Source organism: Carettochelys insculpta, chromosome 30 (genome assembly GCF_033958435.1).
Source record: "Carettochelys insculpta isolate YL-2023 chromosome 30, ASM3395843v1, whole genome shotgun sequence".
In the NCBI taxonomy this organism is placed as follows: Eukaryota; Metazoa; Chordata; order Testudines; family Carettochelyidae; genus Carettochelys; species Carettochelys insculpta.
In genome coordinates, this window is record NC_134166.1 from 1,792,670 (window position 1) to 1,926,056 (window position 133,387).

A 133,387-nucleotide genomic window follows, 5' to 3' on the forward strand; every position below is an offset into this window, starting at 1 on the left:
ATGTTTTGCATATGGGTAAGGAGGGCCCTGACCCTGCGTACACAAGCTGTGGGAGACCCAGGGATTTAGACAGAGGCCATAAGAGATTCCCTGTCTTATTCTCTGTCCTGTTGTAATGATTCCCAACACTCTCTTTGCTTTGCTGACGGCTGCTGCACACCGAGTGGCTGTTCTCAGAGAACTGTCCACAGTGACTCCACAAGCTCTCGCCCGAGTGGGAGCAGCTAAATTGGTGCCCCCCATTGTGTGTGTTGGTTGGAATTCCGGTTTCCAATATGCAGCCCTTCATGTGCCCTGTTGTTGTCCAGCCACCGTTCTGAGAGAGCCTCTTGAACCTCGTCACAATCTGCTTTGCGCTGAACTAGCTTGAGCAGTTTAGTATCATCTGCAAATGTTGCCACCTCCGTTTACCCCTTTCTCCAGCTCCTTTACGAACACGTTGAATGGGACGGGTCCCAGTACAGACCCTGGGGACACCACGCGCTCCCTCTCTCCGTTCGGAAACTGACCGTGTATTCCTGCCCTCTCTTTTCTATCTTTTACCCCGTTATCAGCCCAGGAGAGGAGCTTCCCTCTCGTCCCCCGACAGTTCAACCTATTCCCCTTGAGGCCAGCTGCCCCCCACCTGCCAGCCCATGCCCCAGAGGGCAGAGAGACTGGCACAGCCAGCCCTGGGCCCGGGAAGCCTCACATCTGGCTCTGTTGAGTGCAACCAACCAGCTCCTCTGGGCCTGACAGATACCACACAGCTGTGGCTCCAGCCCTGCCTGGGGGCTCTGGGGCAGAGACCCTGTGCTGCCTGGGCTCCCTGGGGGGCAGCGCCTGCCCATACTGCTGGACTGGGCAGCCTGCTGTGGAGGTGGGAGATGCTGCTGCTCTGAGGCAGGGCACCGCTAGGCCAGGACTGCAGCTCCCATGTGGGATCCCAACTGGACTTTGTCCATGAAGCCCCTGCACCCCAGTGCCCTGCAGGGCGCCCTGCTCCCAGGCCCCAGAGCCAGCACCCCCTCCCTGCAGCATGGCCTCCCCCAGGGCCCGCAGGCGCTGTCACTGGGTGCGATATACACAGGCTTTATTACACAACTGAGCTGGGATGGTGCCGTCCTGGCAGGAGCACCCCCCAGGCGTGGGAGAGGCACTGCCCAGCCCTGTGAGAAGGGGCAGCCCCAGCTCCTCCCCTGGGCTCAGCAGCCACCCGGCGGCGGGGGAGGAGTGCAGCTACCTGGGGGCTCAGGGCTGGGCAAGGACAGGCAGTGGTTCTGCTCCGAGCCCTGTGTTGCCCCCTCGTCGGGCCAGGCAGGGGCCTGGGCAGCAGGGCGGGGCGCCAACAGGCACCTTCGGAGGCCCTGCAGGCATAGCGGCGTCCAGCATGTCTTCCCTGTGGCTGGGCTCTGCATGCGCTGGTTGGAGGGGGGTCAGCCCCTGGTGCTGCTCAGGTGCTCGCCCAGCAGCCAGTACGTCCGCACCTTGCCCTTGCCCTGCAGGAGGAGAGGCGGCTCAGGGGCGTGGTGTGCTGCCCCCAGGGGTGGCCTCGGCCAGGTGAAAGGGGATGTAGGAGGGCCGGAGCCAGGGGGTGCAGGAGTGTGGGGGCACGATCTGGGTGGGGTGGGGAGTGTAGGAGGGAGTGGGGGAAGGTGCTGGGCGAGGGGAACATGAGGGCACATGCTGGGGGGGTAGAGTGCAGGGGTTCATGCCTAGTGGGGGGGCAGCTGGCAGTGCACAGGAATGGGGCAGTGGTTGGGGCCCAGTGGGGGGAGGAGGCTAGCAGAGGCAGGGCAGGGCAGGGGCCCGGGGCCCGGGGCTGGGTGCAGGGCAGGGCCAGGGATGGGGTGGGGGCAGGGGCAGGGGCCGGGGCCGGGGCCGGGGCCGTGCTTCTGTCACCTTTATCTCGACGTCCCCACGCAGCTCCAGCTCAAAGCAGCCGAACTCCTCCAGGACGCTCTTGGTGGCCGACGACAGGTGGATCTTCAGGGCTGGAAGGGCAGACGAGGGGCCGTGGGTAGTGTGGGGACACAGCCCCGCCTGCCCTCCCTCCAGGAGCCCAGCCAGCTCCAGCCCTCCCCGCCCCACACCACCCCGCCACCAGCACCACACCACACCAGCCCTGGCCCTGGCCCCTACCTTCCCCATGGGACTCCATCCGGGAGGCTGTATTCACCGTGTCCCCAAAGAGGCAATAACGCGGCATCTTCAGACCGACCACTCCCGCGCAGACCGGGCCTGGGGCAGGAGGGGCACAGTCCTGGGCACTGCCCCACAAGCTGCGTCCCCTGACCTGGCTGCTCCCCCGCCCCGGGGGCACACTCAGATGCGCCAGCCTTGCCCTGGGAGCGCGGGCCGCGGACAAAGGGCCCCACATGCTAGCACCCAGCTGGGCGAGATGGGAAGGTCACCAGCATCCCCCTCCTCTCCTCCCCCCATGGGTGGAATACATTTTGCTATGCGCGCGGAGGCTGTGCCCCACCTGCAGGGAAAGACCCTCGCTGGGGGAGCTCTGCTGATCAGCTGGGCAGAGCCGGACTCTCCCTAGCAGCCACCCAAGGAATAGTGAGCGGCGCCCAGCCAGCTGGTGGAAGAGCCGGGAATGCACCCCCCATGCCCTAACCACTAGACCCCGCTCCTCTGCTGGACCTGGGAGAGAACCCAGGAGTCTGGGGGCGCGTTTCTGGGCCTGAGGTGCAGGTGCAGGTGCAGCCAGAGGCTGCGAGCTCTGCTCTGCGCCTGCACAGATCTCGTGCTCACCGCTGTGGATGCCGACGCGCAGTTTCAGCTGCTGCTCGGGCCGGTGGCGGATGCGGAAGGTGTGCACGGCGTCCAGCAGGGCCAGGGACATGCGGGCCACCTCGCGGGCGTGCAGCTTGCCATTGCGCACAGGCAGCCCCGACACCACCATGTAGGCGTCGCCGATCGTCTCCACCTACGGGGGCAGCACAGCCCGGCTGCAGGCGCGACCCTGCCCTGCTCCCAGAGCCCATCGGGACGCAGCCTGAGTGTGTGCGTGGGCCCTTGCACCCATGTGTGCCTGCTGTGTGGGCCGGAAGCACCCAGCCTTGCATTCAGCGAAGGCACCTCTGGCCACCGCTCCAGGCATGAGCTGCCCTCCACTGGTGGGGCTGGAGGAGACTCGTCCGTCGCCCAGCCTGCCCTGCCCTGCCCTGCTCTGCCCTGTGCAGGCTGCCAGCTCCCCTGCTGCCTGGCTCTGGCCTGGCTGGGCGAGGGCGGCTTGGGGCACTGCCGGCTGCAGAGGGGGTGCTGCAGGGTGAGGATTTGAGGGCTGGCAGGGGGCGCCCAGAGCCAGGGCAGGGCCAGGCCGGGGGCATTTCAGCCTGGGCCAGCCCGCAGTGCGCAAGGGGCTGTCCTGGGGCAGGGGAGTGGCTCTCTGTCTGTGTCAGAGCCACCTGCTGAGGGGAGGTGGGCGCCAGCCAGCTCACCTTGTAGACATCGAAGTTGTCAATGATGGCATCGAAGCAGGTGTACAGGTCGTTCAGCAAGGTCACCACCTGCAAGGCAGCAGCGCGGGGTCGGCCTGGCCTGGCTGGATGCCCCAGCCCAGGGCAGTGAATGCTCCTGACTCTTACACACCAACCTCGGGGGCTCCCTGCTCCCAGCTGGCGAGGGGCACTGACGGGCCCAGCCTGGCAGCTCTCCAGAAGCAGAGACGGTGCCCGTGGGGCGGCAGAGCCAGGCTCCATGCTGCTCTCTTGCCAGGCCAGGCTTGGGCCCTGGGGCATGGCCCTGGCCAGATCACGCCTACATCAGGTCTCGCCCACTGCCACCGCCTGGTGACTGCAGGTGGGCGCCCACCCCCTCCCCGGCCTGCCAGGGACCAGGACTGGGAACAACATGGCCTGGCTCCAGTGACCTATGGGGGTTCTCATCCTGCCACCCCATTACCTGTGTGGGGGTCTGCACTCCCCCCCAGTTACCTGCGTGGGGGTCTGCACTCCCCCCCAGTTACCTGTGTGGGGGTCTGCACTCCCCTCCAGTTACCTGCGTGGGGGTCTGCACTCCCTCCCCGGTTACCTGTGTGGGGGTCTGCACTCCCCTCCAGTTACCTGCGTGGGGGTCTGCACTCCCTCCCCGGTTACCTGTGTGGGGGTCTGCACTCCCCCCCGGTTACCTGCCTAGGGGTCTGCACTCCCCTCCAGTTACCTGCGTGGGGGTCTGCACTCCCTCCCCGGTTACCTGCCTGGGGGTCTGCACTCCCCTCCAGTTACCTGCGTGGGGGTCTGCACTCCCCCCTGGTTACCTGCGTGGGGGTCTGCACTCCCTCCCCAGTTACCTGTGTGGGGGTCTGCACTCCCCCCCGGTTACCTGCCTGGGGGTCTGCACTCCCCCCCGGTTACCTGCATGGGGGTCTGCACTCCCCCCCGGTTACCTGCATGGGGGTGCTCTCCGCTGACAGGGCTGTGAACCCCACAATGTCGCTGAAGTAGATGGTGACGCTGTCAAAGGCCTCGGCCTCCACTGTCTCCCCACGCTTCAGCTGCTCAGCCACGGAGCTGGGGACAGGGAGAGCAGGTGAGGGCTGCCCAGGCTGGTGGGCGCCTGGCGGGCAGAGGGGTGACCCAAGTGGGCTGGGGCAGGTGGCCCGGCACTCACTGGGGCAGGATCTGGTAGAGCAGGGCCTCGGCCTTGCGCTTCTCCTCCAGGTAGGCCTGCGTGCGCTCCTCCACCAGCTCCTCCAGGTTGTTGGCGTACTGCTCCATGCGTGACAGCAGGTTGTCCAGGATGTTGCTGCTGTTCTCCCTGCAGGGCATGGGGCCATGAGGATGCTCTGCTCCCTGCCCTCTCCCTCTCAGGGGGGCGGGGCACCCCTGCCAGCCAGCCCAGCCCCCTGCTGGCTTTGGGGCTGGGCCAGGGATTGGATGGGGTAACCAGGGTAGGAGCAGCCAGCACTGCCGCAACACGCCCCATGGCCAGCCAGCAGCGAGCGGACTCCATAGGCTGGGCCAGACCTCCAGCCCTCAGCTTGCGGGGGCGGGAAGGCAGGTCAGCACCACCCGTCCCTGGGGGTTCAGCGAGGCGACCTGGGTGGGGGCTGGGCTGGAACAGGGTTTGGGGGAGGAGTGGGGCACTGGGGAGAGTCTGGGGCTTGGAGGGGGCACAGGTGGCACAAGGGGAGATGTGGGAGACACGACATGGAGGATGGACCGTGGGGGACGTGACTTGGGGGATGGACCATGGGGGACGTGACTTGGGGGATGGGCTGTGGGGGATGCGCCGTGGGGGACGTGGCATGGGGGATGGGCCATGGGGGACGTGACTCGGTGGAGGGGCCGTGGGGGACGTGGCATGGGGGATGGGCCATGGGGGACGTGACTTGGGGGATGGGCTGTGGGGGATGGGTCGTGGGGGACGTGACTTGGGGGATGGGCTGTGGGGGATGGACCGTGGGGGACGTGACTTGGTGGATGCGCCGTGGGGGACGTGGCATGGGGGATGGACCGTGGGGGACGTGACTTGGGGGATGGGCTGTGGGGGATGGGTCGTGGGGGACGTGACTTGGGGGATGGGCTGTGGGGGATGGACCGTGGGGGACGTGACTTGGTGGATGCGCCGTGGGGGACGTGGCATGGGGGATGGACCGTGGGGGACGTGACTCGGTGGAGGGGCCGTGGGGGACGTGGCATGGGGGATGGACCGTGGGGGACGTGACTCGGTGGAGGGGCCGTGGGGGACATGGCATGGGGGATGGGTCGTGGGGGACGTGACTTGGGGGATGGGCTGTGGGGGATGGGTCGTGGGGGACGTGACTTGGGGGATGGGCTGTGGGGGATGGACCGTGGGGGACGTGGCATGGGGGATGGGCCATGGGGGACGTGACTTGGTGGATGCGCCGTGGGGGACGTGGCATGGGGGATGGGCCATGGGGGACGTGACTCGGTGGAGGGGCCGTGGGAGACATGGCATGGGGGATGGGTCGTGGCGGACGTGACTCGGTGGAGGGGCCGTGGGGGACATGGCATGGCGGATGGGTCGTGGCGGACGTGACTCGGTGGAGGGGCCGTGGGGGACATGGCATGGCGGATGGGTCGTGGGGGACGTGACTTGGGGGATGGGCTGTGGGGGATGCGCCGTGGGGGACATGGCATGGGGGATGGGCTGTGGGGGACATGGCGTGGTGGCTGGGCCATGACGTGGTGGACAGGCCGTGGGGCTGGGGGCGCCTGAGGACACAGGAGGCCAGGAGGGGGGCTCTGAGGGCATCACCTGTTGAACTTGCGGAGCAGGATTTTGATGTGGTTGAAGTCGGGGCGCTCCAGAGGGTCCTCGGCCCAGCAGCGCTGCATGAGCAGCCCCAGCTCCTCGACGTGGCAGGCCACGTTGGCCACGGGCCGGAAGTAGGGGCGCTCGCCAGCCTTCACCCGCTCGATGATCTCTGGGTGCGGGGGAGGGAGGGGTCAGCAGCGAGGCGCAGGCCCAGGTGTCCCCAGGAGCCACGCCCGGGCTCATCAGTCTCCCCTTAGCCCCCCGGGTGCCAGGGCTGAGGGAGAGGCAGGACTCCTGGTTCCCTGCCGGCCTCTGCCGATGCCCACGGCCCCTCCTTCGACCCTGCGCACCCATCCCCACGCCCCAAATTCGGGCTCTCCTGAGGGGCTCCCCCAGCAGGCTGCCCCTGGCCAGGCACATGGGGGGGGTGCGAATGGCCCAGCAACACATCCAGAGGACTCTGCACTTCCCCAAAGGCCCCCTCCCTGCTCTGCTCTGGGCCCAGCCCCCCTCACCTTTGGGGCTCAGGTCCAGCCCCTCCACATAGAAGACCCCATTGCGCAGGGCGATCTCCTGCAGGATGATCCCGAAGCTGTACACGTCACCCTTCTGGGTGCCCCGGGCCAGAGGCACCTCCATGCGCAGCAGCTCGGGTGCCGTCCACAGCTTCTCTGCATGGGGGAGAGGGGTAAGCTGGGCAGGGGCGCCCCGCTGCAGCCCCGGGACAGGCGAGGGACATGGCCAGGCTCGCAGAAGTGAGCACGCCCGGGTTGGCATGGCTGGCCTGCTGCAGTCTGAGCCCCTGTCGGGGCTCCAGGGGCTGGCTCCGAGCGCAGGGATTCCCGACTGGCCTGGAAGGAGAGGCCGGGGCATCCCCAGCACTAAGTGCCCAGCGGCAGGGGGAGTCAGTGGCTGGACCCAGCTGGGGTAGGAGTGAAGGTTGGGGGACGGCTGTGACAGGCAGTGGCTGGCGCCAGCATGGTCCAGGCTGAGCGGGCAGGGCCGGGGCAGAGCCCACCCCCACCCCAGGGGCCCCTCGCCACCCCCAGGCCCTGGGGCACAGCCCTCACTGGCGAAGAGTGCGTGGGAGTCGTCCGTCTCGGGGGCCGCCCGGAAGCTCTCCAGCCCGTAGTCTGTGATCTTCAGCACGAAGCGGCTGTCCACCACGCAGTTGGAGGACTTGAGGTTGCCATGGGAGACAATCACCCCGTTGTGCAGGAACAGCATCCCCTGGGGGCAGGGAAGCAGCAGGGGGGCTCAGCACAGGCTGGGCCCTGCCAGGGCAGCCCAGCTGGCATGTGGGTCAGAACGGAGCTCAGGGCCCCGTGGAAGGCAAAGGGTGGGGCATGGGCACTGGCAGGAGCTGTGGGGCAGGCGGGGCCGGCACAGGGATCTGAGCACTGTGGGGCGGGCAGGGCATCACCCAGGAGGGGCAGGAGGGCCTAGCAGAGCCGGGCTGGCAGGGCGGGCGTGGGGCGCAGGCGGGACGCTGACGGTACCTTGACGATGTCGTTGGTGAGTGAGAAGCGGAACATCCAGTCCAGCGTGATGCTCTCGTTCTCCAGGATGTCCTGCGTGGGACAGCACAAGCTGAGAGACGGGGAGTGAGCTACTCCCGCCGCTGGGGCCACGCGCAGCCGGGACTGGACCAGGGCTGCTGGTGCAAAGCGCAGGCGGCCGCACGGACGTGTCACTAGTCCACGCCCCAGTGGGGGCTGGTTGGGGGCCGCTGGGGCCAGGGGCTGCACGGCCGGGGCCGACAGGAGGGGAACACCCAGCACACAGGAGCATCAGGGAGGCCTGGTGGTGGCAGTGGGCACTGTCCCTCCCAGGGCTGCAGTCACCTGGCGGCTGAGTTAAGCAGAGAGGGGGCGACTACGGACGCGTCCCAGTGCCTGGCTGGCTGGCAGGGGCTGCGCGGTGACTGGGGCAGTGGGTACCTGGCAGGGCCCCGGGAACTGCATTGCTCACTGGAGCAATGACCCTTGCACCAGGCCGGGCATGCGACCAGACCTCCAGGCCAGGTGCTGGAGAGGAAATGTGGGCGTGGGGCGCTCCCCCCATAAATCATCCACTTGGAACAGCCCCACAGCCCTCACCAGCACTGGCTGAGCACGGGGGACCACGTCCCCCTCCCTTTAATGTGGGAACTGCCCTTCTGCCAGCCCCCTGCACAGCACGCCCCACAGCACCAGGGCAGGCTTCCTGGGCCCTCCCACGGGCACCGCTGGGGCGGGCAGCCCTGCCCCCTTCTCCACAGAGGGAGTCGGGGAGGTACAACAGGCCCCTGGCCCATGCTAGCCCAGGAAAAGGGGCCCAGGGCCAAGGGGGACACCCTCAGCATGGGGTGTGGCAGCCCACCCTGCCTGCAACGCCCCCCTGCCGAGATCCCAGGCACCAATCCAGCTGGGACAGCCCTTCTCCCCACCCCTTGCAGAAGAGATCTGTGACTGGTGACCCAGCCGGGACCAGCCTCAGGCCTGGGGGCTCCGCCTGCACTGCCCCCTCCATCCTCCAGACATGGGGCTGGGCCCAGGGGTGGCCAGGTTAGTCCCACAAAACCCGCTTAGTCTCTGAGGTGCCGCAGGCCAGCTTGTGATTTGTACTGTGCCAGGCAATGCTTCCCCAGCTCCTCGCCCCTCAGCTGGGGAAAGAACCCAGGAGTCCTGGCTCCAGCCCCCCCAGACTCTTGTCCCCTCCCCTCCCCGAGCCAGGGAGAGAACCCAGGAGTCCTGGCTCCAGCCCCCCCAGACTCTTGTCCCCTCCCCTCCCCGAGCCAGGGAGAGAACCCAGGAGTCCTGGCTCCAGCCCCCCCAGACTCTTGTCCCCTCCCCTCCCAGAGCCAGGGAGAGAACCCAGGAGTCCTGGCTCCAGCCCCACCAGACTCTTGTCCCCTCCCCTCCCAGAGCCAGGGAGAGAACCCAGGAGTCCTGGCTCCAGCCCCACCACACTCTTGTCCCCTCCCACCCCTCCCCGAGCCAGGGAGAGAACCCAGGAGTCCTGGCTCCAGCCCCCTCAGACTCTTGTCCCCTCCCCTCCCCGAGCCAGGGAGAGAACCCAGGAGTCCTGGCTCCAGCCCCCTCAGACTCTTGTCCCCTCCCCTCCCAGAGCCAGGGAGAGAACCCAGGGTCCCGGCTCCTCGCCCAGCCCAGCCTCCACGGAGCCCGCTGCATCTGCCGGCCCTGCCGCTGTGGCTCGGGGATACCTGGAGGCTGCCGCGGGGGCAGTACTCTGTCAGGATGCAGATGTTGGGGGGGTCTGTGCAGGCCCCAATGAAGCGGGTCAGGTGTTCGTTCTGCACGTCCCTCATCTGCAGGGTGGAGGTGGACAGGTTATGGGGAGGCCACTCGGAGCCCACAGTGACTTGCTTCCCGCAGGGCATTGCAGGCCGCTCCTGGGGGTGCAGCCACCTCTGAAGGGCGCGCGTGGCAGGGCGAGGAGGCAGCTGTTTAGCTGAGGAACCCGCCTTGGCTCAGAGATGCAGCCACCTCTGCGGGGGGGCTCAGCGGCTGTTTAGCACCTGCACTGTGGCCGGGGGAAGCCTCTGCGCAGCCCAATCCCGGCCAGTCAGATGGGCAGGAAATTGCTTGGCTGGCGACCCAGCACAACATTGCCGAGGCGAGCTGGGTGGGGGGCTCCGAGGTCGCTCCTGATCAGTGGCCTGGTGCTGAGTTCCAGCCCCAAAGGCAGAGGAATGATCCTGGCGACACTCCAGCTGAGGCCAGGTGGCTGGAGAAGCAGCCTCCTGCGAGCGGGGCCCTGCACGTGCCCCAGTCCCTGGGCCCCGGCCCTGGGGAACGTGGGGCGTTTTCTCAGCTGCTCACCGCCTGTCCCAGTCCCGCTGACTCTTTCCCCTCCGCCAGCCCCCGGGCTTGCAGAGGCCCTGCATACAAAAGTCCCCTGCATGTGGAACGTCCCAGCTCAGCGACAGGCAGCAGGAATTTGCCCCAGGAACTGCGCTAGGGAGGACGCCCCAGGGCTCAGGGCTCTAACCTGGAGCTGCCCACACCAAGGCCATGGGGGCATGGTCAGCCTCTCCTCCAGAGCCAGGGCTGACAGGGAACAGGGCCAGGGCTGCAGTGGTGGCTCCAGGGCCCCTGCAGGGTCATTTGAGCTCTGGAGGGGCTGAGTCTTGGCTTCCCCCAGCCCAGCAGGGAAAGCAGCTGAGATCCCAGGCCTGAGGCCAGGCAGAAGCACTGGGATCAGCTGCCTGCCCCAGCCAGCCAGCTGCCACACTCTGCAGGCCAGTGGTGCCAGCAGCTATGGAGCCTCCGTCCCTCTCCTCCACAGCCCACGTGGGCCAAGAGCCCCAGTCCGGGGCAGGAATCAGCCTGTGCAGAGGGGCACCGAGTCAGGGCCAAGGATAGGAGTGGCTGAGGGCCGGCAGGGTGGTGGGAACAGGAACGGCTGTGCGGTTCCCAAGCACACTGAGTTCAGCACCAAAAACCCTCTGCCTGAGAATACCCAGGGGCTGCCCAGCGCGTGTACCCCAATGTCAGGCGGGGCAACAGTCCCAGAGAGGGGGCTCCAAGGGCGCCCTGCCCAGCTATCGCCAAGTCATGCTGGTAGCTCTGATCCTCCAGTCGCCCTCACCGGACCCTGGTATAACCCAAGCGAGGAACGGAGGGGATGGGACACGCACAGCAGGGCAGGCACAGAACCCAGGAGTCCTGCCCACCAGTCCCTCCCCAGCATGCTGAGCCTGGGCACACCTCTGGCTGGTGTCAGCCCTAGGGCTCAGTGAGGGGGACGCCCGAGGAGCGAGGGGGGGCTGGGGAGATGGGATGCTCATGGCTGGCAGGACGGGAGGATGGCACACGGTGCGTCTGAGCGGGGAGGCGAGGGAAGGGTCCCTGGGACACAGCCCACTAGGGATTTGTTAGGCCAGTTCCCAGCCTGGCCTGCTGGGTCATCCCATCACACGCAAGCACTTTCCGGGCTGTGTGCCGGTGCCAGGGCCAGGCGGAGGAGTGGTGCTGGGTGGGGCTGGCTTAGGGGAGCAGCAGGGGTGCGCTCTGCCATGCATGGGCCCACAGCCTGTCAAAGTGCCAGGCTGCTCGTCACCAGGTTCTCCCCCTGGCCTTTGAGCACCCCCACAGGTCTGCAGGCAGCTGCCCTGCGCCCCGCTGCCCAGCTCACTGCTCTGCAGTTGCCCTGCGCCCCACTGCCCAGCTCACTGCTCTACAGCTGCCCTGCGCCCCACTGCCCAGCTCACTGCTCTACAGCTGCCCTGCGCCCCACTGCCCAGCTCACTGCTCTACAGCTGCCCTGCGCCCACTGCCCAGCTCACTGCTCTACAACTGCCCTGCGCCCCACTGCCCAGCTCACTGCTCTACAGCTGCCCTGCGCCCCACTGCCCAGCTCACTGCTCTACAGCTGCCCTGCGCCCACTGCCCAGCTCACTGCTCTACAACTGCCCTGCGCCCCGCTGCCCAGCTCACTGCTCTACAGCTGCCCTGCGCCCCACTGCCCAGCTCACTGCTCTACAGCTGCCCTGCGCCCACTGCCCAGCTCACTGCTCTACAACTGCCCTGCGCCCCACTGCCCAGCTCACTGCTCTACAGCTGCCCTGCGCCCACTGCCCAGCTCACTGCTCTACAACTGCCCTGCGCCCACTGCCCAGCTCCCTGCTCTGCAGCCGCCCCGCGCCCCGCTGCCCAGCTCCCTGCTCTACAACTGCCCTGCGCCCACTGCCCAGCTCCCTGCTCTACAACTGCCCTGCGCCCACTGCCCAGCTCACTGCTCTACAGCTGCCCTGCGCCCCGCTGCCCAGCTCACTGCTCTACAGCTGCCCTGCGCCCCGCTGCCCAGCTCACTGCTCTACAACTGCCCTGCGCCCACTGCCCAGCTCACTGCTCTACAGCTGCCCTGCGCCCCGCTGCCCAGCTCACTGCTCTACAGCTGCCCTGCGCCCACTGCCCAGCTCACTGCTCTACAACTGCCCTGCGCCCACTGCCCAGCTCACTGCTCTACAGCTGCCCTGCGCCCACTGCCCAGCTCACTGCTCTACAACTGCCCTGCGCCCACTGCCCAGCTCCCTGCTCTACAACTGCCCTGCGCCCACTGCCCAGCTCGCTGCTCTGCAGCTGCCCTGCGCCCCACTGCCCAGCTCACTGCTCTACAGCTGCCCTGCGCCCACTGCCCAGCTCACTGCTCTACAGCTGCCCTGCGCCCACTGCCCTGCTCGCTGCTCTACAGCTGCCCTGCGCCCACTGCCCAGCTCACTGCTCTACAGCTGCCCTGCGCCCCGCTGCCCAGCTCACTGCTCTACAGCTGCCCTGCGCCCACTGCCCAGCTCGCTGCTCTACAGCTGCCCTGCGCCCACTGCCCAGCTCGCTGCTCTACAGCTGCCCTGCGCCCACTGCCCAGCTCACTGCTCTGCAGCTGCCCTGCGCCCCACTGCCCTGCTCACTGCTCTACAGCTGCCCTGCGCCCACTGCCCAGCTCACTGCTCTACAGCTGCCCTGCGCCCCACTGCCCTGCTCACTGCTCCGCAGCCGCCCTGCGCCCCACTGCCCAGCTCCCTGCTCTACAGCTGCCCTGCGCCCCGCTGCCCAGCTCACTGCTCTGCAGCTGCCCTGCGCCCCGCTGCCCAGCTCACTGCTCTGCAGCTGCCCTGCGCCCCGCTGCCCAGCTCGCTGCTCTGCAGCCGCCCTGCGCCCCGCTGCCCAGCTCACTGCTCTACAGCTGCCCTGCGCCCCGCTGCCCAGCTCTCTGCTCTGCAGCTGCCCTGTGCCCCGCTGCCCAGCTCACTGCTCTGCAGCTGCCCCGCGCCCCGCTGCCCTGCTCGCTGCTCTGCAGCTGCCCTGCTCCTACTGCCCAGCTCACTGCTCTACAGCTGCCCTGCGCCCACTGCCCTGCTCACTGCTCTACAGCTGCCCTGCGCCCCACTGCCCTGCTCGCTGCTCTGCAGCTGCCCCGCGCCCACTGCCCAGCTCGCTGCTCTGCAGCTGCCCTGCTCCTACTGCCCAGCTCGCTGCTCTGCAGCTGCCCTGCTCCTACTGCCCAGCTCACTGCTCTACAGCTGCCCTGCGCCCCGCTGCCCAGCTCTCTGCTCTACAGCTGCCCTGCGCCCCACTGCCCAGCTCACTGCTCCGCAGCTGCCCTGCGCCCACTGCCCAGCTCACTGCTCTGCAGCTGCCCTGCGCCCCACTGCCCAGCTCACTGCTCTACAGCTGCCCTGCGCCCACTGCCCAGCTCACTGCTCTACAGCTGCCCTGCGCCCACTGCCCTGCTCACTGCTCCACAGCTGCCCTGCGCCCACTGACCTGCTCACTGCTCCGCAGCTGCCCTGCGCCCACTGCCCAGCTCACTGCTCTACAGCCGCCCTGCGCCCACTGCCCAGCTCACTGCTCTACAGCTGCCCTGCGCCCCGCTGCCCTGCTCACTGCTCTACAGCTGCCCTGTGCCCACTGCCCAGCTCACTGCTCTACAGCCGCCCTGCGCCCCGCTGCCCAGCTCCCTGCTCTACAGCTGCCCTGTGCCCACTGCCCAGCTCACTGCTCTACAGCTGCCCTGCGCCCCGCTGCCCTGCTCACTGCTCTACAGCTGCCCTGCGCCCACTGCCCAGCTCACTGCTCTACAGCTGCCCTGCGCCCACTGCCCAGCTCACTGCTCCACAGCCACCCTCCGCCCACTGCCCTGCTCACTGCTCTACAGCTGCCCTGCGCCCCACTGCCCTGCTCGCTGCTCTGCAGCCGCCCCGCACCCACTGCCCTGCTCCCTGCTCTGCAGCCGCCCTGTGCCCACTGCCCTGCTCGCTGCTCCGCAGCTGCCCTGCGCCCCGCTCACTGCTCTACAGCTGCCCTGCACCCCACTGCCCTGCTCACTGCTCTACAGCTGCCCTGCGCCCCGCTGCCCTGCTCCCTGCTCTACAGCTGCCCTGCGCCCACTGCCCAGCTCACTGCTCTACAGCTGCCCTGCGCCCCACTGCCCAGCTCACTGCTCCACAGCCGCCCTCCACCCACTGCCCTGCTCGCTGCTCCACAGCCGCCCTGCGCCCCACTGCCCAGCTCACTGCTCTACAGCCTCCCTGCGCCCACTGCCCTGCTCACTGCTCTACAGCCTCCCTGCGCCCACTGCCCTGCTCACTGCTCTACAGCCGCCCTGCGCCCACTGCCCTGCTCACTGCTCTACAGCCTCCCTGCGCCCACTGCCCAGCTCCCTGCTCTACAGCTGCCCTGCGCCCCGCTGCCCAGCTCACTGCTCTACAGCTGCCCTGCGCCCACTGCCCTGCTCGCTGCTCTACAGCTGCCCTGCGCCCCGCTGCCCTGCTCCCTGCTCTACAGCTGGCCTGCGCCCCGCTGCCCTGCTCACTGCTCTACAGCTGCCCTGCGCCCACTGCCCTGCTCGCTGCTCTACAGCTGCCCTGCGCCCACTGCCCAGCTCACTGCTCTACAGCTGCCCTGCGCCCACTGCCCTGCTCGCTGCTCTACAGCTGCCCTGCGCCCCACTGCCCTGCTCCCTGCTCTACAGCTGCCCTGCGCCCACTGCCCTGCTCGCTGCTCTACAGCTGCCCTGCGCCCACTGCCCTGCTCCCTGCTCTACAGCTGCCCTGCGCCCCGCTGCCCTGCTCCCTGCTCTACAGCTGCCCTGTGCCCCGCTGCCCTGCTCACTGCTCTGCAGCCGCCCCGCGCCCGCTGCCCTGCTCGCTGCTCTACAGCCGCCCTGCGCCCACTGCCCTGCTGACTGCTCTACAGCTGCCCTGCGCCCCGCTGCCCAGCTCACCGCTCTGCAGCCGCCCTGCGCCCACTGCCCAGCTCTCTGCTCCGCAGCCACCCTGTGCCCACTGCCCAGCTCGCTGCTCTGCAGCCGCCCTGAGCCCACTGCCCAGCTCACTGCTCTACAGCCGCCCTGTGCCCACTGCCCAGCTCACTGCTCTACAGCTGCCCTGCAGAGGTTGGCAAGATGGTTCCTCTGCAGCCGGGGTGAGATTCTAGGCCCTGTAGGAAGGGTCTGGACCGTGACTTAATTTGATCCGGGGTGTGGCAAGTCTCTGCACTGTGTGTTCCCCAGTCTCCACTAGTGCAGCACCAATGCACAGAGGTGAGCATCACCTCCCCCCAGCCTGGCCTTGTAACCTAGGCAACCAGGTGACACCTTTTCTCAGGGCAACAAGACAAAGCGGGGAGGAGGGGCCGGGCTGGTCTGAACTGGAAAGGGTCAGTCTCCTCTGGCTGGAGAGGGAGGAAGGGGGCCAGGGCCCGGATCAGGGATCCCTCTGGGCTCCTCTCCCCGAGATTGATGGTACTGAGGCTTCTGGTTCCTGTCTGACAAGCCTGTTCTGCACCGTGTCCCTGTCACCTGCTAACCCTCTTGCTCCCCCTGCTGAACCAGAGTCACCCCCACCTGCAGGTGGGGCAGGGCCTGGGGACCCGTCCCCCATGTTGGGACAATTCCCCACCCCCGCTCTCTGGGCCATTCTCCAGGGTTGCATGATTAGATGCAAGAGCTGCAAGAGCAGCAGGAGTCCCCAGGCCTCTCCCAGCTCTGGCTCCCCCGCGGGGGCCTTGCCTTGTATCAGCGGGGGTGGGAGAGGCAGAGGAATTGGGAGCCACAGCCCCGGGAGCTGGGGGGATGGGACTACACAGCCCCTCCTCCCCCACACCAGAGCTTCCTGAATGGCCAGTGCCAAGGGGGGCAGCAGCCCTGAGGCTGGGAGCGGGGGTGAATGGGACCCCCACACTATAGTGGCTCTCCCAGCCCTGGGAAAGCCCCATGCAGGGTGGGGAAGGGGCACAGAGCCCAGAGCAGAGGCAGGACATGCCAAGCTCTCTCCTCCTTGGGGGGTGGCTAGTGGCTGGCCCTGGCCCTGGCCCTGAGCTGCAGGGTGGCTCACTGCATACGCTCAACTTCTCTGCTTGGGATGGAGCTGCCCAGGCCCAGGGGCCTGACACAGGCTGGAGGGGGCTCTGCCTGCACCTTGGGCCGGCCCATGGATGTGGGGGGCAGCCAGTGCCAGAGACTTGCCCCACCTACTAGGATGGGCCAGTAGGAGCCAGGACTTCACCCTGCACACGACATGCTCCACTCGTTAGCAGCCGGGAAGGCTCCGGGCTGGGCCCCCGGGAGGAGGGGGAAGGGCTCAGGGCTGCAGCCAGCACAGTGCAGGATGGCTCCCCCCCACACTACTTCCTGGCAGTGAACAGCCACTGCAGGGTGTGGGGGCTGAGCCCAGAGTGGAGAAGGGTCCCCCAACACCGGCCCCTGCGGAGACTGGCTCCGGGGGGCGGGGCAGCCCCCCCAAGGGCTAGAGAGACCCAGGCCCGGGCAGCCCAGCCTCCTGCTCAAGGGCGGCCGTGTGCCAGGCCCCACCTGCCTCCTGAGCCAGGCCCAGGCAGCCCACAGAATGGCGCTGAGCCCCAGTAAGCAGCCCTGCAGGTCGGGGCGCTGAGCCCCAGAGCCAACCACGGCCAGCGCCTGCCTTGCTGGGAGCAGCTGCCCCCACGCTCCGGGGCTGCCCCGTGCAGGGCTCAGCAGGCCGCAGCACAGGCCCTGGGCCACAGAACCTGGAGTCCTGGCGCCCGGCTGGGCGAGGGGGGCGAAGCAGCGTCCCAGCAGGCAGCCCCTGTAGGACAGTCTTCCCCCGAGCTCGGCTCCCGCCCCCCAGCGCTGCCCCCGTGCCGAGGGGCCCTGGCACCCGCCCGCACGAGCTGGGCAGATACCCACGTGCTTCAGCTCAAACAGCACCTTCCGCGTCAGCTCAATTCTCTTCCGGTTTATGTGCTTCACTGCCACGATGTTCCCCTGGGGAGAGCGGGGGGGGTCAGACGCCCCATCCACCCCCACACTCCCGGGCAGCAGTTTCACATGCCTGGGCCCTGAGCACCCACGAGTGAGCCCCCACCCTGACCTTTGCAGCCCACTGACCCCTCCCCCTGCAGCCCAGTGCTCCCCACTGACCCCTCCCCCTGCAGCCCAGTGCCCCCACTGACCCCTCCCCCTGCAGCCCAGCGCCCCCACTGACCCCTCCCCCTGCAGCCCAGCACCCCCACTGACCCTGCCCCCCTCAGCCCAATGCCCCCTGCTGACCCCCCTCCCCTCGGCCCAGCGCCCCCCACTGACCCCCGCTGCGGTTCCCTGCAGCTCCTGGCTGCTCCCCCCGGCCCTCAGGCAGTCCTGCCCCACCTTGTAGTAGGCCGTCTTGGCATACACTTGGAACTGCCCCTCCGTGGTCAAGAGGGAGCCATAGTTGGAGCCTCTCTGCAGAAGCAAGTACGGGTGTGAGGGGGGTGCTGGCACCTCCCCCTGCAGAGAGTGGAACCCCACGGCTTTGGGGGACCCCTCACCTCCTGGATAACCCCTCACCGCCCGGGGGAGACCCTTCACCTCCTGGGGGGGAAACCCTCACCTCCTGAGGAACCCCCACTGATGGGTGGACCCCTCAGCTATGGGGGACCCCTCACCGCCCGTGGGACCCCTCAGCCATGGGGGACCCCTCACCGCCTGGGGGGACTCCTCACCGCCCTGCAGGGCCCCTTGCAGCCCCCTCCCTTCCGTCTTTCACCTCCAGTGGCCCTGCTGTAGAGTTTGGGGGGAAGGGAACAGAAGGGGCCCCCCAGGCTGTGGGGACTCCTCTCCCCATGAGAGCTGCAGGGCCAGCTGGAGCCCCACCTCCAATGCCACCTGCTCCCTCCACACCCCCTGCCACAGCTGCTGCTCGGGGCTCCCAGCTGTGGGGGCCTGGCACGGCGCATTCCCGGGGACCTGCCGTGCCGTGCTGTGCCGGCCTGAGGGGCCCCCGGAGCTGCTGGGCTCCGGACCAGCCCCCTCCCCTGGGCTCACCAGGGACAGGGTCAGTTTGCTGCCGGTGCTGCGCAGGTGTTTCTCCAGGCTGCTGGACTGGACGTCCTCCCAGCGCACACGCCACAGCTCTGCCGCCAGCTCCTTCTCCAGCGTCAGCTTCCTGCCCCAGGGCATGGCGGGGGTAAGCAGGCCCCAGGGCCCCGCCCCTGCCCTGGTCCCCAGGGCCCCTCCCCACCCCCACCCCTGCCCCCACCCCAGCTCCTCAGGGCCCCACCCCTGCCCCCGCCTCGGCCCCAGCTCCCCAGACCCCACCCCTAGCCCCCGCCACTGGCGCCAGCCACAGCCCATGAGCCCCTGTGGCCAGGTGCTGCCCAAAGCCAGGACAAATACCCCCACCCCCGGCCCCGGCCCTAGCAAAGCAGAGGCCCGACTCCAGGGTCCCTTAGCCCAGCGGGTGCACAGGGCCCCCCGCACCTGTAGATGAAGTAGGAGGTGATGACGGTGATGCTCAGCAGGATGAAGCTGACTATGATGGATAGGATCTCCAGGGTGGAGAAGATGGCTGCAAAACAGGGGAGAGTGAGCCCAGGGCCCGGGTTCGACTCCAGCCCTGCATGGGGGGGCGGTGACAGGAGTGAGCCCAGGGCCCAGGTTCAACTCCAGCCCTGCGTCGGGGGTGGGGCAGAGACAGGAGCGAGCCCAGGTTCAACTCCAGCCCTGCATGGGGGGTGGTGACAGGAGTGAGCCCAGGTTCGACTCCAGCCCTGCATGGGGGGTGGTGACAGGAGTGAGCCCAGGTTCGACTCCAGCCCTGCATGGGGGGCAGAGACAGGAGTGAGCCCAGGTTCGACTCCAGCCCTGCGTCGGTGGGGGGCGGTGACAGGAGTGAGCCCAGGTTTAACTCCAGCCCTGCATGGGAGGCGGTGACAGGAGTGAGCCCAGGGGCAGGATTCCAGGTAAGCTCCCCCAGCCACCCCCACAAGGCAGCATGTGGGGGGAGTGTGCCAGTCTTTGGGCTGGTGTAGGTGCCATGCCTGCGGGGCAGGGGCCAGCTGGGCTCCGGGAGGGGCTTGTTTGAGCGCCTGGCTCACATGGCCCCTCCTGGCAGGGGAGGCTGGCTGCAGCCCATGGGAAGGTGGCAGTGAGGGCAGCAGGCTGGGAGCCGGAGGGAAGTGGGGCAGCACCTTTTCTGCACAGAGGGTTGCTGTTGTCGAAGCCACAGGGTGGCACGTCCCTGGGCACACCGTTCCCTGGCCAGTGGATCTCACGCCCGGGCGCCGCGCTGATCTTCTTGGTGGTGCCATTGTAGGTGTAGACGATCTATGGAGGGCAAGAGGGGGATTCTGGGAGGGGGCAGCAGCAGGAACCCCCCGGCCGCCAGCCCCATCCCCCAGGGACTGGGCCCTGGGCCCAGCACTGAGCTGCCCCAGCCTGTGCCTGGGGGCTGGAAGCAGTGGGCCAGGCACACACCAACCTGGAACACGCCCTGCACTGGCTCCATGTCCCACAGCGCATAGTCGCTCTCCCGGTCTCCATTCTCGTCAATCTTCAGGAAGCCGGTGACTCCTGCGGGGGAAGTGGGGAGAGTGCATGGGACTGGCCCCCTCGCAGGGCAACCCCCAGAAGTCATAGGCAGTATGGCTCTAAGGTGCAGCTGACTCTGGGGTGGAGCACAGGGGCAGGTTACACAGGGATCCCTCGCTCGGTGCTGAGATGCAGCTGGCTCTGGGGTGGGGCAGGTTACGCAGGGATCCCTCGCTCAGTGCTGAGATGTAGCTGGCTCTGGGGTGCAGCACAGGGGTGGGATACACAGGGATCCCTCCCTTGGTGCTGAGATGCAGCTGGCTCTGGTGTGCAGCACAGGGGTGGGTTACACAATGATCCCTCGCTCAGGGCTGAGATGCAGCTGGCTCTGGGGTGGGGCGGGTTACACAGGGATCCCTCGCTTGGTGCTGAGATGCAGCTGGCTCTGAGGTGGGGCGGGTTACACAGGGATCCCTTGCTTGGTGCTGAGATGCAGCTGGCTCTGGGGTGCAGCACAGGGGCGGGTTACACAGGGATCCCTCACTTGGTGCTGAGATGCAGCTGGCTCCGGGGTGGAGCGCAACTGTGCACAGCACTGGCTAAAACGCGCAGCAGAAACCCTCTTGCACCTGGGACTGGGGATGTTTGGGCAGCGCCCCCTCCTCATGTTGGAAAGTGGCCAGGAGCCGAGTCCTCAGAGCACAGGCCCCAGTGCCGTGGCTTGTCCAACAGACAGATCTCTGGCAGTCCAGTGTCCCACAGCCCCACAGCTGAGGACCCACGTGGAGCCAGGCCCAGGCACTCGGGAACCTTCCCAGCATGTGCACAGGCTGAAGCTCTATTATTCCACAGCCCCCCAGCGTCCTGGCCCAGCGGCTTCCCACCCAGCTCACACCTTAGCTGCCAACAACACCAGCCCTGGAGCGCCCAGAGAGGGGAAGGGTCCGTCTGGCAGCACTGGGCTGGGTGGGGGGCGCAGCTGGCACCTGGCTCTGTGGCCAGCACACAGGAATGCTGGGCCCCCTCCAGCCCCACAGGGACCAGGGCCCTTCTCCCGGCTGTAATGTCGGGGCAGCTCAAAGCCAGTCCCAGTTCAGCGCGAGGGCCCCCATGCTCGGGACGGCCCTGCACCGGGTCCATCTCCAGATCACCCCAGGCTGCTGGAGACGCCTCTGCTCCAGGCCTGCCCGTCTGCTGCCCAGCGCTGGGGCTGCATGAGGGCTCGCTGCCCACTCCGGGGCAGGCTCGGGCTGCAGGGCTTCCGCCCCTGCTTGGCAGCCCCTGGGGCTGCCTGCCTGCTGGGGCCGCTCCGGGTGGGGCGGGCGCCTGCGGGGCTCACCGGAAAAGGTGCGGTTCCATATGCGGCGGGTGATGGTGCTGGCGTTGCGGATGCTGCCGCCCTGCTGGAGGGTCTCATGCACGGCCTGGGTGTAGAGCAGCACCCCGTCGTGGAAGGCCGCCGCAATGTAGTTCATCTGGACAGGACGGGACATAAGAACATAAGAACAGCCATACTGCGTCAGACCAAAGGTCCATCCAGCCCAGTATCCTGTCTGCCGACAGTAGCCAGTGCCTGGTGCCCAGAGGAGGTGAACCGAAGACAATGATCAAGCAATTTGTCTCCTGCCATCCATCTCCCGCCTTTGACAAAGGCTAGGCACCATACCTTACCCCTTGCTAATAGCCATCTATGGACCTAACCTCCAAATATTTATCGAGCTCTTTTTTAAACTCTGTTACAGAGTGCTGGCCTTCACAGTGTCCTCCGGCAAGGAGTTCCACAGGTCGACTGTGCGCTGTGTGAAGAAAAACTTTCTTTTATTAGTTTTGAACCTGGAACCCATTAATTTCATTTGGTGTTCTCTAGTTCTTATATTATGGGAACAAGTAAATAACTTTTCTGTATTCACTTTCTCCACACCATCCATGATTTTATATACCTCTATCATAACGCCCCTCAGTCTCCTCTTTTCTAGACTGAAAAGTCGCAGTCTCTCTAGCCTCTCCTCATATGGGACCCGTTCCAAACCCCTAATCATCTTAGTCGCCCTTTTCTGAACCTTTTATAACGCCAATATATCTTTTTTGAGATGAGGAGACCACATCTGCACGCAGTACTCAAGATGTGGGCGTACCATAGTTTTATATAGGGGAAGTAAGATATTCTTTGTCTTATTTTCTATCCCTTTTTTAATAATTCCTAACATCCTATTTGCTTTACTGACTGCCGCTGCACACTGCGTGGATGTTTTCAGAGAACCATCCACTATAATTCCAAGATCCCTTTCCTGATCTGTTGTAGCTAAATTTGCCCCCATCGTATTGTATGTATAATTGGGGTTATTTTTCCCAATGTGCATTACCTTACACTTACCCACATTGAATTTCATTTGCCATTTTGCTGCCCAATCACTCAGTTTGGGACGGGACGGGATGGCTCAGGGGGCTGTGCCAGGGAGGGGCGGGAGGGTGCCCTGGCTGCCCCAGGACCTGGGGGCACCACGGGCACCACTCTGCCCCCTTCCACCCCACACGGGGAGGCAGGCGATTCTCAAGCTCTCACCAGGCCATCCTGCAGGGTGAAGTTGAACTGGCTGCGGGCCCCCTCCTTGAGCTGCTCCAGGAAGCGCCGGTACTCGGGGGTCTCAGGCTCCTTGTAGGTGATGATCATCACCGCCTGGGGGAGAGAGGCACAGCGTGGGCAGCCCCCCCTCGCCCATGGGGTTTAGGGTCTGGAGGAGGCGAGGGGCCTGGGTTTCCTGCAGCGCCCCCGAACGCCTTACAGGAGGGCAGCTGGGCTGGCTGGGGAGCTGGCTTTCCCCGTGGGCTCCTGCTGTCACCGCCTGGCTCCCCTCAGTGGGGGGCAGGTCTGCCAGGATCCCCCCTTCCTCAGCACCATCTTGCTCCCTGGATTAGCCCACAGGCTCTCTTGTCCCCTCCCAGCCTGCTCTCCTTAAGGAGGTGGGGGACAGCTTCCCGCCCTCAGGCTATTAATAGCCTCCCCGGTAGTGCTCGGACCCGGGGAAATTATCTCGCTTCCTTCCTCCTCGTTATTTGCTGGCAGCAAGGAGAGAACAGGCAGGGGGTGACCAGAAGCAGGGGGATCAGGGAGGTGGGGGACAAGCTGTCCCCAGGGTCAGCATGCTAGGATCCTGGTCGCTAGGGCTACAGAGGGGCCTGCCTCCAGGAAGTTGGCAGCTTAAGATGAGGCCCAGCAAACTTATTTCGGAAGTGCACGTGGCTGAAGTTGCGAACTGAGTCTGTCAGCCCCGTGCGCCTCCCTCATGCAAGGCCCCCCGGCACTCAACCATGGGACCAGCCAGGGGGAAGGCAGGCTGGCCCCGGGCTCAGACTCTCGCTGAGGGCAGTTCAATTCTCTGCTCTGAGACAGACTTTCTGTGACATTAGGCAAGTCCCTTGTGCAGAACCTCCACTGTCACCCTGGTGTAACAGTGTGGACCTGGCTAGCCCAGCCTACCGCGCCTTTTCCACAGAGAACCTGCGAGTTCCTCCAGCCGCCCCCAGCCTGGGCGGAAGTTCCCCATCCACGTACCAACCACATTTCTTATGAGCGCTGAGGCAGTACAAAGAGAAAACCTGTCAACCCGCTGGGCAGCACTGGATTCTCTCTGGAGCGGCTGCGCCAGCACACAGCTTCCAGGGAGCGCTGGTGCACACCAGGCCTTGCGTCAGCCTAACCAGGGGCAAACACAGCACGTCCTGCCTGCGAGGGGCACAGGCTCAACATCTGGAGCCCTCCCTCCCGTGGGGCAGCAGGGTTGTTAGCCCCTCTTCTACGATGGGGAAACTGAGGCACCGAGCCTTGCCTAACATCGCACAGTGAACTGTTGGCAGAGTCAGAAATAGGACCTAGAAGTCCAGGGATGGCATGACCCCCACGCACCATCCCGGGCCCAGGGTGGGCAAAGCTCAACTCTCACCACCTCACGGTTCACTCTGGGGCGCTGTGTGCTGGGCCCCGAGCTAGTGAGATGCCATGTGCCCTTACATCTCCCAGTGGCTGGTTACACAGGGATTCCTTGCTTGGTGCTGAGATGCAGCTGGCTCTGGGTTGGAGTGCAACCGCACACAGCAACACAGCACAGCAGTGGCTAAAACACACAGCAGAAACTTCCCAGGATCCACTCAGCCAGGCCAGAACCCGGCCCGGACTGACCCATGGAGCACTCTCCAAGCCAGAGTTGGGAAAATAACCCAGGTGTCCGGGCACCTGCCCCCTACTGCAGTTGCCGCCTGCCACCTCACAGGGACCTACAGCAGGCCCAGCAGCATTTCCATCCAGGCAGTGCTCACCTTAAAGGCCTCCCGAGCCTCAGCATCGTCCTGGTCCCCGCGCCGCCAGGGCCTCTGGGGGTCAGGGAAGTGGGAGCCCTGCAGGCTGGCCCCGAAGATGTCGATGTAGAAAAAGGCGTAGTCCCCCTGCGTGAGCCCCTCGCGCCTAGCCTGCAGCATCAGCTGGCGGAAGGTGTCCGGCGAGCAGCAGATGTACACGACTGTGGGGCAGAAAGCGGCTCAGTGGCCCTGGCCTGTGGGGCAGAGGAGGCACGGTCCCCCATCGCCTGGGGTGCCCATCCAAGGAGCTTGGGCCAGGCAGGGGGCTTGCAGGACACAGGAGCTGTGTCTACACGTGGACGCTACTTCGAAGTAGCGGCACCAACTTCGAAATAGCGCCCGTCACGTCTACACGCGTCGGGCGCTATTTCGAAGTTAACTTCGACGTTAGGCGGCGAGACGTCGAAGTCGCTAACCTCATGAGGAGATAGGAATAGCGCCCTACTTCAACGTTCAACGTCGAAGTAGGGACCGTGTAGACGATCCGCGTCCCGCACCGTCGAAATTGCTGGGTCCTCCATGGCGGCCATCAGCTGGGGGGTTGAGAGATGCTCTCTCTCCAGCCCCTGCGGGGCTCTATGGTCACCGTGGGCAGCAGCCCTTAGCCCAGGGCTTCTGGCTGCTTCTGCCGCAGCTGGGGATCTATGCTGCAGGCACAGGGTCTGCAACCAGTTGTCAGCTCTGTGTATCTTGTGTTGTTTAGTGCAACTGTGTCTGGGAGGGGCCCTTTAAGGGAGCGGCTGGCTGTTGAGTCCGCCCTGTGACCCTGTCTGCAGCTGTGCCTGGCATCCCTATTTCGATGTGTGCTACTTTGACGTGTAGACGTTCCCTCGCTGCGCCTATTTCGATGTTGGGCTGAGCAACGTCGAAGTTGAACATCGACGTTGCTGGCCCTGGAGGACATGTAGACGTTATTCATCGAAATAGACTATTTCGATGTCGCAACATCGAAATAAGCTATTTCGATGTTGACTGCACGTGTAGACGTAGCCAGGGTCTCCAGCTCTGGTGCTGCCAGAGCCAGGGCAGCAGAGGAGAGAACCCCCAAGCACCCGAGGTCCTGCCCTGACCCCAACGCTCCCTGCTGCCCCAGACCTGGGCAGGCAGGGTGGGTTACTGGCCTCAGCTGCAGCCCGGCCCGGCCGCCCCTCGGGCAGGCAGGCGCAGCTGAGAGCAGGGGTCACCCCACCGAGCTTGGCTGGGCGTGTGATCAACACAGCTTATGCACAGCCAGCCATGCACACTTGTGCACATACACGATGCACCCACTTGTGCATGTGCACGAGAGACCCTACCCGCCCCACCCCTGCCACTAGCACTCCTTGGCTGTGCCCCGCAGCGCCCCCTGCTGAGAGTGGCCAGGTGGCCCCCAGTGCGGGTCCGGGCTCCTGCCAGGCACGGCTGGGAAGCCAAACCCCCAGGGCTCTGCCTGCACTTTTCTCCATATTCCTCCCACGCTCAGCTGGAAAGGCAGCTGCCCCCCAGCCCCCACCGCCTGCCTGGCCAGAGCCGCTCCACCCGGAGGTTGTGAAACCTGCAGGAGCTGAGCGAGCTGCATCCCAGCCTGCCTCCCCAGGGCCGGGCCAGGCCCCTGTATGCAGCCAGCACGGGGCCGGGGAGGGGTGCGCTTGGCCTGGCTGCTCAGGCTCCTGGAGCTCCGCCATTACCAGGGCTGGGGGTGAAGGTGGGGGGGGCTACTCCCCTCTCAGGGCATAAGTGTCCACACAGTGATTGGGGCGGGGGAGCCAGGACTCCTTGGTTCCCCCCCAGCTCTGGGAGGGGAAGGGGTCCAGCGATGGGACAGGGCAGAGCGCTTTCCCTACACATGGCCCAGCCTCCACCCACTGCGGCCAGGCACATCCAGGGCTGCAGGGGAGCAAGAGCCAGCATGCGGCACAAGCTCCAGGTCCCTGCCCTGGAAGGCGTGGGGTTGGAGGGATGGAGGATAAAGCATTAGCTGCGAGCAGCAGCGCCCTGCCTTGCCCTGCCCTCCCGGCTGGCACGGAGCCGTGCCCCTTGCCCGGGCTGCGGATGAGGGGCACTCTGCTCCTCAGCCCATCCGTGGGTCGGGGAGGTGGAGCCCCAGGCAAAGCCGCTGCACTGGAGCTTTGAGCAGAGACAGCCCGTCCTGCGCTCACCCGGCGCGCCAGCCGCACCTGCCGAGCCACAGACCTACGGAGCCGCAGCTCGTGCCTGTGCCCGGCCCCACCTGTGCCCTGACCAGCCGAGGGGGAGGTGAGGGCAGGGCACCACGTTAGCTGCTCAGCCCGGACTCCCCCACGGGCGCCAGCGGCCAGGCTGGCCCAGCTGGGCCAGGCAGCGCTGTGGTGGGCAGCAGGTGGGGGCCCGACTCCCAGAGCCCCATGCGTCAGGCAGCCTGGCAGCGGTGCCCACAGACAGCGCAGCATGGCCCGGGCAGGCCAGAGCGATGCCCACGCAGCCAGCCCAGGGCTGCCCCAGAGGCAACAAGCACCCAGTGGTGACGACGGCCGGGCAGGCGCCATGGCCACAATTGCCGCCCGGCACCCAGGGGCTGGGCAGAGCCCAGCCAGAGCCCCCCTCCTGGGCCCCAGCTGGACGGGACATCCTGTTATTTTCCGTCTGCGCAGCCTGGCGTGTCAGCCAAGCGGCCGGGGTCAGGGGGCACGTTCTGTCAGGGGCCGGCCAGGCCAAGTCAGCACCAGCCCCTCTGCAGCCAGGGCGCCGGCCGTGGCTTCCTGCCGCACTGACTCAGCACCTCCTCCCCGGCCGGCCACTGCAGCCACTTACGCAGGGCTCCCAGGGCCGGCCCAGGCTCCCCAGCATGGCAGGGCAAGGGGCCGGCTGGGGCAGGGCGGGGAGAGGGGCCGGCTGGGGCAGGGCCGGGCAGGGAGAGGGACCAGCTGGGGCAGGGCCGGGCAGGGAGAGGGGCCGGCTGGGGCAGGGCAGGGAAAGCGGCTGGCTAGGGCAGGGAAGGGAAGGGAGAGGGGCCAGCTGGGGCAGGGCCCTGTCAGCTTGGGGAGTGGCTGTCTCCAGACATGCGGCAGAGATGACAGGCCCTGAGCCCGGCTCTCCGGGGGGCCGCAGGGGTGGGCTCGGGGCATGCTGGCAGGGCAGTTTGCGGAAGGGGCGAGCGCCCCTTTCGGGGAGAACAGAGCTGGGCCGGCTGTCCCGGAGCTCCTGCCCCAGCGCCCCACGGCCCCTGCCAAGGTGCAGAGCCAAGCTCTGGGGGCCAGCCCTGCCCATGCCAGCAGCAGTGACTGGCTCTGGGAATGTCTCTGGGGGGAGCGCGCCAGGGCCCAGAAATAGCCACCACCGCCGAGACAAAACAAACCCAGCAGACGCAGACCCAACGCTGTGAAACTCAGAGACAAGCCCGTCTGCCTTGGAACCCCCACGCCCGGCCCGGCCCGGCCCCACGGGACCCTGGGAGCCAGCCCGACTGCCCCCAGGACCCCCACATCAGGCCTGGGCGCATGGGGCCCTGGGAACCTGCCCACCCCCAGGACCCCCATGCCATCCCCAGCCCTTTGGGACCCTGGGAGCCCGTCAGCACCCGGGACCCCCACACCAGGCCCGGTCCTGCCGAGCGCCCTGTGACTGCACCTCTGCTTGGCCCCTGCCCGTAAGGGCAGCTCTGGCCCCAGGCCTCGGGTGGGACACAGAGGGAGTTCAGGCCAATGGAGCTGCGTCATTTACCCTAGCGGGGGATCTGGCCTGAAGACCCGGGAGCTCCACTGCAGCTCATCACACACAACAGACCTGACCCTGTGAACCCCGCAGCAAAGGCAGGAAGCAGGCTCTGGATCTACACCAGGCACCTGCAGCCTGGACCTGGCTGTATCTCCCTCCCTTGGCCGCTAATCAGGGCCAGAGCCCCCTGGGAGTTTGCCCAAAGCCGCGCCTGTCAGAGCCACCTACAGCCACCCCACCAGGTGCTCTGCCTCCACGCCAGCACTGCCTCAGGGAACAACCTTACCACAGGCTGTCCCGGCGTGGGGGGTCCCCAGGGCCTGCCCCCACCCGCAGGCGGAGGTGACTCTGGCTCAGCCGGGAGGGCAGCCGGGTTATGGGGCAACAGGGACACGGCGCAGAACAGACTTGTCAGCACAGGAACCAGAAGCCTCAGCGCCAACTGTCCTGGGGAGAGGGGCCCAGAGGGGTCCCTGAGCCGGGCCCTGGCCCCCTTCCTCCCTCTCCAGCCAGACCAGACTGCCCCACCCCCCAGCCCAGTTCCAGTTCAAACCAGCCCGGCCCCTCCCGCCTCGGTCCTGTTTGTGGGGGGGAGGGAAAAGGTGTCAACCCATTGCCTGGGTTACGGACACCAAGGAGGGCCATTGAGTACCTGTCATCACACCCAAACTCCCTTCACACCTCGCAGGGCTGCTGTGCCTAGGGAAACTGAGGCACCCCTCTCGTGTTACTGCAGGGCAGCGGGAACCACATGCAGCCGACCCAGGGGATTGAAATCCTCACACACCGCACTTCATCACGCAGGCATCCGGGGGCAGTCACAGGGTCCCCCAGGAAACCCCGACTGGCACAAGTCCCAGCCGCGGCCTCTTCCCACTTCCCAGCCAGCTCGGCCTGCCCCAGGTTGTCCCACAGCAGCCCCTGCCCTCCTGCCAGGGCTCCTCCCTACAGACCCTGCTCCCCACAGGCTCCACCCCAGAGGCCTGAGATAGCCACCTGCCCTACCAAGCACTTTGCTCACTGTCTCCACCTGGGGAGGTGAGGTAAGAAGCTCACAAGCAGGTCTGGGCCCACCCCAGGACCACCTGGAGCCTCATGGCACCAGCAGGGATAAAACTCACATTCTCCAGCTGCACAAGCCCAGGCAGCTGAATTAAAGGGGAATCTCCACCAAGTGACTGTGGTGCTGGGCCCATGACACATGGGTGAGCTGTGGAAGGCATGCAGAAACCCCCACACATTAGGAAACAAACCAGAGAGAGGCGGAGGGGATCTGTGCTTCTGTATGAATGGCTCAATGCCCTTCGGGGAGCTCAGGCCAGGGTGAGAACCTGGGATTGCTACGCCTACCCCAGGCAGCAGGGCCCAGGGAAGTGCCCTTCCTCCGGGAGACAAGATAATGGCCCCGGATCCCTGGCCAGCGACCAGCCTGCCTCCCTAGACTCCTCCACCACGAGATTCCTCTTCACTTCTTGCCTAGCATTGCTGTGGGGCTGGTAGGAGCCCCCCTGGCCCACTCCAGAAACAGATGCATTTTGAGAGCTGAGCAAGCTCTGGGGCAGGTGTCTCGAAGGACTCAGCCGCAGAAGGACACAGTGTGCCGGGGGCTGGGCTCTGCGGTACAGCCAGCCCCATGGCAGACGCTCAGTCAGGCAAGAGTTAGCACTGGGGGGCTGGCAGCATCCAAAGGGTTTCCAAGGCCTCCAATAATCACACCATCTCGCCCCAGCATGCTCCCCTCTAGGGGCAGCACCGGGTGTGGAGCCTGGTTCGTCCCTCCTCCTGGGAGCCGCAGCTCAGAGCCCACCGCCCTGCGGACTGCAGGCCCCCATCGACCCTGGCCAGGCAAGGGCACCAAGGCGGAGCAGGCTGGATGGGAACCCCACGCGGCTCTGTGCCCCGGCCCCTGCTGTCAAGCTGGGCAGCAGACCTGGCTCCCTGTGTGCCACTGGAGCAGGGCAGCTGGTTTGGACTGGCTGCCTCAGGGCTGGGCTGTGGTGGGAGGGAGCAGGAGAGGGGCAGTTTCAGGGCCAGCCCACAGAACAGAATAAGGGTGCCACAGAGCAGACCTCTGGGGCCACTGGCTGGATTCATGGTTTGCTGTGAAGCAGGCCTAGGCTGGCTGCTCCCCATGCATGGGGGCACCCTGCCCCCCGGACCAGCCGCAGGGCCACCTCCCTCCCAGCTATCGCAGTGTGGCTGTGGGAAGCCCATCGTGGTGCTGGGCCGCCCAGCTGTCAGAGGGGCTGGGGGGGCGTCACTCCACTCCAATCCACTCCCTGCTTACTGAGCGGGGTCCCTGCCCCCAGGCCTCCCGTTGGCCACCCAGAGCCAGTCGCCTGGCTGGGCCCTGTAGGAGGAGGATGGGCCTCACTGGAGCCAGGAAGCTGGGAGGTGGCAGAACAACTGGGGTGCTTGCCCCCAGGCATCTCTCTGCGAACCCAGCCCGCCCCGCCTCCCCTCTTGTCAGCAGCGAGGCCCCTCCCCGCCTGTGGGAATTCCCAGCAGCTCTGATCCCACGCCCCCGGCTCTCTTCTGGGAGCACTGAAATGCTTGGCCCCACATTGAGCCTCCTGCGCCAGGCGCTGCACGGACACAGCACAGAGACAGCCCAGGCCCGCAGAGCTCCCAGCCTCGGGCACCAGATCCTGCTCTGAACCACGTGGGCCCAAAGCCACGGCAGGCGCTGCCCGAGCTTGCTGTTGTGGGGCTCTCCCCCCCAGCCTGGCCCAAGGGTCAGCCCTGGTGGGCAGGCTCACGGCGCTGCCATTCAGAGACGGCCGGGTTGCCATAGCAGCTTTGGCTCTGATTGCCATGTTGCTTGCTGTTCCCCTGGTCGGGGCAGGAGCCACATGCTGCAGGGCAAGCTGTGGGGTCAGGGACTTTGTCCAGCAGGAGCAAGGAGCAGACGGGGGGAGCGTTTGCAATGCCCGGTGCCCACAAATCCAGCAAGGGTAAAATAAATACTAGAAGCGGGATGCTCCGCCAGCCTGGACCCACCCCAGCACACACAGTAATCTGCTCAGGTACAGACACACACGGGCATGCAAACACACAGGCGTGCAACACAAACACATGCCATCAAACGTGCACACGCAAACACACCCACATGTAAACACTTGTACACACAAACACACAGGTATGGATACACAAACACACACCTGCAAACGTGTCTGCAAACACACAAACCTCTGAATGCACACGCACACACAGGCGCAGAAATGCGTACATAAAACACACATCCAAATGTGTGCACACAAGCACACATATTTGCAAACACATGTGGAAACTCATGTGCACTCGTGTGCAAAGCTGCACTCTGGCACACATGAGTCAGTGTAACACTGATGCTGCCTAATCACCTAGTTCTCCACTACAACAACCAAACTTCTCTCCCACAAAGCCCCACAAATACTAGTTTTCCCACAACTAAATGGGCGCGCAGGCGCTCACCTCCCCCAGCCACAGTGCCTAGCGCTACCAGCAGAACGCAAGGTTTGAGGACTAGCCGGTAGCACCCTGTTTATCCGCACTGGCATTACCGGAACTGCACAGGGTCTGGCAGCCGGGGCAATGGAGTCCACAGCGGGGGCTGGCGACTAGCTGTGGCCCAAGCCTGGCTGCCTGGGGGCACGCTGGGTAACTGGGTGCAGATCACGGCCCTGGGTTTTATATTTCACGATATGTAAATTCTGCAGATTCCTTGTCTCGGGGTTGGTTCCGCATCTTTCTGTGGCAAGTGGCCTTCAGGGAGTTCTGCAAATCCCTCTGCCTCTGCACACAGAGAGGGACGCGTGCCCGGGACATGCGCTGCTTAATCCCTGTGGGCGGCTCCCAGCCAGCTGGAAAACTCCGGGGGCCCAAGCCCGGCTGGACACAGGGAGAGGTGGCAGGGGACTTAACTGCCCCTCTGGGGGGTCATCTCTCCAACGTGCAGGTCTGAGCCAAGGCCCCAGCCCCCTTCTGTGGGGCCAGGGCCTGATGCAAAGCCCATGGAAGTCCATGGCAAGTCTCCTCTTACGGCAGGGTTTGGATCAGGCTCTTGGAGCTGAAGCCATGTGCACAGAGACAGCAGGGCTGGGGGGATTCTTATGGCCTGCAGGCGCTGGCTGCGCTGGGGAAAGCTGGGGTCCCGATGGTACGGCTCCCACCCGCCTTCCAGGGTCCAGGGTGGGGTAAAACACAACTGCCACCACCATGTGGTTCACCCAAGGCGCTGTGCGCTGGGCCCCAGGCTAGCGAGTTGTCACGTGCCCTTACATCTCCCAGGGAGAATCCCTGCCTGTGGGACAGAGCACACCAGGGCGGCTGGGACCAGATTCAAACCCGCAAGCAGAACTCCCCACCCGGGGCTGGGGGACAGCCCTTGGCCTTGGTGGGGCCCAGACACCCCCTGTCCAAGCCGCCCTCTCTGGTGGCTCGCCCTGTGGGGCTGTACCAGGTGGAGGAACCGCTGAATGGGGTGACCACTCCCTGCGAGCCCCAGCCTTTTCCAGCTCTGCACCTCCCCCAGCACTGCTTAGATCCCCAGCCCAGCGCAGGGAGCCAGGCAGGCAGACGGGGCGGCCACACAGCACAAAGTGAACACAAAGCAATGGGGAGAGCACTCCCCTCCCCTTCCCTCTCCCCTCCCGCTGGCCAAATGGGAGTGATGGACTGGAGTGGTTCCACTGGGGGCTGGGAGGAGGGGGCCCATGTGGCAGAGGGTGTGTGCTCAGGAGGTGAGGGGGTCCTTCGCCCTGGGTGGGTGAAGGGGGTGTCATGGTAGGATGGCACTGGGGGGACTGAGTGCAGAGCAAGGGCGGGAACTTGCCCCGTGGAAGGAGGAGTGGGATGGGGCAGGTGGCAATGGGGAGATGGACTGAAGTCGCACAGGGACGGGGTCGTGGCACCGTGGGGCACGTAGGGGGCTGGGCTAAGAGTGGGGGGGGGCGTGACTCACTTCTGCCCTTGTTCTTGATCTCCTGGATGAGGAAGGTGGCGTTGGGCCGGTCGCGGTCCTTGAAGGAGATGTCCAGCACGGTGAGGTTGTAGACTGCCGGCAGCTGCACGTACAGCCCCTCCATGGCGAAGTAGCAGGGCCGGTCATCCATCTTCTCGTCCCAGTACACCAGCAGGGCGCGCTGGGTCCAGTTGAAGTGGTGCTGCAGCCCCACGGCGTACTCGCCCAGCTTGCGGTGGCTGGGCCCGACCCGTGTGGTCAGCGCGTACTCGTCCTCCTTGTTGTCGAAGCCGTGGGCCTCCGCCCCGGCTGTCACCAGTGGCAGCCGCCAGTGGCTGGTGAAACGGGCCACGGGCGCCGAGGTGTAGACGCAGCCGGGCCCGATGAAGGCGTCGGGGTCGTCCGCCAGCTTGAGGTCCACGGCGGCCACGGGGGCGGCCCAGTCGGAGCAGAGGCCGTGCTTGTCCTCGCTGCTCCCGAAGACCCAGCGCAGCGTGTGGCCCGGCAGGAGGTCTGGCTGGCGGTTGACGCGCTCGATGGCCAGGCGGATGGCAGGGCCCACGCGGGGCCAGGCCCACGGGTAGCTCATGTTGTGCCGCGGCAGCAGCACGGCCAACGTCAGGTTGGCTCCTTGGCCCCGCGACCCCCCGGCTAGGCTCAGGACCCCGCACAGCACCACCAGCGCCCACCGCATGGTGTCACGGCTGCATTGCTGCCCCCGCGCCCACCCAGCCCCCAAGACCCAGCCCCCGGCCGCCCTGCACCAGCTCCCCAGTGCCCCCCACTGCGCCCTCCAGCCCCCACTGCCCCACACGGGCCCCCCACTGCGCCCTCCAGCCCCCGGGCTGTCCTGCTCCTGCCCCACAGCTGCCCCGAGCCAGCCGCCCCCGGAGCAAGCCCAGAGGGGCCGCAGGGCTGGGCGCTCCAGTCCCTCCCGGCGCAGCGGAGCCGAGCGCAGAGCCGCGGGCAGCGAGTGACCAGCGCCGGGCGGGCGGCAGCGGCTTTTCCTTCCCCTCCGGCGGGGCGCGAGGGCTGCGCTGTTCACAGCCGGCCTTAACCCCTCCCTGCCCGGCCGCGCCGCTCCGGCCCAGCACCTGCCGGCACCCACCGGGCTGGGCGGGGGTCGCGGCGCCCCAGGGCCCGGAGGAACCGCCGGACGCGTCCCCGAGGGAGCGAAAGTCGGGGGGCAGGGAGGGGGTGCAATGGGGTGAGATGGAAGGGGCGGAGGGCGGGCCCGGGGACGGGAAGATTCCCAGCTGCACGGCGGAGTGTGGCGCCATCCGGCCACTGCTCAGCACCCCCAGTTGGGGGGCAGTGGGACCGGACCAGGGGAGCGATGGGGCAGGGTCCAGAGTAAGGGCTGGGGGGGCAGCAGGGCAGGACCGGGGGGCGGGGGGACAGGGTCCAGAGTAGCGGCTGGGGGGCAGAGGGGCAGGACCGGGGGGCGGGGGGACAGTGGGGCAGAGAAGGGGCTTGGGGCAGTGGGGCAGGACCGGGGGGCGGGGGGACAGGGTCCAGAGTAGGGGCTGGGGGGCAGAGGGGCAGGACCGGGGGGCGGGGGGGCACTGGGGCAGGGGGCAGGACCGGGGGGCACTGGGGCAGAGATGCAGGGGCAGGGCCGGGGTGTGTGTGAACGTCCAGCCTCTACCACAGAGGCTGAAGCAGGAGACAAATCTGCGGGGGAGGGACCAGGGCCTGATCCTGCCGGGTCCCATGTGCTGCTCAGCTCCGTTGGACTCCGCTCCCGCCCCAGCTCGCCTTCGCCCCCCGGGGGCAGCGCACGGAACTGCAGCCCTCCCACACCGGGCTGTCCCAGCACCCCCCAGTCCCCGCCTACAGCAGCCGCAGCTCCCGCGCTCGCCTGGCGCCCCGAAATCCCCAGCCCCGGGAGTCAGGAGCCCCGCGGGGATCCCGCAAAGCGAGAAGAACCGGCGGGCACAGGGACCCCAAAGCCCCAGAGCTGAGTGCCGCCCGGGCGCCCCCCCCGGCACCTCTGCGGGGATCATGCTCAGCCCGTGTGTGTGTGTGTGTGTCACAGACGTATGTGTGTCACAGAGGTGTGTACGTGTGTGTGACAGGCGTGTGTGTGTGTGTGACACAAGCGCGCGCGTGAGTGACACACACGTGTATCTACCACACAAGGCCCTTGCCGGCCGCCCTTTGCCCGTCCCCGGCGCTGCGGCTCCCCCGCTCCCCCCGGCTCCGGCGCACCCAGCGCTGCCCGCCCGGCCCGCGCGTTCCCCGCCCAGGGAGGGAGGTGCCCGGGAGGCCGCCCCAGTGCGGGCGCCGAGCACAGGGCTTGGCCGGGCTGCGCGGTGGGGGCCCAGCGCCCCCCAGAGGCCGCCGGGCCCGGCCACACGCCGCTCCCCGGGACCTTGGGCGCTGCACGAGGCCCAGCGCCCCGCCCCCCCCGGGCCCCGGGCCCAGGATCGGGGCGTGCGCTCAGCGCTGCGGGGGGAGGACATGTCCGGGCTGGACACCCCCTCCCGCGGCACCGGGCGTTTGCCCATGTGCCCAGCCCGAGCTCAGGTGACCTCCACTTACTCATTAGCCCAGGCACCTTGGTGGGGCCCAGGGGTCACTTCAGCGCCTGTTTGGCAGCTCCAGTGGGCTCTAGCTTGCAATTAAATCACCCGGGGGTACCATGGGAACCACCATGTCACACCCAGAAGCTGTCACACTGTGACACAGACATAGTGATGTCACACCCAACAATGATGGCACACCCTGATGCCGTGGCATGGTGACACTGGCACAGTGTTGTTGCACACCAACGACATCACACCCAAAAACTGTTGCACTGTGACATTGTCACCGTGATGTCACACCCCACAATGACTTCACATCCGGATGATGTAGGAAGGTGACACTGGTGCAGTGATGTCACACCTGAGCAGCCAGACAAGGGCATGGCATCTGAACACCACTGCACAGAAAAATTGGTGCAGTGATGTCACACCCAGATGCTCCTGAGGTGATGACGCCAAGTCTCAGTGACGTCACACGCTGACGCCCCAAGGCGGTGATGCCCCAAGCGAACGTCTGGGGAGCAAAATTGTCCCCTGGGTGTGGCGGTGCTGAAAAATACGTACTAGCAGAGGATGGTTTCGATCCATCGACCTCTGGGTTATGGGCCCAGCACGCTTCCGCTGCGCCACTCTGCTACTGCAAACAGGGCTTTCGCCGCCTTCTATATAGAGCGGTGAGCGCTGGCGAGTGTTCAACACGCATGTGCACACGCCCTTCTCCCGCACGCCACCTAGCGGCCAGTACTGGGCGCTACAGAGCGCGGCCTCTTCAGTCCAGCCCTCCTGCTCTCCAACGACCCCGTCTGGCTCCCGCCCCGGCCGGCCTGTGATTGGCCGAGAGTCAGCCACTCCGTTGCGTCATGACTGATCGGTGAGAAGACCAAAGGCAAAGCAGGAATGCTGGAGGGACCGGTCGCGCGGGATGCGGCGGGCAGCCAATAGCGGGGCGGCTTGTTGGAGAGTGGGTAGCGCGGCCGGTGGCTTCTCCTCTCCACAGCGGCGGGTTCCATTGTTCGGCTTCGGCGGGAGCCATGAGGTGAGGCGCGGGCTGGCCCGGCTCGGGGGATGCCCCGTGGCGGGCGGGGGGCGGCGGCTGCCCGGGGGGGTCGCCCCTGGGGTGGGGGGCGCCTCTGCGGGCCTTTCCCTCCCCTCCCCGCCTCCACTGATCCGCGGAATTCCCTCCTTCCCGCAGGGGCGATCGAGGCCGTGGCCGCGGCGGGCGCTTTGGGTCCAGGGGCGGCCCTGGCAGCGGGTAAGTGCCGCTCTCGGGGCGGGCGGTGGTGCCCTGGGCGGAATACACGCGACGTGCGCTACTGGGCGGGACACGAGGCTGCCTGCGGGCGCCGTGCGCGTCTCCTCAGCCGCTGCACGCGGGCCCGGCCTACAGGGAGCGTCTCAGCCGCAGCCCTGTTCGCCTGTGGCTTCACGCGCAGGGAGCCGTCCCCTGCGCCTTCGAAACCAAGTCCTCAGCTTGCGTGGGTAGCACGTGAGCCCCCTCCGCACGGGAGGTGCGGTGTGCTTGGGCCCTGCTGTGCCTCTCCCGCAGGGAGACTTCAGCAGCTCGGAAATGCAGCTGCTGCTGGAGTGGGTCTGGCAACCAGCTTGTTGCAGAGCGGTAGGTAGGAGGCAGAGGGGAAAGGGCACTTCATCCACATAGCGTGAAGCAAAACCCCAGGATCTTAGCTTCAGGAAGATTCATTGTGCGTGGGGAGATCTGACCATTTACAGCATAATCAAGAGCTATTATTGAGAACCCTGCTAAGCTGTCAAACCCTTCTCTTGCAAGGTGCTCTAGTTACTGCTGCACAGCTCCTGGCCCTGTTTTCTGCTGCAGGAGAGTCCAAGCCAGCATGTGAAATTCTGTTTATAATCTTCCTGACATCTAGGTAAAAAAAACTTAAGCTTCTCCCATAGAGTGAGAAGTCCTTACAGAGGAGGCTGAGATAGAGGGTTATAAAAGAAAAGCAAACCCTTCACCAGCCACAGTGCAGGACTTATTGGACCAGTAGGTCAACCTGGTGTAGGGTGTCTGCTCCATCACTAAACAGCAGTGAGTGGTTAAAGTCATCAGAAGAGCTCATCTGTGTCACTTTTTTTTCCTCCCAGGTTCAGGCCCTTTGTGCCACACATCCCCTTTGACTTCTATGTGGTGAGTAACCTGCTTTAGTTTAGCTAGTCTGTGGTATTAGGTGTACAAACCAGGTCCAGGAACCACTGTGTTGTGATTACATTCTTGGTTGAAAAATAAACTTGCTTTCAGGTGTCTTCACAGCACAGTTAGCACACTTGAGTTAGAAAGTAGAGTAGCTCAAGTGCAGTTCAGTTCCAGCAAGACAGAGCAGCAACAGTGCAAAATATTATAAAACTTCTATTGAGTTGTTTTACAGCTTAACTATACCATCCCTTCACATTTAAACCAGCTACAGGGGAGCACAAAGCACCACTTCATTTGAGCTAGTCCAAGGGTGGCCAACACATGGCCCATGGGCCAGAATGCAGCCTGGGGAGCCTTTTCAGTCTGGCCTGTGGAGCCAGCAGCGGCACCCTTTTGAAAGCTGACTAGGGAGCTCTGAGCTGCATGTGGCTCTTTAAGGAACCATTTGTGGTTCTTGCTGCTGCTGCTCATTCTTCTGGCTCCCTGCCCTGCTGTGCTAAGAGTAGAACTCAACTGGTTTAACAGCTGACAGGAAGGATTTGGTTGTTAAAGGGACTCAATTGAGTCCATTATTTCAGCACAGCAGGGGAGGGAGTTGCCCCTGCTGTGCAGTACATGAGAGAAGGGAGTAGGAGGGCTGGGAAAGAAACATCAGCGGCCCACCAGTAGCATACAGCGTGCATGAGGCCAGTTAGTTCTCAGTTTGGGGCTGTGAGGGGTTTAAGACTGGGGCTGGTTTGGAGTTAGTGTTCAGTCCCCAAAATGTGACATTGCCATATGGCCCCCAATGAAAAAGGTTGGCCACCCCTGAGTTAGACTCCTCTTGTGAGCAGGAATCAAACTGGGGGTAACTTGAGCAAACTGCTCTGAAGACTGTGACAAGTCCCTTGTCAGTTCTACTCTGGGTCCTGCACTTTCTGGTGGCCCTCTCATTGCCTTGGAATTGTTCCAAATACTAGGGACTCCGCTTATTGAGCCATACTCATCATTGGCAAGTCCCAAGTTGGGGTGTGTGTGAGCCCCGTTCAGCAGGCTTAGTTGTTCTGACCTGGAATATCAGGTCTCCAGGGGAAGGGTGGGGGGGGAGCCTAGGCCCACCCACTACTCTGGGATCCAGCCCAGGGACCCTAAAGAGAGGCAGCTGATGGGGTTCTTGCCTACCCCAAACTCAGCAGCCTTTTCCTGGGCCATGTCTACCACTTCCCCTCAGCACTTTTCCCCTGTACCTGGCAGCGGTAGCTGCTGCTTGTCTTCTCCATACCTCAGTTCTTCAGCATCTCTTCCTGGTGCAACTCATGGCCCCTTCTACCTCGAGGGGAAGCCTTTTATAGTGAGCCAGAAGGCTTACCCTGGCAGCAAGTACCTGATTGGTCCTTAAAGAGCCCCAGCTGTGAGCCTCCTTGGGAAATAAGAAGATGTTAACCTAATTCCCTGTGTACCTGCCTTCTATTAGGCTTTTGCAGCTTGTAGGTTGTGCTCTGCTGCAAGATATACCCATAAAGTGCCCAGTAGAACCATGCAGATTGTGGCATCTAATAGCTGAACTCGGGGGTGGGCAATAATTTTTGACAGGGAATACATTTGTAAGTGGTCAAGGGCTGTACTTTTCTATGATCTTAAGGGAGGAGGATGGATGCAGAAAGGAACTTGGGGTAAAAACAAGAAGTCCTGTGGCACTTTATAGACTGCCCACAAAAGTTTACGCTCCAAAAAAATGTCAAAGACCCACTTCATCAGATGCATGCCAACAACTTCTCATTTTTCTGGATACAGACTAACACAGCTCCCCCTCTGAGCTTGGAGTATGGGGTTGGGGTGCAGAGAGTGTGACCTGGGGCAGGGAATTAGAGTACAGGAAAGGGTTTGGGTGCAGGAGTGGATTCTGACTCAGGGTGCAGGGACTGGATGATGTTGTGAGCAGTGTTGGGGGTACAGGAGTAATGAACAAGGAGTAATAGTCTGAAGTTGAAGAGGGAGAGGTGTAGGTTAGATATTAGGAAAAACTGCTTTACCTGGAGAGGTGATAGATTCTCCATCCCTCAAGGTTTTTAAGTCCTGGCTTGACAAGGTCCTGGCTGGGATGATTTTGTTGGGGTTTATCCTGCTTGAAGCAGGGGCCTGGACTAGATGACCTTCTGAGGTCCCTTCCAGCGCTAGGGTTCTATGATTCTATGATAGAGGATTTGGGTTGTGACCTGGGACAGGGGTTTGGGGTGTGGAAGAAGTTGGGATCCCAGGTGCAGGCTCTGACCTGGAGGCACTTACCCTACACTGCTCCTGTCCAACAGGATCCTTGGGCAGGCTCCCTGCCTGCTGCATCCCCACAGGCTGCTTCTGCTGGGACCAGCATATCTTTGTCTGGTAACTGCCCCCTTAAGGGGAAAGGAGTCTGTGTGCACTGCTCCCAGCAACAACCCCCACAACTCCCATTGGCGCTTAAGGAGGGCACCTTCTGAATTTTTTTAATCTCACCTCTCAGCTGTGATTTCATAGAGCTGTTTGGGAACGGAAATCTGTGTAGAGTATGTGCTCTGTGGTATAACTGACCTGTTCAGGTGATTCTTGGTCATTTGAGCCCCGATGAAGATGTGTAGACAGGACTGAAGTTTTGCGTGCTCTCTTCAAAACCCCCTAAAATGAAATGCCCACCTTGATTGTTGCAGTGGAGCAGGCCATGGGCAGAAGGAAATGCTCTGAAGTGACTAATGGATATAAACAGTGGAGTTAAAAACTGGTAAATGAGCCACGCAGGCACCACCCCAGTGAGACATAGTTTTCAATCTAATATCTATCTAATTCTGTTTCAGTGTGAAATGGCCTTCCCTCGTGTGAAACCTGCCCCAGACGAGACAGCATTCAGTGAAGCCTTACTGAAGAGAAACCAGGATCTGGCTCCCAATTCTGCTGAACAGGTTAAGAAAGCATGCATGCTGGGCGCTCACCACTGGAAACCTGTTAACAGTTCAGGGTGTCACCAGGTTGCTTTTAGTAGAGCGCTGATTTGATTAGTGTTGTACAAGTACAAAAAATGTTCTTCATGTAAAGGAAGGACTAGTTTCCTAGTCTTCTTCCTCTAGCCACATCACAGGAGATGTAGCATGCAGTGGGATGATGGTGACGGAAATCACGGTGTTATTTAGACAACAGTTTCTAAACATGCTTGAATTAACCTGTCTAGTGCATCTCTTGTACTGGGGTTGTATCCTTCCAACGCTTGTGTATTTGCCTGGTGTCTCGTGGTTCTAGTCTGTCTGTCTGCTGCTACAACCACTTTCGCTGATCTATTTTTCAGGCATCCATTCTCTCTCTGGTGACTAAAATAAACAACGTGATAGACAACTTGATTGTAGCCCCAGGAACTTTCGAAGTGGTGAGTCAGACTCTATTCAGAGAATATATCCAGCAAGATGTGCCAGTCTGGCAAGGATTTGGTTCAAGTCAAGGAGACTATCTTCTTATTTGAGATATTCTTTATTCTGATGTTTTATTGAGGCAGAAGAATATTAGAGACACAACTGGTACAGTAAATGCTTTCTCATCTGGCAGCTCCTGGACTGGCAGGTTGCTGGATATTCAGATATTCTGGGTAATAGAGAGGTGTACCTAGCAATGCATAACACTAAAGAAGCAAAATTAGATGTTAAGAAAAATGTATGCTGAGTACTTTACCAACAACAGTAGTAGTATTGTACACTAAACTTATACTGTATTTGCTGTACTTATTTGCATTTACTTTCACTATACTAAGGAAAAAGGTAACTAAAACTTACTTATGGTTAAAATACTGGTTATTTGAGAGTTCCAGATGACAGAATGCCAGAGATGAGAGTTCACCATATAAAACAGGCTTTGTTTGCTCCAAATAAAGGCTCCATCTCCCCTCTGGAGGGTTGGGCGCGTAAGGGCACCACACAAATAGAATTGTTGGCATTAATTTTTGGCTTGTTCCCATAAACCAGCAAATCGAAGAAGTCCGCCAGGTGGGGTCCTACAAGAAGGGCACCATGACAACGGGACACAATGTGGCTGATCTGGTAGTGATCCTGAAAATCTTGCCCACGTGTAAGCATTGTTTTTTCCATCTGCTGCTGACTGGGGAAGGCACAGGGGCTAGAAGGAGTGTAACCATGTATTTCTCTTGTTAGTGGAAGCTGTTGCTGCCTTGGGAAACAAAGTGGTGGAAAGCTTGAGAGCACAGGATCCTACTGAAGGTCAGTAACTTAGCCTGCAGCGTGACACGAAGGGGATGCAGATGAGCAGAATAAGCAATGACACAAATGTTGCTGAGGAATAAAGACGCTTTCTCTGTAGACTGCCTGTGGCTTGAGCTCTTCCAAGTACAAATCTGTTCAAAGCTGAGCTAGTGAATGGAAGTACAGAGTAGTCAAGGCAGAGACCAGTGTTGTTGCTTCTTTGTACCCATTGTGTCGTGGGCTCAGCTGGGTGGGGTCTGTGGTATTTCAAAACCCTGCTGAGTAACTGGCTTTCTCCCCCTCAGTATTGACCATGTTAACCAACGAAACTGGCTTTGAGATTAGCTCTGCTGATGCCACAGTGAAGATACTCATCACCACTGTGCCTCCTAACCTTCGCAAGTTGGATCCAGAGCTTCACTGTAAGAAAACCTCTGAGCTTTACTTGGCTGCTTGGTTAGTGGGTGGGGATGAGGAGTTTATTTGTCCACTGCAGAGCGGCCCTGTTTGTACAACAACCTGCTGGAGGGCTATGGGGGTTGTTTGCTAAATCTGTGTCCATGCCCCAGGGCATATTTACAGAAGCAAGGGAAGCAGCTTGACTTGCTGCTGGGCTGACTCTCCTCAAATACTCTGACTCTGCCTGCCTCTCCTCTTTCAGTGGATATCAAAGTTCTGCAGAGTGCACTAGCTGCAATCAGACATGCTCGCTGGTTTGAAGAAAACGCTTCTCAATCTACGTAAGTTTCTCTGCAGCTGGTGGTCCTCACTGCTCTAGACTTCTCTATATACAGTGGCAAGGTTATTTCCCAATCCATACTCCTTGAGGTAGTGATTGCAGAAGATCCTTGTCTAGCCAAAACCCTGGCAGCTTCGCTCCATGCAGGCTACCAGCTCTCTTCTCCCCTCCTTTCATGGCCAGTCTTTTCTGGCAGCATGCTGGTTAGCAGAGTAACTGATAAAGAAGAAACTTTGTGTTCTTCCAGATTTGATTCTGGACAGAGGTGCAGGGCCCTATCAAAGGCTGTGGTGTGAGAATGCTTGAGCCCTGTTGCCCAAAGCCACGTCATCCATAATACTCCGGGGCTGAGCCTCCGAACACCATGAAAACCTTCTGACCATTGTACTTTTAAAACATCCCCTTTCAGCGTGAAAGTCTTAATCCGATTGCTGAAGGACTTGAGAAGCCGATTTCCTGGCTTTGAGCCCCTCACTCCATGGATCCTTGACCTTCTGGTATGTGAGGATGGAGGTGGGGTTGGATCCAAAACACGAGCAGTGCAGTTTCCCTGTAGATGAATGGTGGGCAACCTGGGGCTCCACCAGCAGGCTGCCAACCCTCCCCACTTCACCCCAGGGCATAAGAGCCTTGCTCTTCCTACTCCCTCCGCCAGCACTTTAGAAGCATCTTGAATCTGCTGATTCACGCTGTGTCCCTGTTCCTTCCCTGAGATTTGAACAGCTGGCATGTATGTTGGAGGGTGGGTCTGCAAACTGCAGGAGGGACCCCAGTGGGTTGAGGACTGAGGAGGGCCGCTCATGTGGCCTGCTTGCTTTTCTTGGTTGCCTGTTGCTGCTGTAGACTCCCAACCTGACCTGAAGCACTACCATGGCTTCCCTGGCTAGTGTTTGCAGGGATCTGGTACGTGTGCAGCCATCTTCTCTGCAGCTCAGGCAGCAAGATTCTAGGAGCTTGAAAACTGGCCTTTGATAAACAAACCCGTGTGTCTAATGCCTCCCTCCCCTCCAGGGGCACTATGCTGTGATGAACAACCCTACGAGGCAGCCCTTGGCTCTCAACATTGCGTACAGGTACATGTGCTGCAGATAAAGTGAACGCCCACTTGGAAGTCTTGTGGCTGCTGGTGCTTTGGGCTCTGGCTGCCTTGTCCCTTTTTCAGAACCCCCTGAAACGCGCTGCTGCCCGTCGCTAAGGACAGTGGTGGCTGGTAGCATTGGCACAGTCTGGCCTAAGTCGGTCAGATGTGGTGACAGCAGACCCCAGGCCTAAGGAGAACACAGCGTGCTGGTGCTGTCACCCAGGCAGGCTGATGCCTTGTCAGGAGTGTGTTAGCTTAGCTGCTAGGCTGGGCGCTAAGCCTCTCCTGTGCTGCACTGGCTGCTCAGCAAAGATGCTCGTAGCAGGTGTGCTGGGGATTAGCGTCAAATGTGTAGAACTGTCTGTGTTAACACCTGTCTACCCCCCAGGCGCTGTCTTCAGATCCTGGCTGCTGGGCTGTTCCTCCCTGGATCTGTTGGGATCACTGATCCCTGTGAGAGTGGCAACTTCAGAGTCCACACAGTCATGACCCTCGAACAGCAGGTGAACTAACCTTTGGCCGTGGGAATAGTGTGGCCCCTAGGCACTCTGTAATGGGGCAGAACTCCACAGCTTCTTGACTGAATATTAAGTGGTGTATCTGTGAGCTTTCTGGCTCTCTCTCTTTCCTGGGGCTAGTTCAGCTGCCAGCGTGGAGCTCAGCCCTTCCTGCCAGGATGGTTAGATGAGGAGCTGACACAAATCCCTGTACCCAAGGGTCATGAGGCAACACATTGGGAGGCTGCCACTTCCAGCAGCCAGTTCCTAGGCAGGCACATGCCTTGTTGGCTAAGACCAGCCCAAGCTTTATGTGAATGAGGGGAGAGCAGCCTCCCCTGGTCCTGGGGAGACAAGCGCTGTGCATACATACAGCACTGCTGCTACTGCTCAGTCCCTCTATCGGCAGCAGTGAGGTCTGGCTCCTATGGCTGAAACAAGGCCCAGCAGCCCCTGTAGTGAGGAGTGTGATGCACAGCTGGAAAGCTGCTCTCTCTTTCCTGGAGTTTGTAACTTAGTCCATTCCAGGCCATCTGGTAGACTGAGCCAGACACTGAACTGCCGGGATTATGTATCTGCTACAGTGCCAGGCACAGAGCTAGTCAGGCTGGGGAGCCCTGCATGCGCATTCATTCTCTCCTCCGTCTTAGGACATGGTGTGTTACACGGCGCAGACGCTTGTCCGAATCCTCTCACATGGAGGTTACAGGAAGATCCTGGGCCAAGAGGGAGATGCAAGCTGTAAGTAGGGGCTTGGTGCTCTGTGACTGCTGCTTAACATGGCCAGACAGTGCCAGCACTCTGTTCCATACCTCAGGGAGGCTGTGGAAGATTAAAGACTTAAACCTCAAGAGAGGCTCCGCCAGAAAAGGCCCATTCTCTATGGCTTGGTTTGGTCAGACTCAGCACAGCAAGTGTGCAGACAACCCCACTCAAGGACATGAAAAGAACATGCCTGGTCCCTGCATGGGGGAGGCTGTTGCTAGATCTGGGGGGCAGCCTCTTGCCCTCTAAATGAATTGCTTCCTTGCTTGCCTTGAGACCTGACAACTTGCCCTGGAGGGAAGAAGTGGGAAAACTAAGGCAGTTCAGGAGTGAGTCCCAAGGGGTCTACTGTCAGCTACTTGGGACAGCCCCAGCAGGAGAAATGGCAGGAGGCCAGGGCTGCTTCAGCCTCTCCCACCACTGGCAATTATTCTCATTGCCACTGGGAGGAGTAACAGTGGGATTAGGGTGCAGGTGAGGATGTGAGCAGGGCACTGTGCTGCTTCAGCATGGCTTTGTCTGTGCTTTGCAGACCTAGCCTCAGAAATGTCCACTTGGGATGGGGTGATTGTCACCCCTTCAGAGAAGGCTTATGAGAAGCCTCCGGAGAAGAAGGAAGGGGAGGAGGAAGAGGAGAATCAAGAAGAAACTGCTGCAGGAGAGGAGGAAGAGAGCATGGAGACTCAGGAGTGACCTGCCCAGGTAACGACCACCAGCTGGTGTCAGCCTGATGCTGCCCATCACTGTTACCTGGAACTGAAGGCTCTCAGCCAGTGTGCCCTGTATGCTGCCCACCAGATTGCTAGAGCTCCCCCTCCCTGCAGGTTGGATTTTGTTCTTACTGGTGGTGCACAAAAACCATTCCACACACAGCTGGAAAAGATCAGAGGCAAAAGTGGTCTGTCTGGTTCAGCTGTCTGGGGCTGCACCATCCCCTCCCCCCTCTAAAGACAGCTGCCTGCGTCTAATGTCTGAGACCATAAAAAGGGGAAACTCCCAGTCCACGTTGGTACTGCTCGCACAGAACTGAGCCAGCTCAGGTACCTTATCTGCAGGGTGTGGACTTAACAGGCTCTGATGGGATGTCCCTAAGCTTAAACCTGCTGTGAGGCACTGCATGACTAGGGATTTGTGATCATCCTCTTCAACCAGGCTAGCTCCCTCCATAGACATCTGTCATAACGCAGGGGAGGGGACAGCCAGACGACATGCTCCTTCAGCTGCTGCTTGCTCACTAGTGAGATCTCACCATAAGTGGGACACGCTCTGCTTCCTCACAGCTAGTCCCCCTCAGGCTCTTAAACTTATGCTTTACCTCATTTTGATGTGCTGGTTGCTTGACTCTTGCAGTTTGACCCCGTGGCTGCCAGCAGGATGAAGCACATGAAGAATCTTGCCCGGGATTGAGCCCGTCCTCAATCATCTCTCCACTTCAACTAAGCAAATGGTCCTTTGTATTTTGTCTTGGTTTTTATAGGTTACATTAAAATGGTTCCCCCTTTTAAGTGTCTTTCCTGACTCGTGTAGGGGTAAACATCCGTCTGGGATCATGGCTCTGAGGCTGGGGTAAAGCCTGTCTGTGTGTGCGGCTGCAGCCCATCCATCCATCTATTCCAAAGCTGATTTTCCCACCTGCTGCCTTCAGGAGAGCTGCCTGCTCCTCTAGTGCTGAGCTCCATGCGTACAGCTGCAACTAGCAGGAAAAGATTGGCTCAGGACAGCCAAATCCCTTTTAAGTGTCCCACTGGTGCCCTGACAGCAGCAGCTTTGCTCCCAGCATATGTATGCCCATCTGACGCACAATCCATAAGCAGCAGGCCGTTTATTGGACCACCTCCAAAACCAGCACTACATTCTGTGGGGGTAACGGGTTGGTGAATGGAGCTGCTTCGTACAAGCCACCTGCATGAACCTCAGAGGCAGCTGGTCTAAAGGCCACATTTCCCTCCCACCAGGAGACACTTTCAGGTGCTATTCCCCTAACATGCCACCATGCCATTCCCACCCTCCCGCCCTGAGAAAAAAGGAAGACATCACTGCCAGCAAAAAGTCACCTGCCCTGTTTGCTGAGGTCTCCCTCAAAGCACCAGGGAGTAAGACATCTGCCCTGCCATCCTCTTCCCCCATGCAACTTCAGCCCTTCAACTCGTGTTTAGAGGTGAGCTGCTGCAGGGCCCGGTGTTCATTACCCCTCCCCACTGAACTCATAGTACCAGCTCCAGTATCATTTTGCAGCAGTCCTGAAAGTTCCTCTGGGGCAAGGCTCTCCCCAGCCTTCACTTGCTGGGGGAGCCCTGGGGGTAGCCACCTGATGCCTCCAGGATGGCCCTCCTCCGGGCAGTCTCCTTTGCCACACTGTGATTGAGTCTCCTCAGCCGTTCCTGGGGGGTGGGGGAGATGTACATCAGGGGAGGTGATGCTCATACAGCAGTGTGCTGGTCAGCTGTCTAAGCCCAGGCACACTTCCTCTCCTGTAATCCTTGCCAGCCACACCCAGAGCTACAGCAGTGTGAGCTCCTAGTCCCCTTGAAATGGATTCCTTCCCGGACACAGGCTTTGGTGGGCACTGCCCTATGTACTTGCTAGCACACATAGGCCAGCGCTCTGGGCAAGCTATGCAGGGGTGGGGGTTCCCCTACAGGCATTGGAGCTGCTCATTTTCATCTTGGTTACTGACCCTGGGGCTATAGGAGTGAGTTCTGGGGCAGGCCAAGCATGAGGGGCACTGTCCCCACAAAATAATCTTGGGGGAAAGAAGAATTTGAGCTGCTCAGTGTGCCCACTCGGGATTCCACACCACATTCCTACCTCAACCGTTGTCCACAGCTACTCGCCTGAGCTGGCCAGTCACTCAGCTGTGACCCTTCAAGCCAGGGCAGCCATGGCGGAACCTGGAGTAGCTTGTGGAAGCAGCCACTGCAATCTCTCAGCCCCTCTGATTCAGGGCCATGGGGGTGTGGGAGCATATACCAGCCTGACCTTCCACTGGCAGCTACGTCACATCAGAGTGCTGCAGAAATGTGTGGTCTCAGGCTCCCTCCCACATGCAGCGCTCAGCAGTGTCCCCGGCAGGGCGGGGGGTACCCACCTGGGCATTCTGCAGGATATTGTTGACCAGCACAACTCTGCGCCGCGCATTCAGCAGCTTCTTCACATAGGGGTCCAAATCAAGGGCAATCTTCTGGTCCTCGTTGATCCTGGACAGCTCTGAGGAGAGGGAGAGCAGGGAGCCAGGCTGGAGCAGGGTCTCCCCACCTCCACCTCCAGAACACAGACCCTGCATTACTTCAGAGCCAGTGGAGAATCTGGCCCCACGGCAGGACTGGCCCCACAATCTTTTTTTCTCAGGTTGGAGCTAACCCACTGGAGCAGTGGGGCTCCCCGCCAGCAAGGTGACCTGGGGAAGATTTTCCCCTCCTACAGCCCTTGCCGGGAGTTACCGTCCATGACATTCAGTCTGGCTTCCTGTGCTCGGCGCCACCCTGCTAGCAGTGGTTCTGCTTCCTCTACGTGCCCCCCAGCTGCCGGAGCTGGGGTTTGTCCCCTCCAGGCTGCTTGGCAGACACGGGAGCCAGAGGGATGGGCCCCAAGCCCCAACCGGCCCCCTGCTCTTTCCTGGGCCCTGAGGCTGGCATGTGGCTCACCTGTGGCCAGGCTGTCGATGTGCTCCCGAAGCTCCACCTGGCTCTCCCTGGGGGAAGCCCAAAGGGAATCGGTCAGCACCGCACGTGAGCGGGGGCTGCCCAGGACCACCCCCGGGCTGGGCAATCCCCCGGCACTAGGATCCACCCAGAACTGCCCAGCACTGAGCTCACCTGCCAGCCCACGCGAGGAGCTGGCCCGGTGGCCTTCCCCTTCCCGGGCCCCCGCCCTCCAGCACTTCCCCCCTTCCTGGGACCCCCGGCGGGCACCTGACCGCGTGCACGTGCGAGTCGAGCTGGCGCGCGGCCGGGCGCAGGAACTCCAGCAGCCCCTCGGCGAACAGGTCGCGAGCCCCGGAGCCCGGGGACCCCGGGCCAGCCCCGGCCAGCGCCGCCATAGCATCCGCGCGGAGCCCGCTGGGAGATGCAGTCCGGGGCGGGGCCCGCGCGGAGCCCGCTGGGAAACGCAGTCCAGGGCGGGGCCCGCGCGGCCCTGTTGCAAAGGCCTCTGGGAAATGTAGTTTCGCGGGGGGCTGTTCCCAGCCAGGGCCCAGCGCTGCCCCCCCGCCAGCCGCCCCTGCTGCTCCTCCCGCCGCGGGCAGCGCAGGCGACACCGCTGCCCACTGCACAGCTCCGGCCCGGCCCGCGCACTAGTCCCCGCCCAGGGCCCCTCCTGACACGCCCGTTGCGCACCCCGGCAGGGCGCAGCAGGCTCCTGGCTCTGGCTCGCTGCTCCGGGAAGGGGCCGTTCATTGCCCGCGGGGTTCGCTGCCACCCGCTCTGCTGTGGCCCAAGACAAGGAGGAGGTTCATGGAGCACGGAGCCGGCACAACCCAGAGCAAAGCCGGCGCCTGTGATGCTGGTCCCCGCCCGCCACCCCCGCAGCCCTTTCCCCAGCCGGCTACGGGCAGCGGCCAGAGGGCACAGTACAGGATGGGGAGCCAGGGGTCTTGCCTGCCCGTCTGCGGCGTGGCCCGACTCACTCGCCTCCCCACCCAGCTGGGGCAGGAGGGGTCCGTGCAGCTGCTCTTGGGACAGCTTGAAGAGAAAGCAGCAGGTAACCAGGTCTGAGTGGCTGCCTGATCTGGCCCCCGCTGCAAGGAATGGAACCAGCAAACTCCCCCCTCCCCCTGGCCTGCTGTGGGGGGAAGAAGCAGACACCAGACAGGTGGAAAAACCCAGACTGTTTAAATAAACATGTGAAAAGCCACAGGAAGTATTTGAATCCAGCTCCCAGAGGGCCCAGACAGCCGGGAGACACCCCTCATGGTGCAAACCTCGCCGACCTCCAGCACCCAGGGGAATGCAGAGCCCTACGGCAGGCAAATGGGCTGCACTACACAGCCAAGCACAAGGGGCACTGGCTACCGGAGCCCCCCAAGCCAACCCACGCCCTGCAGCCAGCAAAGGGGCCTGGCCCCGGTGGTGCCGGGCTGGGATTTTTGGTACTTTTAGTTATTTGGCTTTTTATTTCCATTTACTTCAAACCAGCCCACAAGTGAGTGTGACCTGGGGAGGGGACTTCATGGGGCCACCCACAGCTGCCTCCCTGGAGGGCAGAGCCTGGCTGAGTGGTGGGCAAAGGGGTGAGAGGTTCAGGGGAGGGGAGGATAAAACAGCCCCAGCTCCAAGGTCAGAGACTGAAGGGGCTGGGCAGGCAAGAGTCCTGGCCCTGTGGGCATGGGAGGCGTGCCTGCAGCCCCAGGGCCAGCTGCCCATGGCAGAGCCCAGAGGGGACCAGCTGATCTGGGCAGCCTCTCCCTTGTTTGATACAGTGGAGCCAGAGCCCGGAGGCTCCCTGCCACTGGGGTACTCCAATGGGGCTGGCTGGCTTTGGCTCAGGGATGGCAGCTGGTTCAGGGCTCCATGGGGCAGGCGGGAGCCCAGGCACCCCAGTGGCAAGAGGAGGCCCTAGGGACACTCATGGACTCGAGGCAGCGCTGGCCCTTTCCACGGGAGGCTGGAAACCACAGTCACGCTGGCCCCATGGCCAGGCTAGTTGACAGGGCCTGGGTCGGCCATGGGCATGGTGTGCAGCACCTCGTCCAGCAGCTGCAGGGCGCGGTGCAGGTGCACCTCAATCCAGCAGGGCGTGTGCTTGATGCTCTGGCGGGGATAGTCCGGCCCCCAGCCTTTGACGAAGCTCAGGCGCAGGATGCAGAGACGCCGCAGGTCGTCCACGCCGATCCCGGCAGCAGCAGAGAGGCCTGGGGAGGGGGCAGGGAGGGACAGGGCAGGGCTGGACCGTGTGCACCTGGGTCCCTCCTCCAGGGCTGGCCCATAGTTGGGGTACTGGTTCCCAGCCCCCCATCTCTGGCCCAGCAGCCCCAACTCTCCTCCCAGAGCCGGGATGAGAACCCAGGAGTCCTGCCCCCAGCTGCCCCTGCTCAAACTGCTAGACACCACTGCCCTTTCAGATATGGGGACAGAACCCAGGAGTTCTGGCTCCCAGACCCCTGCTCTGACCATCAGCCCCCACTGCCCTTTCAGATATGGGGAGAGAACCCAGGAGTCCTGGCTCCCACTTCTACCCTCACACCCCCAGCTACGCCAGTTGCTCCCTTATCCCAAGTGTCCCTTCCCACGCTGCTGGCTCTGCCCACCCCAGGCCTGGCTGAGGCCCCCAGTCCTCTCACTTACTGACAGCCGGTGCGATGCCTCCCACGGAGCCAGGCCCCGGGATGTTCCCAGCTACTGCCGCCGCCTGTGCCGCTGCTGCCGCTTGCGCTGTGGCCGCCTGCTGCTGCATCTGGCGGTGGCATTGCCGCAGGTCAAACACCTGGGGGGCGAGAGCGTCAGTGCCGGGGGGGGGAACGTGGCTCCTCCGGCCACACCAGGGCGAGGCAGGACAGGGCAGAGCCCTGGGAAACCCCAGGCTCTGTCCACATCCAGGAGCCGGGCCAGCGACCGCCCCCGCTGCCCCCGTACCTTGATGTAGGCGCCGGGGTAGATCTTGTGCACGGCGTCGCCTGGGGCGCGCCCGGCCTCTCGGTCCAGGTAGTAGCTCTGCACGAAGACGGCGTGGTCGCTCAGGCAGCGCATCCACACGTCGCCCTCGCCCCGGCACTCCAGCTGCACCCCCTTGCCAATGTGCAGCCTGCGGCACAGGACCGGCTCAGCATTGCCCGAGGGGGCACCGCGCCCGCCCTCACCCCTTCGGTGCCCCACCCTCACCTGGCCCGCTCACTGGTATCCGTGCGGTGCACGTTGGAGAGCTGCCCCAGGCAAAAGCGGTCGCCCCCGGAGGGGTCCACGTAGCCGTCCACCGTCACCACGGGGCAGCTGGACGGCACCTTGAAGATCTCCCCGACCTGCACGTCCATCTCGAAGTAGGCGACGGAGCACCAGAACTCTGGGCCTGGGGGCAGAGGGGCAAAGGTCAAGCAGATGGGAGGGGCTGGGGGGGGCAGCAGCTGTGTCACTTACCGGGGTGGCTGGAGACCGGCTGCTGGTAGGGAGTCGTGCTGTGCTGCGGGGGCCCTGGGGACAGAGAAGGGCTCGGTCAGGGGGTGGAGGGGAGCAGAGGAGATGGGCCTGGCCTGGCAGGGCCGACTGGGGGCAGCAGCAGGGCCTGAGCCTGGGAGCTGAGACGCCCACGGCTCCAGTCGCAGCAGTAGGGAGGGCAGGAGACCCTTGGCATCCAGACAGGTGACGGCCAGCCCTTGACCTCCCCAGGCACATGCCACAGGAGCTGGGCTCTCCTCCTCCCCCTGCTCCCCAGAAGTGGCTGCACTTCAGCAGGGCAGGAGCACTGGGGAGGGGCGGGCCTCTGAAAACAGGGGGCAGCTCACCCCCTCCCCCGACCCCAGCGCTCTGCCCCCAGACGTACAGTAGTGGTTGGGGTGAAGGAGTTGGGGCTGTGGGTGGCTCCGGTCGTTCTGTGGCGGAGGGGGTGGCGGGGCAGGGGGCTGCTGACCCACCACGCTGGCGGTGTAGACTGCTGGGCTGCTGCTCGTCCAGCTGGCTGTTGTGCCTGAGAAGGGGAGAGAGTGAAGACCCCGGAGAGGCCAGTGACCTGCCCCCACTCAGAGCCCCCCGACATGCTGCACCCTGGCAGGCAGGAATCAGGCCCCTTCTAGCCATTCCTGTGCAGCCATGGGCAATGCCAGGGCAGCCCTCCTGCCTGGGCCCGCCGGCCCCACGCCCCCTCCGGGCAGGGAATGGAACTCACTGTGGTAGGGCGGCTTGGGGGGCGCAGGGTAGCCGTTCCGCTGCGAGGCGGGGGGGGCTGGGGGCGGGGTGGGCGCCAGCGGCTGGTGCGGGGAGGCAATCTGCAGCAGACCCTCGCTGGGCGGCATGGAGGGCAGGGGGCACCCGGGCACCACTGCTGGGAGAGACACTCATCAGCCCGCTGCTGCCTGCCTGCCCTGAGCCGATCCCCCCCGATCCCCCCACTGCCCGCTCTGAGCCAGGGCCCCTGGCCCCCCGATCGCCCCACTGCCCGCCCTGAGCTGGGCCCCCGTGATCCCCCCCCCAGCCACCCTGAGCCGAGCCCCCTGGCCCCCCAACTACCTGCCCTGAGCTGGGCCCCCCGATTCCCCCACTGCTTGCCCTGAGCCAGGCCCCCAGCCAGCAGGAAAGCACACAGCCCTGCCCCACCCCCATCCAGCTGGGTCCTGGCCCATCAGGGATTAGTATTTTGGGGGTGGGGAGGACTCCCTCAGGGATCCAGGCCAGTACTGAGACAGAACCAGCCCCTCCCAACTCCCAGCCCCCCACCCAGGCACCCCCAGCCCTGGGGCTCTCTCTCCCCATGGGGTCCGACCCCCGCACTCACCCGGAGGCGACATGGGCAAGGGGGGGTAGATGTTGACAGGGGCACAGGGGGGCTCAGGCAGCGGGAGGGGGGGCAGTGGCTGGCGGTAGGGCTCGGCAGACGACAGCCCCCGGGGGGGCTTGGCCCCTGGGCAGTGGTCGCTGGCTGGGGAGCCCAGCCCCGAGGGCACCTCCATCTGGACGCAATCGTGGACGAACTCCTCCTTCACCAGGCGGGCAGGGGGCGCTGTGGGGCAGGGGAACTGGGTCACTGCATGTGGGGCTGGCTGGCGGCCATCTTGGGGCCTCCACAGTGTCACAGGGAGCCCCCCCATGGGCTCTGCCCCCCACATCACAGGAACCATACCCCCCATGGGCTCTGCCCCCCACATCACAGAGACCCCCCCTCCCAAGGCTCTGACCCCACGTCACAGGGACCCCATCTCCCCCTAGGGGCTCTGCCCCCCATGTCACAGGGACCCCATCTCCTCCCACAGGCTCTGCCCCTCGCGTCATAGGGATCCCACCCCCGCATGGGCTCTGTGACAGGGACTCCAGCTCCCTCACCCACGGGCTCTGCCCCCCATCTTGCAAAGCCCCCAGCCCCCCCATGCCAGATGCAGCTGAGCTGGTGTGTGGGGCAGGCGTTGCAGAGAGCTCCCCGACCCCTCAGGCAATGATGGCCCTGGTCCAGCCCCACGGGACCTCTCACCTGTGTTCTGGATGCTCAGACCTGCAGCAGAGACAGAAGGGGCATTAACCAGGCCTTGGGACTGGGGGTGGGGAGCCAGTGCATGGCACGGGGGGGTGGTGCTCTGAATCCCCAGCCCCAATGCCAGGGGCACACACTGCCCCAGGCCCCACTGCATGTTCCCCCCAGCCCAGCCACCCTGCACATGGCATGGCTACTCTGCCAGAGCCCCTTGCCCCAGCTCTACAGGAGGCCTCACAGCTGTGTCTCCCAACCCTGATACCAGCTCCCAAAAATGCCCACTGCCAGGAGACCCAGCCATGGCCCCAGACACGGCCCTGCACCCCACCAGCACCCTGGCCCTGTGTTCCCAGCTCACCCAGCCCTCACCAGCCCTACGCCCCGGCCCTGCGCCCTGCCAGCGCCCTGGCCCTGTGTTCCCAGCTCACCCAGCCCTGTGTCCCCCAAACACGGCTCTACGCCCCTTCAGTGCCCTGGCCCTGCAACCCCAGCCCTCCCTGGCCCTGCGCCCCTGGACAAGGCCCTATGCCCTGCCAGAGCCCCCCAGGCACGGCCCTGCACCCCGCCAGCACCCTGGCCCTGTGTTCCCAGCTCACCCAGCCCTCACCAGCCCTACGCCCCGGCCCTGCGCCCTGCCAGCGCCCTGGCCCTGTGTTCCCAGCTCACCCAGCCCTGCGTCCCCCAGACACGGCTCTACGTCCCTTCAGTGCCCTGGCCCTGCAAACCCAGCCCTCCCCGGCCCTGCGCCCCTGGACAAGGCCCTATGCCCCGCTAGCGCCCCCCCAGACACAGCCCTACGCCCCACCAGCACCCTGGCCCTGCGTCCCCCACACATGGGCAGCCCCTCCCGGCAGTGCCCTGGCCCTGCTGCTGGCTCACCCAGGCCTGGTGCCACCACGCGCTCGTAGTGGTAGGGGTTCACGCAGACGCTGTCGTACTTGAGGTCGAAGGCAAACTGGCAGAACTTGACGTGCTTCAGTTCGTTCTTGTGCAGGTCAGGCCAGCGCCAGAGCCGGGCATAGATCACGTGGGGGAAGCCCTTCCGGCCGGCCACCTGGCAAGAGATGGGGGCTGGAGGCTGGTGGCCAGGACTCCTGGGTTCTGGGGAGTCAGAGCAGTGGGGGGCTGGCGGCCAGGACTCCTGGGATCTGGGGATCAGAGTGTTGGGGGGCTGGTGGCCAGGACTCCTGGGTCTCGGGGGGTCAGAGCAGTGGGTGGCTGGTGGCCAGGACTCCTGGGATCTGGGGAGCAGAGCAGTGGTGGGCTGGCAGCCAGGACTCCTGGGTTCTGGGGGTTCAGAGCAGTGGGGGGGCTGGTGGCCAGGACTCCTGGAGTCTGGTGGGGGAAGAGTGGTGGGGAACTGGCGGCCAGGACTCCTGGAGTCTCGTGGGGGAAGAGTGGTGGGGAACTGGCGGCCAGGACTCCTGGAGTCTCGTGGGGGAAGAGTGGTGGGGAACTGGCGGCCAGGACTCCTGGGTTCTACTCTGGCTCAGGGTGGGGAGCCCCAAGACCTGTGCAGTTTTTCTTGGGCAAGTGCAGCCTGTGGGGTGGGTCCAGGGCAGGGCCCTGTACCACTGCTGGAGAACAGGGCTCCGGGCACCAGAGACAGCCCAGCCGGTGCCTGGCTGAAGGCTGGGGCTCCCTGCCCCAGAAGCAGCAGACCTGGCTGGGAGACAGGCGGGAGCTGGGCCTTGTGCAGCGCAGCCCACCCCTCTCCCCACAGCCAGACGGAGTCAGCCCCCCCCTTTGTTTATCCCATTGCCAGGACATGTCAAAACCCATCCAGTCACAGGGCTGTGGTGGCGCCATCTGCCCCCAAAGGGGCCCCATCTCCACCACAGAGTGTCCCTCCCCCCGGCCTGCTCCCTGAGCCCCCACTGCAGAGCCCCTCCCCCTCTGGCCCGCTCCCTGGGACCCCACTGCAGAGACCCCTCTCCTACTGCCCCTTGCAATCCTGCCTGGAACCAGCCCCCCACAACACCAACTGCTCCTTCTCCTTCCCCCGTCTGGGCCCCATCTCTGCCATGGAGCTCCCCTTGTCTTACTACACATCTCCCCCTCTCCCACTGTCCCCTGCAACCCCCCCAACCCCCATCACCATGTGCCCCTCCCCCAGCCCTCCCAGAAGCTAACCCCCAGCTACAATCAGCCATGGTCCCCTGTCCCTGCCATCTCACCGAGCGCCCCATGAGCCCCATCCCTCCGAGGAACTGGAGTGAAGCACCCTGGGCAGACACCCCTTCCCCTGCCCCTCGGGGGTGCTGCTCGGACCTCAGGGCTCAGCCCTGGCCCCTCCCCAAGCCAGGAGAGGAGCCTGGGACAAGTTCCCCCATAACATCTGGGGGGAGGTCTGCTCTGGGGCAGCGGGGGAAGGGCTGGAAGCCTCTGGGGTGGGGGCTGCTCCTGGTGGCTGGCGCTGGCTGCGGTCGCTGCCTTTGATGCTGCCAGACAGTGACTCATCCCAGAAGGGGGGCCCCGGGCCGGGCTGGGTGTGGGGGGTGCCTGCAGCAGGCGGCTCCCAGCCAGGCCCTGCTCCCAGCAGAAAGACACTTGCCTGGCACCCCAGGGCGCTTCCCCAGTGCCAGCCCTGCCTCCCAGCTGCCTGCCCCCTGGGCCTCCCCCGCCGGGGCAGCCACAAAGCCCAGCTCCAGGGCGAGCCTGTGAGACTCGGACCTTGTCACCCCACCCAAAGCCCCGGGGTGCCCATCCCCTGCCCCTCCCGCTCGGCCCCCAGCACCCAGACCTCTCTCCACTCCTCCCCAGCAGGGGCTCCTGCTCTGGGGAACAGGGGCGGGGGGCCCAGGGGCCCAGACTCCTGGGTCCAATCTCTGGCTCTGGATGGGGAGTGGAGCTCCTAGTCAGTGTGGGGAGGGGTAGAACCAGGACTCCTGGGTTCTCTCCCTGGCCTGGGAGGGGAGCCTGGTGGGTTAGAGCAGGGGGTTGGGCACCCGGACTCCTGGGTTCTCTCCCTGGCTTGGGAGGGGAGCCTGGTGGGTTAGAGCAGGGGGTTGGGCACCCGGACTCCTGGGTTGGCAGCAGCCCGATACCTGCAGCCGCCCGTCCAGGGTGCGCTGGATGGTCACGCACTTGCTGGGGTGGGCCCCGTTGGTGGTGATGGCCGTGATGAGTGAGTCCAGCTCGTCCTTCTTCTCCTTCAGCTTCTTCACCAGGCTCTCGATGGCGCGCTTGGCAAAGGCCTCGTTTTCGCCGCCCTGCCGGTGGCACAGCAGGCTGTGCACGATGCTCAGGCAGGCGTCGCCGCTGCTGGGCTGGGCCAGGGACATGGCGCTGCTCGGCCTGCAGAGAGAGCGGGAAGGGCAGGGTCACCCCGGCTGGGGGTTGGGAGCCCAGACGCCTGGGTCCTCTGGCCACGCCTGGGAGGGGAGTTGAGGCAGGTGTCACAGCGGGCAGGGGGCGGCTAACATTCCCTCGCCCAGAGCCAAGCCCCTGCCCCTGCAGGTTCCCTCAGGAGGGGAAAGGCCCCTCGCAGAGCCACGAACCAGCCCCTCTTCCCGCGGAGCTTCCCAGCCACCTGCACCCGAGGCCCTGGCTGCCTCGCGCAGAACCTGCAGCTCCAGCACTGGGGCAGGATCTGCACAGCATCCACACTGGGCGCTGTGTGGGGCCCACCACCTGGATAGGGGCCCCAATCCCAGCGTGGGGCCCATGTGGTGCCTGGCCCAGGGCCCGATCCCAGCGTGGGGTCTGTGAGGTGCCCGGCCTGGGGCCCGATCCCAGGTGGGGTACGTGCGGTGCCTCCCCCAGGGCCCAATCCCAGGTGGGGTCCGTGTGGGGCCTGGCCCGGGGCCCTATCCCAGGTGGGGTCCGTGTGGCGCCCGGCCCAGGGCCTGATCCCAGCGTGGGGTCCGTGAGGCGCCCGTCCCGGGGCCTGATCCCAGCGTGGGGTCCGTGTGGTACCTGGCCCAGGGCCCAATACAAGCGTGGGGTCTGTGTGGTGCCTGGCCTGGGGCCCGATCCCAGCGTGGGGTCTGTGAGGCACCCAGCCCGGGGCCCGATCCCAGGTGGGGTCCTACCAGGACCAGTGCCTGGCCCACCTAGGGGCTCCTCGGCATGGCAACGACAGAACCATCAGCCACGCGGGTGCTGGAAGGCCACAGCCAGAGCTCCCTGCAGCAGATCCGAGCCAGGTGGCTGCAGGCCAGTGAGTGCCCACGCGGAGCAGCACGTGGGTCGGGTCTTGGGCACTGGGGCCCAGGGGAGGTCTCTGCTCCTGGCCCTGCTCTCAGAGAGGGCTGCAGAGATGAAGGAGCAGAGGAGAAAGCGGCTCCCCTGCCTCACCAGCATGCCCAGCTCCACATGGAGCCGCCCAGATGGGAACTAACCACAGTATTGGGAGATGGGCTGTGGGGAGGGTGACAGGCAGGCCAGAGCTCGCACAGCCTGACAAGGCAGACGGGGGGGCTCCCTGCACAGGGCCAGGGATTGGGGTCCCAGCGCGAAAGGATTGGCCCTGGCGCCTGCAGGCAGATGGCCCCGCACAGGGCATATTGGAGCGCTGAGGGCACAGCCCGGCCAAATGTTACGCAGTGGTCAGAGCAGGGGCCTGGGAGCCGAGACTCCTGGGTTCTGTTCTCAGCTCTGCCCTGCCATGCCCAGGTCTTCCCCTAACATCCCATTGCTGCACTGGGCAGGGGGCTGGCACCAAAGCAATGGGGCAGAGCAGCGCCAGTCTGGCTGTGTGCGGGGGCTTGAGCACCTCTCCCTGCAGGGGCAGCAGGCACCACCTCAGCCGGGCAGGGCAGAGTCCTGTGCATTTCAATCCCACATCTTCCCCGCCCCCCGGGCCGCTCACTGGACCCTGCTGTGTCTCTGGTCTGCCTGACCCTCTTGGGCTGTACACCCATTGCTGGGGGACAACTGCCTCTCCACCTCGCCCAGCATAATCCCCTGATCTCTGTGGGGTCTGCACCCCCCGGGGCATATAGCACCCCATGTGCCCACAACCCCTGAGCCGGCGGCTCTCCACCCTGCCAGACTCCGGTGCCCCGTCAGGTGGCAGAGGGGCCTTTCGTACCCACTCTTCCCCTCACTGAGAAATGACTTGCTCACAAACCCGACCCAAAAACAGCGAAGAGCCCAGCCACCGGGTGCTGCCGTTCTCGTATTTGCCAGGGAATTATCAAACCCTCTCAATGGCGGCACGTACAGAGCAGCACACGTCACTGTTGGCGGGAAACCTTCGTTTGTGCAGGCTTCCGTCGGGCTGCTTATCTGCTGTAAAACCCGGCAAAGATCTAGCTGAGTCGTGTGCCTCTGGAGGACCCGGGTGTGCCCCCAGGCGTACGTGTCCCCCAGCTGACAACCAGTGTGCTAAGCAAAGGGTGTTGGAGCACCTGAGATGCTGCTATAATTACACCACATCCTATCACATTCGCACCAGGACCAAGGTCTTGGGGCTGTGTCCATGCACTGAGGATTTACAGTCTAGTTCAGCCAAAACAAATCCATTTCCCTTGGGTATGTGAAATCCAGCCAGGAAGATCCCTGCACAACACCCTCCAAATATACTTCCTCTGCCCATGGAATGCGCCCACCTCTGGGGAGGTGTGCAGCAGCCGCTTGGAACAGTCCCCAGTCAGGGACTGCAGTGGGTCACACCCACAGCTTTTGGGACACGACCCTGGGATCCTGTGCGACCCCAAAGGAGAGGGGCAGGGGGTGTCTGTCTGACCCAAGACAGGGGAGTGAAGGACTGAGAGCAGATGCTGGATGGGAACACCTCTTCACTGACCTGTCTCCCTGCAGCCCTAAGGGAGCCCCCTGTGTCCTGGTACCACCACCCATGGGTCAGAGTTGTGCTTGGCTGTTGTGCAGGGTCCACGGGCCAGGCAGGGCTGGGCTGGGTGGGGGCTCCCTACATTACCAGCCCCTGAAGGAAAACCTCCCCTGGCTTTGCCCACCCGGACTCTGTGGGAAGCCATCCGGGGGGCAGCAGACATGTCTGTAAGGTAACCCCTAGCAAGGCCTTTCTGGCCATAGCCTCCCCGGCAACCGGAGCTGTGCCCCGAGAAGAAACGGGGTGAAGCCACTTTGCCATCCATGGGCCAGGCGAGTTCCGCCTCACCATGCCCGGCCCCCAGCCATTCCGCAGGGCCGGACCGGGGCGAAGGCCTGCAGACTGGAAAGCTGCTTTGGGGGTGGGGTGGGGACAGGGGATGAGAAGGGGGTGTCACTGTGTGGTCTCACCCCCCTCCACATCACCACCCTGTTATCTGGCCCTCCTGGGCAGCCCAGCCCAGCCCAGCCCAGCCAGCAGACCTTCGCCCATCACTGCTGCCCCAGCCCATGAAAGGGTTAATCCCGGGCACTGGACACACGAGGTGAAAGGTAATGGGGGGCCGAGATCCCTGCACCCCAGGCTCCAGCGGGTCTGCCAGGGCCCCAATCTGGCCAGGGGAGCCAGGAGAGCTCTGGAATCCTGGACACGTCTGACCACACAATGCGGAGCAGCCCTGGGAGAGTGAAAGTCTGGGGTCGGCTGCCGGCTGTTGGGACGTAGCTTGTGCAGAGCCCCTGGGCCGGCCAGCAGCCAGCCCCATGTGCACTGCAGCCGCACATTGAGGGCTGTGCTGGGCGCCCTACGAACGGCCCCAGAGCCAGACAGGACATGCCCAAGGGCAAAGGAAGCCTGTGGCAGAGTTCAGGAGAGAACCCTGGTGTCCAACTGCCTGGGGGTGGTGGAGGGAGAGCACAAGGTTTGAACCGCCTCCGGAGCAGAGTGTTTGGCCTCCGGGCGACTCAGCCAACACTTACCGGCCCCAGTCCTGGCCGTGGGCCCCCGGCACGGAGAGGCAGCTCCTTCGGGGGGGGGTGTGTGTCAGACTTGCCCCCTGGAACTGAGGGCTCGGGAGGCAGCAGGCCCCCTCATCTCAGCTGGCAGGGGCGTGGGTGCAGGGACGACGGGGCCATGTGCCTGCCCGTGCGGAGGGATCACAGCCCTGCTCCTGAGGGCGGGCTCCGGATCCCAGCAGCCACAGGCCAGTGGCAAACGTCCCCCGGAGGAGGCTGCTCTGCCCCAGGCCCAGCAGAAGTGCCAGCGCACGGAAGGCTTTCCTGTTGAGTCTGGCGGAGCCACACAGCGCACAGCCCTGCCTTGCTGCCAAGGCGGGGGGGTCTGGGTGCCGAGGCCCTCAGCATTCTCCCCCCGGCGTCCGGCTCCAGGCCCAGCCCCAGACACTCCCCAGCAGGAGTTTTGTTATTGTTCCGAGGCTGCCCTGGGCTGAGTCACAGGCAGGCGCGTCGCACCCAGGCCCCGCTCCAGGCCCTGGGAAAATCCTTGGCCGAGCCGCAGACATAACAAATCTTTAACCCTCACTCGGCTCGGCTCGGCTCTGGAGCATCCCAGCTCCTCTCCCCCAGGGCCCACACAGGAGCTGGGCTGTGGTCAGCACCTGGAGCCACAGGGTGGGATGCGGGAGGGCTTCTCTAGGGCCCACTTAGGGCTCAGGCCACAGCCAGACCTTGCACACACTAAAGGAACAGGCAGGAGCTGAGGCCCTGCCTCTGCCACTGATCAGCCACACAGCCTTGGGCCAGTCACCCAGTGCCGGCTAAGACCCCGTCTTGAAGAAGCTCAGCAGCGCTGGCGCCTCTCACTGCTCTCCCGTCCTGTGAGCCCTCCCTCCACACTGGCAGAATCACCAGCAGCACGGCAAGCTTCAGGCTCCCCCAGGGCTTGCACCCGATTCCCATGGGCCCCAGACTGCTGCCCAGTGGTTGGCAGGCCTGTGCATGGGCTGCTATTCGCATTGCGCTGGGAAGCCTCTGCACAACGGGCTAAGCCAGCTCTGGCCAAGGCGTCCCACCGCACCAGGGCTAGGCCCTGGCTCAGGCAGAAGCTACCCAAGTTCCCTAGGGCACACAGCAGTCTCCAGCGCACCATCTCTCTCCAAGGGCCTGGCACCATTACACACCATGAACCTGCCACTGAACTGCAGCCAGCTCTGGGCTGGAACTAGGCAGTGGCTGCGCTGGCTCACAGATGCAAGGCCCCAGCGGCTGGTGGCTGGAAGAGAAAGAAGTCTTGTACCCAGGGGCAAGCGCAAAGGGGCTGAAATTCTCCCGCAGGAGCTGGGTCGGGGCTCTGGGGCTAACAGCTCACGCCAGGGGATCCCAGACAGCCACTGGCACGCAGGGGTCACTTCTCAGAATGTGTTACCTGCCGCAACGGAGCAACTGCTACTGACCCATCCTTGCTGGGCTGCAGCACCCTCCCCAGGTGCAGCTACCTGCACTGACTCTGGGGCTGGGTCCGGATGGAGGATCAAAGGGCAGCTCAGCACCTTCCAAGACTTTTGCCAAGCCAGAGCTGGTGTCCGGCAGCACCCGTCAAGCTGCCCTCTGGAGCCTGCAGTGTCCCTAGGGTGGGGAGGAGGAGTCAGGGAGGGTCCCTGGCCTGGGGGGTAGCTCTGGGGTTTGCCCAGGTTGGAGGGGCAGATGTTGGGGGGGTTCCCTACCTGTGGTGAGCAGGCCTGTGCATTCCTGCCCTGGGGTGAGGGGTAGATCTGGGGCTCCCGGACTGGGGAAAGCAGATCTGAAGGTTCCTGGCCTGGGGGGCCCTGCCCAGGGAAGGCATATGTTGGGGTCCCTGGCCTGGGGGGGTAGGTCTGAGGGTCACTGACAGGGTCACTTTGGGTTTTTCCATCCATGGATGGAATAAATGTTGCTCTGCGCACCGAGGCCTCTGTGGACGTGCACCACTCCTGGAGCACAGGCTGCCCACGCTGGACGCGGTCTGCTCCTCAGCTGGGCAACACCCACCTCTCTCCTGGGCGCAGGGCTCAGCGTACAGGGGACACAGCTCCCTGCCACCGGGTGCCAACCCTGGGGAAGGACTGAGATCAGGGGGACCTGGCCCAGGCGTGCAGATCTGGAGAGGGGGTCAGACCCGAGGCCCCTGCCCTGGGGGGGCAGACATGTGGGGGTCCCTGCATGGAGGTGGGGGCAAATCTGGGGTCTGTGCCCGGGGGGCAGGGGCAAGATGGGGGGTCATAGCCTGAGGGTGGGGGAGGCCGGGGGGGCCCGGTGAGAGGGGGTCGGCGCCAGGAGGCCCGGTACCGGGGGAGGCTGGTGGGGTCGGTGCTGGAGGCCGGGTCTGGGGGGCCCGGGGGGAGGGGTGAGGCTGGGGGGTGGGGCGGGGTGGGCCGGGGGGCCAGGGGGGGGTCGGTGCCCGGGGGCGGGGCGGGCCGGAGGACCCGGGGGGGCGGTGGTCTCGGTGCCGGGGGCCGGGGCGGGGGTCTCGGTGCCCGGGGGGGCGGGGCAGGCCGGGGGACCCGGGGGCGGGGGAGGTCGGTGCCGGGGGCCGGGGGCCCGGGGGGCGGGGGCCGGGGCGGGGGTCTCGGGGGGCGGGGGTCTCGGGGGGGCGGGGCGGGCCGGGGGACCCGGGGGCGGGGGAGGTCGGTGCCGGGGGCCCGGGGGCCCGGGGGCCGGGGCGGGGGTCTCGGGGGGGCGGGGCGGGCCGGGGGAGGTCGGGGCCGGGGCCCGGGGGGGCGGGGCGGGCCGGGGGGCGGGTACTCACCTCGCCCGTCTCGCCGCCGCCCCCGGCCCGGCCCCACTTCGCAACTTGTTCGCTACAATAACAAAAGGAGAAGCCGGAGCGCGTGAGGCGCTGGAGCCCCGCAGCCAATGGGAGCCGCTGTGACAGTTCGTCCTCCGGCTCCTGACCAATAGGGACCCAGCTACCATGGCGAGCCGGGGCTGGTCGCCGCTCCCCCGGCTGACACATTTCTCAGCGCCTCCGGCCGGTTGGGCCCCAGAGCGAGAGGGGCGGGGCTGCCAGGGGCGAGCTCCTGTCTCGGGGCGGGCGGGGCCACAGCAGTGCCAGGGGGCAGTTGGGGGGCACATGGCCGTGCCAGGAGGCAGGGGCAACTGGGGGGTACAGGGCAGTGCCAGAGGGCCAGTGAGGGGGCACATGGCTGAGCTGAGGGCACAGGGCAGTGCCAGGGGCAGTTGGGGGGGTACAGGGCAGTGCCAGGGGCAGTTGGAGGGCACAGGGCAGTGCCAGGGGCAGTTGGGGGGTACATGGCAGTGCTGGGGGCAGTTGGGGGGCACAGGACATTGCTGGGGGCAGTTGGGGGGGCACAGGGCAGTGCCAGGGGCAGTTGGAGGTCACAGGACAGTGCCAGGGGCAGTTGGGGGGTACAGGGCAGTGCCAGGGGCAGTTGGAGGTCACAGGACAGTGCCGGGGCAGTTGGGGGGTACAGGGCAGTGCTGGGGGCAGTTGGGGGGCACAGGACATTGCTGGGGGCAGTTGGGGGGGCACAGGGCAGTGCCAGGGGCAGTGAGGGGGCACAGGCCAGTGCCAGGGGGCAGGCTCTGGAGCGGGACAGGGCAGTGAGGGGTACATAGCAGGGCTGGGGAGAACCCAAGCTCTGGAGCTGGGCAGAGGGCAACATGTGGGAGCTCAGCAGTGGGAGGAGGCTAGAGGGGACTGAGGCCTGGAGCCCCACATGAGAGGGGACAGCGCAGAACTATGGGGGAAGCAGCTGTTTCTCTGTTGCTCTTTCCACAGGCCCCTGGGCCACTAATGGCCTTTGTGACAGATGACCCGCTCCTCGCAGTACTGGCACCGCCTGGGCTGCTCCAGCGCCCCACAAGGCCAAGGGATACTAGCAGCAGCAGGGCGTAGGGCACATTTAGATCCAAAAGGCTGAGAGAAGCAGGGAGACCAATCAGAGAGCCAGGGGAAGGTGTCGGGGTGGGGGGATTAGCCCCTTCTAGAAGAGCTTCCTCAAGGAGATTGATTCTTTATTTTCATCTGGCAGCTTTTTCTGCCACTGTCTCAGAGCAGCAAGAGAACAGAGTGGTGGGGTGAGGGAACACAGGGCTCACACTGAGAAGGGAGGGGAGAAGCAGGGTTCAGGGAAGCCACCCCTCTTTCTGTGTAACCTTTAAAACCTGCCTTGGTGTGGATAGGAAGGGGCTCTTTTTCATTGCTATTAGAAGAGCAATGGAGGCAGGATCTGTGTCAGAAGCCTGTCTACACACTTACGGGTTTCACTGGTGCAGTTACTGCCAAACCTTCCTGTACAGCTGTCATTATAGCAGCATGAAAGTGCCTTTATCTGCCCAGCACAGAAACGTGCATATCCGCACCCAGACAAGGGCTGGTACCAACACAGGACAGTGAGAAAAACAGTAGAATTCCTACCACCTATGGCTAGTGTCTCTGATTGTGCCCACATCCTGGCTTCCTAAGGCAGAAAAGGATGGGTTCTCCCTCACAGCAGGTAAAATCCAAGGGAAGACGAGGCAGCTGTGGTTTTAATGCATTAGCAGCTCAGGGTGCTCAGTATGGGACACATTCCCCACCTTATCCCTATCTCACAGGTGAAACTGACAAGTGGCCTTGTCTTCACTAGAATTAAACAAACACCTGGTAAGAACCATTTTCCTGCTGGGGATTCTCAGACTAACACTTCCCATGCATGAGTGGTTCCAGTCAGTTCGGCAGGGCTACTCCTTTGGAGGCACACCACTGTTACCAATAAAAATCCTTGTTCTTAGAACCCTCCTGGCCTCAAAGCCAGCCTGTAACAACTAGATGTTAAGGTGGAAGGGTCCCAGGAGCATGTTATCCCATCACTGGCTCTTCTTGAGCCATTCCTCCACAATAGTTGGTACTGGTTACCATCAGAAAGGAATACCTGACTAGATGGACCGTGGATCTGAACCACACTGGCCCCTGCTCATCTAAGGGCTCAGGCTTTGTGGCTGTTTGTTTCACCTGGGGTTGCTGAGGCTATGCCATAGAACACCCCACTGCAGAAGTCAGAGCTGCAGCCCTGTGAGCCCGCCTGATTCACAGAACAATACGAATGGCAGATCCAGGCTTGCAGGAAGCCACCACCAGGATGACTAAGTCCCCCTGCCTACTGCTTTTTTGTAGTCTGTTAAGACCGCCAGAATCTCCTAGACAGACCCTTCTCAGGTTGGAACTGTGCAACAGAACCTTACTGTACACACACCCAGAGCCTCCACTGCACATTAGCAAGCCCTTTTCCCTGCCCCACCAAAACCCCTATGCCTGTTAACTTGAGCCCCCTCAAGAGAGAACTAAAAATACTCTGTGAAGTCTCTTGTTAAGTTTCAGGTAGGTGAATTTGCTCTACCAGTTTGAGGGCACTGGTGTGACAGATCTGGAAGGGGGCAGATGATACGTTTTATGAACTTAACACACCATGAAAAATTCTTTAGGAGGTCTGAGATGTGGGGAAGATTGGGCTGGAACAAGTCCAGAAGCCTTCCAACCTGTAGCATGACTAGGCAGAGCTGCTGCACCATCTAGTGGCTGCAGTAAGTCAGGCACACTTGTTCTGTTTGGAGTTTACAAGATGGGGAGATGCCAGATACCAGCACGGGTCTGCTTTCACATATGCCGCTATTCTGTTCATGGTGTACTTCAACTGGGTGTTCAAATGATTTAAGGAACAAGTCGAACACTTTTCCACACTGGATACAGTACAGAAATAGACAATAAGATGTTAAAAGTTGAAACTCCTGGTCCACAGGATGCACTCACCTGGAGCAGCCCCATAATCCAGCCCAAGAGTAGCAGGGGTGGGGGGGAAGCCAAAGTCCTGTCCCTGCACCTCCAGAACATGTCTTCAGGGATTATGGGGGAGCCTGGGAGGGGGCAGCAGAAGTGGTCAGGCCTTGCTGCAGGAGACACAGAGCAGCCCAACCACAGCAGGCCACCCATAATGGACGAGGTTCTCTCCTTAGAGAACAAGTTGCCATGGGGGAGTGGGGCAGTAGCAGGAATGGACAAGGCTTGGGAGACAGTAAGGGACACACCCCCCCCCCCAGAATACACAACTGCTCCGGTTGGGGATGGCCTGTAGGCAGGGAGTGTGACACATTCTAAAGTTTCCCCTATTCATAACCCAATTTAATCTTGTCATTTTACTCCAGTACATTCAGCTGCATGGCCCTGTGCTACTTGCATCTAATCCTCTCTGCCCCACAAAAGGAAGTTTTTGTAATTTCACAATAGTTCTAGTCATTTAACAGAACTAAAGCTACACCTATACTACAGCCCTGATAAATGCTATGAGACTGATTCACAGGCAGGCATACCAGATCAACTGCAGATCACTCTTCCATAGACCATATTAGTGCACACTGGACTACAAGAGTAAAGGCAGGGGCTGGTGTTCATCCCCTGAGGTCCAGACCCTGTAGTAAGGACTCAAGCCACACTGGCTCCAGCTATGCTATTTACACAGCTGAGTTGTGTAGTGTAAGTTAACTTTCTGCTGTAATGCAGATATAGCCTATGTGTTGAGCACCTTTAATGAACGATTAAGGTACTCATTTAAAATAGTACCCCTTCAATTGGAGAACATTAAGCAGTCAACAGGAGTTATGGGGACAGTTTAACAGGAGGAAGTGCTCATAGGGCCCACAGGAGGTTACCGAGGAAACAACCTACAGCAGTAGTTGAGAAATCTACTGGCCACCCAGGGAGAAGTTTAAGAAAGAGCCTTGTTGAAAGTGCAAAGTTAAGTGACATCTTTGCATTAACGCACATGATACAGGAGTAGGCTGCCTGAGTGCCCTTGCATACTATTAAAATAGTTATCACAGCCAGATACAATGGGATAGTCAAGAAAAGTTAAGAAATATCAAAGCAAGAAGGCAGTCCAGTAGCATTTTAAAGACTAAAGAAAATGTATTAGGTGGTGCGCTTTCATGGAACAGACCCACATCTTCAGACCCTCACATCTGTCCCACGAAAGCGCACCACCTAATAAATTATTTTCTTTAGTCTTTAAAGTGCTACTCGACTGTCTTTTTGTTTTGATAGAATATAAACTAACATGGCTCTCTCTCTGTTAGGAAGAAGAAATGTATTTGTTTCCTTCTTTGAATTGCTATACAAATTACCTGGAAGCCCTAGATAAGCAACAGCATGCATAACAAAGGGTTGGAGGCAGCAAGGCCCAGACATTCCCCCACCCTCCAATCTACAAGAGGACCACTCAGAATTTTACAACTAAAATAAGACTGCCAGGCCCCAGAGAGGAAGATGCATTAGGAACATGCTTTAACCTAGGACATGTATCACAGGGGTAGCCGAGTTAGTCTGTATCTTCAAAAACAACAAGAAGTCCTGTGGCACCTTACAGGCTAACATTTTGGAGCATAAGCTTTTGTGGGCAAAGACTCACTTTGCCAGGCTAGGACATGTTTTCTACATGCAGTTCTGACGTTCCATTCGGGGAGGATGACCATTTACTGTCCTCTGGTATCCCTCAGAGAAGTTATTCATCTGAGAGTTTTCAATCAACAATTAGTGCTGGAGAATACCATTCTTACAGATGACAGCATTTAAAAACTCCACGAAGTCCACAGTTGTTTTTATAAGTTTCTCTCCTTTGTTTGTCACAACGAACCAGAAATACAAGATTCCACTGGAACAGTTCACAGGGTGATTGAAATTAAATCTTCAGGTGGGGTGGGGAGGGGAGAAGCAAACCCCTTCTCAACTTCTAAAGCCAACCTAGGTTCAATGTCCCACCAAGGTCGGTCTGGATTGAAAATTCAGCTGTGGCTACATTGAAAGATAACAGCACTTGTGTTGACAAAACCAATTTTGGACCCGGTATTTTGGAGAGAGACTTCTACACATGATTTTCTTTCTCTGATGCCACTGATGTGCTTCTTTCAAAATTCTAAAAACAAAGGCTAGTTCTTTTTCTACATTTTGGTACACATAAGCCATTCGTGACATCCCTTCAAACATGATACAAAAGAAATTCAAATTTTAACCCCCAAAATAGCCTTTAACCTGCAAAACCCTCTCTGAACTATCCTTAGAATGCTAGCAACCAGCAGGGATGAACTTTTCGTACAAAATAAAAGACTGACCTGTCTACTACAGAGGAGCACTATCTTGCTTAACCTGAATTTGATTGATTAGGCAGTCCAGGAGGGAGACATTTTGGTATGTTTACTTCAGATGAGTTATTGCAACAATAAAACTGCAAATGTAGGTATTTACCATTTAGCCACACTATGGGATCAACTCCTACCTTGAAACAAACCACTAAGAGTAATAGGCACATATAACCATGTGATCCCATAGCTTGTATTCAGCACCAATGAGCACTTCACCTAAAGCAGCACAGATTGTGGCATACATGCAACATTTTCCTTCAGAAGCACAAAGGAACTAGTGTGCCAATGCCGTATGGCTGGCGTGCTCAGACCACGCCAGCACTGATGTCAGTGGCTGTATCGGCAGCAGGTCTGTCACATTCATGTTTAGAGTAGTTAGGAAAAATTATAAAAACCAATCCAAAAAAGGTTTCATACAACATATAGTATCAAAATGTAAGAGGAACACACTAAAATCTGATCTCTTGGTAGAACAGGGCCACCCCTGTTCCTGCAGGTCCTTCCAGAATGAATCAGGTTTTTCCATTTTTAGCTTATGGTCATTGACATACACATTAACTTCAATGAGAGTCTATCACAAGGACCATCAGTCATTGGTTTCTGGATCTGTCTGAGCCATGTAAGCATCCAGCTCAGCATCAAGATGTCCTTTTGTTTTAGACATGTAAGCATCTAATTGATTATCCAGTTGTTCCTTGGTCAACGCAGGACGTGCAGACCCTCTTCCTCGTCCTCTGCCTCTGCCACGACCACCGAAGCCCCCTCTTCCCCGGCCTGCCATGCCACGACCTTACAGTGAAATGAGATTACAGTTATGCACTACACTGAAATGCACTAACAGACTTGGACAGAGAGCAAATAACATTCAGAAACTGACCTGACCCTACCTGTGATGCCCATGTGCCCTTAACTTGGCCACCCCCTACCACCTAGGCAAGGCAACATGCTTGGATAAGGAGGTGACTGAAGCAGACATTCAGGTATATAACAATGTTCAGTGTAGTGGAGCCTGGTGGTACACTGTAAACTATGTGGTATATGGCAAAGCCACATACAAGGTGGGACCCGGCTGCTGATCAGATCAGTACCATGTCAAGTCACTCCTCTGGGTTGTGTCTCCCCCTCAGCATCAAGCGTCTACTCAAATCTTTGGAAAACTGTCTCCTGCCTGTATCTCTGCTCTCAGTTCATCCTCCAAACTCAGCTGCCTCTTACACTCTTCCATATGCTGTCACCCTCCTTGCTGCACCTAACCATGTGCATGAGATATTTTCCTTCCTCTGGAGTGACAAACACCCTTGTTCCCTCCTTCAAACCCCCTTTCATGAACCTTCCTACATCAGTCTTCTCACAGAGATGCTCGTGCTTCCCATAGCTCTTGGCAAGTTCATCTAAATCACACCAAACTCTTGGGAGTGGAGACCTTTTCTTTAAGCCAATTTTGCATATCAACACATTTACTGCATTCTAAATACGAACTGATGACTTCCTATTTGTGGGCAACGTACAGACTATTTGCCACACTAAAAGGAAAAACTTCTTGTTCAAACAAGCATAAACAACACAGTGTTGTGACAAACCCTGCTATTGCATTGCCTATCATCTTGAATTAGAGAGCAAGACGTTTAATAAAGAATGTTTTTGCAGCTGAGCTTAGGCAGACCCAATTGTTGGTGTGGACTATTTTTCATATCTGTTACATATCAACCAGCACATCATTCTCTACGTGAAACTGACCAGGAGAACTACGATGTTATAGTTAGCCAGTTATACAAAACTGATTTTTAAAGAGAAACATGTTTCTCTGAGGTGATTATCTCCAGTCATGCCATAGTCTGTATTTACCAGCATTAATGATCCCATGTCAGAGGCACCGTGAAATCTATGGAGTCTGTAACTAGTTTATGTACTTTGTTCATTGTCTATTTATAAAATTAGACAAGACTCCACTGCCTGAAATGCTTCTGAAGTCAGCCTTGTCAAGATTCCTGCATGTCCATCATCATCCCAGGCAGGATTCACAAAGTAGCCCAATACGGTACCCTTTACATTGCTTGGTACCATTTTAGCCTGGCGTTAATCCCTAACATTAAAGCCTTGATGGATTAGATAGTAGCTACCCAACTATAATTGTATTTATTTCACACCACCTTTCCTACTAAACCAGCAAAGCCACCAACGATTAGGAAAAAGCTTGCTCTATACATATCCCACTCAGCTTACATCTGATGTCAAACCAGTTCTGATGCCTATTTCAGCATTAGAATTCACTAGGAGTGCATCAATTTTATCATGTTTAATGTCCAATGTTCATTCACAAAATTTGTGGTTTCTTACCTGCTACATGCCACTGTATCTAGGAATATAGACTTTGCACAGTTTGGCAATAAACTTCCACTGAAATCAATAGGGCTTTTGCTAAAACAAAAAGCCAGAGCACGTCGCTCACAGGGAGCACCGGTTACTGTGACATCCCATTTGAGAATTTCCTGGGTTTGGACACTGATGTCACTATGTCAGTTCCACTGCCAATCTGGATGGGGATGGTCTGAAATTAACATTTTGTACTAGGAAAAGGATCAAGTAGCTAAGAAACAGATCCAGGTTCAAACTACCAGGGAACTGACAGAACCAGGGCATGAAAAAAAATTCCAGATAAGCAGCAAGCTTTCTCCTTGAGGCTCGAGGCCTAAGCCCTCAGCTTCGGCAGAATTTAGTCATTCATTTAATGAACATTTCTAGCACAGTATTTTTGTGAAGGCTACACTTCACCCCCATTTGGAAAGTTAAATAAGGCCAAATTGTATGTGCAGAAGATATACTAGCCCCTCTGCTGATACTCAAGCCTCCTCCAGCAGGAACGTGACACTCACCATCCCTCAGAACTCTCTGGGAAGCATGGATGCCAACAAGGACCTTTCCTTTCAGCACAAATGATGTTAAAACCCACAATTCAGAAAATGAAAAAGTATTTGATACTATGCTGTAGGCTGGATACAAACAAGTGTAACTTTGAAATAGAATCTCCACCCTCCTGGTACTTATATATATTATATTTTATCAAAGAAGGTGACTATTAAAGGCTACTTAAAATTCTTCTTTAAACAATGCCCTCATCCATTTCCAAAACATCAGTACACTAACCTCTGCCACCAAGTCCTCCACGACCCATGGCTCCTCTGCCCAGGCCACCTCTCCCAGGTCCACCACGACCTCTAACACCGCCTCTTCTCAGGCCCATCCTAGGGGATACGCCACGTCCTCCCCGAAGTAAACTCTGACCTTTAATGGGGTGAAGAGGCGGGGAAAAAAAAAAATCACACCAGGAAAATCAAAATAAGACGACAGCTGTCAGACTTAGCAAGAAGCCACTGAATGTCAGTATTAGCACACACAGGGATATTTTACTTTCCATATTAACACCACACTCACCTCTGAGAGGAATGCCTCCTCTCAGCAACGCCCTCGCTCCACGGCCACCACGCATGGCTCCTCGCGATAAGCCTCTCTGACCCATTGGTAGCCCACGTCCTCCAACAGCTCCACGAGCCAGGGGTCCTGCTGGCCGGCCTAATCGTGCCTGGATGTTACTTTTACCCAGACGCTGCTTTAAGCTCTTCTGGAATTAAAGTTTTTAAAAAAAAAACAAACAAACAAACAGGAAAGTCATGCAGCTATCAGGGATTTATCATGCAACTGGTGCAGATGGAAGCACATCTCTCCACCAGCACAGGAGGGAGCAGAATCTATAAGGGCCTTAGATGCACTGCAAAGTGTTCAGGTCCCAAGAAAGAGCTGGTCTAGAGAAAAAAAGTCTGTTGTGTATGTCCAGAGCATCCTAGACCATCCCCCAGAAACAAAAACTTTGCATGGAGATACGTAAAGGAAGATTAAAACATGCAGGTTTTAAGAACTGAAAACCAGCACTGTTTCCAGACATTTCCATTTTCGATTGGTCATGTGAAGGCAGGCAAGGTAGGCAGCTGCCTTCCAGCTGTGAAAGGTGCTCAGGCAATAGCGATGAACCCAGAGAAAAAGTTGTTCACCTTCTATAATCCTATGCCTGGAAGTTTCAGAGGAGCAACCTTATACCTAGGTTTCCCCAGACAGCCAGAGAGACTATACCAGCTGTTAGAAGAAAGACAGTACCCTTCCTTACGTCTTTAGAAGCCAGCACAAATGGGAACATTCACTCTCTCCAAAACAACCACATTAAGCGCCAACCGAAAACCCACCAAGAGCCAAGAAATTAGGAGTTGAGAATGCAATCATTTTCTCTTCTCAAATGCCAAGTAACTCAGTTCAAGGCAGTTAAGGAAACACTTAGACCAAGTTTATACCACAGCACCCACTGTATTTCAGCCTTAATTTGGGGATTTGTTTGTATTATACCATTCATTTGGCTACGTGTGTCCAGCAAATTATAAAGTTGCTTTCACTGCTGGAGAGGGGCCAGTAGGAGTTAGAATGACCTTGGACACTAGCTATCTTTGAGTAGAATCATAAGATTTCAGGCTTTTGTTTCACACAGCGTAACACCTTTTAAATGCAAGGTGCAAGTTAACAGCTCTGCAGCACCACGCCCTTTACTGTGCACAGCCAAACTTGCCCCGGTGCTCTGCACTGGAACAGGACACTAGCATAATGGCTCTCGCTTGGTTAAACACAGGAAGGGACAGTTACACATATGAAGTGGGGTGAAAGATGAGTTTTAAAGTTCATAGCTGTGACTACATGACCTCCCTAATGGCATGCTGAAGATCCCAAAATGAGCCTCCACCAGGAATGGATCCTTCTGACACAGGATACTCTTCCAAAAGAGCACTCCTTGGTCCCTTATGCACCAGTGAACACACCTAAAGTTAACTGGTGGTGACTGATAAAGAGCACCCCAACTACACCCAGGTCTCCAAATCTTCCCAGAGGTACACACTGCAGCTGTCAACTTTAAGGCGGTTTGACTCATGCAGGCCACTCTTCCTAGCATGAAATGCTCCATTTGATTTGCTGGCTGCACCTCCACATTAGATTTATGGATATGCATTTACATAATGCTCATCAGTGCAGCCCAAGTTCCTCAGCAAGAGGGCAGGCATTAGGAGATGTGCATGCTCTAGGACTGGATGGCTACTTTAGGTACCCTACACTCACTGACAAGGAGCTGTGCTCTCCCATTTGACATTCCTACATGAGTCTCAAATGCAACAAATTCTGTTCAACAACTGGGCAAGATCCAGAACAGTGTTTCATTCTAAAACACAGCGTGAAATCCCATGTGAGCAAAGAGGTGGTTCCAAAGAGAAAGTGAAACTGGTGCCAGTGAAGTGAGGTGAGCGCCTCCTCCCAATCTCAGACTCAGACACACACGGACTCAGCAAACAAAGGGGACAGTGTACTTTACAAATTGAGACTTGCCTGTCTTTTTATATTACTACTGAAACCCTTATGAAATTATACTACAAAACCATGCTGCTGAAATCCTAAAATTACTTATACATAAAGCTTTTGTTTAGAAGTGCCAGAAGTAACACCCGGTTCTGACTGTGGGGACAGTAGGCTTCTGGGCTCCAAGTGCACTGCAGTTACATTCCTTTCATAAAAAGGACCAACATCCAGCACAAGCCTCAGACAAAGATTCCAGCTATGTGACAATGCAGCTTAAATAGGAACTCCCACAGTTCCCTCCTGGGTGCCCAGAGATATACAAGATTATATTTAATGACTACTGGATTCGAGTCACGCAGTGCATTTACAGCTAGCACACAGCACAGTAGCACCACCATTCAGACCTGTGTTTTAAATTATTGCTTTGCACTGTATGCACACAGATTTCAAGAGACTCCTGCCAAGTTTTTCTCTGCAGGAGTCAGGCAACTCTGATAAGCACCATTTAGGCACGAGCAACAGCTAATTGCCTCTTGGACACAGTACTCTAATCAGCATTTTATCTACAAGAGCTAAGGTACATCAGACCCATTTCCTCAGCATAAAGAAATGCACAGACACCATTTAAACAGAAATACACCTCTCTCAGATTTGCTGCTCCACAATGGACCAGCAAAAAAGGAAGCCAACTTTGAGGTTGCTCAGTAGCATATGGCTCTAGCCAGTCTACAAGGATAATAGGGATAGTAAGATTCTTGTTACTTTATCAAGAATTTGCAAGAAACCAAGAACTCAGTTTTAGTTCCTGTAGTTCTTGTGCTCCAACATCTGGCAATAGCATAAAACAGGCAGTTCCCATGCTCACATAAAAAGCATTAACCTGTAACAAAAGTTAGTAAATTGCAATGCAACAGCAGCTAGATTAAGGATTCAGGAGAAAACTGGAATTAGACCACTTATGTGGGGGAAAGGAAAAAACATGAATTGTAACATTCTTGCTATTTTTCCAAAAGAGAACAAGGAGAGATTTAAACAAACTAATCAATACCAGGCACAACAAATTTACTGATCTAAGCAGTATTAACAGGCTATAAAACACTACTTATCTGAAGTGACGATCAAATTCTCTTGAAGTCCCTCCAAACATCCTCAGTTCCTACTTTCAAGTGACATCTTGCAAAATTCTCACATCCTGAAAAGTCATCAACTCCTCACAGACACCAACTGTCTGCAGTAGAAGAGGATACTTTCTCTCACCTGTTTAAGTTTCAAGGCAGCCTGAACAGAAGGTCTATTCTCCATCTGCTGGGCCAATCTTCTGTTTCTGGCACTGGCCAGTTGCTGCTGCTGCTGCATGGTAGCCCGAATATTCACTGGCATCGGCTGTTTGTTCTTCAGCATATTAGTAAAGCTTCAAGGTCGAACAAAATGTGTGTTTAAATAAAGTTTTATTACAAACATTTATGGCATTTCATGGCTCTCAAGACTGGAGCTCCAGATCCCATGAACTTTATGTAAAAAGTGGTACACTCAGATCATGTCATGTGTGTGTTATGTATTCCTTGTTTTCCACAAATGTGCTAGAACAGGACACTCAGATTTGGATAAGTGCGACATATTAATTCAAAAGTGACAAAGTTTTTAGTTATTGCTTTTAAAGGTGGAAGAAGTTATGAAAAACAAGCAACAAGCAGAAATGACCATGAGAGACACGTGAAGACATTACAAAGAAACATCAAAGCAAACATCTAACAGCAAAAGCCAAGGCAGATTGTGTTTTTTTGGGATGGGTAGATAGGATATTTACTAGTCTGTGGAGTCAGCAGGCATACTTATGAGAACTATGTCATTCAGACAACAGAAGAGCAAGTCTCTGGAATAATACATATAAGGAAGACAGTTCTATCACCATAACAGGTGCCACCATCTCAGTGCACTTGTTCAAAATACAATTTCTTGGGCATCTGGGAATTCTGGTGCATTAGGGATCCCCTATCTTTAAAAACTGTGGTAGGAACACATCACCAAGAAGCAAGCTCTTTTACCAGTGATCAGCATCCTAATAGCTACAAAGGACTTGGAAATTAAGCACAACAGAAGTGCTCAATGTGGTCTAGCAGGAACTCACAATATTAGCAGGCCCATAACTCTCTAGTACCGCATCTAACTGCCTCCACTACCATAAGCTGCAGGCACTGCCTGAGAGTACTGCTCACTGCAGCCCACACTAAAATAAAGATTGCTTTTTATTCATTTATTGCTCTTTGGCTTAATGATATTAACCAAATCACTGGAGAGCAAGTTAGTGAGAAAATGAAATATGACCAGAAGTTTCACTGTTAGTTCATCATTATAGATTTGCAAAAGCTTAATGGGATGAAAAAGATGAAGGATCTTTTGAGAAGGAAATAAAAAGAAAGCAGTGCCAAGAAAGGAAAATGATGGAGATGGAGCAAAGCATTTGCCTCTTACAAGGCCCAAGAACATTGTTAAAGGGTCTTTGGGCTGGTTTGGTGGCCTGCTGCATGCCTCTTACAGGTCAGACCCATGAGAGTGTCTACCTTGGACAAAGCAGCAGGCCTTCTGCAGCTTTGGTAACATGCTACCATGCTGCAGGGTCAACTATATAAAATGTAAAAACGTGGAAGAAAAAGGGAGAGTGCGAGGTTTCTCTCTTTGTTTCATTAATAAGACATCCCACCAAATTTACGTCTCATAGTTTAATATTAACAGCTACTGACAAAATCCTCCAAAATAATTGCCCTTTTAACCTTGTGTACCACATCTGTTGCGACATAAAACAGTGGCGCACAGCCACCTGCTTCTCTTAGTTAGGTTAAAACAGGGCAGAAACCACGCTGGTTTTGGACACTGGACACAGTGACAATTAAGTAAAAATTTCTTATGAGCTGAAGCTGCTGTTGGCTTCCTCACCGCTCATTCAGAGACATCTTGGTGGTGCTCTTTAGCACAACCTTCGGCGCTGACTGTGCAGCCATCTTCAGATCGCGATAGTCTGCAAGGAAAAACAGTCAGACTTAGCAAGAAGAATGGAGCCCATGGAATTAGATGCCTAGATTTTCCAAGCCAATGAGTGTGTGGAAACAGCCCAGGACTACATAAACCAATGATGCGACTGCACCAGCAATGCACGTCACGGCATTGCAAAATGTCCTAAAACACACGCTTCAATGGACTAGCAGCTTGTGCTACCTCACGTCTCAACACACCTACCTCTTCCCTGCGGAGGCTTGATGTGGGGCAGATTAATGCCCCCCAAATTCCACCTGTAGTGAACGGCCTCTCCTAGGGGCCGCTTCACAGCCTGGGGAAGCGCTATCATTGCCAGCGGCTGGTCCCGCAGTGGTCGTTGCTAAGCAGGAGAGCTGGAGGGATTCATCTCATTGTTCCCTTTCTGATGCGCTGGGCACTGGGGCGCGGGGTACAGCATCTCCTCTCCCCGAGGGGTTACCCAGGGCAGAGCAGCCTGACCCTGGCCGAATGAGGCCGGTGCTCCCCTCCAAGCCGCGCGGGCACAGCCCGGGCATTCCTTACGGGCGGTGGGGCGGCGCTGGGCAGCCCAAGGGCACAGCGAACACCCGGCCCGGCGTGAGACCGTCGCTCAGCGCCTCTGCCTCGCACGGAGCCGGCAGGGAGGCGGACCACGTCCAGAGGGAGACAGGCCGCGGCGCGGGGATCTGCGTTTGCGGGCACGAAGCGCCCGCCCTGGCTCGCCAAGAGCCCCCCCCGGCGCGCCGGGGCCCATTTCCGCTTATCTGTCCAGCCCCCCCCGGTCAGTGCACCGGCCGCGCGCCAGCCCCCGCTACGCTGCGGCTTACCGGGGAGCGGAGCCGAGCCGAGCCCTCCCCCGGGCGAAGACGGTGGCAGCCCCACGCCCCCCGGGGGGCCCTGCTGGGCCACTCGCACCGGGCTCGGACATGGGGAGGGACAGCCCCGCCTTCCCGCCCTCGGCCTGGCTCCGCGTCTCGCCCCCGCGTCTCACCGAAGCAGACGGTCGCCAGGACTCCGGGCGCGGCCGCGGGGCGGGGGGGTGGGGTGGGGTGGGACGCAGGGCTGGCTCCGTAGGGTCCGTCCCCTCCGCCCGCTCCCGCTGCCTGCGCGGCCTGCCGCTCGCTCAGGCGCCGAAAACAAAATGGCCGCCGCTCTCTTCCCTACTCCCCCCGCGCCGGGACGGGGAAAATGGCGACCAGCGCCTCCGCGGTCGTCGGTGCGCAGGCGCGAGATCACCCTGACCTCGCGAGGCCTGGAGCCACGTGATCATCCCTAGCTTTCCCGCCCACTGAGCCACGTGACCCTTTTAGGGTGGGGCTGGGGCCGAGCGTGCCGGTGGAACGCGGGGAAGTCCCTGTGCGAAGAACCCTGGAGCAGAGTCCCAGACGTTGCCAACGCTCCCGGCTTGAATGGACGGGACACCACAGACGCACGTGGTGTCTGGCCCGTCCGGTTGGGAGAGTTGGCAACCTAGAGTGGGGGCTGGGAGGGCCTCTGTGGTGGCCCTCGGGACACCCTGGCCTGGAAGCGGGACGTGGATTGTGGCCCCAAGGGGGTCATGAAGGTGGAGGGTGTGCTGTCCTGGGGTTTGGCCCTGTGGGGCAAGCCCGGCCAGGCAGAGGGGCAGCGGAGTTAGTTTGTGCCTTCACAAACAATGAGAAATCCTGGGGCACCTTATTGACTAATGGATATTTTGGAGCGTGAGCGTAGCAGGTCTTTGCCCACAAAAGCTCATGCTCCAAAGTATCCTTGGCCGATAGTGCCCCAGGACTCCTTGTTGCGTGTCCTGTGTGTTACCTAACCCACAGGTGAGTCTGGTCCTTTCCCCACCTGGCCCAGGGGCTGCAAGGCCATGGCCAAGCCAAGCCCTGCCTGGCTCTGTGTGATGTGAAATCCCTCTCGGCCTGATGAGCTTAGCAGCAAACCAGCTAGCAGCATCCAGACTCTTCACTGTGCATGGCATGGGAGCCAACTGGATGGCTGGAAGTGATGAGCAACCCAGCCTGGGCAGTGGGCCGTAGGCATAGCCCCCCTGCATCTCGGAGGCTGCAAAATTGTCGTAACCCAGACGGTCTCCCAGGAGGGAGCAGTTTTGCTCATGGCATTGGCACGCGTAGAACTTGCAGGGTGGTTTGACAGGACACAGCAGGAGTGCGTGGGTCTCACAGTCACTGCTGTGTGCCAGCAGCGTGCACCTCGCTTCATGTGCCCTGGCTGAAGGAGCTTGTCCCCTTAGTAATACCAACAGGAAACAAATACACAGACAGAAACTAGTGGAATCTGGCAAGCCTGTGCAAGGGCAGCAGTAAACAAAACATCTTGCAGGCTACACAGGGCCCTGATGGACCGTATGTGGACCACGGACTGCAGGTTGACGGTCCTTGGGCTATTATCTGTGGCTGTCTGCAGATGCAGGCACAGGCCGATGCATTAGTGATGCTCAGTTCACAGTTTGCAGGTTTTCTTCCAGGCGATGTGGGTTCCTTTATTTCAAATGAAGACTTTGAACATGGTGCATGAGATGCCCCCCTGCCAGCTAAATGTCTCAGCTTGCAAAGGGGTTGGCCCATTGACCAGACAGGGCCTGCTAAGCAGGTGGAGCTGGCAGCAAAATGGTAAAAACTAAGAAAAAGAAAAGATGTCTTCCTTCTACGGATGGTGGTCCCCCTGGCATTACACCACCCCTCCACCAGCACTGCCAAGGGCAGACTTCAGAGCTCTGGCCCTCAGCTCCTTCAGTGGGCCATGGCTCCATCATAACATAAGAACGGCCATACTGGCTCAGACCAAATGTCCATCCAGCCCAGCCCTATCAGTGGGGGTGGGAATTGCCCTGCTCCAGTACAGCAGAGTTCAGATCTCTGTTCAGGCCCAGGCTTAAGGTGCCAGATTTGTAAACGAACTCCAAGTCCGCTGTCCCCCTCTGCGGTGGGATCCTGTTGTGGAAGGGCGGCGCCTTGTTCCTCCATTATGGACGCTCCAGGGAGGTTAACGTGCTCCCTGCCAGGTGTGTGCGTGTTCCCAGCCCTGATGTCAGGCCACGCATTGTTGCAAGAACATACGAATGGCCAGACTGGGTCAGCCAAAGGTCCGTCCAGCCCTGTGTCAGGCCTTTCGACAGCAGCTGATGCCGGGTGCCCAGAAGGAGTGAACAGAGCAGAGAATTGTGTGATCCCTCCCCTGTCGCCCATTTCCAGCCTCTGCCAAACAGCGTCCAAGGTCACCATCCCTGTCTATTCTGGCTAACAACCATCAACGGAACAAACCTCCAAGAATTTCTCTAGCTCTTTTCTGAACCCTGTTAAAGTCCTGGCCCTCACAACATCCTCTGGCAGGAAATTCCACCAGCCGATTGTGCTGCTCTCCGTTAATTGCATTGGGTGACCCCTAGTTCTTGTGCTATGGGAACAAGCAAATAACTTCTCCTTATTCCCTCTCTCCACACCCGTCATGACTGTATGGATCTCCATCATATCTCCCCAGTCTCCTCTTTTTGAAGCTGAAAAGTCCCAGTCTTTTTAACCTTTCCTAAGGTGGCCCTGTTCCAAACCCCTCATTGTTTTGGTTGCCCTTTTCTGTTTTGCGGCCATCAGTTTTGAATAGAGATTTGTGCACCCCGGGAGACACGCCCGCTTGGCAGGGCTGCCAGTTTTGGGTCAGTGGAAGCGAGCAGCAGCGGCAGCAAATACTGCGTAAGTTAGACGTGCAGTGCAAACACCAGGCTCGAGCTTTCGAAAATCGGGAGTCTGCCCTCAACAAAATCACACGAGTGGGTTAGAAATATTGCGATTTTAAGCCAGAGTAAGTGCCAGTGTCTTTCCACGTCCCGGCTAGTTCTGGAGCCTTTCGGATTGCTCGTGGTTCACGTTCTCCAGCTCATTTCCACAACCCCCAGGATTTGGCTCTGTAAATGAAGCTGTGAGCGTCCTGCCATCTCTTGACTCCCCCAGCTGGGACTTTAAGAAAAACACCAACTATCTGGAGACTCTTACTAAAACCATCATCTCTGGTAATACTGCCTTGGGGACCGCAGTTTTCACCATGGAAAACCAATATAAAAAACCTTTTAAACAACCCTTGGCTGGCTTGTCGCATGGTTTCCAGCTTAGGGGCCTGATTCTTCTGCCCGGGCTGCAGGGGGTTTACTCCTTGCTTACTCTGTTGTCAGAGGTTTATCACACTCCGCCAAGGCCATGTCCCCCTGGGAATGTGGCGTGTTTGTCTCGGTGGCTGTGACAGACCCATTTGCTATCTGCTGGAAAGGGTTCAAGGCTGTTGTCAGGGAAGAGAAGCTGAGCCCCAGCCGTGGAGGGGGTGTAGACGTGCATGCTAGAGTTCAGCATCACATTCTTTGGGCTTGCAGGTTCCAGTCCCACCGACTTCACTCCAGTCCTTCTCCTGGCTGCTCACAGACCCAGGGAACTCCGACGTGGTTGTCTGTGCTTCGCCCAGCCATTAACAATGGGCATTTTTCCAAAGGATTTCACCCCCCTGTCCCTTACTCTTGTCAAGACTCTTTCCCTCAGCCTTTCACTGCTGAGCACAGACAACCACCTTCCACCCCAGAGGTGGCCACAATTCAGCATCAGCAGCTACCTTACAAAGTGCTTGGGCCCCAGCCCAGTGAAGTGTCAAATCTGCAGCCTGGGAGGCGGCTCTGGTGCAGCATGAGCACCGCTAGGCCCACGAGGTGGCACTCCCTGCGCTGTGTGTCGCCCAGCCAAACAACCGGTACCAGTCAGGGGAGGCTGTTTCCTGGGCGCCCAGCTGCCCCCAGCCCTTTGGAAGGGAGATAAGAACGGGTTCCTCCCCGTGTGGGATGGGTGCAGCCCTGTGCTGGGCAACGTCCCACCGCCTGAGTCACCCACGCTTCTGCCACCCCTTTCCCAGCCATCCCCTGGTGTTCCCATTCCCGCCCCCTTCCCACAGAGACCAGCCTGCTTGGGGCAGGGGCTCTGCCTGGCGGGGCGCCTGTGACGCATGGTGCTGGCCGTGAGTGGGAAGAGAGAGGGCCAGGCTGCTGCCTGTGAGGCCCCCAGCTGAGGCAGAGACTATGGCCTGTGAGCCCAGCACTGAGGCAGGGCCACGCAAACAGAACAGGGTGCAGGGGGGGCGGGGTTGCCTGGTCCTGGGGCCCAAGTGGGGCTGTCTGAGCCGCCTGGTGCGGCGGTAAGAGCCCCCGGAGCACAGTGAGGGTGGAGAATGGGGGAAGGTGGTTGGCCAGGGTGACTGGAAGGGGTGACAGCTTCTTGGCTCCTGACCCCCAGGGATCTCCAAGGCTGAGGGCCCTGAGCTCAGTCTCACAGGTGATGGGGCAGCCTCCGCCCTCTTGTATCTCCCGGGATAACGTCGACCCTGGGACCGGGGGCTCCTGGCCCTCCCAGCCCCACTGCAGTCATGCCCCCCCTCGCTGGACGATGAGGAAGGAACGGGGCACCGGGGCGCGTTTGGTGGCTTTAATGGGTAGCTCTGTTTAGCTGGTTGGGGGGCGCCCGTTGGCTGGCTTGGAACGGGTGCGGGGCTGCGGCTCTGGGGGACAGCAGGCCAGGCCAGGCCAGGCCAGCTCCCTGCTCAGGTGTCCTCCCAGAAGAAGGTGTTGCAGGCCACGGTGAGAGCCGCCACCAGCACCACAAACTCCTTGAAGTCCACCTCCCCATCGCCATCCGCGTCCAGGTCCTGCATGATTCTGTCCACGGTGCTGGCGTCCTTCTGGGTCTGCAGGAGACAGTGCAGGCAGCCAGGTGAGCGCCTGGACCCCGGTTTGGGGCTGCGGGGCCCAGGCTGCTGTGGGGAAGGTGGAGGCGGGTGGCGAGGCAGGAGGAAGGGAGGGGAGGGGTTAGAGCTGCACTGGGCGCAGAGGAAACACAGCTGGGAGCTGGGGAATGGGGAGGTGGATGCTGGGAAGCTCCATACTCGAGAGACCTGTCAGCCGGGCAGGGGCTGGGAGCCCAGCGCCTGGCATGTGGGAACCGCCTGCAGCCCAAGCCCAAGGGAACCAGGCTGCCCTGGCAGCAGGCATGGCTGTGCACCTCCCATTCCTGCTCTGCTGCTGGTGCCCACCCACGGGAGGGCAGGCCAGTGCTCCCGGGGTGGGCAGATGTGGCTCCTGCACTGGAAGGCAGGGGCACCGCACCCAGGTGGTCCCCTAGGCCTGCCTGCTCGGTGCCAGGTCCCTCGCCCCCCGGACTATCCCAATGCCCCACGCACAGGGCCAGGGGCTGGTCCCCACCTCCAGGAAGCAGCCCAGCTCCGTCTGCAACAGCTCCTTCAGCTCCCTCTTGTTCAGCTTGCGTTTGTCGCCCTCCTTGCCCGAGTACTGGTGGAAAACGGCGATCAGCCCCTCCATGGCGTGCTCCAGCTGCGAGGCCATGGCACAGCTCTGCAAGAAGCACCACGCGGGCTGAGAGGCTGGGAGCAGGACCTGCCAAGGAGCCTGGAGGGACCCATGAGCAGGAGAGCAGCCGGTGGGGCCCAGCCAGCCCTGGTCTCTGCCCTGGGGCTGCCAACATGGGGGCTGGTCTGGGGTGGTGGTTCTGGAGCTGGGCACCTGCCCACGGGCAGCCTGGCAGCCCAGCTGTGCCACTAAACAGCCCCTGGCTGGGCCTGGAGCAGGAGGCCATGGGGGGGGCCCTCCTGGCGCAGCTGGGTTGGCGTCAGCCCCGTTCTCCTGCCAGAGGGCCTGTGGGGGCAGAAGGGCCAACACATGTTGCTGGGCAGCGAGGAGTAGGGCCTGCTGGGGGCAGGGCAGGATCAGGACCTCCAGCTGGCCGGTCCCCTGGGGAACTTTCAGGGCTGGAACGGCAGCTCCCCACGTCCAGCCACCTGGCCTGAGCTCCCCCAGTCTCCCCCCGTACCGCCGCACGGCTCCTGGGCTCCCCTGGGCTCCCCCTGTACCGCTGCACGGCTCCTGGGCTCCCCCCATCTCCCCCTGTACCGCTGCACGGCTCCTGGGCTCCCCCCGTACCACCACACGGCTCCTGGGCTTCCCCTGTACCGCCGCACCGCTCCTGGGCTCCCCCGGTCTCCCCCTGTACCGCCGCACGGCTCCTGGGCTCCCCTGGGCTCCCCCTGTACCACCTCACGGCTCCTGGGCTCCCCTGGGCTCCCCCCTGTACCACCGCACGGCTCCTGGGCTCCCCCAGGCTCCCCCCGTACCACCGCACGGCTCCTGGGCTCCCCTGGGCTCCCCCCTGTACCACCGCATGGCTCCTGGGCTCCCCCGGTCTCCCCCCTGTACCACTGCATGGCCCCTGGGCTCCCCCGGTCTCCCCCCTGTACCACTGCACAGCTCCTGGGCTCCCCCGGGCTCCCCCCTGTACCACTGCATGGCCCCTGGGCTCCCCCCGTACCACCGCACGGCTCCTGGGCTCCCCTGGGCTCCCCCTGTACCACCGCACGGCTCCTGGGCTCCCCTGGGCTCTCCCCTGTACCGCCGCACGGCTCCTGGGCTCCTCTGGGCTCCCCCCTGTACCGCCGCATGGCTCCTGGGCTCCCCCTGTACCACCGCACGGCTCCTGGGCTCCCCCGGGCTCCCCCGTGTACCACCGCACGGCTCCTGGGCTCCCCTGGGCTCCCCCCTGTACCGCCACACGGCTCCTGGGCTCCCCTGGGCTCCTCCTGTACCGCCGCACGGCTCCTGGGCTCCCCCGGTCTCCCCCCGTACCGCTGCACGGCTCCTGGGCTCCCCCGGGCTCCCCGCTGTACTGCCGCACGGCTCCTGGGCTCCCCCGGGCTCCCCCCTGTACCGCCGCATGGCTCCTGGGCTCCCCCGGTCTCCCCCCGTACCACTGCACGGCTCCTGGGTTCCCCCGGTCTGCTCTCTTACCGCCGCACGGCTCCTGGGCTCCCCCGGGCTCCCCCCTGTACTGCCGCACGGCTCCTGGGCTCCCCCGGTCTCCCCCCTGTACCGCCGCATGGCTCCTGGGCTCCCCCGGTCTCCCCCCGTACCACTGCACGGCTCCTGGGTTCCCCCGGTCTGCTCTCTTACCGCCGCACGGCTCCTGGGCTCCCCCAGGCTCCCCCCTGTACCACTGCATGGCCCCTGGGCTCCCCTCGGCTCCCCCCCGTACCACTGACCAGCTCCTGATCTCCCCCAGGCTGCCCCCTATGGGCTGGCTCTGTGCCCCTGAAGACTGAGGCGCTGGCATAAGAGCCAAGCCCCCATCCCCACAGAAGGGTCTGATCCCAGGGCAGGGCAGCACAGCTGAGATGCTGGCGCAGTGCTCACCGGATTCAAAGGGCCAGTGACAGCAGAGGGGCGGTTGGCAGCAGGGGAGCGCCATGTGAGGGGCTGTAACATGCACACACAGAGCGACTCCCCACACGTGCACAGGCAGCTGAATGTTTGACACCGACCCCCAGAACCAGCCAGTGCCGGGGGCTCCATGTGACCCACCAAGGGGCTCAATGGGGAGCAGGGCCTCAGCTCCCTGGGGCTGGCCAGCAGCTGAGGTGGGTGCGGGTGTCACTCCCACTGACCCCTGGAGGAGCCCCACTGGCTGGGCAGGAGCAGGAGCAGGAGCAGGAGCAGGAGCAGGAGCAGGAGCAGGCCCCCTCTCCTGGTGCCCTGGGATTGGAGCACCAGCTGCAGATGCCCAGGCCCGAGGGACCCCGGATCTCCTCCACCGCCACCTGGGGCTCTGGCCAGACGTGTCCTGCCTCCATGCCGTGAAACCAGGGCAGAGCTCTCAGGCAACACCCCCTCCCCAGGGACCAGCCCTCCGGAACTCGCTGCTTTGGCTAATGACCCTCTGTGTTTACGACCAGCCTACTCCACCCACAGACAGGAACACAACCGGGAACATCGCTGCCTGTGTCTCACCCGAGCCCTCAGCCACTGGGGACCATGGCTGCGGCTGCTGGGCCTTGCGACCATATCTGTGGGTTCTTACTGCAGCCGGCACAACCGTGGCCCTCCAGTACCGCAGCTGGGCTTTACTACAGCACTTGTGGGGTCCCTGTGCCAGGCAGCTCCGCACTGGTCCCCCAGTACCCCGTCCGTCCCAGAGTTACTGCAGGACCTTGGCTTAGTGCTGCAGAACACTCTGGTCTCTGTTCTCCTGACCGGGCGCCAGCTGCCTGTAACCCAGCCCAGCGTGCCAACAGGGCTGGGGCTATCGGGTGTCTCCTGGCTGCTCCTGCTGGACAATGGGAGCCAGTGTGGCGTGGCGGGGGACCTATCGGCTGACGGCGCTGAGTGTCTATATAAAGGCCCCTTGTCAAAGGGAGAAATCCCGGCTTGAAAGGTTGCTGTGGAAACAGAGGAGCCAGGAAACCAGATGCCTGGCTGGAGCCCTGGCGATAGAGCAGGCTCCAGGCAGCTCCTGTTACAGGGGGGCAGCCTGTGACAGACTCCAGCAGGGCAGGTGTTCCAGGGGGACGTGGCTGTCGCGCTGCCCTGTATGGATTTGGCCTGCTGCTTCCTTGGCCCTGATGCCGCTTGGGGGTGAGCCCCAAGCCCGGGGGCCGGTCTCAGACCTGATATGCTCACAGGCAGGGCAGCTGCTACCCTGGCAGTGGGGGCTCTCCTCCCCCACCCTCCCAACCCAAATCCCTGGGGGTCGCGAGCTGCCAACACAGCGGCCTCCCTCTCTCCCTTTGCTGCACATACAGCCCCAGGAGGGGGGCTGCTCTGTTCTCCGCAGGCGGCGGGCCCTGAGCCTTGGGCGTGGGAAGGGGCCAGTAGGGGGCGCTCTCCCCTTGCAGGGAGTACTGACCCCCGGGGCAGCTGGTGCCCCTCCCAAGGAGATGTTCAGCCCCGAGCCCGTGGCCGGGTTGCCCAAGCGCCGGGTGGGACCGGCTGGCTGGCCTGAATTCCCATGCAGGCTCTAATCTGGGAGCGGATCGTCTCCTGGTCCCCACCTGCGGGTTCTGTCACACATCTGCCCGGCCCACACCGCCCAGGCGCTCCGCCACAGAGGTGGCTGCATTTAGCAGCCGGCAGACGAGCTGTTTACCTACCCTGCTCAGCCCCGTGGCACCTCAGTGCCTGCTGCCCTCCATGGGCAGCACGCTGGGCACCCAGGGGCACCAGGCTCCCTCGCAGAACGAGAACGGCACAAATTCCCAGCTCCCTCTTGCCCAACAGGCCTGAGAACGTCACAACAGTGCTCACGTCCTACCCCACACGGTGAGGCCTCTGCCCCTTGGACAAGGGGAGAATCGCCATTGGCACTAGAGAGGCTATGACCCGCGGCTGAGGAGGGGAAAGTGACAGAGCACAGACCCAAGACCCTCCTGGGCTGGGGGCAGAGTGGGGCTTGGCCTCTGCCTCCCAAAGTGGGTGAGCAAGGTGCAGGGCGGTGCAGCGGAAACGGGGATGATACTTAGCTGCGCCCTTGTTTAATGCTAACCCGCCCTGGGCAGGTATGGCACTATCTCTAGCTGCCCCTTCTCCTCCCACCTAGGGCTGCTCCACCAGCGCTGGGGCTGGGTGCCCAGTGAAACTGATGCAGGTTTCTGGGAGGAGGAAGCTGTTGCTGCCTCTCCAGCAGGCAAGGTGCTGGCCAGTGCAACTACTTCTGGGGAGGCCTCCCCATGGCTAACGCACCCCGGCTGGGGTCGGGAGGGGTTGCTCAGCTGAGTGTAGGAGAAGGGGAGGGGCAGGGCTCTGCCTCTAACGCAGGATGGGATGGGTGTGACCCCCCCGCCCCCTCACTGCTGCCTCTGTCCCGATGAGCTCCCCCCCATTTGGGGTGTGGCCTGCCCAGGTGGGGCAGGGGCAGCTTGCTGGCATTTCCCTGGGCAGCACACCTTCCCCAGGGGCGCAAAGACAAGTCCCTGGCGTCAGAGGTACAGGACGAATGCTGTGGCTGGGATCCTGGGCAGGGACTCGGGCTGGGGCTCTGACCCCCGCCTGGTCTCTTGAGCAATGGGGGGAGCACAGAGCAGATCCCCCTAAGCACCAGGCAGGGTGGAGCCCCTCATTCAGCACGTAGCTGGCCTGGGCAGTCCCCTCACCACAGCAGCACAGCTGGGCCGATGGGGGCGTGGAGCAGCCTGGCCGGGCTCTGCCATCCCCTGGGGTTGAGGGGCAGGGGAGGTGGCTGCAGCCCCACACAGAGGTGTCACTGGGCTGTTTGTCCCTCACCCCCTGGGCTGGTGCAGTTGGGGCTGTGGGGGGAGGCTGGGGATGCGGCTGGCTGTGCTGGGGGGCTGGGACGAATGGGGTGGGGAGAGGCAAAGCTGGGGTCCATTTCTCTCCCCGGGCTGCACGTATACAGCCCCCTCTGCCAGCCCATCTGCCCCCAGCCCCATCCCCAGCCAGATGGGGCCCAATCCCTCTCCCATTGGTGCCAGCAAGGCATGGGAGCAGGATCAGGCCCAAACCCACCATGGGCCCTGCCTCCTGCTAGCACCGTATGTCCCTGGCTCACAGATACACCCTCAGCCCCCACAAACTGCCCCCTGAACTCCCAGCTAACCTCCGGCTGCTCACAGCTGCCCCCGCCCCTTGCCCCGCCAGTCCCGTTCTTGGGGTCAGATCTCCACGGTGCTCAGCCCCTGCAAACATGGCTCCCATGAGAGCAGAATTGCCCCCCCCACCCCTCCTGGACCCCCGCTCTGTGTTCCCCCCACCTGGCCTGGCGGTCGCAGTTTGGCACTTACAGGGTAGGAGCAGAGGAGCGGCCGAGCCCCTCTCTGCTGCCTGTGCTGAGCTGGAGTGTGGCTGGCCCCCTGCCTCCTACCCCCACCACGCTCGCCTTCCGGCTCGTCCTAACAAGGGGAACTGGCAGCTGGACAAACCAGCTGATCCTCTGCCTGGCTGACAGGCTCTGCCCTGATGCTGCTGGCACCCCTTCCAGCCTGAGCCGGCCCATTTCTCGCGCTCTGCCCCTGCCCGACCTTGCACCCGGCTCCGACGCCTGGCGCTGAGACTTCCCGGCTGTGCCACGCCCCGCCTGGCACCCCCAGGCCTTCTGCCCAGCACCCTGGCCTGTGGGGCCAATGCAGCTGAGAATCGGATCCTGGGAGTGAACCCAGATATGGGGCATTGGCTTCTTTGCTAGGCCAGGAAGTGCAGGAGGAAATACCCAGGCAGGTCCCAGCTGGTGTGCCCAGAAGCCCTGAACCTGGGGGTTCTGGCCAGCCTGAGAGGGTGGGGGAGGGGAGAGCCCAGGCCAGGTGCTGGGGTGGACACTCAGGTGTTGCCATGCAAAGGCTGTTACCTGCTCAGCCTGTCACACACCGGAGCTGGAAGGCTTAGAGCAGTACGGCAGAGGGGGCCGGGTTAGCAGTTACAGCACAGGAGGGGGAGTCAGGACTCTGGGGTCCCCGTCCTGACCTGGTTCTAATTCCAGCCTGGCCACAGACTCCTTGGGCAACTTAGGAGTCATGGCCTCACTCCGTGCCTCAGTTTCCTTTTGTGAGACGAGAGCATCGTGCCTAAGCGCTTTGACTCGATGGGGCAGAGGGTTACGGCACACGGTGGTTCGACCTGTCAGATGGCAGCTGAGGAAAGCTCCAGCTTGTTGCTATGTTACGGCTGGCGAACGGAGGTATCGGCTGGTTAAGTGACTTGCCCAAGGCCCTGGAGGGTTTCCAGTGGGCATTGGAACTTGGGAGCTTCTTGCTTCCAAACCCTGGGCACAGCCCACACCTGTCTGGCACAGGAAGTCCACCCCACGGCTGGCTGCTGGTGTCTGCACGGAGCTGGGGAAGGATGCAAGAGGAGGTGACCCTGCAGGGGTGAAATTCCCTGTATGCAGACAGGTTAGCACCTTGTGAGTGGACTGGGGTTGCTGGGCATGACCACAGTATAGACCCTAAATAAAAACAGATGTGGAGTTCGGAAGGGGAGCCAGTTTCAGCCTTAGCTGCAGAGACATGAGGAGACGGGTCCGAAGCTAATGCCCCTGTGCTACAGCGCCGCTGGGGTTAAGTGAGCAGACCAAGGTCACATGGGAATTTGGTGGCACAGTGGGCCCACGAGCCCTGCTTTCAGCACTAGTCTGACGATGATGCCCCAACTCCCAGACCATCCTTCCTCTCTGGTGCGGGGCCGTTAATGCCCCAAGGTGGGCGGGAGCCAGCTGTGTTCCCCAGGGCCGCCCAAGGCCCTTGCACAACTCCTGGTTCCCAGCCTTTTCAACCCCAACGCTTCTCAGGTGCATTTGAAAAATCTCTGCCTAAAATCACCAGGCCGGATTCTGGCTCAGGTGTGACGCCTGACTCGCCCTGCGCAGCCCAGGGGATTGTCTCTGGATTTACACCCCGAAAATGGAGCGCAGCACCTAAGTTTGAACAAATACGACCAGGTCCTGCCCCTCCCAGCGCCCAGGCCTCTCCCAGGGAATCCAGCCCATTCGGCGCCTCCCAAGGGGGCCACACCCTGGCACATGGGCCAGGCAAAACTGCTGCAGAAATTCCATCCTGACATGTCCCCACTGGCCGGTTCCTGGGAGAAGCAATTACAGCGGGAGCTCCTGGGAGCGCAGCGCTTGTGCCAAGCAGGTTAGGGGATCTCCAAACAGGTTTCGGCCTCTGCTGCTGCCTTGCTACACGCAGAGCCGGCTAAACCAGTCATGGCCCTTGCTGATACCTGGGCTGGGAGAGCTCGGCTCCCTCCTGGGTCAGCTGTTACACAGCAGGATCCCGGCGGGGGCTGCACCCCCCCGCCCAAGGTTTTCCAGCTCTGGGGCCTGGGGAGCCGAGCTTGACTCACCATGCGGACATCAGGCAGGGCCGTCCTTATCCAGAGCAGCATGTGCCACAGCTCAGGGCACCCGAAAATTTGGGGCCCTGCTGGTCTTTGTCTAAATGCCCCCAAAGCCAGGCAACACCCCGAGGAGCTCTGCACAGGGCTGCAGCAGGGTTCCCGCCAAGCCCTGGGGCTGCCCTGGCCAGCAGAGGGGTGTCCCTCCCACCAGCCCCAGCAGGGAGACACCCGGGAAAGCCTGAGAACCACCCCTGCGCCCCCCCTTAAGCCCTGCACCCATAAACAACCCCTGCGCTCCAAGCCATCCTCCCCCAGCCCAGCCCAAGGCTCACCCCCAGCCCAGAGCCTGTACACCCTCGGGCACACCCACCCTGCTGAGCCCCCTCCAGACCTGGAGCCCCCTTTCTGCACCCCAAAATCCCCATTCCAAGCCCCATCACAGAGCCTGCACACCCAGGTGGAGCGCTCACCCCCCCCAGCCCTAGAGCCCTCCCGCTCCTGCACCCCAACCATCTGCTCCGTCCCTAAGCCCCTCCCCGCTGAGCAGCCCCCGAGGAAGGTTGCTACGTGCCCGGCCATGGAGGGGGTGTTGCACATCACCTCCGTGGCACAGCTCACCTGCACGCTGGCTCACGTGACACTCAGCCGGCTCAGGAGAGGGGAACCGTGGGGCAGCCCTGGCTCTGAACGTCCACCGCGCGCCTCTCCCTCTCCCTGTTCCATGGTGCTGCGTCTGCCAGACAGGGGCTCCCTCACGTACCAGTGCACAAGGCGCCGGAGCTCCTGGCCAACGCTAAGCCTGGGGAAGAGCCGGTCAGGCGGTGATGAACCCATCCACAGGCACCTGCCAGCCCCGGCCCATTGTGACTTTACCATCTCACGGGGGGGGCCGCGTTAGTCTGCAGCTTCAGCACAAGCCCCGAGCAGGCCTGCAGACCTGAGGGCCTAGCGATCGATGAGCTCCTGAGCTCTCGTGGGTAAGCTGACGCAGTGGGTCTGGCCCACGGAAGCTCAGGAGCTAAGAAATAGACCATTCGTCTCTCGGTGCTCCAGGGCTGCGTGTTTGTTTGTCTCTTTTGTGCGTGTGAATGGGCTGCCTCAGTCGACCTTTGCTTTAAAATGTCCTGTTAGTGGCTTGCGGCTGTCGGGCGCAGGGGCACCCATTTACCAGTCCTGCAGAGGGCCCCGTGAAACCTCAGGGTGGCCCCAATTTCAGGGCTGGCTGCCACAGCCCGATTTGCCCTGGCTCAGCCCTGGCTCAGCCCCTGGGATTCTTTCCGCTGGCGCCCAGCAGCTGAGCAGGGGACAGGGGCCTGCACCCTGCGGCTCTTTAAGGAGTTCTCTGCAGCTCCCAACACCGTCACTGCAAAGTGAAAACCCCTCCCGGTTATCTTTGCTGTTTGGGGCGATGGGCGAAAGCTGCACACGGAACAACTCCTGCAGGCGCTGAGTGCTCCCGAGCCCCCGGAGGCGTGCAGTGCGTTGCGCTGACCCTCTCCCGCTCTCACGCCTGGCGGCTCTTGAATCGCTGCGATTTTCACCAAATTCTTCTGCTGTTTGGCTGCCGCCCCCGCGGCTGAGAGAAGAACCGACTTGAGGGTGGGTGTGGGCGCCCCAAACTTCACTCTTCCATACCCCCTGCTCTTGCCAAAGGGCCAGGCCTGGGACTGACCCTCCTCAGCACGCCCCAGAGTCCCTGGAACAGGCATTGTCTGGCTGTCTGGGTGCAGAGGGCGAGGGCAGTGCTGGGACACGCTCTGCCCTGGCGCTGAGTTTATTGGTCTCCTGTTTGTCTTCTTGCGGCCTAAACAAGTGGCAATGCCCCAGAGGTGCTCAGCCAACGGCCAGAGCCTGCAGGGCAGCGGAGGAGCCAGGCAGAGAAGGAAAACACCCTGCTCCTTTACAGACTCATTTCGTCCTGAAGGAGCCCAAAGCACTCTGCAGACCTGCTCCCCCGCCAGCAGTGCAGCCCGCTCTGGGGTGGAGCAGCCGCGGGTCGGCAGGCGCACAGTGCCGGGCTGGGCCGAGTAGCTCAGGCGCTTGGGAGCTCACTCGCTCCAGCTGTAACCCTGTGAGGTTGTGAGAAGCCGACCCAGACCCAGTTAGGCCCCTAACGGCAGGTCCACGCCCCAGCTGCAGAGGGGCACAAGAGGCTGAATTCTTCCTGGCTGCGGGGGACTTGTGTTCTCCTTCCACCCAGCAGGGAAATAAATGGCCATGTGTGTCTCTGGAAAGCCCAGCCCAGTCCAGCCCTCTCCCCAGAGTCCTGCTGGCTTCCAACAGGGCCTGGCTTCACAGCCCAGGGAAGCAAAACCACACAGAGCCGCTCTATGTATCCCTGTGCGCTGGGCAAGGAAGGCAGGTCTGGGTGTCACGCCAGGGCAGACAGCAGGGAATAGAGTGGGATTTTTCTCAACTCCTTTTCTGCCCAGCTCCCTCTGCAAACGCCCCTCGCCAGCCCCCCCAGCAGCCAGAGAACATGACCGTTCCAGCCCAGGTTACACCTGGGGAAACTGAGGCACCAAAGGGCTCCCCCAAGGCCCAACTGTGCGGCTGGTAGGGAACCCAGGAATCCGCAATGCTCCCCTGTGTGCGAGCTATGACCCACCCCACCCCTCCTTGCGGCGGGCTGGCAGCCGTTGCCAGGGTGACAGGAGCTTCTCTGGCTCCATCGCTGTGGGTTTGTCAGGCTGCTGATGGGCATGAGGCTGTGGGTGCTGGTCCACTGTCGCAGACCCCCGGATGCCCATGTTCCTGCCAGGGCTGCTGGCGATATCACAGCCCTGCTGCTTCGGGCCGGGGATTTCTACCACTCTGCAGCCCTAGCGCCCCTCTCCTGCCCTGGGGCCAGTGCTCTGAGCCCTCTCCTGGATCCCGGCCCCCCTGGGAGTGGGACAGCCTGCTCCCCAATGTCTCTGTGCTCCCCAGCCAGCGTCCAGCCTGCCTGACCCAGAGTGGGGAACGCCCAGCTCCTGCCGCCTGGCATGGAGACCCTAAGTGCTGCCTTGGGCTGGCCCCGGCTCAGAGGCCCTCGCAGCCCAGGGCTTAGCAAGGAGTGCTTGGGGGGTTAGCGTGGAGATTGGGGGCCCCATAGGGTGGGGGAATAAAACCAAGCAAGAGGAGGTGGCAGGGGCCACTGCAGCAGAACAGTGTAGGTCGGAGTCGGGTTTGGAGCCCCAGGGAGCTGGCCTCTGCCGCCTCCTCTGGCCAGGCAGCTGCTCCCTGCAGCCAGGTAGGTGGAACCCAGCTTGGTTGGGGAGCAGGAGCCGGGGTGCTGACCATCCCACAGCAGCCAGCCCCAACCTGGTGCGACCGCCTGCAGCGCCTGTGCCGAGTGCCCTCGGCCTGGGCCTCGCCGTCCGCGACATGGCGAAGGCGGAAGGAAGGAGACGCGTGCCGGGAGGGCAGGCCCCACAGTGGCTGTTGGCCATGGTGAGCAGGAGGTTACCCACGGCTCTGGGTGCCCGAACCCTCTGCCCGGAGCAGGGGCAGGCGATGGTAAAGAGGACTCTGGCCAGGTGCCGGGGGTGGGGGGTTGGTTCCCTGGGTCAGCTGCATGTCTCCTACTGTCCGGTAGTAACACCGGGTGGGGGCCTCAGTTTCCCCGGGCACAGCATCGGTGCATAGTGGTGAGGGGCATGTCGCTGTGATGACTTCTCCCAGGTACTCAATGGCCCTCCCTGCCCTCTGCAACCCAGGCAGCCCGGGGACACCTTTTCCCTGGGAAACAGGACCGAGGCGGGAGCAGGGGCCTGGCTGGTTGGAACTAGAACTGAGCTCTAGAGTGGGGCAGCCTGGTGTGCCTGGAGAGGGAGGAAGGGGGCCAGGGCCCGGCTAAGGGACCCCTCTGGGCCCCTCTCCCCAGGACAGTTGGCGCTGAGGCTTCTGGTTCCTGTGCTGACAAGTCTGTTCTGCGCCGTGTGCCTGTTGCCCCATAACCCGGCTGCCCTCCCGGCTGAGCCAGAGTCACCTCCGCCTGTGGGTGGGGGCAGGGCCTGGGGACCCCCCCACTCTGTGACAACCACTCAGTATTGCCCCGCTCATCCCCAGGGATGCACCCAGCGCCGTCCCGGCCTCGGTGGTGGAATGGTCTCCCTGAGAGCGGGGCCCAGGCTGCCAGGACCAGAGGACGGGAGCCAGGAAAGGGGGACGTGCAGATGGTCACTGTGTCATGCCAGGGCTGGCCAGGCCAGGTCACGGGACAGGGGGTGTCTCCAAGCTCAGCCCATTGCCCTCCCCCGCCCCCACAACGGCAGCCTCCTGGCACCCAGCTCAGGGATAGCACGTGGACCAGCTCTCGGGGCTCTGCCCTGGGGAGAGGGTTCGCCCCATCTCTTCCACTGCTCAGACCCTCCCAGGGGCTCTGTCACATCCGCCCCCCCCGCCCCCCCCGGCATCGGCAAAGGTGAACCTGGCACCAGAAAGTGGCTTTCTGGATGGAGTTCCCTTCTCACCACAACAGCCCAGGTGTTGGGGTGCCAGCCTAGCGTTCCTGCCAGCGTTTTCCAGCCCCGGGCAGAATGCATTTTGTGACGTGGAATGTGTGGATGTGCACCACACACAGACACAGCGGCTTCCGGCTCTTTGCGAGTCAGGTGGGCGGCACCTGGCCCTCCCCTGGGTGGCCACCCCCCGGCTCAGCTTCCAGGGATCGCTGGGCTGTTCGTTCCAGCTGCGTGATAGAATTACTCATGGGGTGAGCCCTGGAATGAGGGTGTCGCTCCTCCGGAAATCCATCTCAGTCCCCTGTGACTCTGACTCGCGGTCAGGGGCTTGGTCAGGAACCGGCAGCTCTCCTGCAGCCAATCCCCCTCCGCCTGGTATCCAGCGCCGACGTCGCCGGCTGCTGGGAATGGGGCCAAACTGGCCAAACTGGCTGGCGGGGCCAGCACCAGCTGAGTCAGGCAGGGGCGAGTGCTTGTGCAAGCTTCTCACATGGGTGCAGCACTAGCCGCGTGTGCACCTGGCTTTCCCCAGCCTCACGGCAGGGCTGAGCGTGTCCCAGGCCTGCTCACGCTCTCGGGCTGGGCCCTGCCAAGGCGCCCGTCTCTGGGAAGCAGGATGCATTGGCAGGGGGCAATCCGGCCGCAGCCCGCCCCTGTGGCACCAGGCGCTGCGCGCGCAGAGGGATGTGAGGTGGCAAAGGCTGGTTCCTGGTCTCTCTTTTACTGCTGGGGGCTGAACCCCAAAACCAGAGACCGGCTCAATGCCATGCAGGGGGCTGCAGCACAGGCACAAATGGACCTCGCCCTTCCAGGGGCCTTACCTGCCTGAGCACCCACCCCTGGGTCACAGGCTTCACAGTCCCCACGGCCGGGTGAGGGGTCCAGGGGTGGGGGACAGACTCCCTGTGCCCATCCGCCAGCGCCGGCACCCCCCCTGCAGTGTGGGGGAGGGCAAGAGGCCAGCTGGACTCCCGCAGAGGGTCCCACTTGAGGGCCCGTGGCAGGAGGGAAGTGCCCCCCGCCTGGCGCCCCCTGCAGGCTGCGCTGGAGCTGCTGGCGGGGCCAGGACCGGCTCATGGGCGCTGGGGCGAGGAGGGGCCGGTTGCTCCCTTGCCTGATGACAAAGGCTGGAAGATTTCTTGGGGTTGGAGGGTGGGTTGAGTCGGGGCCGTGCCCCTCCCCCCATTGGGCCCCGCCCAGGCCGTGGCTGCTGGCTGCCGGCCAGCAACACAGGAAGTGTCCTGGCAAACATCCCCTGCTGTACCCAGCCCCCCCCGCCCCGCCCCCGCACTGAATCAGCGGGGTCCCTGCTGCGCCCCGGGCTGACGGCAGCACGCCCCAGGGGGATGTGCTCCATGCAGTCGCCCAGCACGGTGACCCCTCCCTGGTGCTCTGCATCCCTCCCGGCCAGGGACCCTTCTCACCCTTCCCGCCGTGACTGGAGCTGGCGGCTCAGGGAATCCCCCCCGGGTGTCCCCAGCTGCCCAGAGCAGCGGATGGCTCAGTGCTGGGTTTGGCAGCCTGCTCTCAGGTGCAGCCTCCCTCCAGCTGGGCCTGGGGGGTATCAGAGGCTGATGGTCAGCGGCTCCCCACTAATGGGGGCTGTGGGTGAGGTGTCTGGCTCAGGCCGGTCTGAGAAGTTCAAGAAGGATGGACAGGGTGGAGACCAGGCCTTGCAGCTCCCGGGGGCCCAGCAGCCAAGTCACCCTTTTCCTCGGGGGTGGGGGCGCTGCCACACTGCTCAGAACGTGGGGCTCCCTGGCACGGTGCACCCCACAGTAGCACCACGCACTCCCCACGATGATCCCCACTGGGGCGCTTCCCTTCCTTGGCTCCCACTTAGGGGCTGGGTGTAATGTTTGGTTCAAACCTCTGCCCGGGGGTGACTGACCCACCGGGTGACTCTGGGCCAACTCTGGCAAGACCCTTGGGCTGAAAAGAACAAACAATTGGAATGAGGGAAACGGTTGGACGTTTCCTTCGGACGTTTGGGATGTAGTGGGGGATATTCACTCCAGGGCTCTTGTTCCAGAATTTCCCTCCGTTGGTTTCACGCCGACGTTGAAGCCGACGTTCCCATTAATCTTTCTTCCCTTCCGTGTAGAATAATTTTTATGTGCACCGTGGCATGTGCGAATGTTCACCACCAGGAGGAAAAAACCCTGGCTCTGGGCACTCTCCAATCAGCTGGGCAGCCTTGGGAGCTCTCTGGAACTGCTGCACAAACACCTGGCTTCAAGCCCTGGGTGTCGCACAGAGGGTGATCACTGTGCACCTTAGCGACAGAGCCTGGATGGGGCCCACGTGCTGGAGTCCTGCCCTCCAGAACTAGCTCCGGAGGCTGGTCTCTGTCACTCTCTGACGTGGCAGTGCTGGGACTTACTTGGTAATGACCAGTGCTGGGCTACAAGCTGCCAATTAACTGCACAGACGCCCCAGGGCTCAGCTGTGCCCTCCCCACCCAGTGCACCGCAAAGCCTGGCCAGGTGTCTGGCGTGTGCCGGATTGGGATCTCAGGGCCAAGGGATTTTTTGCCCCAAGCACTTGGAGGCCAAGGAGAGGAACACGCACAGGGCCGTACCATTGGGAATGGTCTGGAGCGGGACATGATTACGGTTATGGGCCGGGAGGGCACATTATTCCTGGGCTGGGAGGGATGTGTCCAAGCTGACGCCCCTCATAAATAAGTGATGCTCAAAGGAGACCATGTGGGTAATCTGAGCTGCCAAATTAGCCGAGGCTAAAGAATTGTTCAAAGCCTGATATTGACAGGAGCAATTTCATGGGGTCAAAAATCGGTTCAAGCAAAACATGCTGCGGCCTGGGGCCGGGTTCCCACCAATGTCTTTCAGCCACGAGGGGAACAAGTTTTGTTCTGTGCACCACTGGAGAAACACAGGCTGCCGGCTGGGGGCAGCTGGGGGTGCTCTGCTATCAGCTGGGCGGTGCCTGAATCTTTCTGGCGGCTGCCAAGCGCTCTGCTTACGAGAACACGGGTTTAGGGTATGAATTCGTGTCCCCTGCTGGGTTTGCCACTGGTAAGAACCAGAGAGTGCAACTGCGTGCGGCCCAGCTGGCCTGAATAGGTCACCCGCCCCCAGGGAGGCAGGGGCAAGGCCAGGGAGGTGATGCAGATTCAGGGCGCACAGCTGGGATCTTTCAACCAGCCCCGGGACTGGGGGGTACTTGCTGGCCAGGCGCCAGGGCAGGAATGGGGGAAATCTGAGGCCAGTGGCTTGGGCCAGGCCTGACGTTAGCAGCGACTGAAGCGCAGCATGAGAGGTGGGCAGGGTCCTGGGCGGCAGGGGTGACCGGCTCCCCCAGCTGGGGCTTTGCACAGGCAAACACGGGTTGTTTTTCCCTGGCTGCTACATCCGCCACAGCGCCAAGTGAAGCACAGTTTCCTGGCACTTGGCTCTTTCTCTGAGTTAACTCTCTCCGACCCTCCCACCTCTCCCCCTGCCAGCCCCAGCCCTGAGCCCCAGGGCCTCCGTCTGCCTGTAGGTCTGTCCCTGGGCCAGGGCCAGGCACTTTGCAAACCTGGTGCCTCCTGGCAGGGGTGCTGGTGGGCAGCCACTTGCTCAGGACGTGGCCTGCTGGCTGTGGCCGGGGGGGGCGGGTTGGGGCGTGGGCGGCGTTTGTCCGACTGGGATGGGAAACATTACACCACCCTGTTGAACTGCTGGAGCCGTGAGCTCTGCCCCCCAGGCCGGCTGCCTGACTCCCTCCCCGCCGGCCGGGTATAAAACCATCGCTGGGGGACGCAGCCTCCCTGTCGGCAGCTCCCTCCTGAGCGGCCCACCCAGGTAAGAGGGGATTCCTGCGCCTGGCCCGAGCCTCCAGCCCAGCATTGCTCAGGGACTTCCTGGAATGGGTGTGTTCGTGCGGCTGCTTCAGGTCCTGGGGCCTGTGGGCTGTGGGATTGTGTCTGGTTGCAGGAGCAGAGGAAAGTCGGGGGGCGTGGGGGGATTCAGGGACTGAGCCCCGCAAACTCCCAAACTCCCTCCCCAGGGTCCCAGCAAGTCTGGCTGCTGTCTGGCTTTATGGCAGCATCCGTCCTGTGCTGGGGCCCCTGTCGGGCAGTGCTGAGCAGGGTGCAGTGGGGAGGCACTCTCCTAAGTGCCAGGGACGGAGGTGCCATGCCCCATCGCCCACCCTGGCACTGTGCCCAGCAACGGATGCTGTAGGTACCCGGGTCAGGCAGCCCCGGCTGGACCCCTCCACATACTGGGCCCTTTGTCCGCCAGGCCAGGCTGGGGATGATGTAAACAGGCGGCTCCGTGCCAGGCTGGGGGAGTGCGCGCCCGGCAACTGGCATGTCCAGCCCGGCTGCGAGCTGGTCCGCAGTGCAGCTCCCGCACTGTCAACAGCTGCCCGCTCGGAACCGGACCAAGAACTGCCAAACTCATCGCACCCTGCCCGACCAGCCCGTCCAAGCGGCTCACCGGCCGGCTGGCACGGCTGGAAGGGGAACGGCTTGGTGACTTCCTGATGGAGCCGAGAGCCAGCTGGGCCCACGCTCATCCATCCAGCTGTCCGTCTGTCCCCATGCACCCTCGGTCTACCTGTCTGCCTGTCTCCCTGCCCCCCCAGCCTTCTCTTCTCTCTCTCTCTGCGGTGCAGTGCCGGGGTTGGTGCTGAGCCCTGGGTCTCTGCCCCGTGTCCCTGCAGAGCTGGACCGTTCTGAGTGGCTGCGCTCAGCTGCACTGTAAGTGCCTCACCGCCCGCCCGCCCCGGCTGTGGAGCTCCCCTTGCCCGGCGCCATGGCCGCCTGCGAGCTGACCGAGCTGGAGACGGCCATTGAGAAAGTCGTTAGCATCTTCTTCACTTACGCGGGCCGGGAGGGCAAGAAGGGGACGCTGACGGCCGGCGAGTTCAAGGAGCTGGTCACGCTGCAGCTGCCCAACCTCATGAAGGTGCCAGTGTGTGTGGGGAGAGAGGTGGGGGGGCTGGCGGGGGGGGGGGCTGGGGCAGGAGTGAGGGGAGCATTACGGGCAGGGGGACCCCTCATGTATTTACCCTCAGAGCCAGCACAGCATCTGCTTTCCTGCGAGGTTCATAAATACAGGCCCTGTGCGTGCTGCTCCCTCAGATGGGTCTCATAAGGGCACCAGGGAGACTGTCTGTCTGTCTGTCTGTCTAGCTCCATATCCTCGTCTGCCTATCTCTCTGTCTGTCTGTCTGTTGAGCCCAGGCGCTGCCGTTGGCCCAGCAGGTTTGTATGATTTTGGGGTGCTCAGAACAGGTCCAAGCAGAGCTGTCCCATCCACCAGCTGGACTAGGGAAGCTACTCCAGGCACTGCATGTTGGGGCCCCTGCCAGCATTAGGCTTCCCGCTAACCCTCCCTCCCAGGCTGCCCCAGAGCCTGCGTCCCCCCAAAGCACAGCCCCCCAGAGCACAGGGGCACCGGAAGCACAGGGCCCAGGGCAGCTGCCCTGGTCTGTCCCATGAAGGGGATGGCTCTGAAAACTGAAGTCCTGACAGCTCCACCTGCCCCCCGGCTCCTGGCTGTGCCCCAGCAGTGCTGGGCTCTGACCGGCTCCCCGGCCCCTCCCCGCAGGATGTGGGGTCCCTGGACGAGAAGATGCGGAGCCTGGATGTGAACCACGACGAGGAGCTGAAGTTCAGCGAGTACTGGCGGCTGATCGGGGAGCTGGCCAAGGACATCAAGAGGGAGAAAGTGGGGAAGAAGAAGTGACGGGGCGAGGGGCTCCTGGTGGCTCCGGCCATGAATAAAGTGTTCCCACAGTGGCTGAGCCTGGCTCTCTTCCTTGGGGAGGAGGAGGGGCAGGAGGCACTGGGCGGGGGTAGGATGGCCAGCCTCTCCCACCAGGTCTGCGGGGACATCGCGTCACTGCCCCACTGGCACCCCCATTGGTGATCTCGCCCCCTTACCACGGCCCTGCCTACACTCTCCGAGGGGCCTGTCTTGAGCCCGGGCTCCAGAGGGCTGGGGCTGGGACCCCCACAGTGCCCATGGGCAGGGGGCTCTGCTCAGGGTCAGCCTGGGACTGTTAACCCGCCCTGCCCCAACGCAAGGAGCAGCCGTTCCATGCAGGCTCGGGAGACCTGTGCGAAGCTGCACAGCAAACAGGTGGCAGGTCAGGGAATGGAACCCAGGCGTCCTGACCTGCCAGGGTTGCCGGACTCCGCTGGGTTCTGTCCGCCTAGTTTTATTGCTTCCGGTGTTACTGCAGGGACAGGCCTGGCAAGCTGGGGCCCATGCAGAGAGGGTGTAATATGATGGGCTTTTCTGGGCACAGCTAAGGAAATCAATCCAAGGTAAAAATCACTTAAATCGGGGCCACTTGCAGCCCAGGCTGAGATCTCCTTCTCACTAAGGCAAATCCAACCATCACAGAAGTCCCTCTGCTGGCCCCACTGGCCAGCCAGAAGCCACACAAGCAAACCCCCAGACTTCCGCTGTCTCAAACTGCGCAGTCCAACAGCCCCCTGCTCAGGTGAGAGGTTCTCAAAACCTGTTTGTTTTCTCCAGCGCAGCCCCCTCTGCCTTGTCCTCCGCACACCGCGCTCCTGGTCTTCATTGACAATCCAGCACCAGCCTCAGCTCTTTCGACGGATGGTTCTTTCATCCGCCTTCCCGCTTGGGCCTGGCGCCGGGCCTGCCACAAAGACTTACGTTCCCCCCTTGTAGCTTCGGTGCGAACGGCGATTTGGATCCTGACTGGGCCCCTCATTGTTTACCATGTGGAGGGAAGAGTCTTTCCGTCTTCCCACAGGCGCTGGGGGTCAGGGCCAGCTGAGCCAGGTGGGCCGCGTGGCACTGCTGGTGGGCGAGGTGACAGTCCCAAATCCCCGGGCTGCGTATTGCCTGGGAATCTGGTCTCTTGTGTCGCCCGTCACCCGGGCTGAGGAGGGGACCTCCCAGCTCTGGCGCACCAGAGAGGCGGCCGTGGTGGTCGGTGCCCTAACAGAACGAACCCGCAGGCCCGGAGCAGCTTCAAGACTGCCAGAACGATCCATTAGGCAATGGGCTCCGTGGGGCTGACCCCCTTCCACAGAGCTGGAGGTCGCCTGGGCAGGAAATGGCTCTGAGACATCTCGACCACAGCTATGGAGCCAGCAGCCATGACCTCCCCCGGCACACACCGGTTCAGGGCATCACCCGCTTTCCTCGGGCGCCTCCCTTGGCCCCGGCACAACCGCTGGTGCCACGACCTGAGTGGTGAGAGAAGTGGCTCTGCACTGGGCGAAAGCCTGTCCGGGGGCTGGGGGTGTGCGGCTTGTACACGACGCAGCCTTGGCAGCCACTCAAAGTGCTGCTCCCAGAGCCGGCCCGTGCCCAGGCTCTGTGCTCTGGGGTGGCCGCCTCCACCCTCCTGTGGTGGGTCCCAGGGCAGCCAGGGGGTCGGCTGGGGGCCTGGCGCGGGGCAGCAGAGCATCCTGGCCCTGAGCCAGGTGCCACCTGGGCCGGGGCGGCAGTGGGGCAGGGTGGTGCAGGACCGCTCCACTCCATGCTGCCATGGTGAGTGTGGGAGGGGGCTGACCCCTGCGGCTGCCCCACCCCCACCCCCACTAAGCCACCAACTCAAGGGAGGAGACCTGGGCAAGGGCGGGGCAGGAAGGGGGTGGAGTGGGGCAGGGGTGGATGGAGGCAGTGCCTGCTCCAGCTCAGCCAGCACAACCCCTACATTCTGGGCGCACTTAGCAGAAGAGCCAGTCCCCAGAGGGGGCTGTGGTTGGCCCGCAGAGATGGAGAAGGGCCAGGCTGGCTGCCCCCCTCAGCCTAGGTGATCCAGCGTGGGGCCAAGGAGAGGGATGGGGCCATTGCAGCCGAGGCCCTGCCAGCTGTTCATCCAGGGATTCCTCCCTGGCTGCTGAGATGCAGCCAGCTCTGGGGTGGAGGCAGCAGCTGGTTACCGGCCGCTGAGAATGTGCCATGCCACGGCAGCTTAGGACGGGGCAGGGAGAGTCCTTGGCCCTGGGATCAGCTTGGCCGTAGTCCCCCGCAGTGGCATTTAGCCATGCCCAGGGGCTAAGATGCTGGCTCTGGTGGACAGTGGCATGCAGTGAACATCAGTGGCTCTGACCAGAGGTTTACGGTCCCCTCAAGGCACAGCACCTCCTAGCCCCGGGCTGGGACAGCAGGATGGCGTAGGCCCACATGGCATCACTCAGGCCTCCTGGCTGTTCCCACACCATCCTGCCACGGCCCCATCCACTAAGCTCGGGAACGCTGACGAAATCCCAGCCCCGGTGCTCTGGCTGCACGCCAGGGGTGCGCGTTCTGCAATGTATCCCATGTGCTGCTGGGGTGCATGCCATGAAGCTGGCCAGGCCCCAGCTCGCAGGCTCCACTGGGGGTCCCTTTTGAGTGTGGGAGGACCTGCCGTGGCAGCCCCCCTGAGATGGCACTTGCCAGGTGCCTGGCACTGGCAGTGCTGGGTGATGATGAAGGCTGGGATCGGTGAAGCTGGCCGGGAGTGGGAGGGGCCCAGTCCCACGCTGGCCTCCCGCCAGGCTCTGAAATGAGACACCTTGCACCACAGCTGTAGCTTGCAGGTAACCTGGTGAGCTGTCGCCCACTCACACCTCTGGGCGGTATAAAACCCTGGCGGGGACCAGCCCACCCCGTCCCAGAAGAGCCTTTGGAGCAGGTAAGCGGCCGCGTCCCTTCCCAGCCCCTGGCCAAGTCTGGCTGGGGGATCGCACTGGCTTGCGGGCCCCCTGCCCCCAACCTGTCCCCCCAGGCGCCCCTCTTGCTTGGCCCAGTGCGTCATTAGGGGAGCGGCCAGGACATGTTGCAGCAGCTCCCCGGTTGCCTGCCTCTCTGCGCACGTCCCCCCGCCTGGAAACCTGAACTCCAGCTTTGCAGAGAGCTGCGACCTCACCGGGCTTTGCCCTTCTCTCTCCCCCAGCACCTGATGTGAGACGGCTGCCGGCAGGACCCCCCACGCCCGACTCAGCTTGGATCCCAGGAGCAGCCCATCCCCACACTGCTCCCAGTAGCATCCCCCGGAAAGCCCTGCAGGAGAAGGAGCCGGCGCCCCACAGAGACGCAGCATGGGCCAGTGCAGCTGTCGCAAGAAATGCAAGGTCAATGCAGGAGCTGTGGTGCCCCACGGCCCCTTCCCTCCGTGGGGAGAAGTTGGGGAGCCCTCCGGCTGTGCTTGGCTCGAGGACGTATCCAAAGGGACCCGCAGCTCCTCTGCACCCAGGACCAGCCGTGCTTTGGGAGTGGTCCTGCCCTGCTCCAGGAGATGGGACGTCCGGGACATTGGGATGCAGCAAGGGACTCTCTGGGCCTGATCCAAAGTCCACTGAAACCAACAGAGAGACCCTCCTCCTGGACTCCACTGGGCTTTGGATCAGCTGCCCAGAGGGTCTGGCTCCAAGTGGCCTGAGCCCCCCGCTGCCTGGCTCTATGGGCCCCGGTGCTGTGCGGGGCTGAGCAGGGCTCCTGGCTGCTGTGGCCAGCGGCCAGCACAGCAAACCAGGAGGCGCTTCTCAGCAACAGCCACGCGAACGGCCCTGCGGTTCTGGGCTGGGTTAAAAGCTGCTTCAGCGACTGTTAAACCAACCTGGGGACCGAAGGACGCCACTGTGCGCCTCCTGCTTTGCTCTGCCTTCCGGGGGAGGCTTGTCCCAGGGTCCTCGCGTGGGTGTGGAGGCCAGGAATGGCGCAGATTTACACCAGCAGAGGGGCTAGCCCCCCAGCTCAGCGCGCCGGCTGGCATGGGTCAGGTCTCTCCCATGCCGCGCTGTGGGGCTGTTTCGGTGGCTGGCCCTGTAGTCGGCAGATACTGGCTTAGCTGGGTGTGACCCCCGGGCCGGAGCGCACTGCTGCGCCCCTCCCTGGCAGGCAGCTGTGGGGAATTCACAGGAGTGGCAGAATTTCTGGCTAAAGCTTTGGAGGGATGTGACCGTGGCCCTCTTGCCCGGTCCCCTCCTGGACTGGAGGTTCCCTGGCCAGGAGAGGCAGCGCTGGGGCCCTGCTCCGTCTGGGATGCGCAAGGTGCCTCCTCCTGGTTGAAGCTGGAACCCGCCCCCCACAGGCACCAACACATCTATGGAGCTGCTGGCCAGCTACTCGCCTAGTGAGCCCGAATGACTCAGCCCCAGCTGGGCAGTCGCCTGCGCGCTCCTCGGGGCAGGGGGCCGGTGGAGTTGTGTGTGTGCAGACGGGAGCCAGGAGGGCCTGGCCAGTGCTGGTAATCTCCAGGCTTCAGGGCCCAAGCTGGGCAGCAGCAGGTGGTCAGGAAGGACGTTGGCGGCTGGGTGTAGGGTCTAGCACGAGGCCCTGCTGGAGGCGGAGGGCAGAGGTAGCAGGCCAGGCTTGGAGCTCCCTTCTCAGTGGGCGGCCATGCGCTCTGCGGCCTGGGAGGGGCGTGGTTTGGGGGAGCCGGGGAGGAGGGCTGCCAGCCGCTGGTCGTGGTGTGGTGGGTGGAGGGATCCTGGTGGGGCGAGTCGGGGGAGCAGCTGCTGGAGTGCTGAGCTCTCCCGGGGCAGCTCCTGGGAATGGCTGCAGCGAGCGACAGGTGGGAGGCAGCCGGGATGGGACGTTCTCCCGTGGCCTCGGGCTCCTCCTTGCGTCCCGCCAGGGCCTCCTGGCCCCCTCCCCAGCTAACGCTCTCCCCTCCCACCCGCGGGCTCTAGGAAAGCCAGGCGCTCACTGACGTGGAGAGGGCCATCGAGATTGTGATCAACAACTTCCACCGCTACGGGGTGAAGGGCCGGAAGGAGTGCCTGACCCCCAACGAGCTCCGGGAGCTGGTGGTGCAGCAGCTGCCCAACCTGTCCAAGGTAAGAGGAACCCTCCCCCCGGGCGGGCCGGGAGCTTGGTGGCCCAGAGACCAGCCCTGACGGAGCACGTTGGCTGGGGGTGACGCAGCAGTGTGGGGGGTGGCCCCCATTCATCCAGGGTGCTCTCACTGAACCTGCCTCCATGGACCCCCGAGATCCCAACCCAACAGACCCCACCCACTGCGCCCCAGTCCCATCAGCCTGTGCCAGCCTGGGCCTCACCTCTTCCACAGCCCCGCCCAGCAGCAGGATCCCTCGCTGCACCCCCTTTCCCTTGGGGAGCACAGTGCCCTGCTCCCCTCTGACAGCGCCCCCTCTCCCCACAGCACGTCTGCTCGCTGGATGAGAAGATCGAGAGCCTTGGGGACCCGGACGAGGCCAAGGTGGAGTTTGGCGAGTACTGGGCCATCATGGGTGAGGCGGCCAAGGGCTGCCGGGTGAAGTAACAGGCTGCAGGGGAGCCACGGACCACCAGGCCTCGGACCATCTCTACGGGGAGCGAGCGAGAGACTGTCGGCCAAAACACAGTGTTAATCCTTCCGGGGCACCTCTGCCTCGTCCCACAGCTTGGGAACCGCTTCATTCTGGGCTCTCTCTCCACCTGCCTCCTGGTCTAGAACCTCACCATTTGGGGGCCCATCTTGCCTGCTCTAGAAACCTCCAACCCCCCCACTCAGCTGTGCTAGAACCGTTTCCTTCTGGGCCGCCTGCCCTGCCCTGCCCTGCAATAGCGCCTAGAATGGCTCTTTTGGAGAAACGCCCCCACTCGAGTTCCACAGGGTCAGTGATGGGGTCTCCGCCCCAGCCGTTGCTGCCCCATCCCAGTGGCCTGACCCTCTCCATAGTCCAACAGCAGCTTTCTGGCTCCTTTCTCAGACAACCCACAGGTGCTAGGGGTTGATTGGCCCTCTCACTCTGGAACCGTGGCCATCCGTCCCAGTAGTGTAGGAACTTAACGCCCTCAATTTCAATCTTGCCAGGTCTGGAACCGCAATGTGCCATTTTTCTAGCTCTCTTGTTCTAGAACCTTTTGGCCTTGGGGTTCCCCCCAGTTCTAGAACATAAGCACGTGCCATCTTCTAGTTCCCTCACTCTAGAAACTTTTCACTGTTGTGGGTTTCCCCCAGTTCTAGAACAGCAACAGGTGCCATTTTCCGTCTCTCTTGCTCTAGAACCTTTACTCTTGGGGTTGTCCAGTTCTGGAACTGTAAGGTGCAGGAGTTTTAGCTACTCGACTCTGGAACCTTTGCTTCGGGGGTTCCCTCCACCCAGCCCTTGTCCCCCGACCCCTCTCCCTGGTTCTAGGATCTCTCCCTGGAGTGCTCGGTGTCACTGCTTTGGGGGGTGGAGCTAGGCACCAGGAGGGGGGCCTGGGGTCTGCGGGGTGAGGGGGCTGGAAGGAGGGGAGGGGGCTGGGAGCTGGGCTGAGGCATGGGACCAGGGCTCTAGGCAGGCGGCAGGGCTGGGTGGAGGGCAGTGTGTGGCGTGACATGAGGCCATTGTGAGTCTGGGGTCTTTGGTTTGTCTATGGGGTGTGGGGCTCAGTTACTGGCTCTGTGTGGCTCCCCCCAGCTCCTCAGATTGACGGCGAGACCCCAGGGCCACACGGCAGATTGGGGTGGGTGAGTGGGGGCCCACCCCTCCCCCCACAGTGCAACAGCACGCAGCCCCCCCAGGCGTCCGCTGGCCCTGACAGCCCCACACTCCGAAGCTTAATGGTGCCCAGTGCATGGGGGCTGGGGGGGGCCATGCACCCCAAGGGCCCTGCTCTCCAGGCAGCCCTGACACGCTCCGACCCCACATCCTGCCCAGGGAAGCTTGGACTGTTCCCTGGGAGGGAGGCAGGGGCCAGGACTGCTGGGGAGGCTCGCCCTGGCACTAGAAGGGGAGTGGAATCTAGTGGGTAGAGCCGAGGATGTTGCAGTCAGGGACCCTGGGCACTAGTCCTGCTGGGGCAGTGCAGGCTAGTGGTTGGAGCAGGGGCCCTGTGGTGAGCCAGCCTGTTCCTGATTCTGCCTTGGCCCAGCCCCTTCCCTGGTCCTATCTTGGTCCATCCCCTGGAAGTGGGCACCCACCCAGAGGGGGCTGGTTGGCCCCAGGCCCCGGAGCACCGTGTTACTGGCACGACGTATTGCCCCCCCAGGGCACTGGGACTGGGGCACAGCTCCGCCCCCAGCCTGGCCACAGGCCGCGCGCTGGGCTGGGACGCGGCTTGGCAGCCACTTGTCTCGCTTGCAAGAGTTTTGTATAAATCAATAAAGACACCAGTGGGGAACCTGGCCGAAGCCTGTTCTGTTCTGTGTCTGTGTGGGGCACTGGGGAGGGGCCCAAGTGCAAAGTGGGGCCCGGGGGGAAGGGGAGCCAAGGGCTCGAACCAAGAGGGGCACCCAGGGACCTGAGGTGGGAGAGGGGGATCTGGGGGCTCAAGTGGGGGAGGGGAAAGCAGGGGTCTGAGCTGGGCCAGAAGAGCTGGGGGCCTGAGTGGGGCAGGGGATGGGGCGGGGGGGGCTGCAGGGGAGCAGGGGGCCATGGTGGGGCAAGGAAGCGGGCATCCGTGGTGGGGCAGGGGAGCAGGGGGCCGCGGTGGGGCAGAGGAGTGGGGGGCTGCAGTGGGGCAGGAATGCCGGGGGGCTGACCTCACACCAAATGCTGGGATCCGAGCTCCAGGCCGGGCCCAATCAGGTTCGGGCTCTGGGGGCCGTGTTCTAAGATGGTGGCTGGGACCCAGTATCTGGGGAGGCCAATCCCGGGGGGCAGCCATGGGGGGGCATCTGGCGCCTGGTGCTTCCTGTGGGGCAGCCATGGGTGGGGGGGTGGCGTGTAGCACCTGCTGCTTCCTGGGGGGCAGTCATGGGGGGGGTGCCTGGTGCTTCCTGGGGGGGGGCAGCCAGGGTGTGTGTGTGTGGGGTGCCTGGTGCTTCCTGGGGGGGGGCAGCTAGGGTGTGTGTGTGTGGGGAGCCTGGTGTTTCCTGGGGGGGGGGCAGCCATGGGTGTATGTGTGGGGGGGGTGCCTGGTGTTTCCTGGGGTGCAGCCATGGGGGGGCATCTGGCGCCTGCTGCTTCCTGTGGGGCAGCCAATGGGGGGGGCGTGTGGCGCCTGGTGTTTCCTGGGGGGCAGTCATGGGGTGTGTGTGGTGCCTGGTGCTTCCTGTGGGGCAGCCATGGGGGGGCGCGTAGCACCTGCTGCTTCCTGGGGGGCAGTCATGGGGTGTGGGTGTGTGTGTGGGGCGCCTGGTGTTTCCTGGGGGGCAGCCATGGGGGGGTGTGGCGCCTGGTGCTTTGAGTCTGCCCCCCTGGGGCGCACCGAGGGGCACGGTCTGGCCACGCCTCAGGTTCATTTGGGTGGAATTCAGGGGGCCAGGTCCAGTGAGGGGCCGGGCAGCTGCCACCACCACCACAGCCCCTGAGCTCCGCCAGCTCCCTGGAGGCATCCAGGGGTCGATCCCAAAGTCTGCCTGGGGGCAGCCCCACCGCCCGCCCTGGGAGCAAACGTGGACAGTGAAGGGCAGTGCCACTCCAACGGTGCTTGGGGGTCCCCTGGGACCAGCCGGTGATGCACCCACCCAAACCTGGGCCTCACCTGACCGTTCCCTCGGGGGCCTGTGAACCCTTCCCTTGCAGGGCGGCCTGACGGGGGCTCAGCAGAGCGAAGCCGAGCCGTGCCGGGGGTCGAGTTTGCAGGAGGTGAGTGTGGACGAGCACAGCAGAGGGGTAATGCCCTGGGCATGTGGGGTGGGGCCCCGGCGGGGAGGGGGACAGGCGCCGCGCCCCTGTTCTGGAACAGGCTGTGTGTGACTGTTCCCTTGCCGGGGGCACGTTGCACAAGGACGACGGGTATGTCGGGCTGCTGCCATGATGAGAAATCGATGGCAATTAAAATGGAAGGGTGTGGGGCCTCGTTACCTGCCTCGCCCGCGGATGTGTCTCAGAGGCTCTAATCCCAGGGGCCCGTCACCAGCAGCGAGCGACTCCCGCACGTTGCAGGCCACCTGCCCCTGTATGGGACCCAGCCCCTCTGGGTGTGCTGGCAGGCACCCGGAGGCCATTCAGAGGCTTCGTGCTCCAGAGACTCCACCCTTCCTGCTAGGAGCAAATGGCTACGGGGGGAAGTGGGAGCCCAGACGCCTGGGTCCTCGCTGCAGCTCTGGAAGGGGAGTGTGGTGTAATGGGCGGCGCGGGGCCCAGCAGCCTCGTGCCTCTTGACTTCTAAGGCTCAGCCACTTCGTACATGTTTTGCTCTGGGAACGGTGCAGTCTGCGAGAAACACCTGCAACGTCTTCGGTGCCCCCGCGAAAGAGGAGGGCTGGCCCCTGGCACGGGCCACGCAGGGAGTCCCGCTGAGACAGCCGCTTCCCGGGAACTGGCCTGTGTTTGTGTGCGGCCCCTGTAGCGCCGTCCGCCCCCCTTGCCTGACGTCTGTCCGGCTGTGCTTGATGACTTCTGGAGAGAGGCAGTGTGGGTGTTTGTACCACACCTGGCACAACCGAGGGGGCCACAGTCGGACAAGCCCACTTCCCTCGCAGACCTGCCCTGACAGCCCTGCCACGGCCCTCAGGAAATTGCCCTGGGCCTCTTGTGGTCACTTAAGTGTCTCCGAGCGTGGGGCCCCCTCCCCAGGCCCTGCCCCACCCACAGGCGGGGGTGACCCTGGTTCGGCCAGGAGAGCGGGAGGGTTATTAGTCAACTGGCACACGGTGCGGAACAGACTTGTCAGCACAGGAACCAGAAGCCTCAGCACCAACTGTCCTGGGGAGAGGGGCCCAGAAGGGTCCCTGAGCCGGGTCCTGGCCCCCTTCCTCCCTCTCCAGCCGGACCAGACTGCCCCACCCCCCAGCCCAGTTCCAGTTCAAACCAGCCCGGCCCCTCCCGCCTCGGTCCTGTTTCCCAGGGAAAAGGTGTGTGATGGAGTGGGGGATACCTGTGAGTGTGGCTCACAGAGAGTGTGGGGCCCCTGCTGAGGGTAACCCTGATGACCAGGTAACACCTTTGCACTGCAGACAAAGGAGGAGGTGGAGCCTGAGGGGTTTGAATTGGAACTGGGAGTTGGAAGCAGTTAGTCTGGGCTGGGAGAGAGAGACAAAGGAGGGGGCCAGGCCCCAGCTCTGGGGGCCCCTCGGGGCCTCCTCTCCCCAACATGGATTGGACTGGCTGTCTCTGCCTGCTGTACTGACTCCTCTGTACGATGCTGAGTCCTGTCGGCTAATAAACCTGCTGTTCTCCTGCTAAGTGAGAGACTCTCCTTCCTGCGGACAGGGTGCAGAGCTTGGGGGACCCCAGAACCCCATCACACTGGTGTCAGGAGTGGGATGTTCTGCACCCCGAGGATGGAGCATCCAGCAGTAAGTGACCGGGGCCCTGGAAGAAGGGGGGCCTGCGAGACCCAGGTGTGCTGAAGGGCAGTGAGGTGCAGCTCCCCAAGGCGGAGGGGCCTGCGGCCGAACCCAAGCAACTGCGGTCGTGGTTCTCGAGAGGAGGTGCCACACCCGAGCAGGGGTTACTCCTGGGAATCTGTTGGAGTCGGTCCCAGAAGGTGGAGGGGCTGAGGGCCCAACCCCCAGAAAACAAGTGACCCACAAGGAGGCCGACGCTGAATGAGTTCTTCCCAAGACAGTGTGCTCATGGTCCTTGATAGCGGGTGTCACACTGAAGAAGGGGTTCCTCTGAGAGTCTGTTGGAGTCGGTCCCAGAGGGCAGAGGGGCCTACGGCCTAACCCCAGGGAGCTTGTGACCCACAAGGAGCCTGGCACACTGAAGGGATTCTTCCAGGAATCGTGGGGTGCAGAGGGCATCAGCCTGAGAGCCTGCAACCACGCTGAGCAACTCCGCTGTGAAGTGGCAGCACCTGGAAACCGAATCGAGATTAAAGAAGCTGGACAAGGCAGCGTGGATGTGCAGTGGCAGAGCTGAGGGTTAAGGAGAATCCTGCAGAGGTGAGCCCGGATCGGGGCAGGGAACCCTGGACTGCCTGGAGCTCTGAACCGAGTGGCCTGCCGCAGCTCAAGGAGGGAAGGAGCGATTCCAACCCATCATCTACTAGTGGCCAAGACAGACCTGCGAAGAGTTTTCCAGGCCTGGGCCGAGGAAGGTGCCTGTGTGTCTGTGCAGGAAAGCAGCTTGTCCACTGGGAATGGCAAGTTGTCTGTGAGAGAAGCTGCTCCACCTTCTGTGTGTGTGTGGAGACCAGCCAGGGGGCTGGGACAAAGGAGAAAGTGTCTCCCATTGTCTGTCTGTGTTGAACAGCAGCAGCAGCCTGGGGAGAGAGCAGAGCCTGCGTTTGGAAAAGGTGCCAATGAGGAAACTAGCCCATTGTCTGAGGAAGATTCACCAGCCTGGGGTGGCTGGAGAAGGAACCACCAAAAAAAAAGCATTCCAGGTGTGTCTCTGAATCCAGCCATGGGGGCTGGAGCAGAGGGAATGGCTCTGGGATGGGCAGTGGTATCCCTGCTAAGGACACTGGTCCTTGGTGCAAGAAAAGTGCTTCTGCTTCTGGGGAAGTGAATCCTTTGCCTGAGCCTGTGGGGGCTCGAGATGGAGCCAAGGTCCCAGAGCTGGATATGAGGGCAGCTGAAGCCCAGATGGGAAGTGGGCCTACCTCTGTGTCTCTCAGGGGGGATGATGCTTTAACTTGGTCTAATCCAGTTAGGATCATCAGGGAATCCCAGAGACCAGACGATTCTGGTACTTGTTCTTTGCCTGATGCTGAGGTGTTACTGGGAGGGGGTGAGAGGACTCTGTCCTACCAGAGTCATCCTCTCACCAGGACACAAGAACAGATGGGCAATGGAGTTATGCTGAGTGATGAAGATAAAGGAGCTGGTAGCAGAAGGGAGGAAAGGGACCCTAACCTTCTGTCCGGTGGTACTGGCTGTCTGCCTGGAGGGGGATTACGTGGGAATCTGCCTGATGGGCCAGAAGTGATCCTGGGTGTAGGTGAAACCCAGTAGCTGGTTGTGGCTCAAGGGAGCAGTGCCCCTATGGAGCCAGACAGGGGTAAGTTGTTGTTTGGGGGAGCTCTTGAGGAAGAGAATTTCCCTGAAACTTTTCCTGACCCGTCTGTGGGGACTGCAGAAAATGGGAGTGAGGTGAAGGAGAATGAACAGGAAAGGTGCATGTCTGTAAGAGCCAGAGCAGCCCTTTGCCTGGGGAGAAGTTTGTTTCAGCTCCTGATGGCCAGGACCTGCCTGAGTGTGAAACCACTGGCTGTGCTCTGGAAGGGTCCAAAGCAGGCAGGGTAAAAGTTTCTCAGGAATTGGAAGCTGGTGCAAGTAAAGTGAAAACTATCAGGTAGTGTGAGCAGCCCTGTGAGAACCAAGTAAAACAGCTGCACAGTCAGTCTCTGTAGGATGCAGGAGAGGTTCAGCAATTCCCCATCTCCAGATGCTAGAAACACTTATATTCTCACACTGGACTCCAATTCTGATTCCACTGGGAGGCAGAAGTTGGAGGTAAAAGGACAAAGGAGCTGTGGGCCTGGTGGGCCAGTAAGGGATAAACAGGGATTCCTCCATGTGGATTCTGCGTCTGGGACTCACAAAACAACTCTCAGAAAGCAGTTTGGTTTGCAAATTTCCAGGCTGGCTGGGAGGGGCCGTCTCCCTGAGATCATCAATGGCCCAGCTCTTGTTAGAAGGGAGGGCACAGCCAGAGAGATCAAATTTCCACCCCAGGGGGCAAGAGAGAAGATTAGAACTTGATGGTGCTAAAAAAGGCCTCAGCCATTTTTCCCCAAAATACCAGATTCTCAAGGAGGTTACACAAAAGTTGTGGTCTACCAAAGAGCAACGTAAATGTACAGTTGCAATGGGTTTGTTCTGTTACTCACGCTGACTGCTGTAACCAAGGGGTGCTGCTACCAAAAGCTGTAGAATTGTATCATGTACTAAATGTTTGGAAAGAGCCATTTAACATGATGACATTGATGTAGAAACATGAGTTGTATGTTGAAGGAGTCTGTAACTCTGAAATGTCACCATTGTTCCCTGTAACTAGTCTTGCAACCTCTCACGTGAGGAGGAACATTCCAAACCTATTGTGTGGCATGGAAGGGGAAACTGAGGCACACAGCCATTGTGGTGGTCTGGCTGAATGCCAAGGGTGGAAGCATTTGTACCTTCCGTTACTGGACTGTAACTGAATTCCAAACATTGGCTGGAGCAGCTGTATGGACTGGTGGTCAGATGGGGCAGGACCCAGATCACAAAACACCTGTTTAATCTGTTGGTGCTGCAGCATCTGTATGGGCTCTGCCCGCCCGACTTGAGAACGTGGCTGATGGACCGGGGCCGAAGCAGCGAGACCAACCAACCCAAGGGAACTAAAGGGATTTGCCCGGCTGCATCACATGAAAAGGGCCAAGACCAAGCTCCTGACTTGGAGCCTCCCCCAGCAGGATTATGACATGGAGGTGGTGCACATCAAGGGGAGCACTGAGGGTGCAGCCGATGCCCAATCACGAGGGGAGGGCCCCAAACTTCCCCAGGTCACTGGCTGAGTGACCCCGCTCAGTTCGGTCTGGAAGGGGGGAGAGATGTGATGGAGTGGGGGATACCTGTGTGTGTGGCTCACAGAGAGTGTGGGGCCCCTGCTGAGGGTAACCCTGACGACCAGGTAACACCTTTGTACTGCAGACAAAGGAGGAGGTGGAGCCTGAGGGGTTTGAATTGGAACTGGGAGTTGGAAGCAGTTAGTCTGGGCTGGGAGAGAGAGACAAAGGAGGGGGCTAGGCCCCAGCTCTGGGGGCCCCTCGGGGCCTCCTCTCCCCAACATGGATTGGACTGGCTGTCTCTGCCTGCTGTACTGACTCCTCTGTACGATGCTGAGTCCTGTCGGCTAATAAACCTGCTGTTCTCCTGCTAAGTGAGAGACTCTCCTTCCTGCGGACAGGGTGCAGAGCTTGGGGGACCCCAGAACCCCATCACAAGGTGTCCCCGGGCTGCCTGGATTCCAAGGGCCATGGGGGCCATTGTCTTTGTGGGAGAAGTCATCACAGCGACACGCCCCTCACCACTATGCACCGATGCTGTGCCTGGGGAAACTGAGGCACCACCGGGGAATAAAATCCCCACACACCCCACTGGATCACAGCCAGGAGAAAGGGTCTCTCAGGGGCCAGCCAGCCGGCAGGAACGCTGCCTGCATGCACAGCCACTGCTCACGCCCGCCCTGCCGGCCTCGGCTCTGACTCTGCCATGGACTCAGGGGCAGCTGCCTGCCTGAAGGGTGGCAGGAGGCCCCCCGCCCTGTGGGGCACCAAGTCAGAGCACGAGCCACTTTTGTTCCTGTAAACCTTGTGTCACCAGAAAGCCCCCAGAACCGGCCAGACGCCGCACTACCAAACCTGGGTCCCCGCCAGGTGAACAGCCCCGTGCTCGGCCCCGAGCGGCCCCTGTGTTGCCACAGATTGGCCTCTGGGAAGAAAGTGGCCATCTCGCCTCTGCAGCGGCTCGCTGGTGAGTCCACAGCAGCTGTGCTAAGGACGCAACTTGCTCAGAGCCACTAATTACCAAGGCAAGTCTGTGAGGGCAGAAGCCAGTCGGGAGCACTCAACGGCGCCCAAGGTCTTCAGTTTTGGTTTTGCTAATGGCCAGCACTTAAAACCCACACTCGGTTTGTCTGGCCAAGCCGGTCCCAAGGAGCTGGGCTTCAGCTGGGACCGGTTCAGGCCCCAGCCCCAGCCCTGGCTGCCTTCGGATCTCGGTTACGCAGCTGCCGACTCAGAGGGATCGCCCGGGTGCCCTGGTTTCAGGCGAGTGAAGGTGGCCCACAGCGCCCACGTGTTGGCACTTAGCCGGGTTAGAGTGGACTCCGGCCTGAGCCAGCTGCAGTCAGGGGCCCTACCCTCACTGCCCCCTGCTCCTGAGAGATGAAGGTGACCCCCCCTTTCTGAGTTTGGGATTGGCCTTCCTCTGGCGGCCCGGGGCCCAGAGCACCAGGCCAACGGCTGCGCCATGGGCTCCTGCTTGCTGAATTGATGAGAATGGAAGTTGGCTGTTGGCCTAACAGTGGTGGGAACTTGTCTTCTCTTCTGCGGTCGCTGGAGTCTGGGGGCTCTGAGCTGTCTGCCGTGTCACCAGCCCAGCTGCATGGGTGACATCTGTCCCTCTGGTGCGGGGCCCCACTATGGGAGAAACGCACCTGGCCACCTGCCTTCCCACAAGGAGAATTACGCCAGGCCAGTGCTGCGTGGTGAGCTGGCTTTTCCGGCCCGGCATGAGCCACGCTCTGTGTCCCCGTGGGAAGGGGCCTGGCTTGCTCAGCAGGGCACAGGCCTGTGTTTTGCAACTGTCTGGATTCCAGAAGCCGTTTCCGAGGCGAGTCCCCGAGGCGGGGCAGGAGCGCCCCAGGAACATCAGCAGCTGCCAAAAGGGGCTGTGTCGCTTTAAAAGCCTTGTGTTACGTGCACAGGGCAGAGCCAGCGTGGGAGGCACATTCTTCAGCCTGCTGTGCAAAGCTGAGAGCAGCCGGAAGGGCAGAGCCAGACCCCGGGCGAGTACCGCTCTTGGCAGACGCGAGGGAGGGCAGGCAGTGGTCACACCAGGTAAGCAGGGCCAGCAGCCGGGACTGGGACCAGCCAGGGGCTTTTCCCAGCTCCTGGCACATCCCTTGGGAATGCAGGAGTCCCAGCCTGGCAGTGACTCGTCCCGTCGACAGCAGCGGGATGTGCCGGCACAGGGCTCGATGGGAACGGCCACAGGGCCCTGCTCAAGAGCGGAACTTGTGCATCCACCAAGGGGAGCTGAGATCCCGATGCCAAGAGCAGAGAGCAGGGCCCAGTGTGCCTGGCTGTTCTCGGAGGCCGGTGCGGCTGTGCCCGTGGGGAGAGCAGAGAGGGGCAGACAGGGGGAAGGTGAGAACTGGAGGGAGCAGGAACCGGACGGAGTGAAGGTACAGGAGGCTGGGCTGGGGCACAGAGCCCCCAGTGCTGCGTGAGGCTGGAGTGCAGCAGTGGGGACAAGGGGGATGGTCTGCAGAGGGCCAACTCCGGGGAAGCTGGGGGATCCCTTGATCTGGTGACAGTGGGTTGGCCAAGTGCCCGGTGAGTGTCTCCTGATTAACAGCTTCTCTTTCTCATCCCCGGCCGGGGCTGAGCTGGCACTGGGAGGGCTGCGAGTCCAGGGGGCCCTTGCAGGAAAGTGAACCATAACCGCATTGCTCCCAGCGTGTCTGTAACCCGCACACCCAGGGGTGGTTACCTGTCCTGCGTAGCAGCACCTAGACCATGTCACAGAAATAGTAAGTGTCCTCTAGGGCCTGAGCTGAGAGCCAGCTGGCCTATGCGCTGCAGCGACGTCCTGGCTTTGAGTCTGCCTGGAGGCAGTTATTTTGCAGCAGCCGAGAGCTCTACAACCCCCACCCCAGAGCGTGGGAGCCAGGGATCCCTTCTCCCCCTACCCCCATGGTACAGCCCAGGGGATGGAGGCGCCTGCGTGAGAGCCAGGCAGGGCTCCAGGACGGGGTCTCAACCTGCCTGCCCCTCAGAAGCAATGAGGGGCAGTGGGGCCTGGCAGCCTGCTCTGGGCCAGAGGCAGGGGGCTGAGTACAAGGGAGCCCCTGGAGATCACCTTGGTTCTCTCCTGTCACTTCCCTCCCGTGGGTATTGGCGTCGCCAGCCCATCTCTGCCCTCTGCCTCGTGCCCTTTAGTCACCACAACTGGGGGCCCCGGGACCAGCCCAGACGTGTCCTGCGTCTCTTGGGCGCTGCGGGCTGGGCCATGGCCCTGTGCCGCGCAGGGTCCCAAGGGCATGGGAGTGGGAAGAAGGGCGGTGGCGCCGAAGGAAGCTGGGCACGGCTGGGAGAGGGTGAGCGAAGCGCTGGGGACCCGCCCGCCTTGCCCTGTGGAGTGGCAGGTCCCAGCTCGCTTATCTGATCTGCTTCACGCCGCCCGCGGAGTTCACACGGATGCTGGCGGCCCCGGCCCCGCCGGCCCACGCGGCTCTCCTGCCCCGGCAGACAGGCCACTGGGCCAGGCTGGTGCCCCATGCGTCCCCGGCAGCTGTAGGCGGCCACAGAAACCTGGCCCCGGTCCCCTGCTCTGCCCAGGGCCAGGCCAGCTGGGTGCAACAGGCCAGCGGTGGGCGGCAGGAGAGTCGGGGCTGCCCAGCGGGTGAGCAGAGCACCCGCAGCTGGCAGTGTCTTCCACTCGGTGGTGGACGTTGCGTGTTCTGCCGGAGCAGCTCCCTGTGGGCTTCCCCAAGGCAGCGCTGAGAGACGGCTGTTTGGGGGCCCCTGGAGCTCTGCTCCAGCATTGCTGGCTTGGCTGTGGGCTGGCCCACCCAGCTGGCTTCCTCTGGCAGAGCCCCAGCGTGCAGCCAAAGGGCCTGGCCGCCCCGCCATTGCGCATGGGCTCCTGGCCTGCAGCCCCCTAACAGTCACCAATCTGGCGGCAGAGACTCCCCAGCCAGATGGGGCCTGGAGGACTGACAGCCGCTGAGCCAGCCCAGGGCCGCAGGGCCGCATGGCCAGGTCTGCTTTGGCTGCAGACCAGCGGAGACTTCCCAGGCCAGACCGGAGCTGTGGGGGAGGAGAGGCCTGGAGCAGGACAAGCAGCAGACCCATGATGAGGGGCCAGGTGCACTGTGGGTGTAAACTGGCACCCGGCCTGGATTGGAGCCAGGGCGCTGGGGGTCTCTAGCTTCCCCCAAAGGAGGCAGATTTATCCCAGCACAGGATCGGGCCCCTGGTGTGTGGCGCAAGCAGAGGGGAAGACAAGCGCTGAGCCCAAGGCACGGACAGAAATGACCGGACGGCCCAGTGTCCTGTCCCTGACAGCGGCCAAGGCCGGGTGCCCCAGGCGGAGCGACCGCCCCCCGTCCCAGCTCCTGGCCCAGGCGGCAGGATGCTCGGCACTAGCAGGCGCAGGCTCTGGGTGGAGCACCTCGCCCGGGGAGCAGACCTGGCACAGGCTGGGCGCTGGTGGGAGTCTCCCATGCTCCCGGGTGGCTCTGCCCACAGCAGGGCTTGTCCCCGGCTTCTCCCGCAAAGCCGGGACGTCAGCACCGGAGTGGGGGCAGCCGGCCCGCTAGCTGGAGGGGGTTTCCTCCGAGGCTGGGGCGAGATGTCCCACACTGTGCCGGCGTGGGCCCCCCAGCCCTGCCCCCAAGGCAGAGCCCACCCAAAGCCCAGAACTGGCCACCTGTGCCAGGCCCGGCCTGCTGGGCGTGGGGCTGGGGGCACAGCTTCCTCTCTGTCACCCACGGTGTCGGAGCAGGACAGGGTACAGCCCCCCCTGCGCTCCCACGACGGGCGGGACAGGGTGCTGCCGGCACCCGTGTGCCCGAGGAAGGACCCCTCGGACCAGCCCAGAGGGCGCAGGAGCCAAGTTCTGACAGGAGGGCCCCGGCCCTCGCACAGCCCCACTGGGGCCTGGGGAATCACGGGGGGGCCCTGTGCCACTTCACTAGCACCTCCCCATCCCCAATTCACCGGCGCCAGGTCTGTGGTGTGATGACTTCCAGAATGGGGCCAAGGATGTGGGCCAGATCCTCAGAAGGGCTCACTGTGAAATGGCCACACCCCTTAACTGGAAGGTGCGTGCCCAGCGAGCGGGCTGTGCGGTACATAGCGAGCGGGCTGTGGTGGTACATAGCGAGCAGGCTGTGCGGTACATAGCGAGCGGGCTGTGGTGGTACATAGCGAGCGGGCTGTGCAGTGTCTAGCGAGCGGGCTGTGCTGGTACATAGCGAGCGGGCTGTGCAGTGTCTAGCGAGCAGGCTGTGGTGGTACATAGCGAGCAGGCTGTGCGGTACATAGCGAGCGGGCTGTGCAGTACATAGCGAGCGGGCTGTGGTGGTACATAGCGAGTGGGCTGTGCAGTGTCTAGCGAGCGGGCTGTGCTGGTACATAGCGAGCGGGCTGTGCAGTGTCTAGCGAGCAGGCTGTGGTGGTACATAGCGAGCGGGCTGTGAGGTACATAGCGAGCGGGCTGTGGTGGTACATAGCGAGCGGGCTGTGCAGTGTCTAGCGAGCAGGCTGTGGTGGTACATAGCGAGCGGGCTGTGGTGGTACATAGCGAGCAGGCTGTGCGGTACATAGCGAGCGGGCTGTGCGGTACATAGCGAGCAGGCTGTGCGGTACATAGCGAGCGGGCTGTGGTGGTACATAGCGAGCAGGCTGTGCGGTACATAGCGAGCGGGCTGTGGTGGTACATAGCGAGCGGGCTGTGCGGTACATAGCGAGCGGGCTGTGCTGGTACATAGCGAGCGGGCTGTGCAGTGTCTAGCGAGCGGGCTGTGGTGGTACATAGCGAGCGGGCTGTGCGGTACATAGCGAGCGGGCTGTGGTGGTACATAGCGAGCGGGCTGTGCGGTACATAGCGAGCGGGCTGTGGTGGTACATAGCGAGCGGGCTGTGCGGTACATAGCGAGCGGGCTGTGCAGTGTCTAGCGAGCAGGCTGTGGCATCCTGCAGGCAGGAAAGTCAAACAATGGGACGTGCTCCCCTCCCGTCCTGCTGTGACATCCTGCGCTGGCTGTGGACGCTGCGGGCGGCTTGAGTGCGGCAGAGGGCGCGGGGCCCCAGGAGCTCCCCAGGGAGGGGCAGAGCGGAGCTCTCCTGGGGCTGCCCGGCGGCAGGGAAAGAACCTCTGGGCCTGGCCCTTCGTGCTGCTGCGGACAGAGGCCATGCTGCCTGGCCAGCACCCGCCCCCCCCCCCCCCCCACTGAGCTGCCTGGCCAGCGCCTCCCCCTCACTGCCCTAAGCTGCCTGGCCAACCTCCCTGTCCCCACTCCCGGCTGGGCAGGGTCTGGGCTGGTTGACACAGCTCAGCCTGGTGTAGGGCTGGGTGTGGGGTGCTCCTGCCCCTCGGCAAACCGGTGTCTAGGGAGGGGCCGGCTCTCCGCTCCTCACCAGCGCGCTGGGGCGGCTCTGCTGGCTGCAGTGGGGCTGGGCCCTTTCCACCAGGGCTGTGATCCCCGGGCAGCTCCCTCTCACCCCGTGCTGGCAGGTTGCCTCATCCCCCGCGCTGCGGGCCAGTCCGGGTGCCCCCCGGTAATTACCGCCCAGTGGGTCTCCTCCTCCGCCCACCACCCTCCCAGGACCAGCCGCATTCCTCTCTCAGGCAGGGGGCTGCCAGGCATTGCTGCAAGGGCTGGAGCAGGCGCCGGTGCGACGCCGGGGGAGCCAGGCAGCTGCAGGTGTTGGGAGCTGTACGTGCACCACTCCCAGGAGCTGGGCCGGGGGCAGCCCAAGGAGGGGCTGGGCTGCAGGGAGATCAGATCATACATCCAGTCTCCATCGTCAGGCCAGACGGGAGTGGTTCGGCAGTGGGGGGGCCCTGCCCGGATCCCAGCACCGACTGCTGGGCCCCAAGGGACAGTCACTATGTGATGGGGTTCAGGGGTCCCCAGGCACTGCACCCCGTCCGCAGGCAGGAGTGTGATGGGGTTCAGGGGTCCCCAGGCACTGCACCCCGTCCGCAGGCAGGAGCGACTCACTCAGCAGGTAGAACAGGAAGTTCATTAGGCGACAGAGGCCCAGCTCAGCACAGAGGGGTCAGTACAGCCGGCAGAGACAGTCGTTCCACCCCGTCCTGGGGAGAGGAGCCCGAGGGGTGACCCTCTGGGGAGGAGCTTTTCCCCAGCCAGGCTGGCTCCTTCCAGCTCCCTCTCCCCCCAGCTTCCAGCTGCCTCTGATTCAAACCCAGCTCAGCTCCGCCCTGCTCTGTGGTCAGGGCAGAGGTGTTACCTGCCAGCCTACGTTACAGCCCAGGGGTCATCCTTAGGGCCTGGGAGCTGCTCCGCCTGTCACACCCACGTCCAGCCTGAGTCTCACCCACCCACCCCTGACTCCATCACATGCTAACAGCCCTCCGGCGGGCCCCATCCAGTCCAGAGAAACCCCTGTCCTGCCAACCGGCAGCCTCGAGGCTTGAGCTTGGCCGGCAGACCCTGAGATTAACTTCCCCCGCCCCGCCCAGCATTCGGGGGCTTTGCTTCACCTTCTGGCGTGGGCAGGGCGCTCTTGGCAGCCTCTGTAACATGGGAGGTTTTCCTGGCCACCGCCCAAACCAGGGTCAATAGCTCAAACAGGGCTACAGCCAGCCCCAGGCTGGGGTCTCCACTGTGGGGCACCGAACCCGTCACCCAGAGCCCTGCTGTTGCCGCTCCAGCCAGCCAGTCACACCAGCAAATTCCCTCACACACGCCGGCTTCCCCGTGCCACCCCCAGCCCCACACCGAGGAAACCAGTTGCACCAAAGCCACCCCGGTTCTCCCAGCCACGGCCCCAGGTCCGCCTGTACCTCGGCCCTGACCCCGGCAAGCCGCTGGGCCTGGGCTGCAGCATCCGACGCCGACGGGTCAGTGATAGAAAGAGGAAAGAAAAGGCTGAGACTAAACTCATTAAGGCACTCCCGTTACACACCCGGCACAGGGGGCTTGGCGCTGCCTTGCCGCAGATGGAACCGCTGCCACCCCAAAAGCCTCTGGAGCACGTCCTTTGCGGGGGTCAGCGACCCTTCCGGCCCAGCTCCCGCAGGGAGGAGCTGCCGGGAGACAGGGCAGGAGCTCTCGGGGCCCCTTATCCCCAGGCCCAGTGTGGGAGCGGGCGGAGATGGAGCCAGTCACGCGGGCAGGTCACTTGTCCAAGCCCTTTCAGGCCATCAGCCAGCGCCTGCCTGCCGGGCAGCACCCGAGAGCCGCACTCCTCAGCTGGGGATTGGCGCCTGCCGAGGCCCTTAGTGTGTCAAGTGCGGCTTCAACTGCGGGAACCGCCCCCCCGCGAGGTGCCCCTCCCCCGCCCCGCTGAGGTCCCCCAGCCACGGCCATCTCACTACAAGCCCAGAGCTGGTACGCACAACACCACATGTAGAAACGACGCACCCACATGAGCAGTTGAAGTAGGTGCAGGGCCTCACCAGCTGTCAGTGGACACCTCCCTTGGCCCACATGGTGCAAATCTAGGCCAGTGGTTGCAACAATGGTTTGCATGTTCATCTAAAAACCCAGTAACATCACAAGCGCAGGGCTCCAGGGCTGTGGGGCTGCGGAACTCCAGGGCTGTGGGGATCCAGGGCTGTGGGGCTCCGGGGCTGCGGGGCTCCAGAGCTGCGGGGCTGTGGGGCTCCGGGGCTGAGCTCTCTCCCCTCAGGGGAACCAGGCAGGCTGGGAAAGGGGACAGCCCCCTTGGCTCTGGCTGCCCTGGTCAGGGGCTGTGTTGACACCGACTAGCCCTGCTGCAGGCTGCTTGGGGACAAGGGACAGGGGTGTTCTGGGCAGGGGAAGGAACCTCTTGGCCTCACTGCTCTCTGGGGAGCCGTCCGGGGCTGGCTGGCACAGAGAGACACCACGGCGCCCCCCATTTGAGCCCCCGCCTGGTGCAGTGCCTGCCCCTGCTCCCGCTCCTGCCAAGCCTCTCCCGCACCCCCATCTCCTCCTCTAGCCTCCCTGCCGACCTCCGCACTGGCCCCCTTCCGAAGCCCTTGCAGTCCGTATTCCCCTGTAACGACTGGGTCACAGACTTGGCTGGTCCTGCTCTCAGAGGACCAGCTGCTGCTACCAGGCCTGAGGACTCTGGTGCCTGTTTGGGCCACTGCCCGTGTGTGAGTGTGAGCACAGGAGCCGTGCCTAGGCTCAGTTCTGGGGCACACCTCCAGGGCACATACCCTATGTACGGCCCTTAGTACAAGCCCTGCGACAGTCAGGCTCTATTGCTGGCAGTATACTGGGGGATATTGACCAGGGATGGCACAGGGGAACAAAGGTGGCCCACAGCTGGTGAACTCTCTGGGGGACACCCTGGAAATGAGAGCCCTGCCTGCTCTGTGGGGTGCCCCACTGAAGTGGGGTCCCTGGCAGGCCCTGCAGCACCCAGCTGTTCCCAGCAGGCAGGCCAGAATGGGGCTAACGCCTGGCTGCCCTGGGGTGGGGGAAAGAGACGCCACCGCACAGCTCAGGCAGCGGCTCCATTACTGTTGCAGGGACCAAAGGGCGGAGATGACGGCCAACTCGACGGAGCTGGAGTGGGCCCTGCAGGTGCTGGTGAAGAACTATGACAAGTACGCCAGCGGCTGCTGCCGGAAGCCGCGGCGCATCAGCAAGAAGGATTTCCGCAAGATGCTGAGCTGCGAGCTCAACCACATGCTGACGGTGAGAGGGTGGATGCTAGGGTGTGAGCCCTCATGTGCAAGTGTGAGCCCACGGGCAGCGCCCAGGCACACCATGGGGAACCCTAGTGTGCCAGCGTGAACCCACGGGCAGCATCATGGGATCACTAGTGTGAGTGTGAACCTACGAGCAGTGCCTGGCTGCACCATGGGAATCGCTAGTGTGAGTGTGAGCCCACAGGCAGTGCCCGGCTGCACCATGGGAATCACTAGTGTGAGTGTGAGCCCACAGGCAGTGCCCGGCTGCACCATGGGAATCACTAGTGTGAGTGTGAGCCCACAGGCAGTGCCTGGCTGCACCATGAGAATCACTAGTGTGAGTTTGTGAGCCCACAGGCAGCGCCCGGCTGCACCATGGGAATCGCTAGTGTGAGTGTGAGCCCACAGGCAGTGCCCAGCTGCACCATGGGATCACTAGTGTGAGTGTGAACCCACGAGCAGTGCCCGGCTGCACCATGGGAATCACCAGTGTGAGTGTGAGTCCACAGGCAGTGCCCGGCTGCACCATGGGAATCACTAGTGTGAGTGTGAGCCCACAGGCAGTGCCCGGCTGCACCATGGGAATCACCAGTGTGAGTGTGAGTCCACAGGCAGTGCCCGGCTGCACCATGGGAATCACCAGTGTGAGTGTGAGCCCACAGGCAGTGCCCAGCTGCACCATGGGATCACTAGTGTGAGTGTGAACCCACGAGCAGTGCCCGGCTGCACCATGGGAATCACCAGTGTGAGTGTGAGTCCACAGGCAGCGCCCGGCTGCATCATGGGAATCCCTAGTGAGTGTGAGTCCACAGGCAGTGCCCGGCTGCACCATGGGAATCACTAGTGTGAGTGTGAGCCCACAGGCAGTGCCCGGCTGCACCATGGGAATCACCAGTGTGAGTGTGAGTCCACAGGCAGTGCCCGGCTGCACCATGGGAATCACCAGTGTGAGTGTGAGCCCACAGGCAGTGCCCGGCTGCACCATGGGATCACTAGTGTGAGTTTGTGAGCCCAGAGGCAGTGCCCGGCTGCACCATGGGATCACTAGTGTGAGTGTGAACCCACGAGCAGTGCCTGGCTGCACCATGGGAATCACCAGTGTGAGTGTGAGCCCACAGGCAGTGCCCGGCTGCACCATGGGATCACTAGCGTGTGTCGGAGCCCACGGGCTCACCACGGGATGGAGAAGCCAGGCCCGAGTGTCCCGGCCAGCCCCCAAACAGCTCCACTCTCTTCCCAGGACACCGGGAACAAGCGGGCAGCCGACAAGCTCATCTGCGACCTGGACGCGAACAAGGACGGACACATCTCCTTCGACGAGTACTGGACCCTGATTGGCGGCATCGCCAGCCCCATCGCCTGCCTCATCCGCCAGCAGGAGCACTGCGGCGGCAGCACCAAGTTCATCAAGTAGCGCAGCCCCAGGGAGCCAGCAGGCCCTGCCCTGGAGCTCCCCGCTCAGGCTGCCCCCTTTGCTACCCCCCTCAGCCACGCGTGGTTCCCTGCCCCAACAGTGCTCTTGGCTGGCTCCTCCTAAGGAGAGCGGTTCCCCTGCCGGCCCCCGCTGGCCACCAGCCCCGCCCCCCGCGCCAGCGCTGTCCTGGCTAACACCCCCTCACCTGTCTGCTGGGCCAGCCTCCAGGCAGCTGAGATACTTACCCTGAGCTGCCCTCCTGGCCTTGCTAGCCAGCTGTTTGCTGGCCCATGACAGATCCACGGCCTTCTGGCCCCTCAGTCCTGAGCTACCAGGTGCTACCAGTCACAGAGCCATATCTAACATGAGAGACTCGCCTGTGGTTAGCTGCAGTATAGGGATGATGTGACACACGCTGCCCTAGGTCTGAGCTGCCAAGAAAGCTGAGCTGCACTGTCCTAGCAAGAGAAGAGGCAGCACACACGTCAGTCACAGCCCGATGGCTGCTTTGCCGGGCCTCCCTCTGGCCCTGTATTGCTCTTTGCAGCACAGCCACCAACTGCCCCAGGGGTGGCTCTGGTGCTGGGCTAACTCCCTGGGGCGAGAACCCAACTGCCTGTGCAGGGCTCACAGTGCTGGTGTGCCAGGCCCCTGCCGGGCACGACTCCCCCGGCCCCCATTCTTCTCTTGCTCCTGGGAGTCTGAGCCAGTTGTGCCCCTTCCTGGGCTGTAGCTGAGCCTTGTCTGACGCGCTGACCTAGCAAGCGCTGGTGGGAGGGAGGGAGGGAGGGTAAAAACCCCCTGCCCGTGTTGAGGCCCTGAGCTTCAAGCTGCTGTGAGCTGGCAGCCCCATGGGCTTGGTGGGGGCCTCAGCCCAGGCTGGGGCATGCATGAGGCAGCCCCTTCCCGATGCTCCTGCTTGTCCCCATTGTGCCAAACGCCCTCAGCGCTCTCCCTCTGCCCTAGGCAGGTGCCAAGGCATTGCCCCATCTATGACTTGAATGCTTCCCCTTCTCAGGCCTCGGGGTTCCAACCCCCCCACCGGCACGCAGAGCAATGTAATGGTCCGAGCTGATGAGTGGTCTCCCCTTCCCCTTTGCTCACTGGCCCCGGGGCCCACCTGCTCTCCCCCCACCCCCGCCGGGACTGGCACAAGAGGCAGACTGTGAATAGCAAATCAATAAAGTGTGGTGCGGGATCACCTCTGGGTCCTTGGCGCTGGGCTCTTTCCCCTCCAGGCGGGTGAGGAGCTCCCAGCATCCTGGGGCTCATTAGTGGAGCCCGCCGGGTCAGAGAACAGCACCCTGAGCTGGGGCCACGGTGTGCCAGAGCAAACAGCACCGGACACCCAGACACAGCTGCAGCACGAGACCCCGTGGTCCCTGGGGGACATGCAGCCTGCTCGGGACCTAGGCCAGGCCAGAGGATTCCCCAGGGCAGAGCTGTTAAAACCCTGCCCATCTGGAGCTATACTTGGCCAGGGCTGGCAACCACCAGCTGGTTAGCAGCACGCCCACAGCCACTCGAAGTGTGCAGGGTGGGTTTCTGTTGGTGGGGCACATCCACACAGGCCTTGGTGCATGTAGCAAAATTTATTCTGTCCCTGGGTGGAAAAAATGAGGGGGATGCAGGTGGCGAATCCGCCTGAACCTCTGCAAATTGTAACAGCCTCCCTGATACAAGCACACCTCTTGTTTCCTCCCTGGCTTCACCTGGCATTCACTTCCAGCCATGGGGTCAGGCTAGGCCTTCCTGAGCGAGACCAAGGAGTCACGGTGACACAGCTGCTCACTTGACAGGGCTTGGTATACACGTCACCTGGCCCCTTCTTGGCATTAAACACACTGAGCTCTACGAGTCTGCCTCCTCATTGAACTCCCTACTCACACCATTGCCCTTTGACACACAGTTCTCATGCCCTGCAGCAGGAGGTGGTGTGCGTGCAAATACACAAACACACACAATATAGCCAAGGCATTAGAAAGTTACCCCCATTTTACAGATGGGAACACTGAGGCAACATGGGGCATGCTTTCCTCAGCATCACACAGTGAGTGGAGCAGAGCTGGGTATGGAACCCAGGAGTCCTGACTCCCAGCCCTCTGCTCTAACTACTAGACACCAGCCCCTTTCCAGGGCTGGGCACAGAGCCCTTGTACCCTGGCTCCCATTCCGTCTAGCTATTAGTCTGTCCTGCTGTTCCCTGTAAGCTGAGCACTTGGGCGGCCACCCGGGGCAGCCAGGTGCTGCCTCGCTGGTGAGTAGCACGCCCACAGCCAGCAGTCTGCGTCTCTATGGGTGGTGCACATTGGCACAGGCCTTGGTGCACAGAACAAAATTTATTGTCCATGGCTGGGAAAATTTACAGGGAACCCTGTTCTGTTCCCCTCCCCATACCCGCCATGGTCCCCAGCAGTCCTTGCTCCCAGCCCCCTCCGCTAACCCACTCACCCCCTGCCCTCCCAGCACTGGGAGGGGAACTCAGGAGTCCTGGCTCCCAGCCTCTCTCCAACACTGGATCCTCAGGGTGCAGCATATTCCTGGCTCCCACCAGCGCAGGGGCTGGGTAGGATCTGAGCAGGCATTACATGTTCTGCCCTCCAGGGAAGGATGTGGGGGCTCAGCACACGTGGGGACCCCAAGAGATGAGAGGTCAACACCAGGCCAGGGAGACCCGGGGCCCAAGTAACTCCTGCTGTGAGAGACAGGCCTGGTGTGGGAGCCACCTATTGGCCTGGCCTGTGGGGCTGACCAGGGAGCTGGAGACGGGGCCTGGGCACTGGCCCCAGTCCTGCTCTGGATGCTGGCAGCCCTGGCCATGTTCAGGCCCTGATGTTCCTCTAACCCGACTGCCCAAGCTGCCCAGCAGGTCCTGGCGGCAGAGCAGAGCCTGGCAGGGCCATGCTTAACATAGAGGAGGTTGGTCTCCTCTGCCCGCCAGCCTGCAGTGCCTGGTGTGTCACCCACCTCCTGGCCTGGATTCAGCTCTCCCAGCTGTACTGCAGCTCTGCACCCAGGCAGTGCTCTGCAGGCAGGACTCAGCCCCTGGCAGCCTCGTGAAGCCTGCTGGGCTGTCGCAGGACAGCATGTCCCCCAGGACCCCTGGGAACTGAACCCGCTTCTAAAAGCCAGGGCCCCGTCGTGTGAGCTAATGGAGAATCTCCAGCTGTTGTTTGCACTGTAGGGGCTCAGGCACATGGACCAACAGTTCTGATTGCATCCAGCAGAAGGCAGCAGTCTCCCCCACCCCCCCACACACACTCTCTGTCTCTCTCTCTCTCACACACACACACACACTTCAAATCGAGCTCCTGCCATGCTCTCCTGCCACCAGGAGGTGTCAGCAAACCCTAGCGGCAGCCCTGAGCTGGGCTGGCCCCTTCCCATCACAGGAAAGGCTTGTGGGGGGCAGCAGCTGCCCCCTAGTCCTGGGGCACTGACCCCTCACCTTGGGCCCATGAGGCCAGTCGCAGTCCACAGAGAGACACTCGGGCCCGGGTTAACAGGGAAGGCTGAGCTGGGGCAGTCTGGATTGGGGGATGCCAGCGGGGGGGTCCTTGCAAAGTAGACCAGGTGTGAGCATTTTCGCAATCTCCCCCAGTAGGGTCACCCCCTTTTTTCCCAGGCGGGGAAACTGAGACACACAGGAGTGGCAGAGCTGAGACTGCCGCTGGGGCCTGGCAGACGCTCCTGTCTGGGTACAGGCCACCCCAACGATATTCCTGCTGAGACTGGGGGTGGGGCTGAGCCCTCCAGGTTGTGAGGGGCCAAGACCCAGAGAACAAGGTCCCCCGTGGCTGCAGAAGGAGGGGCGTGGGGGGCAGGCGATATCTCAGGAGGGGACTGGTGGAATCTTGTTCCCGCTCACCTGAGGAGCAAGCAACAGGGAGCCCCCCCAAGCCCCCGCCCTGCTGCCCAGCACCCCCTGCTGGGCCCCCCCCCACTCTGCAGCCCAGCGCCCCCTGCTGAGCCCCCCACCCTGCCGCCCAGCGCCCCCTGCTGGGCCCCCCCCACTCTGCAGCCCAGTGCCCCCTCCTGAGCACCCCACCCTGCCGCCCAGCGCCCCCTGCTGCCCCCCCCCACTCTGCAGCCCAGCGCCCCCTGCTGAGCCCCCCACCCTGCCGCCCAGCGCCCCCTGCTGGCCCCCCCCACTCTGCAGCCCAGTGCCCCCTCCTGAGCACCCCACTCTGCAGCCCAGCGCCCCCCGCTGGGCTGTGACACCACCTGCCCGGCAGCGCCAGCCGTCTGCGGCGCGGCCCCCGAGGTCTGTGCAGGGCAGGCGGCAGTGGGTCCTTCTCCCCACGCGCCTTCCCTGTGCTGGGCCGGGGGGGCAGGTTCGGCCCCCGGGGCTCGGGGCGGCGAGTTCAGCTCCCGCGGCGCTGCTGTTCCAGGGATGGCCCCGGGGCTGCGGCTCCTTTTCTCCGTGCGCGGCGGGAATGCGCGCCGGGGGCTGGCCTGGGACACCGGCTCCGGGCCGTGTGCCAACGAACGGGGCGGGCCCCGGATCTGTCCCGGGTGGGCGCCGTCCAGGCCTGGGGAGGGCGGGGCGGAGCGACTCGCGGGGACGGGGGCAGATGCCGCAGCCGCGGGGGCCCAGGGCGGGGCCGGTGACTCAGCCTCCGCTCCGGGGCTTCCCGGAACTGAGCCGCGTGCAACGGGGAACTCCCGCCGGGAGCCGAGGCCGGAGCCCCGGTGTGTGTGGGGGGGACGCACGTGGGGGGGGGGGCTGTAGCAGTGGCCGGAGCCCCGGTGTGTGCGCGGGGCTGTAGGAGGGCGCACAGGGATCCCCGGAGCCAGCGAGGCGCTGCGGTGCGAAGTGACGGGCCCGGGGCGGGCGCTACTCGGCGATTCTTCCGCCTCCTGGCCCAGCTCTGCAGTGCTGAGTTTTACACGCACTGCTGCAGGGCCGCGGTGGGCGTCCGGGCCGGCGTGCGGCGGACGCTGCGGGCAGGGCGGAGGGAGGCAGAACGGAGTGAGCGGGGCTGCGATGCGCCAGGGTCCAAAAAGCAGCTCTGCCAGCGGCGCCAGAGCCCTGCACAGGCACGAGCGGGGCTTTGCTGGAAAAGCCACCGGAAAGATGGCAGCCCCGCTGAGCCACCCCCCGCGCCTCTGCTGAGCCACCCCCCCGCACCCCCTGCTGGGCCCCCCGCGCCCCCGCTGAGCCCCCCCCGCGCCTCTGCTGGGCCCCCCCCGCACCCCCTGTTGAGCCCCGTCTGCTCCCCCTACACCCAGCACCCCCTCTGAGCCCCCCGCCCTGCACGTACCCCCGTCTTCCAGCCCAGCGCAGGACCAGTTTCAGGCCCTGGGTCCAGCCCCGCCCGCTGCTGGCCTGGGGCCAGGGTGGTCCCAAGTGCCCTGATGGGGATTTTCCAGTGGGGAGGGTGGAGGTGGGGGCTAGGGCAGATCACAGGCTTCCTGGGCTAGAGCCAGGGCCTGAGCTGCCCCCTAGATGCCCCTTGGCATCACAGGCATAACCCAGCCCCCAGCTGTCCCCCGCCCTGGCCACGTGCCCCCAGGACAGTCCTGGCCCTGAGCTGAGCACAGGCACTGTGGGGAGCTGGGGACGGGTTTCCCCTGCAGACCACGGGCCCTGTCCCCTCCCAAGCCTGAACGCCCCCGGGCAGAGCAGAGCCGAGCCGAGCGGCCCCTCCCCGCAGGAGCCCAGCCAGCTGCCCCCCACTAGCCCGTTCACTCCTCGTTTGCCCGCCCGCCCGCAGCCCCAGTGCCCCATGGGCGTCTCTGGCTCTGGCACAGGGCCACTTGGGGCGGGGGGGGTGTGCAGCTGGCAGGGCGGAGAGCGGGGGGGGCTGGGCACGGCTCCTCTCCGGGCAGCTGGGCCAGGGTGGCTGAGTCACAGCCCTGGAATCCGACTGGGAAACCACAAGGCGCGGCCCGCGGCTGCCGCTCAGTGAGCGGAGCTGCCTGTGCCGCACAGCCTGGCTCTGGCCAGCACTGCACAGGGGGCGCAGCACACTGCGTGGAGCAGCGGGGAGACGGCACTGCACTGGGGAAGGGCACAGCCCACTGCACTGGGGAGGGGGCCAGCACACTGCATGGGGGGCACAGCACATTGCACAGGGAGGGGGGAGACTTCACACTGCACGGGGGGCATAGAACACTGCACAGCGGCACAGAACGCTGCACGGGGGAGGGGCACAGCACACTGCGTGGAGCAGCGGGGAGATAGCACTGCACTGGGGAAGGCACAGCCCACTGCACTGGGGAGGGGGCCAGCACACTGCATGGGGGGCACAGCACATTGCACAGGGAGGGGGGAGACTTCACACTGCACGGGGGGCATAGAACACTGCACAGCGGCACAGAACGCTGCACGGGGGAGGGGCACAGCACACTGCGTGGAGCAGCGGGGAGATAGCACTGCACTGGGGAAGGCACAGCACACTGCACTGGGGAGGGGGCCAGCACACTGCATGGGGGGCACAGCACATTGCACAGGGAGGGGGGAGACTTCACACTGCACGGGGGGCATAGAACACTGCACAGCGGCACAGAACGCTGCACGGGGGAGGGGCACAGCACACTGCGTGGAGCAGGGGGGAGATAGCACTGCACTGGGGAAGGGCACAGCCCACTGCACTGGGGAGGGGGCCAGCACACTGCATGGGGGGCACAGCACATTGCACAGGGAGGGGGGAGACTTCACACTGCACGGGGGGCATAGAACACTGCACAGCGGCACAGAACGCTGCACGGGGGAGGGGCACAGCACACTGCGTGGAGCAGCGGGGAGATAGCACTGCACTGGGGAAGGCACAGCACACTGCACTGGGGAGGGGGCCAGCACACTGCATGGGGGGCACAGCACATTGCACAGGGAGGGGGGAGACTTCACACTGCACGGGGGGCATAGAACACTGCACAGCGGCACAGAACGCTGCACGGGGGAGGGGCACAGCACACTGCGTGGAGCAGCGGGGAGACGGCACTGCACTGGGGAAGGGCACAGCCCACTGCACTGGGGAGGGGGCCAGCACACTGCATGGGGGGCATAGAACATTGCACAGTGGCACAGAACGCTGCACGGTGAAGGGGCACAGCACACGGCACGGGAGGCACAGAACGCTGCACTGGGGTACCACACACTGCACTGGGGGGATTGGGGATCCAGTACACTGGCTGGGGAAGGGGACAGCACACCGCAGTGGGGGAAAGCAGAAGACAGCAGTGGGGTGCGGGGAGGCAAGGAGCCAGTGCATGCCGAGGGGCGGGGATCCAGCGTGATTGGTGGGTGTGATTCAGCCTGGATGGGGGCAGCCTTGGTGGGTGCAGGGATCTGGCAGGCATGGAGGAGCTGGGGGGGGGCAGTGGGTAGGGGCAGGAACCAGATGGGAGGGGGGCCCTGACCCATGGGGCAGTTCGGCCTGTGCCCAAGAGGCTTTGAGACCAGGCTGGGGGTGTGGCGGGGGGGTGGCCATGGGGATGGCGGTGGTGATGCCTCAAGATCTCGTTCAGCCGCACCAGGCCAGGCCCCTGTGCAGGGTCCTACTACTGATACACCAGGTAGGGGGAGGGGCACATTTCCCTACTGATCTCTCCCCTGTTCTCCTGGGGCAGGGGGCCCTGCACCACTCAGCACCCCCGAGGTTGTGCTATGGGTGGGTTCTCTGCGTGCGCCCCTCGGGCTCTTTGTGCCTTGTGGGTCCTGGGTGTGTCACAGCCAGCGGGGGCGGGGGGGCATGCTGGGCATGGCTGACCCTGGTTGGCTGCAGGGGAACGGGGCCTGCTTGAGCCCGCCTGAAGTGGTGCAAACACACACACACGCTCCTTCTCACCCAGCAGCAAAGAACAGAGCCCCCCCGGGGGTGGCTGGCTAGCCCTGCCTGCGCCAGGCCCCGCTGGTGCCCAGACAAGCCCGTTCTGTCCATCAGCCCGAGCGCCCTGCCAGGTGCTGGCTGTGCCCTGGGCCTGCGAGGGCCTGGCATGGGGGAGGCAGTGTCTCCCCAAATCTTGCTGGGTTTGTGTGAAGGCCCATCAGCAGCGCAGGCACATCAGCCTAGTGCCCGCTGCGCAGCCGAGGCCAGGCCCTGCGCGCCCCTCCACATGTGTGTTGGGAGCCCAGGGAGCACGTCCCTTCCCCCAGGGGCACATGGGGCGAGATGCCAGGGAGGTGGGTACTGGGTGTAGGAGGTGCTGGAAAGCCCCTGGAGTGACCCACCCAGGTAACATTGGGA

At 62.2% G+C, this 133,387-nt stretch overlaps 9 protein-coding genes and 1 non-coding gene across 25 annotated transcripts; 4 read left to right on the forward strand and 6 right to left on the reverse strand.

The window, feature by feature from the left end:
- Positions 1 to 1,055: 1,055 nt before the first annotated feature.
- On the reverse strand, positions 1,056 to 33,213 carry NPR1 (natriuretic peptide receptor 1). 3 transcript variants are annotated; one of them, XM_074981080.1, is made up of 22 exons: positions 32,450 to 33,213; positions 23,797 to 23,996; positions 22,046 to 22,159; positions 20,822 to 20,957; positions 19,433 to 19,524; positions 19,143 to 19,278; positions 18,433 to 18,520; positions 17,998 to 18,118; positions 17,278 to 17,415; positions 16,882 to 16,959; positions 9,419 to 9,523; positions 7,713 to 7,784; positions 7,284 to 7,443; positions 6,729 to 6,884; positions 6,214 to 6,382; positions 4,603 to 4,749; positions 4,379 to 4,502; positions 3,432 to 3,500; positions 2,743 to 2,917; positions 2,122 to 2,220; positions 1,882 to 1,973; positions 1,056 to 1,478 (listed from the first exon to the last, which is right to left on the reverse strand). In XM_074981080.1, exons 1-22 carry the CDS (start codon positions 33,141 to 33,143, stop codon positions 1,416 to 1,418), a joined length of 3,228 nt encoding a protein of 1,075 aa, XP_074837181.1. In that variant the 5' UTR covers positions 33,144 to 33,213; the 3' UTR covers positions 1,056 to 1,415. The 3 variants fall into 3 exon arrangements, with proteins under 3 accessions (XP_074837181.1, XP_074837182.1, XP_074837184.1); XM_074981081.1 differs by having other exon boundaries at positions 17,341 to 17,415; positions 32,450 to 33,212; XM_074981083.1 differs by lacking the exon at positions 32,450 to 33,213 and adding an exon at positions 24,252 to 24,488.
- A 2,328-nt stretch (positions 33,214 to 35,541) lies between these two features.
- TRNAM-CAU (transfer RNA methionine (anticodon CAU)) lies at positions 35,542 to 35,613 on the reverse strand. Its single transcript has one exon. It is a non-coding gene; the product is annotated as a tRNA-Met (tRNA).
- Positions 35,614 to 35,914: 301 nt separating this feature from the next.
- ILF2 (interleukin enhancer binding factor 2) lies at positions 35,915 to 45,912 on the forward strand. Its single transcript, XM_074981095.1, has 15 exons — positions 35,915 to 36,013; positions 36,170 to 36,229; positions 37,084 to 37,126; positions 39,940 to 40,044; positions 40,425 to 40,502; positions 41,092 to 41,194; positions 41,278 to 41,343; positions 41,631 to 41,747; positions 41,987 to 42,065; positions 42,474 to 42,561; positions 43,076 to 43,137; positions 43,534 to 43,648; positions 44,293 to 44,383; positions 44,940 to 45,109; positions 45,758 to 45,912. Exons 1-14 carry the CDS (start codon positions 36,009 to 36,011, stop codon positions 45,098 to 45,100), a joined length of 1,173 nt encoding a protein of 390 aa, XP_074837196.1. The 5' UTR covers positions 35,915 to 36,008; the 3' UTR covers positions 45,101 to 45,109; positions 45,758 to 45,912.
- A 298-nt stretch (positions 45,913 to 46,210) lies between these two features.
- On the reverse strand, positions 46,211 to 48,479 carry SNAPIN (SNAP associated protein). The gene is made up of 4 exons (XM_074981096.1): positions 48,319 to 48,479; positions 48,052 to 48,098; positions 47,496 to 47,614; positions 46,211 to 46,788 (listed from the first exon to the last, which is right to left on the reverse strand). Exons 1-4 carry the CDS (start codon positions 48,444 to 48,446, stop codon positions 46,684 to 46,686), a joined length of 399 nt encoding a protein of 132 aa, XP_074837197.1. The 5' UTR covers positions 48,447 to 48,479; the 3' UTR covers positions 46,211 to 46,683.
- Positions 48,480 to 49,219: 740 nt separating this feature from the next.
- On the reverse strand, positions 49,220 to 63,140 carry LOC142003804 (mothers against decapentaplegic homolog 4-like). 10 transcript variants are annotated; one of them, XM_074981091.1, is made up of 13 exons: positions 63,054 to 63,104; positions 61,765 to 61,894; positions 56,563 to 56,812; positions 54,395 to 54,569; positions 53,516 to 53,536; positions 52,826 to 53,050; positions 52,220 to 52,375; positions 51,878 to 52,021; positions 51,475 to 51,528; positions 51,223 to 51,406; positions 50,977 to 51,145; positions 50,689 to 50,827; positions 49,220 to 50,255 (listed from the first exon to the last, which is right to left on the reverse strand). In XM_074981091.1, the coding sequence occupies exons 3-13, from the start codon at positions 56,797 to 56,799 to the stop codon at positions 50,044 to 50,046; spliced, it is 1,716 nt and encodes a 571-aa protein (XP_074837192.1). In that variant the 5' UTR covers positions 56,800 to 56,812; positions 61,765 to 61,894; positions 63,054 to 63,104; the 3' UTR covers positions 49,220 to 50,043. The 10 variants fall into 10 exon arrangements, with proteins under 10 accessions (XP_074837192.1, XP_074837191.1, XP_074837195.1 ...); XM_074981090.1 differs by having other exon boundaries at positions 61,723 to 61,894; XM_074981094.1 differs by having other exon boundaries at positions 52,220 to 52,372; positions 61,695 to 61,894.
- Positions 63,141 to 67,879: 4,739 nt separating this feature from the next.
- Positions 67,880 to 77,944, reverse strand: CHTOP (chromatin target of PRMT1). Of its 3 annotated transcripts, none has more exons than XM_074980565.1 (6): positions 77,826 to 77,944; positions 76,757 to 76,838; positions 75,080 to 75,233; positions 71,870 to 72,053; positions 71,582 to 71,719; positions 67,880 to 69,226 (listed from the first exon to the last, which is right to left on the reverse strand). In XM_074980565.1, exons 2-6 carry the CDS (start codon positions 76,819 to 76,821, stop codon positions 69,024 to 69,026), a joined length of 744 nt encoding a protein of 247 aa, XP_074836666.1. In that variant the 5' UTR covers positions 76,822 to 76,838; positions 77,826 to 77,944; the 3' UTR covers positions 67,880 to 69,023. The 3 variants fall into 3 exon arrangements, with proteins under 3 accessions (XP_074836666.1, XP_074836664.1, XP_074836665.1); XM_074980563.1 differs by having other exon boundaries at positions 71,870 to 72,056; positions 77,826 to 77,943; XM_074980564.1 differs by lacking the exon at positions 77,826 to 77,944 and adding an exon at positions 77,662 to 77,719 and having other exon boundaries at positions 71,870 to 72,056.
- A 4,332-nt stretch (positions 77,945 to 82,276) lies between these two features.
- On the reverse strand, positions 82,277 to 88,585 carry S100A1 (S100 calcium binding protein A1). Its single transcript, XM_074980566.1, has 3 exons — positions 88,442 to 88,585; positions 83,064 to 83,213; positions 82,277 to 82,549 (listed from the first exon to the last, which is right to left on the reverse strand). The coding sequence occupies exons 2-3, from the start codon at positions 83,202 to 83,204 to the stop codon at positions 82,406 to 82,408; spliced, it is 285 nt and encodes a 94-aa protein (XP_074836667.1). The 5' UTR covers positions 83,205 to 83,213; positions 88,442 to 88,585; the 3' UTR covers positions 82,277 to 82,405.
- Positions 88,586 to 98,532: 9,947 nt separating this feature from the next.
- S100A13 (S100 calcium binding protein A13) lies at positions 98,533 to 100,688 on the forward strand. Of its 3 annotated transcripts, none has more exons than XM_074980982.1 (3): positions 98,533 to 98,810; positions 99,608 to 99,852; positions 100,498 to 100,688. In XM_074980982.1, exons 2-3 carry the CDS (start codon positions 99,700 to 99,702, stop codon positions 100,633 to 100,635), a joined length of 291 nt encoding a protein of 96 aa, XP_074837083.1. In that variant the 5' UTR covers positions 98,533 to 98,810; positions 99,608 to 99,699; the 3' UTR covers positions 100,636 to 100,688. The 3 variants fall into 3 exon arrangements, with proteins under 3 accessions (XP_074837083.1, XP_074837085.1, XP_074837082.1); XM_074980984.1 differs by having other exon boundaries at positions 98,533 to 98,742; positions 99,560 to 99,852; XM_074980981.1 differs by having other exon boundaries at positions 98,537 to 98,742.
- Positions 100,689 to 103,650: 2,962 nt separating this feature from the next.
- S100A14 (S100 calcium binding protein A14) lies at positions 103,651 to 107,056 on the forward strand. Its single transcript, XM_074981075.1, has 3 exons — positions 103,651 to 103,994; positions 105,555 to 105,701; positions 106,028 to 107,056. The coding sequence occupies exons 1-3, from the start codon at positions 103,962 to 103,964 to the stop codon at positions 106,145 to 106,147; spliced, it is 300 nt and encodes a 99-aa protein (XP_074837176.1). The 5' UTR covers positions 103,651 to 103,961; the 3' UTR covers positions 106,148 to 107,056.
- A 9,049-nt stretch (positions 107,057 to 116,105) lies between these two features.
- S100A16 (S100 calcium binding protein A16) lies at positions 116,106 to 127,049 on the forward strand. Its single transcript, XM_074980838.1, has 3 exons — positions 116,106 to 116,238; positions 123,617 to 123,785; positions 125,022 to 127,049. The coding sequence occupies exons 2-3, from the start codon at positions 123,633 to 123,635 to the stop codon at positions 125,193 to 125,195; spliced, it is 327 nt and encodes a 108-aa protein (XP_074836939.1). The 5' UTR covers positions 116,106 to 116,238; positions 123,617 to 123,632; the 3' UTR covers positions 125,196 to 127,049.
- Positions 127,050 to 133,387: the final 6,338 nt, after the last annotated feature.

Bases quoted from the DNA above. Each gene is read 5' to 3' on its own strand.
- S100A1 (XM_074980566.1), bottom strand. From the start codon at position 83,204: ATGGCCTCGCAGCTGGAGCACGCCATGGAGGGGCTGATCGCCGTTTTC. The intron at 82,550-83,063 runs GTGGGGACCAGC...TGTCTCCTGCAG, and splicing joins AGCTGGGCTGCTTCCTGGAG to ACCCAGAAGGACGCCAGCAC.
- LOC142003804 (XM_074981084.1), bottom strand. From the start codon at position 62,015: ATGCACAGGCCTGCTCACCACAG. The intron at 53,537-54,394 runs GTGAGCCAGCAG...TCTCTGCTGCAG, and splicing joins CGTGGTGGCACCAGGCCTGG to GTCTGAGCATCCAGAACACA. The intron at 52,376-52,825 runs GTGAGTGCGGGG...TGTCTCTCCCAG, and splicing joins CTTGCCCATGTCGCCTCCGG to CAGTGGTGCCCGGGTGCCCC.
- NPR1 (XM_074981080.1), bottom strand. From the start codon at position 33,143: ATGCGGTGGGCGCTGGTGGTGCTGTGCGGGGTCCTGAGCCTAGCCGGG. The intron at 7,785-9,418 runs GTATCCCCGAGC...TGTCCCACGCAG, and splicing joins GCCCCCGCGGCAGCCTCCAG to GACATCCTGGAGAACGAGAG. The intron at 4,503-4,602 runs GTGAGTGCCGGG...CCCTGTCCCCAG, and splicing joins CTCTACCAGATCCTGCCCCA to CTCCGTGGCTGAGCAGCTGA.
- S100A13 (XM_074980982.1), top strand. From the start codon at position 99,700: ATGGCCGCCTGCGAGCTGACCGAGCTGGAGACGGCCATTGAGAAAGTC. The intron at 99,853-100,497 runs GTGCCAGTGTGT...CCCTCCCCGCAG, and splicing joins AGCTGCCCAACCTCATGAAG to GATGTGGGGTCCCTGGACGA.
- S100A14 (XM_074981075.1), top strand. From the start codon at position 103,962: ATGGGCCAGTGCAGCTGTCGCAAGAAATGCAAG. The intron at 103,995-105,554 runs GTCAATGCAGGA...CGCGGGCTCTAG, and splicing joins GCTGTCGCAAGAAATGCAAG to GAAAGCCAGGCGCTCACTGA. The intron at 105,702-106,027 runs GTAAGAGGAACC...CTCTCCCCACAG, and splicing joins AGCTGCCCAACCTGTCCAAG to CACGTCTGCTCGCTGGATGA.
- SNAPIN (XM_074981096.1), bottom strand. From the start codon at position 48,446: ATGGCGGCGCTGGCCGGGGCTGGCCCGGGGTCCCCGGGCTCCGGGGCT. The intron at 48,099-48,318 runs GTGCCCGCCGGG...GGCTTCCCCCAG, and splicing joins TCGCACGTGCACGCGGTCAG to GGAGAGCCAGGTGGAGCTTC. The intron at 47,615-48,051 runs GTGAGCCACATG...CCCTCTCCTCAG, and splicing joins CATCGACAGCCTGGCCACAG to AGCTGTCCAGGATCAACGAG.
- S100A16 (XM_074980838.1), top strand. From the start codon at position 123,633: ATGACGGCCAACTCGACGGAGCTGGAGTGGGCCCTGCAGGTGCTGGTG. The intron at 123,786-125,021 runs GTGAGAGGGTGG...CTCTCTTCCCAG, and splicing joins AGCTCAACCACATGCTGACG to GACACCGGGAACAAGCGGGC.
- CHTOP (XM_074980563.1), bottom strand. From the start codon at position 76,821: ATGGCTGCACAGTCAGCGCCGAAGGTTGTGCTAAAGAGCACCACCAAG. The intron at 72,057-75,079 runs GTGAGAGAAAGT...CTTTAATTCCAG, and splicing joins CTGCCTTGAAACTTAAACAG to AAGAGCTTAAAGCAGCGTCT. The intron at 69,227-71,581 runs GTTAGTGTACTG...TTTCACTGTAAG, and splicing joins TGGAGGACTTGGTGGCAGAG to GTCGTGGCATGGCAGGCCGG.
- ILF2 (XM_074981095.1), top strand. The intron at 42,562-43,075 runs GTATGTGAGGAT...CCTCCCCTCCAG, and splicing joins CATGGATCCTTGACCTTCTG to GGGCACTATGCTGTGATGAA. The intron at 44,384-44,939 runs GTAAGTAGGGGC...TGTGCTTTGCAG, and splicing joins CCAAGAGGGAGATGCAAGCT to ACCTAGCCTCAGAAATGTCC.